Source organism: Chanodichthys erythropterus, chromosome 20 (genome assembly GCF_024489055.1).
Source record: "Chanodichthys erythropterus isolate Z2021 chromosome 20, ASM2448905v1, whole genome shotgun sequence".
NCBI lineage: Eukaryota > Metazoa > Chordata > Actinopteri > Cypriniformes > Xenocyprididae > Chanodichthys > Chanodichthys erythropterus.
In genome coordinates, this window is record NC_090240.1 from 492,027 (window position 1) to 601,179 (window position 109,153).

Below are 109,153 nucleotides of genomic sequence, written 5' to 3' on the forward strand. Positions count from 1 at the left end.
CCTTCGCCTCTCTATTAATGTGCTTGGACACAGAGCTCTGCGAACAGCCAGCCTCTTTTGCAATGACCTTTTGTGTCTTGGCCTCCTTGTGCAAGGTGTCAGTGGTCGTCTTTTGGACAACTGTCAAGTCAGCAGTCTTCCCCATGACTGTGTAGCCTACAGAACTAGACTGAGAGACCATTTAAAGGCCTTTGCAGGTGTTTTGAGTTAATTAGCTGATAAGAGTGTGTGGCACCAGGTGTCTTCAATATTGAACCTTTTCACAATATTCTAATTTTCTGAGATAGTGACTTTGGGATTTTCCATAGTTGTCAGCTATACTCATCAAAATGAAAAGAAATAAACATGTGAAACCTCTCAGTCTGTGTGTAATGAATGAATATGATATATACTAGTTTCACACTTTGACAGGAATTAGTGAAATAAATCAACTTTTTGATGACATTCTAATTATATGACCAGCACCTGTACACGAGCTGCGGTCCTTTAGACCAGTGGTTCCCATCAGTCAGGCGTGTTTGATTAGATGTCTCCCTGATCAAACACACCCGATCCAACTCATCAGTTCGTTGGTAAAGACTCCAAGACCTCAGACGGGCGCATCAGACAAGAGTGACATTCAAGACGTGCAGTGCTGGTTTGGGGAACCGGCTAAGCTTTGGAACAACGGCGACCGTTTCATAAGGGTGCGAGACGGTGCCACCCTGCCAGCCACCCCACCGCAGGTACATAGAGACTTCCAGAAGCTCCAGCGACATTCCCTCTGCTATTAACCACAACGATTTGCAGTCCCCCAAAAGGGGAAGCACACTGCTCCTGGAGACACTGCAATACCAGGTCGATGCGTGGAGTGGACGGAGCAAGCCCTCGGTTCCGGCTCCATGAGCCAAAAATCCATTTAATATGAAGTCCTCGAGATAGGGGACGTATCAGATATTAAACTGATAAGAACAGATACTACACTTGATCTTAGCCAAAAGGCCGAGAAGCGATGCTGCTGCCAAGCAGTGGGGGCAGAGCCGGCAAAGGCGACGCCCATCTGGGCCGCGGTGGGTTTCGTACTTTGGCCTCTAGGACCACTGCTGTCGATCAGATCGTTTGTTAAATAGTGGAGATGATTTGAAACAACTCTGCTTTCGCGAACTGGTCCTAGGTTTTTCCATCGACCTCCACAAAAGTACCGCAGTACAATTCTCTGGACTCCCTAGGTCGTTCTTGATCAGGAGGGGGGAAAAAAAAAAGCTCAACTTTAACATTTGGATAGTGTGACGAGTCCCTCGTTCTTCCTGCTACGGCCGGCCAGTGGGTGTGGCTGGGGAGACTCATCAAGTGAACCATGTACACCCGTGCTTCCCTCTATAAAGCTTGGGCTTTGTTTGGCGTGTTTTGTTGCTTGCTCCTGGGTGATTTTGTTTTTTTTTTGGTCTTTGTTTATTTTGAGTTCCTTATTCATTTAAATGTGGTTCTGTCTGATGTTTGGTTATTGATGTGTCTGACAGAAATTGTGTTTGGTTTTGTTGATTTCTGCTTTCATATATTTTCTTATTTATGCTGATAAATCTCTTTTCATTGCAACCTACCAAGCTGCCTATGTCCTCCGTTCTTTTTCATTTGTCACGGCTTTGAGCCTGTCGTGACACTAGCGACCAAGTTGTCATTTAGAAAACGGCCATGGTCGAGTGCCCCCCAAAGCCTGTCGTCCCTGTAGGAAAAATCAGAACTTTGCGAAACCAGGCGAGCGCACGCAACACCCGATTCCATAAATGGGGCGTGCAAACACACACGGAGACGCAGACAACGCTACGACTGTTAGAAACCACAGGTTCTCTCGGCACCACCTAATCTTCTTTTCAACCAGTATGTCCAGGGGAGAGCGCGAACGCAGTCCCCCACTACCATAAATTATGCAGTCGAGATTCCCACATTTGGGGAATTCGCAGGGGTCAGCACAACCGGAGTGCAATGGCCGAGCCTCGCCCTGGGTGAACCACCTTCCTGATCATGGTGTCTCCCCTGCCAGGTAAGTATGAGTCCCCAGGCCTCCAGTCAGAGGCTACCCTATCCCTCTTTGCCGTCCTCATCAACGGTGACCCCCTCTCCCACTCCTGCCAAAGGAAGGGCGTGTCCCTTCCATTACTTGACTGCGATTTCCGTGACCATGCCTTCAAGCCGGCAAACTGCCAAGCACCTACAGCTGCTCGACGCATGATTAGAATGCCACCAAAAAGTTGAGTGCCAACACGCATTCCAGTCAAACAGTCCAACTTGTATAATATGAACATTGCACACAGACTGAGATATTTCAAATGTTTATTTCTTTTAATTTTGATGATTATAACTGACAACTAAGGAAAATCCCAAATCCGGTATCTCAGCAAACTTAGAATATTACTTAAGACCAATACAAAGAAAGGATTTTTAGAAATCTTGGCCAACTGAAAACTATAAACATGAAAAGTATTAGCGTGTGCAGCACTCAATACTTAGTTCGGGCTCCTTTTGCCTGAATTACTGCAGCAATGCGGCGTGGCATGGAGTCGATCGGTCTGTGGCACTGCTCAGGTGTTATGAGAGCCCAGGTTGCTCTGATAGTGGCCTTCAGCTCTTCTTAATTGTTGGGTCTGGCATATGGCATCTTTCCTTCTTCACAATACCCCGTAGATTTTCTATGGGGTTAAGGTCAGGCGAGTTTGTTGGCCAATTAAGAACAGGGAGACCATGGTCCTTAAACCGGGTACTGGTAGCTTTGGCACTGTGTGCAGGTGCCAAGTCCTGTTGGGAAATGAAATCTGCATCTCCATAAAGTTGGTCAGCAGCAGGAAGCATGAAGTGCTCTAAAAACTCTTGGTATACGGCTGCGTTGACCTTGGACCTCAGAAAACACAGTGGGCCAACACCAGCAGATGACATGGCACCCCAAACCATCACTGACTGGGGAAACTTTAGGCTGGCCCTCAAGCGTACGTGGATTGTGTGCCTCTCCTCTCTTCCCTCCAGACTCTGGGACCCCGATTTCCAAAGGAAATGCCAAATTGACTTTCATCAGAGAACGTAACTTTGGACCACTCAGCAGCAGTCCAGTCCTTTTTGTCGAGGCGCCTCTGACGCTGTCTGTTGTTCAAGAGTGGCTTGACACAAGGAACGAGACAGCTGAAAACCAAGTGTCTTGCATACGTCTGTGCGTAGGGGTTCTTGAAGCACTGACTCCAGCTGCAGTCCACTCTTTGTGAATCTCCCCCACATTTTTGAATGGGTTCTGTTTCACAGTCCTCTCCAGGGTGCGGTTATCCCTATTGCTGGGGTACACACTTGTTTTTCTACCACATCTTTTCCTTCCCTTCGCCTCTCTATTAATGTGCTTGGACACAGAGCTCTGCGAACAGCCAGCCTCTTTTGCAATGACCTTTTGTGTCTTGGCCTCCTTGTGCAAGGTGTCAGTGGTCGTCTTTTGGACAACTGTCAAGTCAGCAGTCTTCCCCATGACTGTGTAGCCTACAGAACTAGACTGAGAGACCATTTAAAGGCTTCCCTTTGCAGGTGTTTTGAGTTTATTAGCTGATAAGATGTTGTGGCACCAGGTGTCTTCAATATTGAACCTTTTCACAATATTCTAATTTTCTGAGATAGTGACTTTGGGATTTTCCATAGTTGTCAGCTATACTCATCAAAATGAAAAGAAATAAACATGTGAAACCTCTCAGTCTGTGTGTAATGAATGAATATGATATATACAAGTTTCACTTTTTGAAAGGAATTAGTTAAATAAATCCACATATTGATGACAGTCTAATTATATGACCAGCACCTGTACACTCGCTGCGGTCCTTTAGACCAGTGGTTCCCATCAGTCAGGCGTGTTTGATTAGATGTCTCCCTGATCAAACACTCCCGATCCAACTCATCAACTCGTTGGTAAAGACTCCAAGACCTCAGACGGGCGCATCAGACAAGAGTGACATTCAAGACGTGCAGTGCTGGTTTGGGAACCGCTGCTTTGGAACAACGGCGACCGTTTCATAAGGGTGCGAGACGGTGCCACCCTGCCAGCCACCCCACCGCAGGTACATAGAGACTCCTTGTGAAGCTCCAGCGATATTCCCTGTGATATTAACCACAACGATTTGCAGTCCCCCAAAAGGGGAAGCACACCGGCTCCTGGAGACACTGCAATACCAGGTCGATGCGTGGGAGTGGACGGAGCAAGCTCCGGTTCCGGCTCCATGAGCCAAAAAAATCCATTTAATATGTAGTCCCCAGATAGGGGACGTATCAGATATTAAACTGATAAGAACAGATTCCATCTTTTTACATACACAAACTCAGACAGTTCATCAACACATACTTTTTATAACTCACTTTAGGTCCTATTTAACTTCCTTTTTCCCTTCAAACATTTTTTAATTTCCCCCTCAATATTATCATTTCTGTAAATTGCGCCCTGCACTCTAGCCAAAACACAATAAAAAATTGATTTAGGACCCCCATCCTGTTCGTTTGGACCTTAACATCGAAGTTCTGTGATTCCACAAAACCCTTTTTGCCTTCTGATATAATTATCCACACCACCTTCCTCAATTCAAACTTCTGTCCCCCCAGACCCTCCCCATAAATTACCAGGTTCCGGGTCAGAGGAGGACCTTTCCACCCCTTCCACCACTGATACAGCAAAGTCCAGAAGGCAGATGAAACTGGGCATGTCCAAAATACATGTTCTATTGTTTCCTCCCTCCCACAACCAATTGGGCAGAAAGGTGACTTCCCTTGCCCATGACGATACTGCCTCTCCCTTACAGGCAAACGCCCCAGGGCTCCCAACCAATGAAGGTCTCTGCAAGCTCCATCCACATATGCTGGCTGTAGCATTGCCCAATTCACAGTGATGGGAAGAAATCTCTCTAGTCCCCCCTTCCCTGCCCCCCTCTCCCTTAAACCCTTGTAAACAGTTCCCTATGATTTACTTACCGTTCCCTGTTCCAGACACCAAGGATGTTGACGTATAAATTTGGCAAACCACTGATATTCTTCCGGCCTGTCAAAAGCCCACGGAACCAACTTATCCCATGCAATCAAAGATCTTAGTGGAAAGGCTGCCCAGAACCTGGTAAAAAAATAAGCTTTGTGGTTTGTTGCCTGTAGGATTAAACGTGCCACAAAGGGGATGAAAAAATAGATGCTACCCACAAGGTAAAAAAAGGCACCTCCCTCCCACCCTTCTTAATTTCTTGGCTCACCTGAGCCCTGGATACCAGCTCGCACCTTCCCTTCCACAGAAAGGAGAACACAAGACCTTCCAACTCTCTGCCACAATTATAGGGAAGAGGGAACACATATGCCAAATAATTGACTGTAGGCAACAAGTCTGCTTTTATCACTAATGCTCAAGTTAGTTAAAGAAAGCTCTCTAGTGTTCCAAAGGCCAATTTTGGAGCGCACTTTCCCAATCAAAACCCTCCAGTTCTCCTTAGCGCTGTTCTGCCTGAAGAAACGCACTCCCAAAACCTTCAGACCATCTTCACATAAGCTATATCCCTGCAATGGCTGTCTCCCGCCTAGCCCATCGACCTACATACATGACGGCTGACTTTCGACATGTTCACTTTCTGCCCCTGTAACCCTCCCAAATTCTCCCAAAATCTTGCTTGTTTCTAAAAAATCCTGCCTTGATGTCAAAAACAGTGTCATGTCATCTGCATACAGCGACACCTTTGCTTGCAGACCTCCAGCCCCCGGCATGTGCAGGCCAGTAAAGGCCTCACATGCCCTTAAACGGGAAGCTAAAGGTTCAATGAACAAAATATAAAGAAGAGGGGAGAGAGGACATCCCTGTCTTACTCCTCCCAGCTGCTCAACTGACTCTGTCAGGAAACCATTAACTTTAAACTTACTTACCGCCCCCTTATACAATAAACGAACCCACGCCTGGATACTTCTGCCCCAAAACCTACCCTCTCAAGAACTGCAAACAAAAAGGAGAGACTAACTCGATCAAAAGCTTTCTCCTGGTCGAGGCTCAAAATTGCTAGAGAAAGCTGCCGTTGCTCAGCCCACCCAATAGCATCTCTGATCAAAGTCAAATTTAGGCTGCCAGAGCGGCCTGGTACCCCACAAGTCTGGTCTGGGTGCACCACCTTCCCCACCACAGACCTCATTCGTATAGCTATGACCTTCGCAAGGATTTTATAGTCAGTAGTAAGGAGAGTGATGGGCCTCCAGTTTGCCAAATCTGTCTTATCTCCCTTCTTATACAAAAGGGAGACATGCCCTGTCCTCATAGAAGCTGTGAGTGACCCAGTCATCAGGCTCTCATTATACACCTCAACCAGGTCCTGTCCAATAAGTTGCCAAAAGGAGCAGTATATCTCAACTGGCAAACTCCATCACAGCCAGGAGCTGTCCCTTTCCTAAGTGATGCCATTGCCTCTTCTGCCTCCTGCAAAGACACCTCCCCTTCTAATGCGGCAGCATCATCACCCTCCAAGACACTCTCTAAACTTGCCGAAGAACACCCTCAAGCCTGAGAGTCTACCAAAACTCGGGGGCTAAAACCCTGTTTATAAAAAACTGCCACCGTCTTCAACATTTCAGCTGTAGATGTAACATTCCCCTTCTCTGTCTTTAACCCTTCTATGCATTTCCTCTGCTGCTGTCTCCTCACAGAGGCAAAAAAATATTTTGATGGACCCTCCTCTAAAAACCGTCTCCTTGCACCCATTTCTAACATAAATTTCTCTAAGCTTCCTTCATATAAAAATCCCTTTAAAACTTCTCTCTTGGATAGCATAGAATCTGCCCCACTCCTAAGCTGCCTCTCTGCCCTCCTGAGCCCATAAGGACTGCATCTCCCTAATCCAAACACTAATGAGCCCCCGTCTTTTTACTGCCTTAGCCTCCCCCCACCATCTACAGTAGTTAGCTATTCTCTCTTTTACTCCCTCCCACCACTGAGCCTGCGTTTTCAAACAGACACTTCAAATTCTGCCAGGCCCCGTATAGGTGCTTAAACACTTGAACAAAAAACTTATCCTGAAGGAAAGATCTGTTCAACCTCCAAGATCCTCTCCCCCTCTGAATTTCCCCAACCTCCATCTCGACTCCTATCATACAATGATCAGACAACCAAACCGGCAAGAAGAAGAAATCATCAACCTTAACTCCTGCTGACACAAACACATAATCCAAACGAGATTTTTCCCCTCTACTATTTCTCCAAGTAAAGCCCTCCAAAGCCCTTCCCACCACTTTAAAGGAGTCATAAAGAGAAAAACTCTTAAGGAGGAAAGCCAAATCACTCCTTTTGGCTCCCTATCTAAAGAAACATTAAAAACTCTCCTCCCAAAAACCACCTTCCGATTTGTATAAAACAAAGGTTTTAATAAATTAAAGAAACCCCCTCTCTCCTCCCTCTTACTAGGCGCATATACATTAATCAGTCTGATGCTAACACTCCTCCATCTTACATCAGCATACAACACCCCTCCCGGAACTACCATTAAATTCTCTCTCAATGACAAATTCCTGAGAGTTAAAAAGTATTCCCACCCCATCTGCCATCACATTCTCTGCCCCCCACATAGATGCAGACCTTTTCCCCAGTCCTTTGCAAAAAGAAGCCTATCTCTGTTGTTCTCTAAATGACATTCCTGTAAAAACATAATGTCAAAATTAACAGAACTCAAGGACTCAAAAAAAGCTATCCTTCGTTTTGCCATTTTCTAATCCTCTTACATTTAGAGTGGCCACCCTCAGCCCCCCACGATTTTAGGCAAACACTAAAGAAAAACAGTCCTTATCCCTTATCCCCTCCAAAACCTCCCTTCCCACTCCCCTGTGGTACATCCCTTCACCCTTCTTCTAGCTACTACCTCCGTCCACCCCTGAGAATCATCTTCTGGTACTCTCCCCACACTCTCCCCACTCCATCCCCCCCTCCCCCCATCCCCCCCTCATATACTACTTCTTTAAAAGCTTTAACCGCTCCCGCTCCCTTCCCCGAGTCATGTAAAAAGATACCAAGTCCTCCAAAGAAACAAAAGTCTTTACTGTCTCAATCTTGCTGCATTTTCGGTCCCTCTCGTCCCTCTCCTCCGCCATCTTCTTCCACCGCTCGCCGACGTCCTCTTCCCCCTGATATCTCCATCTCGCTGTCTCCGCCTCCACTTTGCTCAGAAGTTATAATGTCTAAAGCATCCAGTTGCGACCATGTAAACCTGGCTGGGTCTTCAGCTTGTGGAGTATCTTGAATGGTGTTGTTACTAGACACAATTGCAGCCCCGGAAAACACCTCTGCAATATCGATGTCTGACCAGGTCTGTCCAATACCCTGTGACCGCTCCCTCTCTTGGAGCTGCCCCCGGAGGACGTGGCTGGTTGACCTCTGCAACTGCTGGTCCTTTGTCCTGGTGATGCACAGCACTTTCCTCAGCCCCCTGGTCTTTATTAGCACCCTCTGTTGCAGCTGTAAGCTCTGTCTTATTGATTGAAGAGTTGGATGCCTCACACATGAGAGATTCCAAATCTGCTTGCAGATCTTCCCCTCCTTAAACAAACTAGCGTAGCTCTTCTTTCTGGCTGGACAACCCCGATACAAATGTTCTTTACTTCCACACAGACTGCAATGCTTGGGAGCAGTACATTCCGCCGCCACATGATCCGTCTTCCCACAGAATCTACATCTCTCTCCCTTGCACTCCACTTTCACATGACCCTGCCCTCCACATCTTCGACAATACACGGGCTGTCCGGGATAGTGCAGGAAACCTCTGTTCGGGTCCAATAGAAAAGCTGCCTGGAGGGTGCAGCAAGGCGCCAGGTGAAGAGGAGTCAAGTCTCAACTTCACCATGTACCTCCCTCTTCCCATTCCATATTCCATATCGATCTCTCAAGCGCTCTCCTCCTCTTACAACATCACAATATCTTGCAATAAATGCCAGGACATCGCCATCCAAATATATACAAAAGGGTTGCATATATGAATAGTAAGTGGGATAAAATCCTGAACAAAACACAGGCTGAAGCTGCAGGCCCTCCAGCAATTTATGACCTTCCTTTTTCTTCCAGGCTTCAAAAAAACCAACACAGTCCTTCAAAACACAAAAAGTTAAATCCAAAAATCCAGTTGACACAAAATCTTGTAAACAAAAAACTTCAGCAGGCTGTATCTTCTTGAAAAGTCCTCTAAGAATTTCAGTAACAAAAAAATCTCTTCCAAAACGTTGCTTCACCAATTCTTCAGCATCTTTCTTCAACAACACACGAATCGTATTCCTCAACCGCACCATCAAGGCCGACTCTCTTTCGTCGTTCCCTCGACATAACTCCTGGGTAAGATACTACACTTGATCTTAGCCAAAAGGCCGAGAAGGGGATGCCGTTGCCAAGCAGTGGGGGCATAGCCGGCAAAGGCGACGCTCATCTGGGCCGCGGTGGGTTTCGTACTTTGCCTCTAGGACCACTGCTGGCTTCAGATCGTTTGTTAAATAGTGGAGATGATTTGAAACAACCTGCTTTCGCGAACTGGTCCTAGGTTTTTCCATCGACCTCCACAAAAGCACCGCAGTACACTTCTCTGGACTCCCTAGGTCGTTCTTGGATCATATTTTTGAGTTCCTTATTCATTTAAATGTGGTTCTGTCTGATGTTTGGTTATTGATGTGTCTGACAGAAATTGTGTTTGGTTTTGTTGATTTCTTGTTTCATATATTTTCTTATTTATGCTGATAAATCTCTTTTCGTTGCAACCTACCAAGCTGCCTATGTCCTCCGTTTCATTTGTCACGGCTTTGAGCCGGTCGTGACAATAGCGACCACGGGGTCATTTAGAAAACGTCCATGGTCGAGTGCCCCCAAAAGCCTGTCGTCCCTGAAGAAAAACTCAGAACTTTGCTAAACCAGGCGAGCGCACGCAACACCCGATTCCATAAAAGGGGCGTGCAAACACACACGGAGCCACAGATAACGCTACGACTGTTAGAAACCACAGGTTCTCTCGGCACCACCTAATCTTCTTTTCAACCAGTATGTCCAGGGGAGAGCGCGAACGCAGTCCCCCACTACCATAAATTATGCAGTCGAGATTCCCACATTTGGGGAATTCGTAGGGGTCAGCACAACCGGAGTGCAATGGCCGAGCCTCCCCCTGGGTGAACCACCTTCCTGATCATGGTGTCTCCCCTGCCAGGTAAGTATGAGTCCCCAGGCCTCCAGTCAGAGGCTACCCTTATCCCTCTTTGCCGTCCTCATCAACGGTGACCCCCTCCTCCATCCCAAGCAAAGGAAGGGCGTGTCCCTTCCATTACTTGACTGCGATTTCCCGTAATTATGCCTTCAAGCCGGCAAACTGGCCAAGCACCTACAGGTGCTGGTCGTATGATTAGAATGTCCTCAAAAAGTTGATTTCTTTCACTAATTCCTTTCAAAAAGTCAAACTTGTATATTATGTACCTTGCACACAGACTGTTATATTTCCAAATGTTTATTTCTTTTAATTTTGATGATTATAACTGACAACTAAGGAAAATCCCAAATCCGGTATCTCAGCAAATTTAGAATATTACTTAAGACCAATACAAAGAAAGGATTTTTAGAAATCTTGGCCAACTGAAAACTATAAACATGAAAAGCATGAGCGTGTGCAGCACTCAATACTTAGTTGGGGCTCCTTTTGCCTGAATTACTGCAGCAATGCGGCGTGGCATGGAGTCGATCGGTCTGTGGCACTGCTCAGGTGTTATGAGAGCCCAGGTTGCTCTGATAGTGGCCTTCAGCTCTTCTTAATTGTTGGGTCTGGCATATGGCATCTTCCTCTTCACAATACCCCGTAGATTTTCTATGGGGTTAAGGTCAGGCTTCACCAATTCTTCAGCATCTTTCTTCAACAACACACGAATCGTATTCCTCAACCGCACTACATCAAGGCCGACTCTCTTTCGTCGTTCCCCGACATAACTCCTGGGTAAGATACTACACTTGATCTTAGCCAAAAGGCCGAGAAGCGATGCCGTTGCCAAGCAGTGGGGGCAGAGCCGGGCAAAGGCGACGCCCATCTGGGCCGCGGTGGGTTTCGTACTTTGCCTCTAGGACCACTGCTGTCGATCAGATCGTTTGTTAAATAGTGGAGATGATTTGAAACAATTCCTGTTTTCGCGAACTGGTCCTAGGTTTTTCCATCGACCTCCACAAAAGCACCGCAGTATTAATTCTCTGGACTCCCTAGGTCGTTCTTGATCAGGAGGGGGGGGGGAAAGCTCAACTTTAACATTTGGATAGTGTGACGAGTCCCCTCGTTCTTCCTGCTACGGCCGGCCAGTGGGTGTGGCTGGGAGACTCATCAAGTGAACCATGTACACCCGTGCTTCCCTCTATAAAGCTTGGGCTTTGTTTGGCGTGGTGTGTTGCTTGCCCCTGGGTGCTTTGCTTTTGATTTTGGTCTTTGTTTATTTTGAGTTCCTTATTCATTTAAATGTGGTTCTGTCTGATGTTTGGTTATTGATGTGTCTGACAGAAATTGTGTTTGGTTTTGTTGATTTCTTGTTTCATATATTTTCTTATTTATGCTGATAAATCTCTTTTCGTTGCAACCTACCAAGCTGCCTATGTCCTCCGTTTCATTTGTCACGGCTTTGAGCCGGTCGTGACAATAGCGACCACGGGGTCATTTAGAAAACGGCTGTGGTCGAGTGCCCCCAAAAGCCTGTCGTCCCTGAAGGAAAACTCAGAACTTTGCGAAACCAGGCGAGCGCACGCAACACCCGATTCCATAAAAGGGGCGTGCAAACACACACGGAGCCACAGACAACGCTACGACTGTTAGAAACCACAGGTTCTCTCGGCACCACCTAATCTTCTTTCAACCAGTATGTCCAGGGGAGAGCGCGAACGCAGTCCCCCACTACCATAAATTATGCAGCCGAGATTCCCACATTTGGGGAATTCGCAGGGCTCAGCACAACCAGAGTGCAATGGCCGAGCCTCGCCCTGGGTGAACCACCTTCCTGATCACCGTGTGTCTCCTGCCAGGTAAGTATGAGTCCCCAGGCCTCCAGTCAGAGGCTACCCCATTCCTCTTTGCCGTCCTCATCAACGGTGACCCCCTCCCCTACCCCAAGCAAAGGAAGGGCGTGTCCCTTCCATTACTTGACTGCGATTTCCGTGACCATGCCTTCAAGCCGGCAAACTGCCAAGCACCTACAGGTGCTGGTCGTATGATTAGAATGTCATCAAAAAGTTGATTTCTTTCACTAATTCCTTTCAAAAAGTCAAACTTGTATATTATGTACATTGCACACAGACTGATATATTTCAAATGTTTATTTCTTTTAATTTTGATGATTATAACTGACAACTAAGGAAAATCCCAAATCCGGTATCTCAGCAAATTTAGAATATTACTTAAGACCAATACAAAGAAAGGATTTCAGAAATCTTGGCCAACTGAAAACTATAAACATGAAAAGTATGAGCGTGTGCAGCACTCAATACTTAGTTCGGGCTCCTTTTGCCTGAATTACTGCAGCAATGCGGCGTGGCATGGAGTCGATCGGTCTGTGGCACTGCTCAGGTGTTATGAGAGCCCAGGTTGCTCTGATAGTGGCCTTCAGCTCTTCTTAATTGTTGGGTCTGGCATATGGCATCTTCCTCTTCACAATACCCCCCGTAGATTTTCTATGGGGTTAAGGTCAGGCGAGTTTGCTGGCCAATTAAGAACAGGGATACCATGGTCCTTAAACCGGGTACTGGTAGCTTTGGCACTGTGTGCAGGTGCCAAGTCCTGTTGGGAAATGAAATCTGCATCTCCATAAAGTTGGTCAGCAGCAGGAAGCACAAGCGTTCTAAAACTTCCTGGTATACGGCTGCGTTGACCTTGGACCTCAGAAAACACAGTGGGCCAACACCAGCAGATGACATGGCACCCCAAACCATCACTGACTGTGGAAACTTTAGGCTGGCCCTCAAGCGACGTGGATTGTGTGCCTCTCCTCTCTTCCTCCAGACTCTGGGACCCCGATTTCCAAAGGAAATGCCAAATTGACTTTCATCAGAGAACGTAACTTTGGACCACTCAGCAGCAGTCCAGTCCTTTTTGTCGAGGCGCCTCTGACGCTGTCTGTTGTTCAAGAGTGGCTTGACACAAGGAACGAGACAGCTGAAAACCATGTCTTGCATACGTCTGTGCGTAGGGGTTCTTGAAGCACTGACTCCAGCTGCAGTCCACTCTTTGTGAATCTCCCCCACATTTTTGAATGGGTTCTGTTTCACAGTCCTCTCCAGGGTGCGGTTATCCTCATTACTAGTACACTTTTTTTTCTACCACATCTTTTCCTTCCCTTCGCCTCTCTATTAATGTGCTTGGACACAGAGCTCTGCGAACAGCCAGCCTCTTTTGCAATGACCTTTTGTGTCTTGGCCTCCTTGTGCAAGGTGTCAGTGGTCGTCTTTTGGACAACTGTCAAGTCAGCAGTCTTCCCCATGACTGTGTAGCCTACAGAACTAGACTGAGAGACCATTTAAAGGCCTTTGCAGGTGTTTTTGAGTTAATTAGCTGATAAGAGTGTGTGGCACCAGGTGTCTTCAATATTGAACCTTTTCACAATATTCCCACTTTCTGGAGATAGTGACTTTGGGATTTTCCATAGTTGTCAGCTATACTCATCAAAATGAAAAGAAATAAACATGTGAAACCTCTCAGTCTGTGTGTAATGAATGAATATGATATATACAAGTTTCACTTTTTGAAAGGAATTAGTGAAATAAATCAACTCTTTGATGACATTCTAATTATATGACCAGCACCTGTACACGAGCTGCGGTCCTTTAGACCAGTGGTTCCCATCAGTCAGGCGTGTTTGATTAGATGTCTCCCCCTGATCAAACACACCCGATCCAACTCATCAGCTCGTTGGTAAAGACTCCAAGACCTCAGACGGGCGCATCAGACAAGAGTGACATTCAAGACGTGCAGTGCTGGTTTGGGAACCGCTGCTTTGGAACAACGGCGACCGTTTCATAAAGGTGCGAGACGGTGCCACCCTGCCAGCCACCCCACCGCAGGTACATAGAGACTCCTTGTGAAGCTCCAGCGACATTCCCTCTGCTATTAACCACAACGATTTGCAGTCCCCCCAAAAGGGGAAGCACACCGTCTCTGGAGACACTGCAATACCAGGTCGATGCGTGGAGTGGACGGAGCAAGCCTCGGTTCCGGCTCCATGAGCCAAAAATCCATTTAATATGTAGTCCCCAGATAGGGGACGTATCAGGATATTAAACTGATAAGAACAGATACTACACTTGATCTTAGCCAAAAAGGCCGAGAAGCGATGCCGTTGCCAAGCAGTGGGGGCAGAGCCGGCAAAGGCGACGCCCATCTGGGCCGCGGTGGGTTTCGTACTTTGCCTCTAGGACCACTGCTGTCGATCAGATCGTTTGTTAAATAGTGGAGATGATTTGAAACAACCTGCTTTCGCGAACTGGTCCTAGGTTTTTCCATCGACCTCCAAAAAAGCACCGAAGTACAATTCTCTGGACTCCCTAGGTCGTTCTTGATAAGGTGTGGGGTAAAAAAAAAAAAGCTCAACTTTAACATGTGGATAGTGTGACGAGTCCCTCGTTCTTCCTGCTACGGCCGGCCAGTGGGTGTGGCTGGGAGACTCATCAAGTGAACCATGTACACCCGTGTTTCCCTCTATAAAGCTTTGGGCTTTGTTTGGCGTGGTGTGCTGCTTTCTGTTCCTGGGTGCTTTGGTTTTGATTTTGGTCTTTGTTTATTTTGAGTTCCTTATTCATTTAAATGTGGTTCTGTCCTTGGATGTTTGGTTATTGATGTGTCTGACAGGAAATTGTGTTTGGTTTTGTTGATTTCTGCTTTCATATATTTTCTTATTTATGCTGATAAATCTCTTTTCATTGCAACCTACCAAGCTGCCTATGTCCTCCGTTTCATTTGTCACGGCTTTGAGCCGGTCGTGACATCTGGCGACCACGGGGTCATTTAGAAAACGGCCATGAAAGTGCCCCCAAAAGCCTGTCGTCCCTGAAGGAAAACTCAGAACTTTGCGAAACCAGGCGAGCGCACGCAACACCCGATTCCATAAAAGGGGCGTGCAAACACACACGGAGCCACAGACAACGCTACGACTGTTAGAAACCACAGGTTCTCTCGGCACCACCTAATCTTCTTTCAACCAGTATGTCCAGGGGAGAGCGCGAACGCAGTCCCCCACTACCATAAATTATGCAGTCGAGATTCCCACATTTGGGGAATTCGCAGGGGTCAGCACAACCGGAGTGCAATGGCCGAGCCTCGCCCTGGGTGAACCACCTTCCTGATCATGGTGTCTCCCCTGCCAGGTAAGTATGAGTCCCCAGGCCTCCAGTCAGAGGCTACCCTATCCCTCTTTGCCGTCCTCATCAACGGTGACCCCCTCCCCCACCCCAAGCAAAGGAAGGGCGTGTCCCTTCCATTACTTGACTGCGCCCGTGACCATGCCTTCTCTGCTTTCGGCAAACTGCCAAGCACCTACAGGTGCTGGTCGTATGATTAGAATGTCATCAAAAAGTTGATTTCTTTCACTAATTCCTTTCAAAAAGTCAAACTTGTATATTATGTACATTGCACACAGACTGATATATTTCAAATGTTTATTTCTTTTAATTTTGATGATTATAACTGACAACTAAGGAAAATCCCAAATCCGGTATCTCAGCAAATTTAGAATATTACTTAAGACCAATACAAAGAAAGGATTTTTAGAAATCTTGGCCAACTGAAAACTATAAACATGAAAAGTATGAGCGTGTGCAGCACTCAATACTTAGTTGGGGCTCCTTTTGCCTGAATTACTGCAGCAATGCGGCGTGGCATGGAGTCGATCGGTCTGTGGCACTGCTCAGGTGTTATGAGAGCCCAGGTTGCTCTGATAGTGGCCTTCAGCTCTTCTTAATTGTTGGGTCTGGCATATGGCATCTTCCTCTTCACAATACCCCGTAGATTTTCTATGGGGTTAAGGTCAGGCGAGTTTGCTGGCCAATTAAGAACAGGGATAACATGGTCCTTAAAACGGGTACTGGTTGCTTTGGCACTGTGTGCAGGTGCTGGGTCCTGTTGGGAAATGAAATCTGCATCTCCATAAAGTTGGTCAGCAGCAGGAAGCATGAAGTGCTCTAAAAACTTCCTGGTATACGGCTGCGTTGACCTTGGACCTCAGAAAACACAGTGGGCCAACACCAGCAGATGACATGGCACCCCAAACCATCACTGACTGTGGAAACTTTAGGCTGGCCCTCAAGCGACGTGGATTGTGTGCCTCTCCTCTCTTCCTCCAGACTCTGGGACCCCGATTTCCAAAGGAAATGCCAAATTGACTTTCATCAGAGAACGTAACTTTGGACCACTCAGCAGCAGTCCAGTCCTTTTTGTCGAGGCGCCTCTGACGCTGTCTGTTGTTCAAGAGTGGCTTGACACAAGGAACGAGACAGCTGAAAACCATGTCTTGTATACGTCTGTGCGTAGGGGTTCTTGAAGCACTGACTCCAGCTGCAGTCCACTTCTTTGCATCTCCCCCACATTTTTGAATGGGTTCTGTTTCACAGTCCTCTCCAGGGTGCGGTTATCCCTATTGCTAGTACACTTTTTTTCTACCACATCTTTTCCTTCCCTTCGCCTCTCTATTAATGTGCTTGGACACAGAGCTCTGCGAACAGCCAGCCTCTTTTGCAATGACCTTTTGTGTCTTGGCCTCCTTGTGCAAGGTGTCAGTGGTCGTCTTTTGGACAACTGTCAAGTCAGCAGTCTTCCCCATGACTGTGTAGCCTACAGAACTAGACTGAGAGACCATTTAAAGGCCTTTGCAGGTGTTTTGAGTTAATTAGCTGATAAGAGTGTGTGGCACCAGGTGTCTTCAATATTGAACCTTTTCACAATATTCTAATTTTCTGAGATAGTGACTTTGGGATTTTCCATAGTTGTCAGCTATACTCATCAAAATGAAAAGAAATAAACATGTGAAACCTCTCAGTCTGTGTGTAATGAATGAATATGATATATACAAGTTTCACTTTTTGAAAGGAATTAGTGAAATAAATCAACTTTTTGATGACATTGTCTTTATATGACCAGCACCTGTACACGAGCTGCGGTCCGTTAGACCAGTGGTTCCCATCAGTCAGGCGTGTTTGATTAGATGTCTCCCTGATCAAACACACCCGATCCAACTCATCAGCTCGTTGGTAAAGACTCCAAGACCTCAGACGGGCGCATCAGACAAGAGTGACATTCAAGACGTGCAGTGCTGGTTTGGGAACCGCTGCTTTGGAACAACGGCGACCGTTTCATAAGGGTGCGAGACGGTGCCACCCTGCCAGCCACCCCACCGCAAGTACATAGAGACTCCTTGTGAAGCTCCAGCGACAATTCCTCTGCTATTAACCACAACGATTTGCAGTCCCCCAAAAGGGGAAGCACACCGTTCCTGGAGACACTGCAATACCAGGTCGATGCGTGGAGTGGACGGAGCAAGCCCCGGTTCCGGCTCCATGAGCCAAAAATCCATTTAATATGTAGTCCCCAGATAGGAGACGTATCAGATATTAAACTGATAAGAACAGATACTACACTTGATCTTAGCCAAAAGGCCGAGAAGCGATGCCGTTGCCAAGCAGTGGGGGCAGAGCCGGCAAAGGCGACGCCCATCTGGGCCGCGGGGGGTTTCGTACATTGCCTCTAGGACCACTGATGTCGATCAGATCGTTTGTTAAATAGTGGAGATGATTTGAAACAACCTGCTTTCGCGAACTGGTCCTAGGTTTTTCCATCGACCTCCACAAAAGCACCGCAGTACAATTCTCTGGACTCCCTAGGTCGTTCTTGATCAGGAGGGGGGGGGGAAAAAAAAAGCTCAACTTTAACATTTGGATAGTGTGACGAGTCCCTCGTTCTTCCTGCTACGGCCGGCCAGTGGGTGTGGCTGGGAGACTCATCAAGTGAACCATGTACACCCGTGCTTCCCTCTATAAAGCTTGGGCTTTGTTTGGCGTGGTGTGTTGCTTGCTCCTGGGTGCTTTGGTTTTGATTTTGGTCTTTGTTTATTTTGAGTTCCTTATTCATTTAAATGTGGTTCTGTCTGATGTTTGGTTATTGATGTGTCTGACAGAAATTGTGTTTGGTTTTGTTGATTTCTTGTTTCATATATTTTCTTATTTATGCTGATAAATCTCTTTTCGTTGCAACCTACCAAGCTGCCTATGTCCTCCGTTTCATTTGTCACGGCTTTGAGCCGGTCGTGACACTAGCGACCACGGGGTCATTTAGAAAACGGGCCATGGTCGAGTGCCCCCAAAAGCCTGTCGTCCCTGAAGGAAAACTCAGAACTTTGCGAAAACCAGGCGAGCGCACGCAACACCCGATTCCATAAAAAGGGGCGTGCAAACACACACGGAGCCACAGACAACGCTTCGACTGTTAGAAACCACAGGTTCTCTTCGGCACCACCTAATCTTCTTTCAACCAGTATGTCCAGGGGAGAGCGCGAACCGCAGTCCCCCACTACCATAAATTATGCAGTCGAGATCTCCCAGCATTTGGGGAATTCCGCAGGGGGTCAGCACAACCGGAGTGCAATGGCCGAGCCTCGCCCTGGGTGAACCACCTTCCTGATCATGGTGTCTCCCCTGCCAGGTAAGTATGAGTCCCCAGGCCTCCAGTCAGAGGCTACTCCTATCCCTCTTTGCCGTCCTCATCAACGGTGACCCCCTCCCCCACCCCAAGCAAAGGAAGGGCGTGTCCCTTCCATTACTTGACTGCGATTTCCGTGACCATGCCTTCAAGCCGGCAACTGCCAAGCACCTACAGGTGCTGGTCGTATGATTAGAATGTCATCAAAAAAGTTGATTTCTTTCACTAATTCCTTTCAAAAAGTCAAACTTGTATATTATGTACATTGCACACAGACTGATATATTTCAAATGTTTATTTCTTTTAATTTTGATGATTATAACTCGGACAACTAAGGAAAATCCCAAATCCGGTATCTCAGCAAATTTAGAATATTACTTAAGACCAATACAAAGAAAGGATTTTTAGAAATCTTGGCCAACTGAAAAACTATAAACATGAAAAGTATGAGCGTGTGCAGCACTCAATACTTAGTTGGGGCTCCCTTTTGCCTGAATTACTGCAGCAATGCGGCGTGGCATGGAGTCGATCGGTCTGTGGCACTGCTCAGGTGTTATGAGAGCCCAGGTTGCTCTGATAGTGGCCTTCTCAGCTCTTCTTAATTGTTGGGTCTGGCATATGGCATCTTCCTTCTTCACAATACCCCGTAGATTTTCTATGGGGTTAAGGTCAGGCGAGTTTCTGCTGGCTTTCAATTAAGAACAGGGGATACCATGGTCCTTAAACCGGGTACTGGTAGCTTTGGCACTGTGTGCAGGTGCCAAGTCCTGTTGGGAAATGAAATCTGCATCTCCATAAAGTTGGTCAGCAGCAGGAAGCATGAAGTGCGTTCTAAAACTTCCTGGTATACGGCTGCGTTGACCTTGGACCTCAGAAAACACAGTGGGGCCAACACCAGCAGATGACATGGCACCCCAAACCATCACTGACTGTGGAAACTTTAGGCTGGCCCTCTCAAGCGACGTGGATTGTGTGTGCCTCTCCTCTCTTCCTCCAGACTCTGGGACCCCGATTTCCTAAAGGAAATGCCAAATTGACTTTCATCAGAGAACGTAACTTTGGACCACTCAGCAGCAGTCCAGTCCTTTTTGTCGAGGCGCCTCTGACGCTGTCTGTTGTTCAAGAGTGGCTCTGACACAAGGAACGAGACAGCTGAAAACCATGTCTTGCATACGTCTGTGCGTAGGGGTTCTTTGAAGCACTGACTCCAGCTGCAGTCCACTCTTTGTGAATCTCCCCTACATTTTTGAATGGGTTCTGTTTCGACAGTCCTCTCCAGGGTGCGGTTATCCCTATTGCTAGTACACTTTTTTTTCTACCACACATCTTTTCCTTCCCTTCTCGCCTCTCCTATTAATGTGCTTGGACACAGAGCTCTGCGAACAGCCAGCCTCTTTTGCAATGACCTTTTGTGTCTTGGCCTCCTTGTGCAAGGTGTCAGTGGTCGTCTTTTGGACAACTGTCAAGTCAGCAGTCTTCCCCATGACTGTGTAGCCTACAGAACTAGACTGAGAGACCATTTAAAGGCCTTTGCAGGTGTTTTGAGTTAATTAGCTGATAAGAGTGTGTGGCACCAGGTGTCTTCAATATTGAACCTTTTCACAATATTCTAATTTTCTGAGATAGTGACTTTGGGATTTTCCATAGTTGTCAGCTATACTCATCAAAATGAAAAGAAATAAAAACATGTGAAACTCCTCTCAGTCTGTGTGTAATGAATGAATATGATATATACAAGTTTCACTTTTGAAAGGAATTAGTGAAATAAATCAACTTTTTGATGACATTCTAATTATATGACCAGCACCTGTACACGAGCTGCGGTCCTTTAGACCAGTGGTTCCCATCAGTCAGGCGTGTTTGATTAGATGTCTCCCTGATCAAACACACCCGATCCAACTCATCAGCTCGTTGGTAAAGACTCCAAGACCTCAGACGGGCGCATCAGACAAGAGTGACATTCAAGACGTGCAGTGCTGGTTTGGGAACCGCTGCTTTGGAACAACGGCGACCGTTTCATAAGGGTGCGAGACGGTGCCACCCTGCCAGCCACCCCACCGCAGGTACATAGAGACTCCTTGTGAAGCTCCAGCGACATTCCAACTGCTATTAACCAAAACGATTAGCAGTCCCACAAAAGGGGAATCACACCGTTCCTGGAGACACTGCAATACCAGGTCGATGCGTGGAGTGTACGGAGCAAGCCCCGGTTCCGGCTCCATGAGCCAAAATCCATTTAATATGTAGTCCCCAGATAGGAGACGTATCAGATATTAAACTGATAAGAACAGATACTACACTTGGATCTTAGCCAAAAGGCCGAGAAGCGATGCCGTTGCCAAGCAGTGGGGGCAGAGCCGGCAAAGGCGACGCCCATCTGGGCCGCGGTGGGTTTCGTACTTTGCCTCTAGGACCACTGCTGTCGATCAGATCGTTTGTTAAATAGTGGAGATGATTTGAAACAACCTGCTTTCGCGAACTGGTCCTAGGTTTTTCCATCGACCTCCACAAAAGCACCGCAGTACAATTCTCTGGACTCCCTAGGTCGTTCTTGATCAGGAGGGGGGGGGGGAAAAGCTCAACTTTAACATTTGGATAGTGTGTGACGAGTCCCTCGTTCTTCCTGCTACGGCCGGCCAGTGGGTGTGGCTGGGAGACTCATCAAGTGAACCATGTACACCCGTGCTTCCCTCTATAAAGCTTGGGCTTTGTTTGGCGTGGTGTGTTGCTTGCTCCTGGGTGCTTTGGTTTTGATTTTGGTCTTTGTTTATTTTGAGTTCCTTATTCATTTAAATGTGGTTCTGTCTGATGTTTGGTTATTGATGTGTCTGACAGAAATTGTGTTTGGTTTTGTTGATTTCTTGTTTCCATATATTTTCTTATTTATGCTGATAAATCTCTTTTCGTTGCAACCTACCAAGCTGCCTATGTCCTCCGTTTCATTTGTCACGGCTTTGAGCCGGTCGTGACAATAGCGACCACGGGGTCATTTAGAAAACGGCCATGGTCGAGTGCCCCCAAAAGCCTGTCGTCCCTGAAGGAAAACTCAGAACTTTGCGAAACCAGGCGAGCGCACGCAACACCCGATTCCATAAAAGGGGCGTGCAAACACACACGGAGCCACAGACAACGCTACGACTGTTAGAAACCACAGGTTCTCTCGGCACCACCTAATCTTCTTTCAACCAGTATGTCCAGGGGAGAGCGCGAACGCAGTCCCCCACTACCATAAATTATGCAGTCGAGATTCCCACATTTGGGGAATTTGCAGGGGTCAGCACAACCGGAGTGCAATGGCCGAGCTCCTCGCCCTGGGTGAAACCACCTTCTCTGATCATGGTGTCTCCCCTGCCAGGTAAGTATGAATTCCCAGGCCTCCAGTCAGAGGCTACCCTATCCCTCTTTGCCGTCCTCATCAACGGTGACCCCCTCCCCACCCCAAGCAAAGGAAGGGCGTGTCCCTTCCATTACTTGACCTGCGATTTCCGTGACCATGCCTTCAAGCCGGCAAACTGCCAAGCACCTACAGGTGCTGGTCGTATGATTAGAATGTCATCAAAAAGTTGATTTCTTTCACTAATTCCTTTCAAAAAGTCAAACTTGTATATTATGTACATTGCACACAGACTGATATATTTCAAATGTTTATTTCTTTTAATTTTGATGATTATAACTGACAACTAAGGAAAATCCCAAATCCGGTATCTCAGCAAATTTAGAATATTACTTAAGACCAATACAAAGAAAGGATTTTTAGAAATCTTGGCCAGTGGCATGGAGTCGATCGGTCTGTGGCACTGCTCAGGTGTTATGAGAGCCCAGGTTGCTCTGATAGTGGCCTTCAGCTCTTCTTAATTGTTGGGTCTGGCATATGGCATCTTCCTCTTCACAATACCCCGTAGATTTTCTATGGGGTTAAGGTCAGGCGAGTTTGCTGGCCAATTAAGAACAGGGATACCATGGTCCTTAAACCGGGTACTGGTAGCTTTGGCACTGTGTGCAGGTGCCAAGTCCTGTTGGGAAATGAAATCTGCATCTCCATAAAGTTGGTCAGCAGCAGGAAGCATGAAGTGCTCTAAAACTTCCTGGTATACGGCTGCGTTGACCTTGGACCTCAGAAAACACAGTGGGCCAACACCAGCAGATGACATGGCACCCCAAACCATCACTGACTGTGGAAACTTTAGGCTGGCCCTCAAGCGACGTGGATTGTGTGCCTCTCCTCTCTTCCTCCAGACTCTGGGACCCCGATTTCCAAAGGAAATGCCAAATTGACTTTCATCAGAGAACGTAACTTTGGACCACTCAGCAGCAGTCCAGTCCTTTTTGCCGAGGCGCCTCTGACGCTGTCTGTTGTTCAAGAGTGGCTTGACACAAGGAACGAGACAGCTGAAAACCATGTCTTGCATACGTCTGTGCGTAGGGTTCTTGAAGCACTGACTCCAGCTGCAGTCCACTCTTTGTGAATCTCCCCCACATTTTTGAATGGGTTCTGTTTCACAGTCCTCTCCAGGGTGCGGTTATCCCTATTGCTAGTACACTTTTTTTTCTACCACATCTTTTCCTTCCCTTCGCCTCTCTATTAATGTGCTTGGACACAGAGCTCTGCGAACAGCCAGCCTCTTTTGCAATGACCTTTTGTGTCTTGGCCTCCTTGTGCAAGGTGTCAGTGGTCGTCTTTTGGACAACTGTCAAGTCAGCAGTCTTCCCCATGACTGTGTAGCCTACAGAACTAGACTGAGAGACCATTTAAAGGCCTTTGCAGGTGTTTTGAGTTAATTAGCTGATAAGAGTGTGTGGCACCAGGTGTCTTCAATATTGAACCTTTTCACAATATTCTAATTTTCTGAGATAGTGACTTTGGGATTTTCCATAGTTGTCAGCTATACTCATCAAAATGAAAAGAAATAAACATGTGAAACCTCTCAGTCTGTGTGTAATGAATGAATATGATATATACAAGTTTCACTTTTTGAAAGGAATTAGTGAAATAAATCAACTTTTTGATGACATTCTAATTATATGACCAGCACCTGTACACGAGCTGCGGTCCTTTAGACCAGTGGTTCCCATCAGTCAGGCGTGTTTGATTAGATGTCTCCCTGATCAAACACACCCGATCCAACTCATCAGCTCGTTGGTAAAGACTCCAAGACCTCAGACGGGCGCATCAGACAAGAGTGACATTCAAGACGTGCAGTGCTGGTTTGGGAACCGCTGCTTTGGAACAACGGCGACCGTTTCATAAGGGTGCGAGACGGTGCCACCCTGCCAGCCACCCCACCGCAGGTACATAGAGACTCCTTGTGAAGCTCCAGCGACATTCCCTCTGCTATTAACCACAACGATTTGCAGTCCCCCAAAGGGGAAGCACACCGTTCCTGGAGACACTGCAATACCAGGTCGATGCGTGGAGTGGACGGAGCAAGCCCCGGTTCCGGCTCCATGAGCCAAAAATCCATTTAATATGTAGTCCCCAGATAGGGGACGTATCAGATATTAAACTGATAAGAACAGATTTTTTTTTTTTTTTTTTTTTTATTTACACCAAATCTATACTTTACAACCAATTCATTGTTCAAAGATACACAATAAATTCTCTTTTAACAAATCGTCATACAATTCTCTGAACAATCAAAACCAAAACACAAATATACATCAATTTTCAAAAACCAAACAAAAACCAAAGCACAAAAAACACTGTCACTCCCTCTATCCCACCCCAACCTTCTGAAGCCCTCTCCATACCCTTCTGGTCTCCTCCTCCCCATAATACTCTTTGAAAACTTTGACCTCAGCAGACATTTTACCCAGTAAACGTAAAAACAATTTCTCTGCCCCCAAACGTGGTATCTGTTTCCTTAAACACACTGTTCTCCATTCCCAAAGAACATGCTTCCCCTCTGAAATCGTACTCCAAATTACTCTCCTCCGTTCTTTTAGAAAACTATCCAAACCCTCCCCATACAACACCAGATTCCTTGTAATGTTTGGCCCTCCCCATCCCTCCCACCATCGCTTCACTGATTTCCAAAGGGCAACAGCTCCAGGACATGCCCAAAAGACATGCTCAATTGTCTCGTCTTGACCACAACCAATCGGGCACTTTGGTGACCTGCCTGCACCATGTCTATATAACCTCTCCCTTACTGGCAACCGACCTAGAACTGTTAACCAATTCAAATCTTTGCAAAATCCAGTAAGAAATGGTGCCTGCAACCTAATCCAACCCACTCCATAAGGAGAAACAACTTTCTCCACCCCCTCCACAAGTTCATCCCTCAATCTGATATACAACTGCTTGTGCTCCAAGATCAGGGACTGCTGTAAACACCAAGGCTTCAGGGCAATGATATCTGCCACTCTCTGATAGTACTGTGGCCTATTTGTAGACCATGGCCTTGTACCCCTCCAATTGCTCAACGATCTCAAAGGAAAGGCTAGCCAGAACTGAGCTAAAAATCTAGCCTTGTGCACTGTCTCCCGGACAGCCAGAAGCGCTGCACATGAACAAAACAAAGCTTCCATTTTTAAAGGAATACATGGAACCCCCTACCCCCTTCTTTCACTGGTCTATACATCTGCAACCTGGCTACCATTTCGGTACCATTTTTCCATAAAAAAGAAAAAATTAACTTTTCTAACTTTCTTCCATACCAAAAAGGAACTGGAAACACATAAGCTAAATAATTCAGACTAGGGAGTAAGTCTGCCTTCACCACCTCTAACCGTCCCCACAAAGATAACCCCCTTGAACTCCACTTCGCTATCTTTGCCTGCACTACTTTCATCCTTGCTTCCCAGCTTTCCTTAGCGCTATTACGTCTAGTAAACCTAACCCCTAAGATTTTCAACCCCTCTGTACAAATTTTAAAACCTCCTCTTACCTCTGTTCTACCAGCCCACTGACCAAAAAACATAACAGAGGACTTATCCACATTTACTCGCGCACCAGATATTTTACAAAACCTTTCCACTATTTTGCACACCACCTCAAAATCATAGTCCGACGTCAGAAACAGGGTCATGTCATCTGCATAAGCAGCGACTTTAGCACATACGCCCCCACCTCCTGGCAAATGTACGCCTGTAAAAGAAGGCGCAGCCCTCAAAGTTGCCAAAAGAGGTTCCAAAGACAAAACATAAAGAAGGGGGGACAGAGGACACCCCTGACGCACACCCCCTAACTGTTCCACCTTTTCTGAGAAATACCCATTTATCCCCACTCTGCTGAAGGCCTTCCTGTAAAGCAGCTTTACCCAAGCCCTAAACACAGGCCCAAACCCCATACGCATTAAAGTAGCCTCCAAGAAGACATGACTAACCCTGTCAAAGGCCTTCTCTTGGTCAAGACTCAAAACTGCTAGAGGAAGCTGACGCTGCTCTGTCCAACTTATTATGTCTCTGACTAGAGCCAAATTCAAAGAAATTGACCTGCCAGGCACACCACAGGTTTGATCTGGCTGGACTACCACCCCTATAACCCTCTTAAGTCTCTCTGTCAGAACTTTTGCCAATATTTTATAATCCGTGGTTAGCAGAGTGATTGGCCTCCAATTCCCCAACTCCTCCTTCTTACCTTTCTTATACAGAAGAGACACCAGCCCTGTTCTCATTGTCTCCACCATCTCACCTTTCATGAAGCATTCCTGATAGAGAGCTACCAGCTCACTTCCTATCCATGGCAGAACAAGCTCATAAAAACCTGCTGGAAGGCCATCACATCCTGGAGCTGTGCCTTTCTTAAGTGAGGAAATTGCAGTACTTACTTCCTGCAAAGTCAAAGGCCCTTCCAGTGCTGCCCTATCCTCATCCCCTAAACTCCCCTCCAAAGCATCCAAAACACTCCCAAATGCTGTACTAGAAGGGCCCCTGTCACTAAATAACTCCCTATAAAAACTCCCAGCTACCTCCAGCATTCCCTTTACAGACGTTTCCACTCTCCCTTCCCTCCCAAAACCCTCAATATAACTCCGCCTTTGTCTTCCCCGCACTGTAGCAAAGAAGAAACTAGTAGGTTTTTCATCAAGGAGCCGCTTCCTAACACTTGACCCTTGCAAAAAGGACTTTGCTTCCTCCCAAAAGTGATCTTTCATTACCCCCTGCAGATGACTAGCCCTAGCCCATCCCTCAGTTGTTCCCAAAGCACCCTCTGTCCACAGAGACTGTAGTTCTTCTGACCACTTACATATTTTTTCCCTCCTGCTTCTTGCCTTCTCTCTGCCCCAGTTACGACAAAAGACTGCAACCCTCACCTTGAACCCCTCCCACCACTCACCGTGGGACCGAAACAAACCTTGCAAATTTTTCCACCCAGCTACCAAATTGAAAAGAACAGTACAAAATGTCCTATCACTTAGAAAGGAAGTATTGAACCTCCACCCCCCTCCCTCGCTTCTCCCCTTCCACCTCCACCCACACCCCCACTAAACAATGATCTGAACACCACATTGGTACTTGGGTATAGTTAAACACCTTTACATGGACTGGCAGAAAAAGATAGTCCAGTCGTGCCATCTCCTGCCTGCTGTTCCGCCAAGTGAATGTGGGCACCCGCCCTCCTGCCCCTCGAAAAGAGTCACAGAGTGAGAAACCTGCTGACAACTGGGCCAGCTCTCTGCCAGAAGCGTTGTCCAGTGACACATTAAAGTCCCCTCCCAGCACTAGCAGTTTGTTGGTATGCAAAATTGCATTCAAACAATTCAAAAACCCCTCCCGATCACCCAATTTACTTGGGGCATAAACATTAACAAAACGAAAAGATATCCCTCTCCACCTCACATCTACTACCACCACCCTTCCTGGAATGATTACAATAGCAGATTCAATAACAAAATCCCACGAATAAAATAAAATGCCCACCCCATCTGCTTTAACATTCCCCACTCCCCAAAAAGATGGACCCAAGGTCCACTCTTTAGAAAACCCCTCTACATCCTTATCATTCTCCAAGTGGCACTCTTGTAAAAACAAAACATCATACTGCAAATCTTTAACAGAAAAAAACACAGCTGTACGCCGTTGTGCCATTTTAATTCCCCTTACATTGAAAGTTGCCACTCTTATCAAACCCATAAAATAACCCTTAAACCCCCAGAACACTTTCCCTCCCACTTAGCCCTCATGTACTTCTTCCCCATCCCCATTTTTTTGTCCCCTTCTTGCCCCCCCTCCTTTTGCCTTTCTCGAAACAACCTCAGTCCATTCTCCAGATTCAGTTATCATTTCTTCCTCTTCTCCTTCCACCTCTGTTCTGTCCCCCCACTCAGTGCTTTCTTCCCCTTCATCTTTCCCCTTTTCTTCAAAACCCTCCCCCCTAATGTCCTCTCCCACAGGGTCCTGACTTGTAACATCATCCAGTTTGCTGTACTTACATCCTTTCTCCGTTACCCGGTCCTTAGGGTCCTCCCAGGCCCTGCGACGGCTTGTTCCGAGCACGGACTCTGACGAAATATCCATCTCTGATCCACTATGGACTCTCTCTCGTCGATGGGCTGATCCAGGTGCAGGTTCTAGGATTTCTTGCACTTTTTCCACCCCCAAGGCTCCAGACAAGACATCCGTAAAATCCAGCTCTGACCAAACTTGAGATGAATTCACCTGCTGTTCAGTTCCCACTTCTGTGGCCCCTTTTTCGTCTAAGGACAAAGTAATCAGGTCCCCATCATTAGAGTCTAATTGCTCGTTCACAACAGCCTCCTTCTCTCCTGATACCCCCGTCTCCTGTGACCCTTCACTTGTCAATCCTCCAGGTTGATCATCCATTACTTCAGGCAAACTGATAAGTATGGCCTCGAGGTCTGCCTGTAGATCCTCACCTTCCTTCAAAAGACCTGCATATGACCTACTCCTAGAAGGACATGTTCGATAAAGATGATCAGGCTTACCACAAAGACTGCAATGCTTCGGGGCAGGGCAGACTGAAGCAACATGATCTGCAGCACCGCAAAAACGACAACGTTGTCCCTCACAATCAGCCTTAATGTGTCCTTCCCCACCACATCTCCTACAGTACATAGGCTGTCCGGGGTAATAAAGAAAACCTCTGTTGGGCCCAATGGAAAAGGTCCCAGGCGGGTGGATTAGGGCTCCAGAGGCAGCAGGATCGAAGCGCAGCTTAACAAGGTACCGCCTTTTGCCTGTCCAGATTCCAAAGCGGTCCCTCACTCGCTCTCCTCCTTTTACTGTCTCGCAGTGTCTTGAAAGAAAGGTCAAAACCTCTCTATCTTCCACAAACGGGTTGTATAGATGAACTGTGAGTGGAATATAATCCTGGGCAAACAAAGGTTGAAGCTGCAAGCCTTCCAAGAGTTTATGTTTTTCTTTCCCCAAGACTCAAAAAGCTCACACAGTCCGTCAAATTGAAAAATGTCAAGTCCATAAATCCTACAGTTGAAAAATCCTGAAGACAAAACACTGAAGAAGCAGCAATGTTGAAAACTCCTTTCAAGACATCCATCACCAAGAACTCCCTCCTGAACCTTTGCTTGACAGACCGATCAGCATCTTGTAACACTCGGATTCTTACTGAATTCTTTAACCGCACCACCATGGCCGGCAAGGGTACATCCTCTCTCGGCGTAGCCATCGACACTACACTTGATCTTAGCCAAAAGGCCGAGAAGCGATGCCGTTGCCAAGCAGTGGGGGCAGAGCCGGCAAAGGCGACGCCCATCTGGGCCGCGGTGGGTTTCGTACTTTGCCTCTAGGACCACTGCTGTCGATCAGATCGTTTGTTAAATAGTGGAGATGATTTGAAACAACCTGCTTTCGCGAACTGGTCCTAGGTTTTTCCATCGACCTCCACAAAAGCACCGCAGTACAATTCTCTGGACTCCCTAGGTCGTTCTTGATCAGGAGGGGGGGGGGGGAAGCTCAACTTTAACATTTGGATAGTGTGACGAGTCCCTCGTTCTTCCTGCTACGGCCGGCCAGTGGGTGTGGCTGGGAGACTCATCAAGTGAACCATGTACACCCGTGCTTCCCTCTATAAAGCTTGGGCTTTGTTTGGCGTGGTGTGTTGCTTGCTCCTGGGTGCTTTGGTTTTGATTTTGGTCTTTGTTTATTTTGAGTTCCTTATTCATTTAAATGTGGTTCTGTCTGATGTTTGGTTATTGATGTGTCTGACAGAAATTGTGTTTGGTTTTGTTGATTTCTTGTTTCATATATTTTCTTATTTATGCTGATAAATCTCTTTTCGTTGCAACCTACCAAGCTGCCTATGTCCTCCGTTTCATTTGTCACGGCTTTGAGCCGGTCGTGACACTAGCGACCACGGGGTCATTTAGAAAACGGCCATGGTCGAGTGCCCCCAAAAGCCTGTCGTCCCTGAAGGAAAACTCAGAACTTTGCGAAACCAGGCGAGCGCACGCAACACCCGATTCCATAAAAGGGGCGTGCAAACACACACGGAGCCACAGACAACGCTACGACTGTTAGAAACCACAGGTTCTCTCGGCACCACCTAATCTTCTTTCAACCAGTATGTCCAGGGGAGAGCGCGAACGCAGTCCCCCACTACCATAAATTATGCAGTCGAGATTCCCACATTTGGGGAATTCGCAGGGGTCAGCACAACCGGAGTGCAATGGCCGAGCCTCGCCCTGGGTGAACCACCTTCCTGATCATGGTGTCTCCCCTGCCAGGTAAGTATGAGTCCCCAGGCCTCCAGTCAGAGGCTACCCTATCCCTCTTTGCCGTCCTCATCAACGGTGACCCCCTCCCCCACCCCAAGCAAAGGAAGGGCGTGTCCCTTCCATTACTTGACTGCGATTTCCGTGACCATGCCTTCAAGCCGGCAAACTGCCAAGCACCTACAGGTGCTGGTCGTATGATTAGAATGTCATCAAAAAGTTGATTTCTTTCACTAATTCCTTTCAAAAAGTCAAACTTGTATATTATGTACATTGCACACAGACTGATATATTTCAAATGTTTATTTCTTTTAATTTTGATGATTATAACTGACAACTAAGGAAAATCCCAAATCCGGTATCTCAGCAAATTTAGAATATTACTTAAGACCAATACAAAGAAAGGATTTTTAGAAATCTTGGCCAACTGAAAACTATAAACATGAAAAGTATGAGCGTGTGCAGCACTCAATACTTAGTTGGGGCTCCTTTTGCCTGAATTACTGCAGCAATGCGGCGTGGCATGGAGTCGATCGGTCTGTGGCACTGCTCAGGTGTTATGAGAGCCCAGGTTGCTCTGATAGTGGCCTTCAGCTCTTCTTAATTGTTGGGTCTGGCATATGGCATCTTCCTCTTCACAATACCCCGTAGATTTTCTATGGGGTTAAGGTCAGGCGAGTTTGCTGGCCAATTAAGAACAGGGATACCATGGTCCTTAAACCGGGTACTGGTAGCTTTGGCACTGTGTGCAGGTGCCAAGTCCTGTTGGGAAATGAAATCTGCATCTCCATAAAGTTGGTCAGCAGCAGGAAGCATGAAGTGCTCTAAAACTTCCTGGTATACGGCTGCGTTGACCTTGGACCTCAGAAAACACAGTGGGCCAACACCAGCAGATGACATGGCACCCCAAACCATCACTGACTGTGGAAACTTTAGGCTGGCCCTCAAGCGACGTGGATTGTGTGCCTCTCCTCTCTTCCTCCAGACTCTGGGACCCCGATTTCCAAAGGAAATGCCAAATTGACTTTCATCAGAGAACGTAACTTTGGACCACTCAGCAGCAGTCCAGTCCTTTTTGTCGAGGCGCCTCTGACGCTGTCTGTTGTTCAAGAGTGGCTTGACACAAGGAACGAGACAGCTGAAAACCATGTCTTGCATACGTCTGTGCGTAGGGGTTCTTGAAGCACTGACTCCAGCTGCAGTCCACTCTTTGTGAATCTCCCCCACATTTTTGAATGGGTTCTGTTTCACAGTCCTCTCCAGGGTGCGGTTATCCCTATTGCTAGTACACTTTTTTTCTACCACATCTTTTCCTTCCCTTCGCCTCTCTATTAATGTGCTTGGACACAGAGCTCTGCGAACAGCCAGCCTCTTTTGCAATGACCTTTTGTGTCTTGGCCTCCTTGTGCAAGGTGTCAGTGGTCGTCTTTTGGACAACTGTCAAGTCAGCAGTCTTCCCCATGACTGTGTAGCCTACAGAACTAGACTGAGAGACCATTTAAAGGCCTTTGCAGGTGTTTTGAGTTAATTAGCTGATAAGAGTGTGTGGCACCAGGTGTCTTCAATATTGAACCTTTTCACAATATTCTAATTTTCTGAGATAGTGACTTTGGGATTTTCCATAGTTGTCAGCTATACTCATCAAAATGAAAAGAAATAAACATGTGAAACCTCTCAGTCTGTGTGTAATGAATGAATATGATATATACAAGTTTCACTTTTTGAAAGGAATTAGTGAAATAAATCAACTTTTTGATGACATTCTAATTATATGACCAGCACCTGTACACGAGCTGCGGTCCTTTAGACCAGTGGTTCCCATCAGTCAGGCGTGTTTGATTAGATGTCTCCCTGATCAAACACACCCGATCCAACTCATCAGCTCGTTGGTAAAGACTCCAAGACCTCAGACGGGCGCATCAGACAAGAGTGACATTCAAGACGTGCAGTGCTGGTTTGGGAACCGCTGCTTTGGAACAACGGCGACCGTTTCATAAGGGTGCGAGACGGTGCCACCCTGCCAGCCACCCCACCGCAGGTACATAGAGACTCCTTGTGAAGCTCCAGCGACATTCCCTCTGCTATTAACCACAACGATTTGCAGTCCCCCAAAAGGGGAAGCACACCGTTCCTGGAGACACTGCAATACCAGGTCGATGCGTGGAGTGGACGGAGCAAGCCCCGGTTCCGGCTCCATGAGCCAAAAATCCATTTAATATGTAGTCCCCAGATAGGAGACGTATCAGATATTAAACTGATAAGAACAGATACTACACTTGATCTTAGCCAAAAGGCCGAGAAGCGATGCCGTTGCCAAGCAGTGGGGGCAGAGCCGGCAAAGGCGACGCCCATCTGGGCCGCGGTGGGTTTCGTACTTTGCCTCTAGGACCACTGCTGTCGATCAGATCGTTTGTTAAATAGTGGAGATGATTTGAAACAACCTGCTTTCGCGAACTGGTCCTAGGTTTTTCCATCGACCTCCACAAAAGCACCGCAGTACAATTCTCTGGACTCCCTAGGTCGTTCTTGATCAGGAGGGGGGGGGGGGAAGCTCAACTTTAACATTTGGATAGTGTGACGAGTCCCTCGTTCTTCCTGCTACGGCCGGCCAGTGGGTGTGGCTGGGAGACTCATCAAGTGAACCATGTACACCCGTGCTTCCCTCTATAAAGCTTGGGCTTTGTTTGGCGTGGTGTGTTGCTTGCTCCTGGGTGCTTTGGTTTTGATTTTGGTCTTTGTTTATTTTGAGTTCCTTATTCATTTAAATGTGGTTCTGTCTGATGTTTGGTTATTGATGTGTCTGACAGAAATTGTGTTTGGTTTTGTTGATTTCTTGTTTCATATATTTTCTTATTTATGCTGATAAATCTCTTTTCGTTGCAACCTACCAAGCTGCCTATGTCCTCCGTTTCATTTGTCACGGCTTTGAGCCGGTCGTGACAATAGCGACCACGGGGTCATTTAGAAAACGGCCATGGTCGAGTGCCCCCAAAAGCCTGTCGTCCCTGAAGGAAAACTCAGAACTTTGCGAAACCAGGCGAGCGCACGCAACACCCGATTCCATAAAAGGGGCGTGCAAACACACACGGAGCCACAGACAACGCTACGACTGTTAGAAACCACAGGTTCTCTCGGCACCACCTAATCTTCTTTCAACCAGTATGTCCAGGGGAGAGCGCGAACGCAGTCCCCCACTACCATAAATTATGCAGTCGAGATTCCCACATTTGGGGAATTCGCAGGGGTCAGCACAACCGGAGTGCAATGGCCGAGCCTCGCCCTGGGTGAACCACCTTCCTGATCATGGTGTCTCCCCTGCCAGGTAAGTATGAGTCCCCAGGCCTCCAGTCAGAGGCTACCCTATCCCTCTTTGCCGTCCTCATCAACGGTGACCCCCTCCCCCACCCCAAGCAAAGGAAGGGCGTGTCCCTTCCATTACTTGACTGCGATTTCCGTGACCATGCCTTCAAGCCGGCAAACTGCCAAGCACCTACAGGTGCTGGTCGTATGATTAGAATGTCATCAAAAAGTTGATTTCTTTCACTAATTCCTTTCAAAAAGTCAAACTTGTATATTATGTACATTGCACACAGACTGATATATTTCAAATGTTTATTTCTTTTAATTTTGATGATTATAACTGACAACTAAGGAAAATCCCAAATCCGGTATCTCAGCAAATTTAGAATATTACTTAAGACCAATACAAAGAAAGGATTTTTAGAAATCTTGGCCAACTGAAAACTATAAACATGAAAAGTATGAGCGTGTGCAGCACTCAATACTTAGTTGGGGCTCCTTTTGCCTGAATTACTGCAGCAATGCGGCGTGGCATGGAGTCGATCGGTCTGTGGCACTGCTCAGGTGTTATGAGAGCCCAGGTTGCTCTGATAGTGGCCTTCAGCTCTTCTTAATTGTTGGGTCTGGCATATGGCATCTTCCTCTTCACAATACCCCGTAGATTTTCTATGGGGTTAAGGTCAGGCGAGTTTGCTGGCCAATTAAGAACAGGGATACCATGGTCCTTAAACCGGGTACTGGTAGCTTTGGCACTGTGTGCAGGTGCCAAGTCCTGTTGGGAAATGAAATCTGCATCTCCATAAAGTTGGTCAGCAGCAGGAAGCATGAAGTGCTCTAAAACTTCCTGGTATACGGCTGCGTTGACCTTGGACCTCAGAAAACACAGTGGGCCAACACCAGCAGATGACATGGCACCCCAAACCATCACTGACTGTGGAAACTTTAGGCTGGCCCTCAAGCGACGTGGATTGTGTGCCTCTCCTCTCTTCCTCCAGACTCTGGGACCCCGATTTCCAAAGGAAATGCCAAATTGACTTTCATCAGAGAACGTAACTTTGGACCACTCAGCAGCAGTCCAGTCCTTTTTGCCGAGGCGCCTCTGACGCTGTCTGTTGTTCAAGAGTGGCTTGACACAAGGAACGAGACAGCTGAAAACCATGTCTTGCATACGTCTGTGCGTAGGGGTTCTTGAAGCACTGACTCCAGCTGCAGTCCACTCTTTGTGAATCTCCCCCACATTTTTGAATGGGTTCTGTTTCACAGTCCTCTCCAGGGTGCGGTTATCCCTATTGCTAGTACACTTTTTTCTACCACATCTTTTCCTTCCCTTCGCCTCTCTATTAATGTGCTTGGACACAGAGCTCTGCGAACAGCCAGCCTCTTTTGCAATGACCTTTTGTGTCTTGGCCTCCTTGTGCAAGGTGTCAGTGGTCGTCTTTTGGACAACTGTCAAGTCAGCAGTCTTCCCCATGACTGTGTAGCCTACAGAACTAGACTGAGAGACCATTTAAAGGCCTTTGCAGGTGTTTTGAGTTAATTAGCTGATAAGAGTGTGTGGCACCAGGTGTCTTCAATATTGAACCTTTTCACAATATTCTAATTTTCTGAGATAGTGACTTTGGGATTTTCCATAGTTGTCAGCTATACTCATCAAAATGAAAAGAAATAAACATGTGAAACCTCTCAGTCTGTGTGTAATGAATGAATATGATATATACAAGTTTCACTTTTTGAAAGGAATTAGTGAAATAAATCAACTTTTTGATGACATTCTAATTATATGACCAGCACCTGTACACGAGCTGCGGTCCTTTAGACCAGTGGTTCCCATCAGTCAGGCGTGTTTGATTAGATGTCTCCCTGATCAAACACACCCGATCCAACTCATCAGCTCGTTGGTAAAGACTCCAAGACCTCAGACGGGCGCATCAGACAAGAGTGACATTCAAGACGTGCAGTGCTGGTTTGGGAACCGCTGCTTTGGAACAACGGCGACCGTTTCATAAGGGTGCGAGACGGTGCCACCCTGCCAGCCACCCCACCGCAGGTACATAGAGACTCCTTGTGAAGCTCCAGCGACATTCCCTCTGCTATTAACCACAACGATTTGCAGTCCCCCAAAAGGGGAAGCACACCGTTCCTGGAGACACTGCAATACCAGGTCGATGCGTGGAGTGGACGGAGCAAGCCCCGGTTCCGGCTCCATGAGCCAAAAATCCATTTAATATGTAGTCCCCAGATAGGAGACGTATCAGATATTAAACTGATAAGAACAGATACTACACTTGATCTTAGCCAAAAGGCCGAGAAGCGATGCCGTTGCCAAGCAGTGGGGGCAGAGCCGGCAAAGGCGACGCCCATCTGGGCCGCGGTGGGTTTCGTACTTTGCCTCTAGGACCACTGCTGTCGATCAGATCGTTTGTTAAATAGTGGAGATGATTTGAAACAACCTGCTTTCGCGAACTGGTCCTAGGTTTTTCCATCGACCTCCACAAAAGCACCGCAGTACAATTCTCTGGACTCCCTAGGTCGTTCTTGATCAGGAGGGGGGAAAAAAAAAAGCTCAACTTTAACATTTGGATAGTGTGACGAGTCCCTCGTTCTTCCTGCTACGGCCGGCCAGTGGGTGTGGCTGGGAGACTCATCAAGTGAACCATGTACACCCGTGCTTCCCTCTATAAAGCTTGGGCTTTGTTTGGCGTGGTGTGTTGCTTGCTCCTGGGTGCTTTGGTTTTGATTTTGGTCTTTGTTTATTTTGAGTTCCTTATTCATTTAAATGTGGTTCTGTCTGATGTTTGGTTATTGATGTGTCTGACAGAAATTGTGTTTGGTTTTGTTGATTTCTTGTTTCATATATTTTCTTATTTATGCTGATAAATCTCTTTTCGTTGCAACCTACCAAGCTGCCTATGTCCTCCGTTTCATTTGTCACGGCTTTGAGCCGGTCGTGACACTAGCGACCACGGGGTCATTTAGAAAACGGCCATGGTCGAGTGCCCCCAAAAGCCTGTCGTCCCTGAAGGAAAACTCAGAACTTTGCGAAACCAGGCGAGCGCACGCAACACCCGATTCCATAAAAGGGGCGTGCAAACACACACGGAGCCACAGACAACGCTTCGACTGTTAGAAACCACAGGTTCTCTCGGCACCACCTAATCTTCTTTCAACCAGTATGTCCAGGGGAGAGCGCGAACGCAGTCCCCCACTACCATAAATTATGCAGTCGAGATTCCCACATTTGGGGAATTCGCAGGGGTCAGCACAACCGGAGTGCAATGGCCGAGCCTCGCCCTGGGTGAACCACCTTCCTGATCATGGTGTCTCCCCTGCCAGGTAAGTATGAGTCCCCAGGCCTCCAGTCAGAGGCTACCCTATCCCTCTTTGCCGTCCTCATCAACGGTGACCCCCTCCCCCACCCCAAGCAAAGGAAGGGCGTGTCCCTTCCATTACTTGACTGCGATTTCCGTGACCATGCCTTCAAGCCGGCAAACTGCCAAGCACCTACAGGTGCTGGTCGTATGATTAGAATGTCATCAAAAAGTTGATTTCTTTCACTAATTCCTTTCAAAAAGTCAAACTTGTATATTATGTACATTGCACACAGACTGATATATTTCAAATGTTTATTTCTTTTAATTTTGATGATTATAACTGACAACTAAGGAAAATCCCAAATCCGGTATCTCAGCAAATTTAGAATATTACTTAAGACCAATACAAAGAAAGGATTTTTAGAAATCTTGGCCAACTGAAAACTATAAACATGAAAAGTATGAGCGTGTGCAGCACTCAATACTTAGTTGGGGCTCCTTTTGCCTGAATTACTGCAGCAATGCGGCGTGGCATGGAGTCGATCGGTCTGTGGCACTGCTCAGGTGTTATGAGAGCCCAGGTTGCTCTGATAGTGGCCTTCAGCTCTTCTTAATTGTTGGGTCTGGCATATGGCATCTTCCTCTTCACAATACCCCGTAGATTTTCTATGGGGTTAAGGTCAGGCGAGTTTGCTGGCCAATTAAGAACAGGGATACCATGGTCCTTAAACCGGGTACTGGTAGCTTTGGCACTGTGTGCAGGTGCCAAGTCCTGTTGGGAAATGAAATCTGCATCTCCATAAAGTTGGTCAGCAGCAGGAAGCATGAAGTGCTCTAAAACTTCCTGGTATACGGCTGCGTTGACCTTGGACCTCAGAAAACACAGTGGGCCAACACCAGCAGATGACATGGCACCCCAAACCATCACTGACTGTGGAAACTTTAGGCTGGCCCTCAAGCGACGTGGATTGTGTGCCTCTCCTCTCTTCCTCCAGACTCTGGGACCCCGATTTCCAAAGGAAATGCCAAATTGACTTTCATCAGAGAACGTAACTTTGGACCACTCAGCAGCAGTCCAGTCCTTTTTGTCGAGGCGCCTCTGACGCTGTCTGTTGTTCAAGAGTGGCTTGACACAAGGAACGAGACAGCTGAAAACCATGTCTTGCATACGTCTGTGCGTAGGGGTTCTTGAAGCACTGACTCCAGCTGCAGTCCACTCTTTGTGAATCTCCCCCACATTTTTGAATGGGTTCTGTTTCACAGTCCTCTCCAGGGTGCGGTTATCCCTATTGCTAGTACACTTTTTTTCTACCACATCTTTTCCTTCCCTTCGCCTCTCTATTAATGTGCTTGGACACAGAGCTCTGCGAACAGCCAGCCTCTTTTGCAATGACCTTTTGTGTCTTGGCCTCCTTGTGCAAGGTGTCAGTGGTCGTCTTTTGGACAACTGTCAAGTCAGCAGTCTTCCCCATGACTGTGTAGCCTACAGAACTAGACTGAGAGACCATTTAAAGGCCTTTGCAGGTGTTTTGAGTTAATTAGCTGATAAGAGTGTGTGGCACCAGGTGTCTTCAATATTGAACCTTTTCACAATATTCTAATTTTCTGAGATAGTGACTTTGGGATTTTCCATAGTTGTCAGCTATACTCATCAAAATGAAAAGAAATAAACATGTGAAACCTCTCAGTCTGTGTGTAATGAATGAATATGATATATACAAGTTTCACTTTTTGAAAGGAATTAGTGAAATAAATCAACTTTTTGATGACATTCTAATTATATGACCAGCACCTGTACACGAGCTGCGGTCCTTTAGACCAGTGGTTCCCATCAGTCAGGCGTGTTTGATTAGATGTCTCCCTGATCAAACACACCCGATCCAACTCATCAGCTCGTTGGTAAAGACTCCAAGACCTCAGACGGGCGCATCAGACAAGAGTGACATTCAAGACGTGCAGTGCTGGTTTGGGAACCGCTGCTTTGGAACAACGGCGACCGTTTCATAAGGGTGCGAGACGGTGCCACCCTGCCAGCCACCCCACCGCAGGTACATAGAGACTCCTTGTGAAGCTCCAGCGACATTCCCTCTGCTATTAACCACAACGATTTGCAGTCCCCCAAAAGGGGAAGCACACCGTTCCTGGAGACACTGCAATACCAGGTCGATGCGTGGAGTGGACGGAGCAAGCCCCGGTTCCGGCTCCATGAGCCAAAAATCCATTTAATATGTAGTCCCCAGATAGGAGACGTATCAGATATTAAACTGATAAGAACAGATACTACACTTGATCTTAGCCAAAAGGCCGAGAAGCGATGCCGTTGCCAAGCAGTGGGGGCAGAGCCGGCAAAGGCGACGCCCATCTGGGCCGCGGTGGGTTTCGTACTTTGCCTCTAGGACCACTGCTGTCGATCAGATCGTTTGTTAAATAGTGGAGATGATTTGAAACAACCTGCTTTCGCGAACTGGTCCTAGGTTTTTCCATCGACCTCCACAAAAGCACCGCAGTACAATTCTCTGGACTCCCTAGGTCGTTCTTGATCAGGAGGGGGGAAAAAAAAAAGCTCAACTTTAACATTTGGATAGTGTGACGAGTCCCTCGTTCTTCCTGCTACGGCCGGCCAGTGGGTGTGGCTGGGAGACTCATCAAGTGAACCATGTACACCCGTGCTTCCCTCTATAAAGCTTGGGCTTTGTTTGGCGTGGTGTGTTGCTTGCTCCTGGGTGCTTTGGTTTTGATTTTGGTCTTTGTTTATTTTGAGTTCCTTATTCATTTAAATGTGGTTCTGTCTGATGTTTGGTTATTGATGTGTCTGACAGAAATTGTGTTTGGTTTTGTTGATTTCTTGTTTCATATATTTTCTTATTTATGCTGATAAATCTCTTTTCGTTGCAACCTACCAAGCTGCCTATGTCCTCCGTTTCATTTGTCACGGCTTTGAGCCGGTCGTGACACTAGCGACCACGGGGTCATTTAGAAAACGGCCATGGTCGAGTGCCCCCAAAAGCCTGTCGTCCCTGAAGGAAAACTCAGAACTTTGCGAAACCAGGCGAGCGCACGCAACACCCGATTCCATAAAAGGGGCGTGCAAACACACACGGAGCCACAGACAACGCTACGACTGTTAGAAACCACAGGTTCTCTCGGCACCACCTAATCTTCTTTCAACCAGTATGTCCAGGGGAGAGCGCGAACGCAGTCCCCCACTACCATAAATTATGCAGTCGAGATTCCCACATTTGGGGAATTCGCAGGGGTCAGCACAACCGGAGTGCAATGGCCGAGCCTCGCCCTGGGTGAACCACCTTCCTGATCATGGTGTCTCCCCTGCCAGGTAAGTATGAGTCCCCAGGCCTCCAGTCAGAGGCTACCCTATCCCTCTTTGCCGTCCTCATCAACGGTGACCCCCTCCCCCACCCCAAGCAAAGGAAGGGCGTGTCCCTTCCATTACTTGACTGCGATTTCCGTGACCATGCCTTCAAGCCGGCAAACTGCCAAGCACCTACAGGTGCTGGTCGTATGATTAGAATGTCATCAAAAAGTTGATTTCTTTCACTAATTCCTTTCAAAAAGTCAAACTTGTATATTATGTACATTGCACACAGACTGATATATTTCAAATGTTTATTTCTTTTAATTTTGATGATTATAACTGACAACTAAGGAAAATCCCAAATCCGGTATCTCAGCAAATTTAGAATATTACTTAAGACCAATACAAAGAAAGGATTTTTAGAAATCTTGGCCAACTGAAAACTATAAACATGAAAAGTATGAGCGTGTGCAGCACTCAATACTTAGTTGGGGCTCCTTTTGCCTGAATTACTGCAGCAATGCGGCGTGGCATGGAGTCGATCGGTCTGTGGCACTGCTCAGGTGTTATGAGAGCCCAGGTTGCTCTGATAGTGGCCTTCAGCTCTTCTTAATTGTTGGGTCTGGCATATGGCATCTTCCTCTTCACAATACCCCGTAGATTTTCTATGGGGTTAAGGTCAGGCGAGTTTGCTGGCCAATTAAGAACAGGGATACCATGGTCCTTAAACCGGGTACTGGTAGCTTTGGCACTGTGTGCAGGTGCCAAGTCCTGTTGGGAAATGAAATCTGCATCTCCATAAAGTTGGTCAGCAGCAGGAAGCATGAAGTGCTCTAAAACTTCCTGGTATACGGCTGCGTTGACCTTGGACCTCAGAAAACACAGTGGGCCAACACCAGCAGATGACATGGCACCCCAAACCATCACTGACTGTGGAAACTTTAGGCTGGCCCTCAAGCGACGTGGATTGTGTGCCTCTCCTCTCTTCCTCCAGACTCTGGGACCCCGATTTCCAAAGGAAATGCCAAATTGACTTTCATCAGAGAACGTAACTTTGGACCACTCAGCAGCAGTCCAGTCCTTTTTGTCGAGGCGCCTCTGACGCTGTCTGTTGTTCAAGAGTGGCTTGACACAAGGAACGAGACAGCTGAAAACCATGTCTTGCATACGTCTGTGCGTAGGGGTTCTTGAAGCACTGACTCCAGCTGCAGTCCACTCTTTGTGAATCTCCCCCACATTTTTGAATGGGTTCTGTTTCACAGTCCTCTCCAGGGTGCGGTTATCCCTATTGCTAGTACACTTTTTTTTCTACCACATCTTTTCCTTCCCTTCGCCTCTCTATTAATGTGCTTGGACACAGAGCTCTGCGAACAGCCAGCCTCTTTTGCAATGACCTTTTGTGTCTTGGCCTCCTTGTGCAAGGTGTCAGTGGTCGTCTTTTGGACAACTGTCAAGTCAGCAGTCTTCCCCATGACTGTGTAGCCTACAGAACTAGACTGAGAGACCATTTAAAGGCCTTTGCAGGTGTTTTGAGTTAATTAGCTGATAAGAGTGTGTGGCACCAGGTGTCTTCAATATTGAACCTTTTCACAATATTCTAATTTTCTGAGATAGTGACTTTGGGATTTTCCATAGTTGTCAGCTATACTCATCAAAATGAAAAGAAATAAACATGTGAAACCTCTCAGTCTGTGTGTAATGAATGAATATGATATATACAAGTTTCACTTTTTGAAAGGAATTAGTGAAATAAATCAACTTTTTGATGACATTCTAATTATATGACCAGCACCTGTACACGAGCTGCGGTCCTTTAGACCAGTGGTTCCCATCAGTCAGGCGTGTTTGATTAGATGTCTCCCTGATCAAACACACCCGATCCAACTCATCAGCTCGTTGGTAAAGACTCCAAGACCTCAGACGGGCGCATCAGACAAGAGTGACATTCAAGACGTGCAGTGCTGGTTTGGGAACCGCTGCTTTGGAACAACGGCGACCGTTTCATAAGGGTGCGAGACGGTGCCACCCTGCCAGCCACCCCACCGCAGGTACATAGAGACTCCTTGTGAAGCTCCAGCGACATTCCCTCTGCTATTAACCACAACGATTTGCAGTCCCCCAAAAGGGGAAGCACACCGTTCCTGGAGACACTGCAATACCAGGTCGATGCGTGGAGTGGACGGAGCAAGCCCCGGTTCCGGCTCCATGAGCCAAAAATCCATTTAATATGTAGTCCCCAGATAGGAGACGTATCAGATATTAAACTGATAAGAACAGATACTACACTTGATCTTAGCCAAAAGGCCGAGAAGCGATGCCGTTGCCAAGCAGTGGGGGCAGAGCCGGCAAAGGCGACGCCCATCTGGGCCGCGGTGGGTTTCGTACTTTGCCTCTAGGACCACTGCTGTCGATCAGATCGTTTGTTAAATAGTGGAGATGATTTGAAACAACCTGCTTTCGCGAACTGGTCCTAGGTTTTTCCATCGACCTCCACAAAAGCACCGCAGTACAATTCTCTGGACTCCCTAGGTCGTTCTTGATCAGGAGGGGGGGGGGAAAAAAAGCTCAACTTTAACATTTGGATAGTGTGACGAGTCCCTCGTTCTTCCTGCTACGGCCGGCCAGTGGGTGTGGCTGGGAGACTCATCAAGTGAACCATGTACACCCGTGCTTCCCTCTATAAAGCTTGGGCTTTGTTTGGCGTGGTGTGTTGCTTGCTCCTGGGTGCTTTGGTTTTGATTTTGGTCTTTGTTTATTTTGAGTTCCTTATTCATTTAAATGTGGTTCTGTCTGATGTTTGGTTATTGATGTGTCTGACAGAAATTGTGTTTGGTTTTGTTGATTTCTTGTTTCATATATTTTCTTATTTATGCTGATAAATCTCTTTTCGTTGCAACCTACCAAGCTGCCTATGTCCTCCGTTTCATTTGTCACGGCTTTGAGCCGGTCGTGACAATAGCGACCACGGGGTCATTTAGAAAACGGCCATGGTCGAGTGCCCCCAAAAGCCTGTCGTCCCTGAAGGAAAACTCAGAACTTTGCGAAACCAGGCGAGCGCACGCAACACCCGATTCCATAAAAGGGGCGTGCAAACACACACGGAGCCACAGACAACGCTACGACTGTTAGAAACCACAGGTTCTCTCGGCACCACCTAATCTTCTTTCAACCAGTATGTCCAGGGGAGAGCGCGAACGCAGTCCCCCACTACCATAAATTATGCAGTCGAGATTCCCACATTTGGGGAATTCGCAGGGGTCAGCACAACCGGAGTGCAATGGCCGAGCCTCGCCCTGGGTGAACCACCTTCCTGATCATGGTGTCTCCCCTGCCAGGTAAGTATGAGTCCCCAGGCCTCCAGTCAGAGGCTACCCTATCCCTCTTTGCCGTCCTCATCAACGGTGACCCCCTCCCCCACCCCAAGCAAAGGAAGGGCGTGTCCCTTCCATTACTTGACTGCGATTTCCGTGACCATGCCTTCAAGCCGGCAAACTGCCAAGCACCTACAGGTGCTGGTCGTATGATTAGAATGTCATCAAAAAGTTGATTTCTTTCACTAATTCCTTTCAAAAAGTCAAACTTGTATATTATGTACATTGCACACAGACTGATATATTTCAAATGTTTATTTCTTTTAATTTTGATGATTATAACTGACAACTAAGGAAAATCCCAAATCCGGTATCTCAGCAAATTTAGAATATTACTTAAGACCAATACAAAGAAAGGATTTTTAGAAATCTTGGCCAACTGAAAACTATAAACATGAAAAGTATGAGCGTGTGCAGCACTCAATACTTAGTTGGGGCTCCTTTTGCCTGAATTACTGCAGCAATGCGGCGTGGCATGGAGTCGATCGGTCTGTGGCACTGCTCAGGTGTTATGAGAGCCCAGGTTGCTCTGATAGTGGCCTTCAGCTCTTCTTAATTGTTGGGTCTGGCATATGGCATCTTCCTCTTCACAATACCCCGTAGATTTTCTATGGGGTTAAGGTCAGGCGAGTTTGCTGGCCAATTAAGAACAGGGATACCATGGTCCTTAAACCGGGTACTGGTAGCTTTGGCACTGTGTGCAGGTGCCAAGTCCTGTTGGGAAATGAAATCTGCATCTCCATAAAGTTGGTCAGCAGCAGGAAGCATGAAGTGCTCTAAAACTTCCTGGTATACGGCTGCGTTGACCTTGGACCTCAGAAAACACAGTGGGCCAACACCAGCAGATGACATGGCACCCCAAACCATCACTGACTGTGGAAACTTTAGGCTGGCCCTCAAGCGACGTGGATTGTGTGCCTCTCCTCTCTTCCTCCAGACTCTGGGACCCCGATTTCCAAAGGAAATGCCAAATTGACTTTCATCAGAGAACGTAACTTTGGACCACTCAGCAGCAGTCCAGTCCTTTTGTCGAGGCGCCTCTGACGCTGTCTGTTGTTCAAGAGTGGCTTGACACAAGGAACGAGACAGCTGAAAACCATGTCTTGCATACGTCTGTGCGTAGGGGTTCTTGAAGCACTGACTCCAGCTGCAGTCCACTCTTTGTGAATCTCCCCCACATTTTTGAATGGGTTCTGTTTCACAGTCCTCTCCAGGGTGCGGTTATCCCTATTGCTAGTACACTTTTTTTCTACCACATCTTTTCCTTCCCTTCGCCTCTCTATTAATGTGCTTGGACACAGAGCTCTGCGAACAGCCAGCCTCTTTTGCAATGACCTTTTGTGTCTTGGCCTCCTTGTGCAAGGTGTCAGTGGTCGTCTTTTGGACAACTGTCAAGTCAGCAGTCTTCCCCATGACTGTGTAGCCTACAGAACTAGACTGAGAGACCATTTAAAGGCCTTTGCAGGTGTTTTGAGTTAATTAGCTGATAAGAGTGTGTGGCACCAGGTGTCTTCAATATTGAACCTTTTCACAATATTCTAATTTTCTGAGATAGTGACTTTGGGATTTTCCATAGTTGTCAGCTATACTCATCAAAATGAAAAGAAATAAACATGTGAAACCTCTCAGTCTGTGTGTAATGAATGAATATGATATATACAAGTTTCACTTTTTGAAAGGAATTAGTGAAATAAATCAACTTTTTGATGACATTCTAATTATATGACCAGCACCTGTACACGAGCTGCGGTCCTTTAGACCAGTGGTTCCCATCAGTCAGGCGTGTTTGATTAGATGTCTCCCTGATCAAACACACCCGATCCAACTCATCAGCTCGTTGGTAAAGACTCCAAGACCTCAGACGGGCGCATCAGACAAGAGTGACATTCAAGACGTGCAGTGCTGGTTTGGGAACCGCTGCTTTGGAACAACGGCGACCGTTTCATAAGGGTGCGAGACGGTGCCACCCTGCCAGCCACCCCACCGCAGGTACATAGAGACTCCTTGTGAAGCTCCAGCGACATTCCCTCTGCTATTAACCACAACGATTTGCAGTCCCCCAAAAGGGGAAGCACACCGTTCCTGGAGACACTGCAATACCAGGTCGATGCGTGGAGTGGACGGAGCAAGCCCCGGTTCCGGCTCCATGAGCCAAAAATCCATTTAATATGTAGTCCCCAGATAGGAGACGTATCAGATATTAAACTGATAAGAACAGATACTACACTTGATCTTAGCCAAAAGGCCGAGAAGCGATGCCGTTGCCAAGCAGTGGGGGCAGAGCCGGCAAAGGCGACGCCCATCTGGGCCGCGGTGGGTTTCGTACTTTGCCTCTAGGACCACTGCTGTCGATCAGATCGTTTGTTAAATAGTGGAGATGATTTGAAACAACCTGCTTTCGCGAACTGGTCCTAGGTTTTTCCATCGACCTCCACAAAAGCACCGCAGTACAATTCTCTGGACTCCCTAGGTCGTTCTTGATCAGGAGGGGGGGGAAAAAAAAAAAGCTCAACTTTAACATTTGGATAGTGTGACGAGTCCCTCGTTCTTCCTGCTACGGCCGGCCAGTGGGTGTGGCTGGGAGACTCATCAAGTGAACCATGTACACCCGTGCTTCCCTCTATAAAGCTTGGGCTTTGTTTGGCGTGGTGTGTTGCTTGCTCCTGGGTGCTTTGGTTTTGATTTTGGTCTTTGTTTATTTTGAGTTCCTTATTCATTTAAATGTGGTTCTGTCTGATGTTTGGTTATTGATGTGTCTGACAGAAATTGTGTTTGGTTTTGTTGATTTCTTGTTTCATATATTTTCTTATTTATGCTGATAAATCTCTTTTCGTTGCAACCTACCAAGCTGCCTATGTCCTCCGTTTCATTTGTCACGGCTTTGAGCCGGTCGTGACACTAGCGACCACGGGGTCATTTAGAAAACGGCCATGGTCGAGTGCCCCCAAAAGCCTGTCGTCCCTGAAGGAAAACTCAGAACTTTGCGAAACCAGGCGAGCGCACGCAACACCCGATTCCATAAAAGGGGCGTGCAAACACACACGGAGCCACAGACAACGCTTCGACTGTTAGAAACCACAGGTTCTCTCGGCACCACCTAATCTTCTTTCAACCAGTATGTCCAGGGGAGAGCGCGAACGCAGTCCCCCACTACCATAAATTATGCAGTCGAGATTCCCACATTTGGGGAATTCGCAGGGGTCAGCACAACCGGAGTGCAATGGCCGAGCCTCGCCCTGGGTGAACCACCTTCCTGATCATGGTGTCTCCCCTGCCAGGTAAGTATGAGTCCCCAGGCCTCCAGTCAGAGGCTACCCTATCCCTCTTTGCCGTCCTCATCAACGGTGACCCCCCTCCCCCACCCCAAGCAAAGGAAGGGCGTGTCCCTTCCATTACTTGACTGCGATTTCCGTGACCATGCCTTCAAGCCGGCAAACTGCCAAGCACCTACAGGTGCTGGTCGTATGATTAGAATGTCATCAAAAAGTTGATTTCTTTCACTAATTCCTTTCAAAAAGTCAAACTTGTATATTATGTACATTGCACACAGACTGATATATTTCAAATGTTTATTTCTTTTAATTTTGATGATTATAACTGACAACTAAGGAAAATCCCAAATCCGGTATCTCAGCAAATTTAGAATATTACTTAAGACCAATACAAAGAAAGGATTTTTAGAAATCTTGGCCAACTGAAAACTATAAACATGAAAAGTATGAGCGTGTGCAGCACTCAATACTTAGTTGGGGCTCCTTTTGCCTGAATTACTGCAGCAATGCGGCGTGGCATGGAGTCGATCGGTCTGTGGCACTGCTCAGGTGTTATGAGAGCCCAGGTTGCTCTGATAGTGGCCTTCAGCTCTTCTTAATTGTTGGGTCTGGCATATGGCATCTTCCTCTTCACAATACCCCGTAGATTTTCTATGGGGTTAAGGTCAGGCGAGTTTGCTGGCCAATTAAGAACAGGGATACCATGGTCCTTAAACCGGGTACTGGTAGCTTTGGCACTGTGTGCAGGTGCCAAGTCCTGTTGGGAAATGAAATCTGCATCTCCATAAAGTTGGTCAGCAGCAGGAAGCATGAAGTGCTCTAAAACTTCCTGGTATACGGCTGCGTTGACCTTGGACCTCAGAAAACACAGTGGGCCAACACCAGCAGATGACATGGCACCCCAAACCATCACTGACTGTGGAAACTTTAGGCTGGCCCTCAAGCGACGTGGATTGTGTGCCTCTCCTCTCTTCCTCCAGACTCTGGGACCCCGATTTCCAAAGGAAATGCCAAATTGACTTTCATCAGAGAACGTAACTTTGGACCACTCAGCAGCAGTCCAGTCCTTTTTGTCGAGGCGCCTCTGACGCTGTCTGTTGTTCAAGAGTGGCTTGACACAAGGAACGAGACAGCTGAAAACCATGTCTTGCATACGTCTGTGCGTAGGGGTTCTTGAAGCACTGACTCCAGCTGCAGTCCACTCTTTGTGAATCTCCCCCACATTTTTGAATGGGTTCTGTTTCACAGTCCTCTCCAGGGTGCGGTTATCCCTATTGCTAGTACACTTTTTTTCTACCACATCTTTTCCTTCCCTTCGCCTCTCTATTAATGTGCTTGGACACAGAGCTCTGCGAACAGCCAGCCTCTTTTGCAATGACCTTTTGTGTCTTGGCCTCCTTGTGCAAGGTGTCAGTGGTCGTCTTTTGGACAACTGTCAAGTCAGCAGTCTTCCCCATGACTGTGTAGCCTACAGAACTAGACTGAGAGACCATTTAAAGGCCTTTGCAGGTGTTTTGAGTTAATTAGCTGATAAGAGTGTGTGGCACCAGGTGTCTTCAATATTGAACCTTTTCACAATATTCTAATTTTCTGAGATAGTGACTTTGGGATTTTCCATAGTTGTCAGCTATACTCATCAAAATGAAAAGAAATAAACATGTGAAACCTCTCAGTCTGTGTGTAATGAATGAATATGATATATACAAGTTTCACTTTTTGAAAGGAATTAGTGAAATAAATCAACTTTTTGATGACATTCTAATTATATGACCAGCACCTGTACACGAGCTGCGGTCCTTTAGACCAGTGGTTCCCATCAGTCAGGCGTGTTTGATTAGATGTCTCCCTGATCAAACACACCCGATCCAACTCATCAGCTCGTTGGTAAAGACTCCAAGACCTCAGACGGGCGCATCAGACAAGAGTGACATTCAAGACGTGCAGTGCTGGTTTGGGAACCGCTGCTTTGGAACAACGGCGACCGTTTCATAAGGGTGCGAGACGGTGCCACCCTGCCAGCCACCCCACCGCAGGTACATAGAGACTCCTTGTGAAGCTCCAGCGACATTCCCTCTGCTATTAACCACAACGATTTGCAGTCCCCCAAAAGGGGAAGCACACCGTTCCTGGAGACACTGCAATACCAGGTCGATGCGTGGAGTGGACGGAGCAAGCCCCGGTTCCGGCTCCATGAGCCAAAAATCCATTTAATATGTAGTCCCCAGATAGGAGACGTATCAGATATTAAACTGATAAGAACAGATACTACACTTGATCTTAGCCAAAAGGCCGAGAAGCGATGCCGTTGCCAAGCAGTGGGGGCAGAGCCGGCAAAGGCGACGCCCATCTGGGCCGCGGTGGGTTTCGTACTTTGCCTCTAGGACCACTGCTGTCGATCAGATCGTTTGTTAAATAGTGGAGATGATTTGAAACAACCTGCTTTCGCGAACTGGTCCTAGGTTTTTCCATCGACCTCCACAAAAGCACCGCAGTACAATTCTCTGGACTCCCTAGGTCGTTCTTGATCAGGAGGGGGGGGGGGGGGGGAAAAGCTCAACTTTAACATTTGGATAGTGTGACGAGTCCCTCGTTCTTCCTGCTACGGCCGGCCAGTGGGTGTGGCTGGGAGACTCATCAAGTGAACCATGTACACCCGTGCTTCCCTCTATAAAGCTTGGGCTTTGTTTGGCGTGGTGTGTTGCTTGCTCCTGGGTGCTTTGGTTTTGATTTTGGTCTTTGTTTATTTTGAGTTCCTTATTCATTTAAATGTGGTTCTGTCTGATGTTTGGTTATTGATGTGTCTGACAGAAATTGTGTTTGGTTTTGTTGATTTCTTGTTTCATATATTTTCTTATTTATGCTGATAAATCTCTTTTCGTTGCAACCTACCAAGCTGCCTATGTCCTCCGTTTCATTTGTCACGGCTTTGAGCCGGTCGTGACAATAGCGACCACGGGGTCATTTAGAAAACGGCCATGGTCGAGTGCCCCCAAAAGCCTGTCGTCCCTGAAGGAAAACTCAGAACTTTGCGAAACCAGGCGAGCGCACGCAACACCCGATTCCATAAAAGGGGCGTGCAAACACACACGGAGCCACAGACAACGCTACGACTGTTAGAAACCACAGGTTCTCTCGGCACCACCTAATCTTCTTTCAACCAGTATGTCCAGGGGAGAGCGCGAACGCAGTCCCCCACTACCATAAATTATGCAGTCGAGATTCCCACATTTGGGGAATTCGCAGGGGTCAGCACAACCGGAGTGCAATGGCCGAGCCTCGCCCTGGGTGAACCACCTTCCTGATCATGGTGTCTCCCCTGCCAGGTAAGTATGAGTCCCCAGGCCTCCAGTCAGAGGCTACCCTATCCCTCTTTGCCGTCCTCATCAACGGTGACCCCCCTCCCCCACCCCAAGCAAAGGAAGGGCGTGTCCCTTCCATTACTTGACTGCGATTTCCGTGACCATGCCTTCAAGCCGGCAAACTGCCAAGCACCTACAGGTGCTGGTCGTATGATTAGAATGTCATCAAAAAGTTGATTTCTTTCACTAATTCCTTTCAAAAAGTCAAACTTGTATATTATGTACATTGCACACAGACTGATATATTTCAAATGTTTATTTCTTTTAATTTTGATGATTATAACTGACAACTAAGGAAAATCCCAAATCCGGTATCTCAGCAAATTTAGAATATTACTTAAGACCAATACAAAGAAAGGATTTTTAGAAATCTCCAGTCATGGAGTCGATCGGTCTGTGGCACTGCTCAGGTGTTATGAGAGCCCAGGTTGCTCTGATAGTGGCCTTCAGCTCTTCTTAATTGTTGGGTCTGGCATATGGCATCTTCCTCTTCACAATACCCCGTAGATTTTCTATGGGGTTAAGGTCAGGCGAGTTTGCTGGCCAATTAAGAACAGGGATACCATGGTCCTTAAACCGGGTACTGGTAGCTTTGGCACTGTGTGCAGGTGCCAAGTCCTGTTGGGAAATGAAATCTGCATCTCCATAAAGTTGGTCAGCAGCAGGAAGCATGAAGTGCTCTAAAACTTCCTGGTATACGGCTGCGTTGACCTTGGACCTCAGAAAACACAGTGGGCCAACACCAGCAGATGACATGGCACCCCAAACCATCACTGACTGTGGAAACTTTAGGCTGGCCCTCAAGCGACGTGGATTGTGTGCCTCTCCTCTCTTCCTCCAGACTCTGGGACCCCGATTTCCAAAGGAAATGCCAAATTGACTTTCATCAGAGAACGTAACTTTGGACCACTCAGCAGCAGTCCAGTCCTTTTTGCCGAGGCGCCTCTGACGCTGTCTGTTGTTCAAGAGTGGCTTGACACAAGGAACGAGACAGCTGAAAACCATGTCTTGCATACGTCTGTGCGTAGGGGTTCTTGAAGCACTGACTCCAGCTGCAGTCCACTCTTTGTGAATCTCCCCCACATTTTTGAATGGGTTCTGTTTCACAGTCCTCTCCAGGGTGCGGTTATCCCTATTGCTAGTACACTTTTTTTCTACCACATCTTTTCCTTCCCTTCGCCTCTCTATTAATGTGCTTGGACACAGAGCTCTGCGAACAGCCAGCCTCTTTTGCAATGACCTTTTGTGTCTTGGCCTCCTTGTGCAAGGTGTCAGTGGTCGTCTTTTGGACAACTGTCAAGTCAGCAGTCTTCCCCATGACTGTGTAGCCTACAGAACTAGACTGAGAGACCATTTAAAGGCCTTTGCAGGTGTTTTGAGTTAATTAGCTGATAAGAGTGTGTGGCACCAGGTGTCTTCAATATTGAACCTTTTCACAATATTCTAATTTTCTGAGATAGTGACTTTGGGATTTTCCATAGTTGTCAGCTATACTCATCAAAATGAAAAGAAATAAACATGTGAAACCTCTCAGTCTGTGTGTAATGAATGAATATGATATATACAAGTTTCACTTTTTGAAAGGAATTAGTGAAATAAATCAACTTTTTGATGACATTCTAATTATATGACCAGCACCTGTACACGAGCTGCGGTCCTTTAGACCAGTGGTTCCCATCAGTCAGGCGTGTTTGATTAGATGTCTCCCTGATCAAACACACCCGATCCAACTCATCAGCTCGTTGGTAAAGACTCCAAGACCTCAGACGGGCGCATCAGACAAGAGTGACATTCAAGACGTGCAGTGCTGGTTTGGGAACCGCTGCTTTGGAACAACGGCGACCGTTTCATAAGGGTGCGAGACGGTGCCACCCTGCCAGCCACCCCACCGCAGGTACATAGAGACTCCTTGTGAAGCTCCAGCGACATTCCCTCTGCTATTAACCACAACGATTTGCAGTCCCCCAAAAGGGGAAGCACACCGTTCCTGGAGACACTGCAATACCAGGTCGATGCGTGGAGTGGACGGAGCAAGCCCCGGTTCCGGCTCCATGAGCCAAAAATCCATTTAATATGTAGTCCCCAGATAGGAGACGTATCAGATATTAAACTGATAAGAACAGATACTACACTTGATCTTAGCCAAAAGGCCGAGAAGCGATGCCGTTGCCAAGCAGTGGGGGCAGAGCCGGCAAAGGCGACGCCCATCTGGGCCGCGGTGGGTTTCGTACTTTGCCTCTAGGACCACTGCTGTCGATCAGATCGTTTGTTAAATAGTGGAGATGATTTGAAACAACCTGCTTTCGCGAACTGGTCCTAGGTTTTTCCATCGACCTCCACAAAAGCACCGCAGTACAATTCTCTGGACTCCCTAGGTCGTTCTTGATCAGGAGGGGGGTGAAAAAAAAAAAAGCTCAACTTTAACATTTGGATAGTGTGACGAGTCCCTCGTTCTTCCTGCTACGGCCGGCCAGTGGGTGTGGCTGGGAGACTCATCAAGTGAACCATGTACACCCGTGCTTCCCTCTATAAAGCTTGGGCTTTGTTTGGCGTGGTGTGTTGCTTGCTCCTGGGTGCTTTGGTTTTGATTTTGGTCTTTGTTTATTTTGAGTTCCTTATTCATTTAAATGTGGTTCTGTCTGATGTTTGGTTATTGATGTGTCTGACAGAAATTGTGTTTGGTTTTGTTGATTTCTTGTTTCATATATTTTCTTATTTATGCTGATAAATCTCTTTTCGTTGCAACCTACCAAGCTGCCTATGTCCTCCGTTTCATTTGTCACGGCTTTGAGCCGGTCGTGACACTAGCGACCACGGGGTCATTTAGAAAACGGCCATGGTCGAGTGCCCCCAAAAGCCTGTCGTCCCTGAAGGAAAACTCAGAACTTTGCGAAACCAGGCGAGCGCACGCAACACCCGATTCCATAAAAGGGGCGTGCAAACACACACGGAGCCACAGACAACGCTTCGACTGTTAGAAACCACAGGTTCTCTCGGCACCACCTAATCTTCTTTCAACCAGTATGTCCAGGGGAGAGCGCGAACGCAGTCCCCCACTACCATAAATTATGCAGTCGAGATTCCCACATTTGGGGAATTCGCAGGGGTCAGCACAACCGGAGTGCAATGGCCGAGCCTCGCCCTGGGTGAACCACCTTCCTGATCATGGTGTCTCCCCTGCCAGGTAAGTATGAGTCCCCAGGCCTCCAGTCAGAGGCTACCCTATCCCTCTTTGCCGTCCTCATCAACGGTGACCCCCTCCCCCACCCCAAGCAAAGGAAGGGCGTGTCCCTTCCATTACTTGACTGCGATTTCCGTGACCATGCCTTCAAGCCGGCAAACTGCCAAGCACCTACAGGTGCTGGTCGTATGATTAGAATGTCATCAAAAAGTTGATTTCTTTCACTAATTCCTTTCAAAAAGTCAAACTTGTATATTATGTACATTGCACACAGACTGATATATTTCAAATGTTTATTTCTTTTAATTTTGATGATTATAACTGACAACTAAGGAAAATCCCAAATCCGGTATCTCAGCAAATTTAGAATATTACTTAAGACCAATACAAAGAAAGGATTTTTAGAAATCTTGGCCAACTGAAAACTATAAACATGAAAAGTATGAGCGTGTGCAGCACTCAATACTTAGTTGGGGCTCCTTTTGCCTGAATTACTGCAGCAATGCGGCGTGGCATGGAGTCGATCGGTCTGTGGCACTGCTCAGGTGTTATGAGAGCCCAGGTTGCTCTGATAGTGGCCTTCAGCTCTTCTTAATTGTTGGGTCTGGCATATGGCATCTTCCTCTTCACAATACCCCGTAGATTTTCTATGGGGTTAAGGTCAGGCGAGTTTGCTGGCCAATTAAGAACAGGGATACCATGGTCCTTAAACCGGGTACTGGTAGCTTTGGCACTGTGTGCAGGTGCCAAGTCCTGTTGGGAAATGAAATCTGCATCTCCATAAAGTTGGTCAGCAGCAGGAAGCATGAAGTGCTCTAAAACTTCCTGGTATACGGCTGCGTTGACCTTGGACCTCAGAAAACACAGTGGGCCAACACCAGCAGATGACATGGCACCCCAAACCATCACTGACTGTGGAAACTTTAGGCTGGCCCTCAAGCGACGTGGATTGTGTGCCTCTCCTCTCTTCCTCCAGACTCTGGGACCCCGATTTCCAAAGGAAATGCCAAATTGACTTTCATCAGAGAACGTAACTTTGGACCACTCAGCAGCAGTCCAGTCCTTTTTGTCGAGGCGCCTCTGACGCTGTCTGTTGTTCAAGAGTGGCTTGACACAAGGAACGAGACAGCTGAAAACCATGTCTTGCATACGTCTGTGCGTAGGGGTTCTTGAAGCACTGACTCCAGCTGCAGTCCACTCTTTGTGAATCTCCCCCACATTTTTGAATGGGTTCTGTTTCACAGTCCTCTCCAGGGTGCGGTTATCCCTATTGCTAGTACACTTTTTTTCTACCACATCTTTTCCTTCCCTTCGCCTCTCTATTAATGTGCTTGGACACAGAGCTCTGCGAACAGCCAGCCTCTTTTGCAATGACCTTTTGTGTCTTGGCCTCCTTGTGCAAGGTGTCAGTGGTCGTCTTTTGGACAACTGTCAAGTCAGCAGTCTTCCCCATGACTGTGTAGCCTACAGAACTAGACTGAGAGACCATTTAAAGGCCTTTGCAGGTGTTTTGAGTTAATTAGCTGATAAGAGTGTGTGGCACCAGGTGTCTTCAATATTGAACCTTTTCACAATATTCTAATTTTCTGAGATAGTGACTTTGGGATTTTCCATAGTTGTCAGCTATACTCATCAAAATGAAAAGAAATAAACATGTGAAACCTCTCAGTCTGTGTGTAATGAATGAATATGATATATACAAGTTTCACTTTTTGAAAGGAATTAGTGAAATAAATCAACTTTTTGATGACATTCTAATTATATGACCAGCACCTGTACACGAGCTGCGGTCCTTTAGACCAGTGGTTCCCATCAGTCAGGCGTGTTTGATTAGATGTCTCCCTGATCAAACACACCCGATCCAACTCATCAGCTCGTTGGTAAAGACTCCAAGACCTCAGACGGGCGCATCAGACAAGAGTGACATTCAAGACGTGCAGTGCTGGTTTGGGAACCGCTGCTTTGGAACAACGGCGACCGTTTCATAAGGGTGCGAGACGGTGCCACCCTGCCAGCCACCCCACCGCAGGTACATAGAGACTCCTTGTGAAGCTCCAGCGACATTCCCTCTGCTATTAACCACAACGATTTGCAGTCCCCCAAAAGGGGAAGCACACCGTTCCTGGAGACACTGCAATACCAGGTCGATGCGTGGAGTGGACGGAGCAAGCCCCGGTTCCGGCTCCATGAGCCAAAAATCCATTTAATATGTAGTCCCCAGATAGGAGACGTATCAGATATTAAACTGATAAGAACAGATTTTTTTTTTTTTTCGAAAAGTTTTATTGTCACATTTTCATTCATTTTTTCATGCCACACATTTTAAAACATACTCAGTTCCACAAATTAAAACGGAGGTGACACAATTCTGGTTAAAATCAGTTATTGTTGTGTGTCGTGTAAAGGTCCATGTATGTAAATCAGTGTGGTGTTAAAAGCAGGGCAGATGACTGAAAATAAAAATAAAAATAAAATAAATGAATAAATAGTCGAGATAAGAGACAATAAAACATTTCAACTAAAACATCATCTGTTGTACAGGATCGAGGGTGAGTCCTTATCAAGAATTTCCATTCACTCCAGGTCTCCAGAACAGGCCCAAGACTCCCCGCTTCCGGGGCCCAGCGGAAATCCCCTCTCCTCCGGCCCGCTGGCCCGCTGTTCCCGTAGCCGGTGTGGTGAGGGTGCATCTACGGGCGGCCAAGGTCGGTGGCGGCCGGGACCTTCTCGTGCGACCCCGGCCCCCCATCCGAATAACGACGTGCGGCCCACCCTGCAGCATAGATCTTATCCTCTGCTCGCACGCGTGGAGGGGGCCGTCACGCGTTTCCCCACCAGCAGGTTTCTGGTTGCCCAGATGGCATCCTTGATCACGTTTAGGGTGAGCCAGAGCGAGGTAAAATCTTGCGGTGTCAAGTCCTTCAAGCCCTGACCCACCCCCAGGATGGCGAGCTTGTAATCCACCTGGGCCCCACCCGCTGGCAGGCACGGGAAAAACAGGGGGCCGGTCTTGGCCCACAGGTCCCGCGCAGCGCCGCACTCCCAGAGCAGATGATGGACGGTCTCCGGGGAACCACATCCGGACCGTGGGCAGGTAGAGTTTTTGGCCATGCCTCTGGAGTGCATAACCGCCCTGACCGGGAGGATCTCGTGGGCCACCATCCACGCCAAGTCTTTGTGCCTGTTCTGGAGAGCTGGGTGGGCAACGTTCCGCCAAACTTGTCTGGCCTCACTTAACGTGAGGCCTGGGATTGGACTCACCGTTTCTCGATCCTGCACAAGAGAGATCAAAGACTTGTGATTAGTTAAAATGGTGGCATCCTTTCCTTCCAATGAGTGTTTCTTTAAAAAGGTCTTAATAAAACTGTACTCTTTTGGCATATTAAAAGACACTGGACTTTTAAGATCAATTGGTAAAACTCTCAACGCTCTTAGGTAAGACCCCATCCAGAAACGAGCCATAGCCGCTGTCTTGTTCTCTCTGGATGAGGTCAATGCATATTGGACATGGAGGGCGGCAAAGCGGCTTCCTAAAAACAAGTGGGGGTCTGGGAGGCCTTTCCCGCCATTCTCTTTTCTTTTTTTAACGACCTCCCTCTTCAGTCGTTCCCACTTGGACCCCCACAGGAAATAAAATACCGCCCTCTCCAGGTTGGCCAGGAATCTTCTTGGGGGACTAAAAACAGAACAGACAAGTAAAATTAGGGGTAAAATCACTGCTTTAAAAATTAAAATCTTTCCTTCAATCGTCATTTGTCTTAGTCCCCAAAACCCCAGTCTTTGCCTAACTTTCCCTAAGATGTCAGTCCAGTTCCCCCGTCCTCCACCCTCTTTGTCAAACTTTACACCTAAAACTGTCAGGTCATTGTCTTTAAAATCCAAATCCAGTCCACCTGTGTCCACGTTTCCCCACGGCCCGAAGAGCTGGGCCTCGGACTTACTCCTATTGAGCTTGGCGCCCGAGGCCCGACCGTACCAGTCAGTCAAGTCCAATGCTCTTCGTACCGATAAAAGGTCAGTCGCTAAAAGGGTTACGTCGTCCATATATAAAACACAGGTCGCTGTCAGTCCACCAGTCCCTGGGATGTCCAGTCCTTTAATCCATTTATCCCTTCTCAAGATTTGTGCCAGTGGCTCAATGCAGGCCACATACAGTAGGGGAGATAAAGGACACCCCTGACGGACGCCGCTGTGAATGTTTACAGCTTTGGATAGATGCCCATTAACTGCAAATTTACTGACTAGGCTGTTGTAAAGCAGTCCCACCCAAGCTATAAACCTCCCTGGGAACCCCATTTTTTCCAGTACCTTAAAAAGGAACTGGTGCGAGATGCGGTCAAAAGCTTTTTCAAAATCTAAATTTAGGACTACTAGCCGAATATTTCTGTCTCTCGCGTAACAGATGGCGTCTCTAATCAGCACCAGGCTGTCTGTGATCTTCCTACCGGGCACAGCGCATGCTTGATCCAGGTGGATTACGTCCTCTAGAACAGTCGACATGCGTGTGGCTAAAATCTTACTAAAAAGTTTACAGTCAAAATTTAAAAGCGTGATTGGTCGCCAGTTCTTCAAGTCAGTCCTGTCTCCTTTTTTGTATAATAATGAAACTATCCCTACTCTAAAGCTGTCCGGAAGTCTGTCGAGAGTCTCAAATTCTTTAAAAACTGTCAGTAGGTCATGTGCTAAAATGTCCCAGAAAGTCAAGTAAAACTCCAAGGGAAGTCCATCCATTCCTGGGGACTTCCCTTTTTTAAAACCTTTGAGGGATTCTTTTAATTCTAAAAGAGTAAAATCCTGGGCTAAAAGCACGTTTGGACTCTTTATCTTTTTATCTAAAAAATCTAAAACTTCCTTTAAGATGCCGTCGTGTGCTTCTTTTGGACTATATAAATTACTATAAAAATGTTCTATTTCACCTAAAATTTCCTCCATGTTTTTTGCCTCCCTCCCTCCAAAAGTTTTTAAAATGGTTATTGACCCTCCCCGTGAAATAGTCTTTTTAAAAAAATATCGTGTACACTTTTCTCCTTCTTCTATCTCTTTTTCTTTGCATCTTAAAATGACTCCCTTACTTTGAGCTTCGGATAAAACTGACATTTCTTTCTTTACTTCCTTTATTTCCTCTTTAAAATCCAATCCATTATTTAAAAGGTTAAAATATCTCTGCAGTCTTTTTTGCAGCCCCATCATGCATCTTTTTCTTTGTTCTTTTTCTCTTTACCTATTTTTCTAAAAAAATGTCCTGTCTTTTGTTTCACCATCTCCCACCACTGTGCCCGTGAGTCGTAAAAGTCCTGGAGAGTCTGCCATTGGCTGAACTGCTCCCTATACTCTCTAACCACTTCTTCATCCTCTAATAGGGAGCAGTTCAGCTTCCACAGCCCTCCCCCTACTGTCACACCCGTGGGTAGTGAAAGGGTGCAGGAGAGCATCATGTGATCAGTGAAGAAAAGGGGGGTCAATGTTGCATCGGTTGGCGGGCAGTCTCTTGTAAAAATATAGTCAATTCGAGAGGCTCTGGCGCCATCACCACTGAACCAGGTGAAGCCCTCCTCTCTCTGATGCATTGTTTTAAAACAGTCGACTAACTTAAAATCTTTGACTAATTTCTTTAATAAAACTGATGTCTTGTCAACCTTAAAATCATCTCCTACCCTTTTTCTATCTTTTTTTGTTAAAACACAATTAAAATCCCCTGCAACCACTAGGGGAGCCCTACCTAACATGTGGGGCTGCAAATCTTCTAAAAGCTCGTATCTCTCATTTTTTCCTGTAAAACCATACATATTTAAAACATTAAAATCCTTACCTAAAAAAGTCAGATTAACTAAAATTGCCCGCCCATCCCTCACCACAGTGCTGCCCTTCACCAAGATATTGGGATTATTAATTAAAAAGGCAACACCGTCATTTTTGTTAAAATTGGAGCCACTCCAGATGGAGGGTCCTGGGGTCCAAAGTTCTTGCCATCTCCTGTAGTTTGTTAAAAAAGGCAGAGCACACTCTTGCAATAAATAAATATCTGACTTAAAATTTTTTAAACTTGATAAAACACTCTGTGCTCGAAGAGTAGACCTCACACTTCTCACATTGATTGTAGAGATAGTGAGGGCCATGAGCAGTATGGTTAAAAATACAAACATTTAAGAAGAAAAACAAAAAGACTGCAGAACATTACATTAAAATCATGTTATTTCATGTGGCATTTGCCTCTCCTTTTCCCCAGAAAAAAAGGGATCAGGAGGGCAAATGCTCGCCACTTCAGAGTCCACAGAGAGAACCTCTTGTGGCTCTTTGGGTGACGATGTTCTCAGCTTGATGTGCAGGAAAGAGACTTCATTGGGAGACTCTGCGGGCCACATACGGTCTAGATCTTCCGAAGCGGAACTATCTAGCCGATGCGCCGCCCGCAGCCTTTTCTCCTCTGTATGTGACAGAGGAGATCTCGCAGTCCTTTTCTGCACTTGAGCATTTGGGAGTGAACAGTCAGCTTCACTCCCACTTGATGGCATACTTATCTCAGAAACGGTGTTGAGGGAGGAAACCGTTTCCTCCTCTTCATCTTTTGTATCATTTCCTTTCTCTTGTCTGGGAGTGGTTCCCTCCCCCTGTTTCGTTTCAATCTGTGACTCTGCCCCTTTAGCCGCCCCACTTCCTCTTTCCTGCCCAATCCCTGAGGTTGGCAGAGAATTTGAATTTCCCGCCAAAACCTCAGGGACCGCCTCCTCCTCCCTTTGTTCTTCTGTTTGCTCTGATTGTGGGGCGGCCATTTTGTTGCCTTTAAGTTTGTTGGCAAAGCTTTTTGGGCAATCTCTGTAGAGATGGTTTGATTCTCCACACAGGTTGCACCGCCTGCCATTGGTACACTCTTCAAAATTGTGACCAATTTCTCTGCATTTCCCACATACAATTTCTTGGCATGCTTCAGCCAAATGCCCAAACTTTCCACATTTTCTGCATAATTTGGGCATGCCCTGGTAATGAATGTAGCCTCTGTTCTCACCCAGCACAATCATAGAAGGCAGATGCTTCAGGCCCTGGTAGCTCCCGGCATCTTCCCATTGTTTAATGGGAATTCGCCAGGAGCATGTCCAGATGCCATCCTCATCTAAAACCTTGACTGGCTGGCCTCGAACCGTGCAAAATCTACCCAGCCAGACACAAATGTCCTCCCCAGTCACTGTCTCATTAAACATTCTAACAATCACAGTTTTAAGTGTATTATCAGATAGCTTTTCAACAGTAAACATGGAGAACTGGGATTTTACTGATTCAAATCTGTGCCAAAAATCATTCAGGTGGGAAACAGCTCTAAAGCTAACATCATAGCCTTTGTTCAGGGGCAGAGTCACAATACAATTCAGTTCTTCAGGTTTAAAATGTAAGGTCTTCTGGAGAAGCTTTCTGGAGAAGTCGAGACGTGACATCCCCAAGAGCCTTCCATCAACTTCTCTGAATAAAAAACGCACGCTGTGGTGCCTCCGCAAGCCGGCACGGGCAGCCGACATGGTGGAGGCACCAACAGCCTAAAACAAACTTTACAAATCAAAAAACCAATAAATAAATTACCAAATAAATAAATAAATAAATAAATAAATAAAACCTTACCTTAAAACAGCTTGTTCACAAAAACAGTAGCAGCAATTTCAAATATACCTCTTGAAAGTTGGGGGCTCGCGATACAGCAAGACCTCGAGCCAGGAAACCCTCAAAAGGCGATCGCAGCTCAACCTGACGACAAGATACTTGATCTTAGCCAAAAGGCCGAGAAGCGATGCCGTTGCCAAGCAGTGGGGGCAGAGCCGGCAAAGGCGACGCCCATCTGGGCCGCGGTGGGTTTCGTACTTTGCCTCTAGGACCACTGCTGTCGATCAGATCGTTTGTTAAATAGTGGAGATGATTTGAAACAACCTGCTTTCGCGAACTGGTCCTAGGTTTTTCCATCGACCTCCACAAAAGCACCGCAGTACAATTCTCTGGACTCCCTAGGTCGTTCTTGATCAGGAGGGGGGGGGCCAAAGCTCAACTTTAACATTTGGATAGTGTGACGAGTCCCTCGTTCTTCCTGCTACGGCCGGCCAGTGGGTGTGGCTGGGAGACTCATCAAGTGAACCATGTACACCCGTGCTTCCCTCTATAAAGCTTGGGCTTTGTTTGGCGTGGTGTGTTGCTTGCTCCTGGGTGCTTTGGTTTTGATTTTGGTCTTTGTTTATTTTGAGTTCCTTATTCATTTAAATGTGGTTCTGTCTGATGTTTGGTTATTGATGTGTCTGACAGAAATTGTGTTTGGTTTTGTTGATTTCTTGTTTCATATATTTTCTTATTTATGCTGATAAATCTCTTTTCGTTGCAACCTACCAAGCTGCCTATGTCCTCCGTTTCATTTGTCACGGCTTTGAGCCGGTCGTGACAATAGCGACCACGGGGTCATTTAGAAAACGGCCATGGTCGAGTGCCCCCAAAAGCCTGTCGTCCCTGAAGGAAAACTCAGAACTTTGCGAAACCAGGCGAGCGCACGCAACACCCGATTCCATAAAAGGGGCGTGCAAACACACACGGAGCCACAGACAACGCTACGACTGTTAGAAACCACAGGTTCTCTCGGCACCACCTAATCTTCTTTCAACCAGTATGTCCAGGGGAGAGCGCGAACGCAGTCCCCCACTACCATAAATTATGCAGTCGAGATTCCCACATTTGGGGAATTCGCAGGGGTCAGCACAACCGGAGTGCAATGGCCGAGCCTCGCCCTGGGTGAACCACCTTCCTGATCATGGTGTCTCCCCTGCCAGGTAAGTATGAGTCCCCAGGCCTCCAGTCAGAGGCTACCCTATCCCTCTTTGCCGTCCTCATCAACGGTGACCCCCTCCCCCACCCCAAGCAAAGGAAGGGCGTGTCCCTTCCATTACTTGACTGCGATTTCCGTGACCATGCCTTCAAGCCGGCAAACTGCCAAGCACCTACAGGTGCTGGTCGTATGATTAGAATGTCATCAAAAAGTTGATTTCTTTCACTAATTCCTTTCAAAAAGTCAAACTTGTATATTATGTACATTGCACACAGACTGATATATTTCAAATGTTTATTTCTTTTAATTTTGATGATTATAACTGACAACTAAGGAAAATCCCAAATCCGGTATCTCAGCAAATTTAGAATATTACTTAAGACCAATACAAAGAAAGGATTTTTAGAAATCTTGGCCAACTGAAAACTATAAACATGAAAAGTATGAGCGTGTGCAGCACTCAATACTTAGTTGGGGCTCCTTTTGCCTGAATTACTGCAGCAATGCGGCGTGGCATGGAGTCGATCGGTCTGTGGCACTGCTCAGGTGTTATGAGAGCCCAGGTTGCTCTGATAGTGGCCTTCAGCTCTTCTTAATTGTTGGGTCTGGCATATGGCATCTTCCTCTTCACAATACCCCGTAGATTTTCTATGGGGTTAAGGTCAGGCGAGTTTGCTGGCCAATTAAGAACAGGGATACCATGGTCCTTAAACCGGGTACTGGTAGCTTTGGCACTGTGTGCAGGTGCCAAGTCCTGTTGGGAAATGAAATCTGCATCTCCATAAAGTTGGTCAGCAGCAGGAAGCATGAAGTGCTCTAAAACTTCCTGGTATACGGCTGCGTTGACCTTGGACCTCAGAAAACACAGTGGGCCAACACCAGCAGATGACATGGCACCCCAAACCATCACTGACTGTGGAAACTTTAGGCTGGCCCTCAAGCGACGTGGATTGTGTGCCTCTCCTCTCTTCCTCCAGACTCTGGGACCCCGATTTCCAAAGGAAATGCCAAATTGACTTTCATCAGAGAACGTAACTTTGGACCACTCAGCAGCAGTCCAGTCCTTTTTGTCGAGGCGCCTCTGACGCTGTCTGTTGTTCAAGAGTGGCTTGACACAAGGAACGAGACAGCTGAAAACCATGTCTTGCATACGTCTGTGCGTAGGGGTTCTTGAAGCACTGACTCCAGCTGCAGTCCACTCTTTGTGAATCTCCCCCACATTTTTGAATGGGTTCTGTTTCACAGTCCTCTCCAGGGTGCGGTTATCCCTATTGCTAGTACACTTTTTTCTACCACATCTTTTCCTTCCCTTCGCCTCTCTATTAATGTGCTTGGACACAGAGCTCTGCGAACAGCCAGCCTCTTTTGCAATGACCTTTTGTGTCTTGGCCTCCTTGTGCAAGGTGTCAGTGGTCGTCTTTTGGACAACTGTCAAGTCAGCAGTCTTCCCCATGACTGTGTAGCCTACAGAACTAGACTGAGAGACCATTTAAAGGCCTTTGCAGGTGTTTTGAGTTAATTAGCTGATAAGAGTGTGTGGCACCAGGTGTCTTCAATATTGAACCTTTTCACAATATTCTAATTTTCTGAGATAGTGACTTTGGGATTTTCCATAGTTGTCAGCTATACTCATCAAAATGAAAAGAAATAAACATGTGAAACCTCTCAGTCTGTGTGTAATGAATGAATATGATATATACAAGTTTCACTTTTTGAAAGGAATTAGTGAAATAAATCAACTTTTTGATGACATTCTAATTATATGACCAGCACCTGTACACGAGCTGCGGTCCTTTAGACCAGTGGTTCCCATCAGTCAGGCGTGTTTGATTAGATGTCTCCCTGATCAAACACACCCGATCCAACTCATCAGCTCGTTGGTAAAGACTCCAAGACCTCAGACGGGCGCATCAGACAAGAGTGACATTCAAGACGTGCAGTGCTGGTTTGGGAACCGCTGCTTTGGAACAACGGCGACCGTTTCATAAGGGTGCGAGACGGTGCCACCCTGCCAGCCACCCCACCGCAAGTACATAGAGACTCCTTGTGAAGCTCCAGCGACATTCCCTCTGCTATTAACCACAACGATTTGCAGTCCCCCAAAAGGGGAAGCACACCGTTCCTGGAGACACTGCAATACCAGGTCGATGCGTGGAGTGGACGGAGCAAGCCCCGGTTCCGGCTCCATGAGCCAAAAATCCATTTAATATGTAGTCCCCAGATAGGAGACGTATCAGATATTAAACTGATAAGAACAGATACTACACTTGATCTTAGCCAAAAGGCCGAGAAGCGATGCCGTTGCCAAGCAGTGGGGGCAGAGCCGGCAAAGGCGACGCCCATCTGGGCCGCGGTGGGTTTCGTACTTTGCCTCTAGGACCACTGCTGTCGATCAGATCGTTTGTTAAATAGTGGAGATGATTTGAAACAACCTGCTTTCGCGAACTGGTCCTAGGTTTTTCCATCGACCTCCACAAAAGCACCGCAGTACAATTCTCTGGACTCCCTAGGTCGTTCTTGATCAGGAGGGGGGGAAAAAAAAAAGCTCAACTTTAACATTTGGATAGTGTGACGAGTCCCTCGTTCTTCCTGCTACGGCCGGCCAGTGGGTGTGGCTGGGAGACTCATCAAGTGAACCATGTACACCCGTGCTTCCCTCTATAAAGCTTGGGCTTTGTTTGGCGTGGTGTGTTGCTTGCTCCTGGGTGCTTTGGTTTTGATTTTGGTCTTTGTTTATTTTGAGTTCCTTATTCATTTAAATGTGGTTCTGTCTGATGTTTGGTTATTGATGTGTCTGACAGAAATTGTGTTTGGTTTTGTTGATTTCTTGTTTCATATATTTTCTTATTTATGCTGATAAATCTCTTTTCGTTGCAACCTACCAAGCTGCCTATGTCCTCCGTTTCATTTGTCACGGCTTTGAGCCGGTCGTGACACTAGCGACCACGGGGTCATTTAGAAAACGGCCATGGTCGAGTGCCCCCAAAAGCCTGTCGTCCCTGAAGGAAAACTCAGAACTTTGCGAAACCAGGCGAGCGCACGCAACACCCGATTCCATAAAAGGGGCGTGCAAACACACACGGAGCCACAGACAACGCTTCGACTGTTAGAAACCACAGGTTCTCTCGGCACCACCTAATCTTCTTTCAACCAGTATGTCCAGGGGAGAGCGCGAACGCAGTCCCCCACTACCATAAATTATGCAGTCGAGATTCCCACATTTGGGGAATTCGCAGGGGTCAGCACAACCGGAGTGCAATGGCCGAGCCTCGCCCTGGGTGAACCACCTTCCTGATCATGGTGTCTCCCCTGCCAGGTAAGTATGAGTCCCCAGGCCTCCAGTCAGAGGCTACCCTATCCCTCTTTGCCGTCCTCATCAACGGTGACCCCCTCCCCCACCCCAAGCAAAGGAAGGGCGTGTCCCTTCCATTACTTGACTGCGATTTCCGTGACCATGCCTTCAAGCCGGCAAACTGCCAAGCACCTACAGGTGCTGGTCGTATGATTAGAATGTCATCAAAAAGTTGATTTCTTTCACTAATTCCTTTCAAAAAGTCAAACTTGTATATTATGTACATTGCACACAGACTGATATATTTCAAATGTTTATTTCTTTTAATTTTGATGATTATAACTGACAACTAAGGAAAATCCCAAATCCGGTATCTCAGCAAATTTAGAATATTACTTAAGACCAATACAAAGAAAGGATTTTTAGAAATCTTGGCCAACTGAAAACTATAAACATGAAAAGTATGAGCGTGTGCAGCACTCAATACTTAGTTGGGGCTCCTTTTGCCTGAATTACTGCAGCAATGCGGCGTGGCATGGAGTCGATCGGTCTGTGGCACTGCTCAGGTGTTATGAGAGCCCAGGTTGCTCTGATAGTGGCCTTCAGCTCTTCTTAATTGTTGGGTCTGGCATATGGCATCTTCCTCTTCACAATACCCCGTAGATTTTCTATGGGGTTAAGGTCAGGCGAGTTTGCTGGCCAATTAAGAACAGGGATACCATGGTCCTTAAACCGGGTACTGGTAGCTTTGGCACTGTGTGCAGGTGCCAAGTCCTGTTGGGAAATGAAATCTGCATCTCCATAAAGTTGGTCAGCAGCAGGAAGCATGAAGTGCTCTAAAACTTCCTGGTATACGGCTGCGTTGACCTTGGACCTCAGAAAACACAGTGGGCCAACACCAGCAGATGACATGGCACCCCAAACCATCACTGACTGTGGAAACTTTAGGCTGGCCCTCAAGCGACGTGGATTGTGTGCCTCTCCTCTCTTCCTCCAGACTCTGGGACCCCGATTTCCAAAGGAAATGCCAAATTGACTTTCATCAGAGAACGTAACTTTGGACCACTCAGCAGCAGTCCAGTCCTTTTTGTCGAGGCGCCTCTGACGCTGTCTGTTGTTCAAGAGTGGCTTGACACAAGGAACGAGACAGCTGAAAACCATGTCTTGCATACGTCTGTGCGTAGGGGTTCTTGAAGCACTGACTCCAGCTGCAGTCCACTCTTTGTGAATCTCCCCCACATTTTTGAATGGGTTCTGTTTCACAGTCCTCTCCAGGGTGCGGTTATCCCTATTGCTAGTACACTTTTTTTTCTACCACATCTTTTCCTTCCCTTCGCCTCTCTATTAATGTGCTTGGACACAGAGCTCTGCGAACAGCCAGCCTCTTTTGCAATGACCTTTTGTGTCTTGGCCTCCTTGTGCAAGGTGTCAGTGGTCGTCTTTTGGACAACTGTCAAGTCAGCAGTCTTCCCCATGACTGTGTAGCCTACAGAACTAGACTGAGAGACCATTTAAAGGCCTTTGCAGGTGTTTTGAGTTAATTAGCTGATAAGAGTGTGTGGCACCAGGTGTCTTCAATATTGAACCTTTTCACAATATTCTAATTTTCTGAGATAGTGACTTTGGGATTTTCCATAGTTGTCAGCTATACTCATCAAAATGAAAAGAAATAAACATGTGAAACCTCTCAGTCTGTGTGTAATGAATGAATATGATATATACAAGTTTCACTTTTTGAAAGGAATTAGTGAAATAAATCAACTTTTTGATGACATTCTAATTATATGACCAGCACCTGTACACGAGCTGCGGTCCTTTAGACCAGTGGTTCCCATCAGTCAGGCGTGTTTGATTAGATGTCTCCCTGATCAAACACACCCGATCCAACTCATCAGCTCGTTGGTAAAGACTCCAAGACCTCAGACGGGCGCATCAGACAAGAGTGACATTCAAGACGTGCAGTGCTGGTTTGGGAACCGCTGCTTTGGAACAACGGCGACCGTTTCATAAGGGTGCGAGACGGTGCCACCCTGCCAGCCACCCCACCGCAGGTACATAGAGACTCCTTGTGAAGCTCCAGCGACATTCCCTCTGCTATTAACCACAACGATTTGCAGTCCCCCAAAAGGGGAAGCACACCGTTCCTGGAGACACTGCAATACCAGGTCGATGCGTGGAGTGGACGGAGCAAGCCCCGGTTCCGGCTCCATGAGCCAAAAATCCATTTAATATGTAGTCCCCAGATAGGGGACGTATCAGATATTAAACTGATAAGAACAGATTCCATCTTTTACATACACAAACTCAGACAGTTCATCAACACATACTTTTTATAACTCACTTTAGGTCCCATTTAATCCCTTTTTCCCTTCAAACATTTTTTAATTTCCCCCTCAATATTATCATTTTGCACTGCGCCCTGCACTCTAGCCAAAACACAATAAAAAATTGATTTAGGACCCCATCCTGTTCGTTTGGACCTTAACATCGAAGTTCTGTGATTCCACAAAACCCTTTTGCCTTCTGATATAATTATCCACACCACCTTCCTCAATTCAAACTTCTGTCCCCCCAGACCCTCCCCATAAATTACCAGGTTCCGGGTCAGAGGAGGACCTTTCCACCCCTTCCACCACTGATACAGCAAAGTCCAGAAGGCAGATGAAACTGGGCATGTCCAAAATACATGTTCTATTGTTTCCTCCCTCCCACAACCAATTGGGCAGAAAGGTGACTTCCCTTGCCCATGACGATACTGCCTCTCCCTTACAGGCAAACGCCCCAGGGCCCCCAACCAATGAAGGTCTCTGCAAGCTCCATCCACATATGCTGGCTGTAGCATTGCCCAATTCACAGTGATGGGAAGAAATCTCTCTAGTCCCCCCTTCCCTGCCCCCCTCTCCCTTAAACCCTTGTACAGTTCCCTATGATTTATCACTGTTCCCTGTTCCAGACACCAAGGATGTTGACGTATAAATTTGGCAAACCACTGATATTCTTCCGGCCTGTCAAAAGCCCACGGAACCAACTTATCCCATGCAATCAAAGATCTTAGTGGAAAGGCTGCCCAGAACCTTGCAAAAAAATAAGCTTTGTGGTTTGTTGCCTGTAGGATTAAACGTGCCACAAAGGATGAAAAAATAGATGCTACCCACAAGGTAAAAAAAGGCACCTCCCTCCCACCCTTCTTAATTTCTTGGCTCACCTGAGCCCTGGATACCAGCTCGCACCTTCCCTTCCACAGAAAGGAGAACACAAGACCTTCCAACTCTCTGCCACAATTATAGGGAAGAGGGAACACATATGCCAAATAATTGACTGTAGGCAACAAGTCTGCTTTTATCACTAATGTTCGGCTAGTTAAAGAAAGCTCTCTAGTGTTCCAAAGGCCAATTTTGGAGCGCACTTTCCCAATCAAAACCCTCCAGTTCTCCTTAGCGCTGTTCTGCCTGAAGAAACGCACTCCCAAAACCTTCAGACCATCTTCACATAAGCTATATCCCTCAATGGCTGTCTCCCGCCTAGCCCATCGACCTACATACATGACGGCTGACTTTGACATGTTCACTTTCGCCCCTGTAACCCTCCCAAAATCTCCCAAAATCTTGCTTGTTTCTAAAAAATCCTGCCTTGATGTCAAAAACAGTGTCATGTCATCTGCATACAGCGACACCTTTGCTTGCAGACCTCCAGCCCCCGGCATGTGCAGGCCAGTAAAGGCCTGACATGCCCTTAAACGGGAAGCTAAAGGTTCAATGAACAAAATATAAAGAAGAGGGGAGAGAGGACATCCCTGTCTTACTCCTCCCAGCTGCTCAACTGACTCTGTCAGGAAACCATTAACTTTAAACTTACTTACCGCCCCCTTATACAATAAACGAACCCACGCCCTGATACTTGCCCCAAAACCTACCCTCTCAAGAACTGCAAACAAAAAGGAGAGACTAACTCGATCAAAAGCTTTCTCCTGGTCGAGGCTCAAAATTGCTAGAGAAAGCTGCCGTTGCTCAGCCCACCCAATAGCATCTCTGATCAAAGTCAAATTTAGGCTGCCAGAGCGGCCTGGTACCCCACAAGTCTGGTCTGGGTGCACCACCTTCCCCACCACAGACCTCATTCGTATAGCTATGACCTTCGCAAGGATTTTATAGTCAGTAGTAAGGAGAGTGATGGGCCTCCAGTTTGCCAAATCTGTCTTATCTCCCTTCTTATACAAAAGGGAGACATGCCCTGTCCTCATAGAAGCTGTGAGTGACCCAGTCATCAGGCTCTCATTATACACCTCAACCAGGTCCTGTCCAATAAGTTGCCAAAAGGAGCAGTATATCTCAACTGGCAACCCATCACAGCCAGGAGCTGTCCCTTTCCTAAGTGATGCCATTGCCTCTTCTGCCTCCTGCAAAGACACCTCCCCTTCTAATGCGGCAGCATCATCACCCTCCAAGACACTCTCTAAACTTGTCAAGAACACCCTCGCCTGAGAGTCTACCAAACCTCGGGGGCTAAAAAGCTGTTTATAAAAAACTGCCACCGTCTTCAACATTTCAGCTGTAGATGTAACATTACCCTTCTCTGTCTTTAACCCTTCTATGCATTTCCTCTGCTGCTGTCTCCTCACAGAGGCAAAAAAATATTTTGATGGACCCTCCTCTAAAAACCGTCTCCTTGCACCCATTTCTAACATAAATTTCTCTGCTTCCTTCATATAAAAACCTTTAACCCTCTCTTGGATAGCATAGAATCTGCCCCACTCCTCAGCTGCCTCTCTGCCCTCCTGAGCCCATAAGGACTGCATCTCCCTAATCCAAACACTAATGAGCCCTCGTCTTTTTACTGCCTTAGCCTCCCCCACCATCTACAGAAGTTAGCTATTCTCTCTTTTACTCCCTCCCACCACTGAGCCTGCGTTTCAAACAGACACTTCAAATTCTGCCAGGCCCTGTATAGGTGCTTAAACACTTGAACAAAAAACTTATCCTGAAGGAAAGATCTGTTCAACCTCCAAGATCCTCTCCCCCTCTGAATACCCCCAACCTCCATCTCGACTCCTATCATACAATGATCAGACAACCAAACCGGCAAGAAGAAGAAATCATCAACCTTAACTCCTGCTGACACAAACACATAATCCAAACGAGATTTTTCCCCTCTACTATTTCTCCAAGTAAAGCCCTCCAAAGCCCTTCCCACCACTTTAAAGGAGTCATAAAGAGAAAAACTCTTAAGGAGGAAAGCCAAATCACCCTTTGGCTCCCTATCTAAAGAAACATTAAAATCCCCTCCCAAAACCACCTTCCGATTTGTATAAAACAAAGGTTTTAATAAATTAAAGAAACCCCCTCTCTCCTCCCTCTTACTAGGCGCATATACATTAATCAGTCTGATGCTAACACCCCTCCATCTTACATCAGCATACAACACCCTCCCCGGAACTACCATTAAATTCTCTTCAATGACAAATTCCTGAGAGTTAAAAAGTATTCCCACCCCATCTGCCATCACATTCCCTGCCCCCCACATAGATGGACCTTTTCCCCAGTCCTTTGCAAAAAGAAGCTCATCTCTGCTGTTCTCTAAATGACATTCCTGTAAAAACATAATGTCAAAATTAACAGAACTCAAGGACTCAAAAAAAGCTATCCTTCGTTTTGCCATTTTCAATCCTCTTACATTTAGAGTGGCCACCCTCAGCCCCCCATTTTAGGCAAACACTAAAGAAAAACAGTCCTTATCCCTTATCCCCTCCAAAACCTCCCTTCCCACCCCCTGTGGTACATCCCTTCACCCTTCTAGCTACTACCTCCGTCCACCCCTGAGAATCATCTTCAGTACTCTCCCCACACTCTCCCCACTCCATCCCCCCCTCCCCCCCATCCCCCCCTCATATACTACTTCTTTAAAAGCTTTAACCGCTCCCGCTCCCTTCCCCGAGTCATGTAAAGATACCAAGTCCTCCAAAGAAACAAAAGTCTTTACTGTCTCAATCTTGCTGCATTTTCGGTCCCTCTCGTCCTCTCCTCCGCCATCTTCTTCCACCGCTCGCCGACGTCCTCTTCCCCCTGATATCTCCATCTCGCTGTCTCCGCCTCCACTTTGCTCAGAAGTTATAATGTCTAAAGCATCCAGTTGCGACCATGTAAACCTGGCTGGGTCTTCAGCTTGTGGAGTATCTTGAATGGTGTTGTTACTAGACACAATTGCAGCCCCGGAAAACACCTCTGCAATATCGATGTCTGACCAGGTCTGTCCAATACCCTGTGACTGCTCCCTCTCTTGAGCTGCCCCCGGAGGACGTGGCTGGTTGACCTCTGCAACTGCTGGTCCTTTGTCCTGGTGATGCACAGCACTTTCCTCAGCCCCCTGGTCTTTATTAGCACCCTCTGTTGCAGCTGTAAGCTCTGTCTGGTTGATTGAAGAGTTGGATGCCTCACACATGAGAGATTCCAAATCTGCTTGCAGATCTTCCCCCTCCTTAAATAAACTAGCGTAGCTCTTCTTTCTGGCTGGACAACCCCGATACAAATGTTCTTTACTTCCACACAGACTGCAATGCTTGGGAGCAGTACATTCCGCCGCCACATGATCCGTCTTCCCACAGAATCTACATCTCTCTCCCTTGCACTCCACTTTCACATGACCCTGCCCTCCACATCTTCGACAATACACGGGCTGTCCGGGATAGTGCAGGAAACCTCTGTTCGGTCCAATAGAAAAGCTGCCTGGAGGGTGCAGCACAGTGCCAGGTGAAGAGGAGTCAAGTCTCAACTTCACCATGTACCTCCTCTTCCCATTCCATATTCCATATCGATCTCTCAAGCGCTCTCCTCCTCTTACAACATCACAATATCTTGCAATAAATGCCAGGACATCGCCATCCTCCACAAAAGGGTTGTATATATGAATAGTAAGTGGGATAAAATCCTGAACAAACACAGGCTGAAGCTGCAGGCCCTCCAGCAATTTATGACCTTCCTTTTTCTTCCAGGCTTCAAAAAAACCAACACAGTCCTTCAAAACACAAAAAGTTAAATCCAAAAATCCAGTTGACACAAAATCTTGTAAACAAAAAACTTCAGCAGGCTGTATCTTGAAAAGTCCTCTAAGAATTTCAGTAACAAAAAAATCTCTTCCAAAACGTTGCTTCACCAATTCTTCAGCATCTTTCTTCAACAACACACGAATCGTATTCCTCAACCGCACCATCAAGGCCGACTCTCTTTCGTCGTTCCCCGACATAACTCCTGGGTAAGATACTACACTTGATCTTAGCCAAAAGGCCGAGAAGCGATGCTGTTGCCAAGCAGTGGGGGCAGAGCCGGCAAAGGCGACGCCCATCTGGGCCGCGGTGGGTTTCGTACTTTGCCTCTAGGACCACTGCTGTCGATCAGATCGTTTGTTAAATAGTGGAGATGATTTGAAACAACCTGCTTTCGCGAACTGGTCCTAGGTTTTTCCATCGACCTCCACAAAAGCACCGCAGTACAATTCTCTGGACTCCCTAGGTCGTTCTTGATCAGGAGGGGGGGAAAAAAAAAAGCTCAACTTTAACATTTGGATAGTGTGACGAGTCCCTCGTTCTTCCTGCTACGGCCGGCCAGTGGGTGTGGCTGGGAGACTCATCAAGTGAACCATGTACACCCGTGCTTCCCTCTATAAAGCTTGGGCTTTGTTTGGCGTGGTGTGTTGCTTGCTCCTGGGTGCTTTGGTTTTGATTTTGGTCTTTGTTTATTTTGAGTTCCTTATTCATTTAAATGTGGTTCTGTCTGATGTTTGGTTATTGATGTGTCTGACAGAAATTGTGTTTGGTTTTGTTGATTTCTGGTTTCATATATTTTCTTATTTATGCTGATAAATCTCTTTTCGTTGCAACCTACCAAGCTGCCTATGTCCTCCGTTTCATTTGTCACGGCTTTGAGCCGGTCGTGACAATAGCGACCACGGGGTCATTTAGAAAACGGCCATGGTCGAGTGCCCCCAAAAGCCTGTCGTCCCTGAAGGAAAACTCAGAACTTTGCGAAACCAGGCGAGCGCACGCAACACCCGATTCCATAAAAGGGGCGTGCAAACACACACGGAGCCACAGACAACGCTACGACTGTTAGAAACCACAGGTTCTCTCGGCACCACCTAATCTTCTTTCAACCAGTATGTCCAGGGGAGAGCGCGAACGCAGTCCCCCACTACCATAAATTATGCAGTCGAGATTCCCACATTTGGGGAATTCGCAGGGGTCAGCACAACCGGAGTGCAATGGCCGAGCCTCGCCCTGGGTGAACCACCTTCCTGATCATGGTGTCTCCCCTGCCAGGTAAGTATGAGTCCCCCGGCCTCCAGTCAGAGGCTACCCTATCCCTCTTTGCCGTCCTCATCAACGGTGACCCCCCTCCCCCACCCCAAGCAAAGGAAGGGCGTGTCCCTTCCATTACTTGACTGCGATTTCCGTGACCATGCCTTCAAGCCGGCAAACTGCCAAGCACCTACAGGTGCTGGTCGTATGATTAGAATGTCATCAAAAAGTTGATTTCTTTCACTAATTCCTTTCAAAAAGTCAAACTTGTATATTATGTACATTGCACACAGACTGATATATTTCAAATGTTTATTTCTTTTAATTTTGATGATTATAACTGACAACTAAGGAAAATCCCAAATCCGGTATCTCAGCAAATTTAGAATATTACTTAAGACCAATACAAAGAAAGGATTTTTAGAAATCTTGGCCAACTGAAAACTATAAACATGAAAAGTATGAGCGTGTGCAGCACTCAATACTTAGTTGGGGCTCCTTTTGCCTGAATTACTGCAGCAATGCGGCGTGGCATGGAGTCGATCGGTCTGTGGCACTGCTCAGGTGTTATGAGAGCCCAGGTTGCTCTGATAGTGGCCTTCAGCTCTTCTTAATTGTTGGGTCTGGCATATGGCATCTTCCTCTTCACAATACCCCGTAGATTTTCTATGGGGTTAAGGTCAGGCGAGTTTGCTGGCCAATTAAGAACAGGGATACCATGGTCCTTAAACCGGGTACTGGTAGCTTTGGCACTGTGTGCAGGTGCCAAGTCCTGTTGGGAAATGAAATCTGCATCTCCATAAAGTTGGTCAGCAGCAGGAAGCATGAAGTGCTCTAAAACTTCCTGGTATACGGCTGCGTTGACCTTGGACCTCAGAAAACACAGTGGGCCAACACCAGCAGATGACATGGCACCCCAAACCATCACTGACTGTGGAAACTTTAGGCTGGCCCTCAAGCGACGTGGATTGTGTGCCTCTCCTCTCTTCCTCCAGACTCTGGGACCCCGATTTCCAAAGGAAATGCCAAATTGACTTTCATCAGAGAACGTAACTTTGGACCACTCAGCAGCAGTCCAGTCCTTTTTGTCGAGGCGCCTCTGACGCTGTCTGTTGTTCAAGAGTGGCTTGACACAAGGAACGAGACAGCTGAAAACCATGTCTTGCATACGTCTGTGCGTAGGGGTTCTTGAAGCACTGACTCCAGCTGCAGTCCACTCTTTGTGAATCTCCCCCACATTTTTGAATGGGTTCTGTTTCACAGTCCTCTCCAGGGTGCGGTTATCCCTATTGCTAGTACACTTTTTTTTCTACCACATCTTTTCCTTCCCTTCGCCTCTCTATTAATGTGCTTGGACACAGAGCTCTGCGAACAGCCAGCCTCTTTTGCAATGACCTTTTGTGTCTTGGCCTCCTTGTGCAAGGTGTCAGTGGTCGTCTTTTGGACAACTGTCAAGTCAGCAGTCTTCCCCATGACTGTGTAGCCTACAGAACTAGACTGAGAGACCATTTAAAGGCCTTTGCAGGTGTTTTGAGTTAATTAGCTGATAAGAGTGTGTGGCACCAGGTGTCTTCAATATTGAACCTTTTCACAATATTCTAATTTTCTGAGATAGTGACTTTGGGATTTTCCATAGTTGTCAGCTATACTCATCAAAATGAAAAGAAATAAACATGTGAAACCTCTCAGTCTGTGTGTAATGAATGAATATGATATATACAAGTTTCACTTTTTGAAAGGAATTAGTGAAATAAATCAACTTTTTGATGACATTCTAATTATATGACCAGCACCTGTACACGAGCTGCGGTCCTTTAGACCAGTGGTTCCCATCAGTCAGGCGTGTTTGATTAGATGTCTCCCTGATCAAACACACCCGATCCAACTCATCAGCTCGTTGGTAAAGACTCCAAGACCTCAGACGGGCGCATCAGACAAGAGTGACATTCAAGACGTGCAGTGCTGGTTTGGGAACCGCTGCTTTGGAACAACGGCGACCGTTTCATAAGGGTGCGAGATGGTGCCACCCTGCCAGCCACCCCACCGCAGGTACATAGAGACTCCTTGTGAAGCTCCAGCGACATTCCCTCTGCTATTAACCACAACGATTTGCAGTCCCCCAAAAGGGGAAGCACACCGTTCCTGGAGACACTGCAATACCAGGTCGATGCGTGGAGTGGACGGAGCAAGCCCCGGTTCCGGCTCCATGAGCCAAAAATCCATTTAATATGTAGTCCCCAGATAGGGGACGTATCAGATATTAAACTGATAAGAACAGATTTTTTTTTTTTTTCGAAAAGTTTTATTGTCACATTTTCATTCATTTTTTCATGCCACACATTTTAAAACATACTCAGTTCCACAAATTAAAACGGAGGTGACACAATTCTGGTTAAAATCAGTTATTGTTGTGTGTCGTGTAAAGGTCCATGTATGTAAATCAGTGTGGTGTTAAAAGCAGGGCAGATGACTGAAAATAAAAATAAAAATAAAATAAATGAATAAATAGTCGAGATAAGAGACAATAAAACATTTCAACTAAAACATCATCTGTTGTACAGGATCGAGGGTGAGTCCTTATCAAGAATTTCCATTCACTCCAGGTCTCCAGAACAGGCCCAAGACTCCCCGCTTCCGGGGCCCAGCGGAAATCCCCTCTCCTCCGGCCCGCTGGCCCGCTGTTCCCGTAGCCGGTGTGGTGAGGGTGCATCTACGGGCGGCCAAGGTCGGTGGCGGCCGGGACCTTCTCGTGCGACCCCGGCCCCCCCATCCGAATAACGACGTGCGGCCCACCCTGCAGCATAGATCTTATCCTCTGCTCGCACGCGTGGAGGGGGGCCGTCACGCGTTTCCCCACCAGCAGGTTTCTGGTTGCCCAGATGGCATCCTTGATCACGTTTAGGGTGAGCCAGAGCGAGGTAAAATCTTGCGGTGTCAAGTCCTTCAAGCCCTGACCCACCCCCAGGATGGCAAGCTTGTAATCCACCTGGGCCCCACCCGCTGGCAGGCACGGGAAAAACAGGGGGCCGGTCTTGGCCCACAGGTCCCGCGCAGCGCCGCACTCCCAGAGCAGATGATGGACGGTCTCCGGGGAACCACATCCGGACCGTGGGCAGGTAGAGTTTTTGGCCATGCCTCTGGAGTGCATAACCGCCCTGACCGGGAGGATCTCGTGGGCCACCATCCACGCCAAGTCTTTGTGCCTGTTCTGGAGAGCTGGGTGGGCAACGTTCCGCCAAACTTGTCTGGCCTCACTTAACGTGAGGCCTGGGATTGGACTCACCGTTTCTCGATCCTGCACAAGAGAGATCAAAGACTTGTGATTAGTTAAAATGGTGGCATCCTTTCCTTCCAATGAGTGTTTCTTTAAAAAGGTCTTAATAAAACTGTACTCTTTTGGCATATTAAAAGACACTGGACTTTTAAGATCAATTGGTAAAACTCTCAACGCTCTTAGGTAAGACCCCATCCAGAAACGAGCCATAGCCGCTGTCTTGTTCTCTCTGGATGAGGTCAATGCATATTGGACATGGAGGGCGGCAAAGCGGCTTCCTAAAAACAAGTGGGGGTCTGGGAGGCCTTTCCCGCCATTCTCTTTTCTTTTTTTAACGACCTCCCTCTTCAGTCGTTCCCACTTGGACCCCCACAGGAAATAAAATACCGCCCTCTCCAGGTTGGCCAGGAATCTTCTTGGGGGACTAAAAACAGAACAGACAAGTAAAATTAGGGGTAAAATCACTGCTTTAAAAATTAAAATCTTTCCTTCAATCGTCATTTGTCTTAGTCCCCAAAACCCCAGTCTTTGCCTAACTTTCCCTAAGATGTCAGTCCAGTTCCCCCGTCCTCCACCCTCTTTGTCAAACTTTACACCTAAAACTGTCAGGTCATTGTCTTTAAAATCCAAATCCAGTCCACCTGTGTCCACGTTTCCCCACGGCCCGAAGAGCTGGGCCTCGGACTTACTCCTATTGAGCTTGGCGCCCGAGGCCCGACCGTACCAGTCAGTCAAGTCCAATGCTCTTCGTACCGATAAAAGGTCAGTCGCTAAAAGGGTTACGTCGTCCATATATAAAACACAGGTCGCTGTCAGTCCACCAGTCCCTGGGATGTCCAGTCCTTTAATCCATTTATCCCTTCTCAAGATTTGTGCCAGTGGCTCAATGCAGGCCACATACAGTAGGGGAGATAAAGGACACCCCTGACGGACGCCGCTGTGAATGTTTACAGCTTTGGATAGATGCCCATTAACTGCAAATTTACTGACTAGGCTGTTGTAAAGCAGTCCCACCCAAGCTATAAACCTCCCTGGGAACCCCATTTTTTCCAGTACCTTAAAAAGGAACTGGTGCGAGATGCGGTCAAAAGCTTTTTCAAAATCTAAATTTAGGACTACTAGCCGAATATTTCTGTCTCTCGCGTAACAGATGGCGTCTCTAATCAGCACCAGGCTGTCTGTGATCTTCCTACCGGGCACAGCGCATGCTTGATCCAGGTGGATTACGTCCTCTAGAACAGTCGACATGCGTGTGGCTAAAATCTTACTAAAAAGTTTACAGTCAAAATTTAAAAGCGTGATTGGTCGCCAGTTCTTCAAGTCAGTCCTGTCTCCTTTTTTGTATAATAATGAAACTATCCCTACTCTAAAGCTGTCCGGAAGTCTGTCGAGAGTCTCAAATTCTTTAAAAACTGTCAGTAGGTCATGTGCTAAAATGTCCCAGAAAGTCAAGTAAAACTCCAAGGGAAGTCCATCCATTCCTGGGGACTTCCCTTTTTAAAACCTTTGAGGGATTCTTTTAATTCTAAAAGAGTAAAATCCTGGGCTAAAAGCACGTTTGGACTCTTTATCTTTTTATCTAAAAAATCTAAAACTTCCTTTAAGATGCCGTCGTGTGCTTCTTTTGGACTATATAAATTACTATAAAAATGTTCTATTTCACCTAAAATTTCCTCCATGTTTTTTGCCTCCCTCCCTCCAAAAGTTTTTAAAATGGTTATTGACCCTCCCCGTGAAATAGTCTTTTTAAAAAAATATCGTGTACACTTTTCTCCTTCTTCTATCTCTTTTTCTTTGCATCTTAAAATGACTCCCTTACTTTGAGCTTCGGATAAAACTGACATTTCTTTCTTTACTTCCTTTATTTCCTCTTTAAAATCCAATCCATTATTTAAAAGGTTAAAATATCTCTGCAGTCTTTTTTGCAGCCCCATCATGCATCTTTTTCTTTGTTCTTTTTCTCTTTACCTATTTTTCTAAAAAAATGTCCTGTCTTTTGTTTCACCATCTCCCACCACTGTGCCCGTGAGTCGTAAAAGTCCTGGAGAGTCTGCCATTGAACTGCTCCCTATTAGAGGATGAAGAAGTGCCAGCTTCCACAGCCCTCCCCCTACTGTCACACCCGTGGGTAGTGAAAGGGTGCAGGAGAGCATCATGTGATCAGTGAAGAAAAGGGGGGTCAATGTTGCATCGGTTGGCGGGCAGTCTCTTGTAAAAATATAGTCAATTCGAGAGGCTCTGGCGCCATCACCACTGAACCAGGTGAAGCCCTCCTCTCTCTGATGCATTGTTTTAAAACAGTCGACTAACTTAAAATCTTTGACTAATTTCTTTAATAAAACTGATGTCTTGTCAACCTTAAAATCATCTCCTACCCTTTTTCTATCTTTTTTTGTTAAAACACAATTAAAATCCCCTGCAACCACTAGGGGAGCCCTACCTAACATGTGGGGCTGCAAATCTTCTAAAAGCTTGTATCTCTCATTTTTTCCTGTAAAACCATACATATTTAAAACATTAAAATCCTTACCTAAAAAAGTCAGATTAACTAAAATTGCCCGCCCATCCCTCACCACAGTGCTGCCCTTCACCAAGATATTGGGATTATTAATTAAAAAGGCAACACCGTCATTTTTGTTAAAATTGGAGCCACTCCAGATGGAGGGTCCTGGGGTCCAAAGTTCTTGCCATCTCCTGTAGTTTGTTAAAAAAGGCAGAGCACACTCTTGCAATAAATAAATATCTGACTTAAAATTTTTTAAACTTGATAAAACACTCTGTGCTCGAAGAGTAGACCTCACACTTCTCACATTGATTGTAGAGATAGTGAGGGCCATGAGCAGTATGGTTAAAAATACAAACATTTAAGAAGAAAAACAAAAAGACTGCAGAACATTACATTAAAATCATGTTATTTCATGTGGCATTTGCCTCTCCTTTTCCCCAGAAAAAAAGGGATCAGGAGGGCAAATGCTCGCCACTTCAGAGTCCACAGAGAGAACCTCTTGTGGCTCTTTGGGTGACGATGTTCTCAGCTTGATGTGCAGGAAAGAGACTTCATTGGGAGACTCTGCGGGCCACATACGGTCTAGATCTTCCGAAGCGGAACTATCTAGCCGATGCGCCGCCCGCAGCCTTTTCTCCTCTGTATGTGACAGAGGAGATCTCGCAGTCCTTTTCTGCACTTGAGCATTTGGGAGTGAACAGTCAGCTTCACTCCCACTTGATGGCATACTTATCTCAGAAACGGTGTTGAGGGAGGAAACCGTTTCCTCCTCTTCATCTTTTGTATCATTTCCTTTCTCTTGTCTGGGAGTGGTTCCCTCCCCCTGTTTCGTTTCAATCTGTGACTCTGCCCCTTTAGCCGCCCCACTTCCTCTTTCCTGCCCAATCCCTGAGGTTGGCAGAGAATTTGAATTTCCCGCCAAAACCTCAGGGACCGCCTCCTCCTCCCTTTGTTCTTCTGTTTGCTCTGATTGTGGGGCGGCCATTTTGTTGCCTTTAAGTTTGTTGGCAAAGCTTTTTGGGCAATCTCTGTAGAGATGGTTTGATTCTCCACACAGGTTGCACCGCCTGCCATTGGTACACTCTTCAAAATTGTGACCAATTTCTCTGCATTTCCCACATACAATTTCTTGGCATGCTTCAGCCAAATGCCCAAACTTTCCACATTTTCTGCATAATTTGGGCATGCCCTGGTAATGAATGTAGCCTCTGTTCTCACCCAGCACAATCATAGAAGGCAGATGCTTCAGGCCCTGGTAGCTCCCGGCATCTTCCCATTGTTTAATGGGAATTCGCCAGGAGCATGTCCAGATGCCATCCTCATCTAAAACCTTGACTGGCTGGCCTCGAACCGTGCAAAATCTACCCAGCCAGACACAAATGTCCTCCCCAGTCACTGTCTCATTAAACATTCTAACAATCACAGTTTTAAGTGTATTATCAGATAGCTTTTCAACAGTAAACATGGAGAACTGGGATTTTACTGATTCAAATCTGTGCCAAAAATCATTCAGGTGGGAAACAGCTCTAAAGCTAACATCATAGCCTTTGTTCAGGGGCAGAGTCACAATACAATTCAGTTCTTCAGGTTTAAAATGTAAAGTCTTCTGGAGAAGCTTTCTGGAGAAGTCGAGACGTGACATCCCCAAGAGCCTTCCATCAACTTCTCTGAATAAAAACGCACGCTGTGGTGCCTCCGCAAGCCGGCACGGGCAGCCGACATGGTGGAGGCACCAACAGCCTAAAACAAACTTTACAAATCAAAAAACCAATAAATAAATTACCAAATAAATAAATAAATAAATAAATAAATAAAACCTTACCTTAAAACAGCTTGTTCGCAAAAACAGTAGCAGCAATTTCAAATATACCTCTTGAAAGTTGGGGGCTCGCGATACAGCAAGACCTCGAGCCAGGAAACCCTCAAAAGGCGATCGCAGCTCAACCTGACGACAAGATACTTGATCTTAGCCAAAAGGCCGAGAAGCGATGCCGTTGCCAAGCAGTGGGGGCAGAGCCGGCAAAGGCGACGCCCATCTGGGCCGCGGTGGGTTTCGTACTTTGCCTCTAGGACCACTGCTGTCGATCAGATCGTTTGTTAAATAGTGGAGATGATTTGAAACAACCTGCTTTCGCGAACTGGTCCTAGGTTTTTCCATCGACCTCCACAAAAGCACCGCAGTACAATTCTCTGGACTCCCTAGGTCGTTCTTGATCAGGAGGGGGGAAAAAAAAAAGCTCAACTTTAACATTTGGATAGTGTGACGAGTCCCTCGTTCTTCCTGCTACGGCCGGCCAGTGGGTGTGGCTGGGAGACTCATCAAGTGAACCATGTACACCCGTGCTTCCCTCTATAAAGCTTGGGCTTTGTTTGGCGTGGTGTGTTGCTTGCTCCTGGGTGCTTTGGTTTTGATTTTGGTCTTTGTTTATTTTGAGTTCCTTATTCATTTAAATGTGGTTCTGTCTGATGTTTGGTTATTGATGTGTCTGACAGAAATTGTGTTTGGTTTTGTTGATTTCTTGTTTCATATATTTTCTTATTTATGCTGATAAATCTCTTTTCGTTGCAACCTACCAAGCTGCCTATGTCCTCCGTTTCATTTGTCACGGCTTTGAGCCGGTCGTGACAATAGCGACCACGGGGTCATTTAGAAAACGGCCATGGTCGAGTGCCCCCAAAAGCCTGTCGTCCCTGAAGGAAAACTCAGAACTTTGCGAAACCAGGCGAGCGCACGCAACACCCGATTCCATAAAAGGGGCGTGCAAACACACACGGAGCCACAGACAACGCTACGACTGTTAGAAACCACAGGTTCTCTCGGCACCACCTAATCTTCTTTCAACCAGTATGTCCAGGGGAGAGCGCGAACGCAGTCGCCCACTACCATAAATTATGCAGTCGAGATTCCCACATTTGGGGAATTCGCAGGGGTCAGCACAACCGGAGTGCAATGGCCGAGCCTCGCCCTGGGTGAACCACCTTCCTGATCATGGTGTCTCCCCTGCCAGGTAAGTATGAGTCCCCAGGCCTCCAGTCAGAGGCTACCCTATCCCTCTTTGCCGTCCTCATCAACGGTGACCCCCTCCCCCACCCCAAGCAAAGGAAGGGCGTGTCAAGTCAAGTCAAGTCAAGTCAAGTCAAATTTATTTATATAGCGCTTTTACAATTGGTAATTGTTTCAAAGCAGCTTTACATATTAGAAGCACAGAAAAAAAGGGAAGTGGTTAAAACTGTACAAACAAGCGTGGTAATATGTAACATATACAAGATGGTGCTACATTAAGCCAATGTCGGCTGACTTCCAGGGGTGGAAAAAACCCCCTAGGAGAAAAACCCAGCGTGCTAGCACTGGGAAAAAAGTCCTAGGAGGGAAAAAACCCCTTGGAAGATATATATATGTAAATGTATATGGAGATCAAAATCTGAATTGTACATTTTTATTATAGAGATTAAAAATCGATTATATATAAATATATGCAAGCGGATACGGGGATCCTGGGCTACGTTGTAGTCAGGTCCAGACGCAGGTTCTCCATCTGACCTGGATACGGCCTGGATCCAGCACCCGGCAAACCTCAGGATAAGCAGAGAGACAGATATTAGCGTAGATGCCATTCTTGTTCTGATGTACAGGTATATCTAGTGTTATAGGAAATGTTCTCGGTTCCGGCCGACCTAATTATTGCAGCGTAACAATCCTTTAACGGATTTGAAAAATGTTAATGTATTGATGATGTGTTATGTGTATGCAAGAGCAAAGAGATGTGTTTTTAGTCTAGATTTAAACTGACAGAGTGTGTCTGCTTCCCGAACAATGCTAGGAAGATTGTTCCAGAGTTTAGGTGCTAAATAGGAAAATGATCTGCCGCCTTCAGTTGATTTTGATATTCTGGGTATTATCAACTGGCCTAAATTCTGAGATCGCAATAAACGTGAAGGACTATAATGCATTAAGAGCTCACTTAGGTACTGGGGAGCTAAACCATTTAGAGCTTTATAAGTAAGTAGCAAGATTTTAAAATCTATACGATGTTTAATAGGGAGCCAATGTAATGTTGACAGAACTGGGCTAATATGGTCATACTTTCTGGTTCTAGTAAGAACTCTAGCTGCCGCATTTTGAACCAACTGTAGTTTGTTTAAAAGCCGAGCAGAACAACCACCCAGTAGAGCGTTACAATAATCTAGTCTTGAGGTCATGAATGCATGAACCAACTGTTCCGCATTTGTCATTGAGAGCATATGTCGTAATTTAGATATATTTTTTAGATGGAAGAAGGCGGTTTTACAGATACTAGAAACATGACTTTCAAATGAAAGATTGGTATCAAAGAGCACACCCAGGTTCCTAACTGAGGACGAAGGTTTAATGGAGCACCCGTCAAGTGTTAGAGAGTATTCAAGGTTTTTTCGTGAGGAAGTTTTTGGTCCAAAGATTAGGAAATCAGTTTTTTCTGAATTTAATAATAAGAAATTTCTTGTCATCCAGTTTTTAATGTCAGCTATGCATTCTGTTAGTTTTGTGAATTTGTAGGTTTCGTCAGGGCGCGAGGAAATATAGAGCTGAGTATCGTCAGCGTAGCAGTGAAAACTAACACCATGCTTCCTAATTATCTCTCCTAAGGGCAGCATGTACAGAGTGAAAAGCAACGGTCCTAATACTGAGCCTTGTGGTACCCCATATTTAACCTGTGATCGATACGACATCTCTTCATTAACTACCACAGACTGATAACGGTCAGATAAGTATGATTTGAACCATGCCAAAGCAATTCCACTAATGCCAATATAGTTTTCAAGTCTTTTTAAAAGAATGTTATGATCGATAGTGTCAAAAGCAGCACTGAGATCTAATAACACTAATAGAGAAATACAGCCACGATCGGATGATAGGAGTAGATCGTTTGTAACTCTAACGAGAGCAGTCTCAGTACTATGGTATGGTCTAAATCCTGACTGGAAATCCTCACAGATTCCATTTCTTTCTAAAAAGGAACACAGTTGTGTTGAAACTGCCTTTTCTAGTATCTTTGACAGAAAAGGTAGATTCGAGATTGGCCTGTAATTTACTATATCTCTCGGATCTAGTTGAGGTTTTTTAATAAGAGGTTTGATAATAGCCTGCTTAAAGGTTTTTGGCACGTGTCCTAGTGTTAAAGATGAATTAATTATATCAAGAAGTGGACCTACGACCTCTGGAAGCATTTCTTTCAGTAGTTTAGTCGGCATTGGGTCTAACATACATGTCGTTGATTTTGATGATTTGATAAGTTTAGATAATTCTTCCTCTCCTATAGCGGCGAATGATTCTAGTTTTACCTCAGGGACACTACAGTGCACTGTCTGAAGAGAAACTGTAGACGGTTGCATGTTTATAATTTTCTCTCTAATATTATCAATCTTGCAAGTAAAGAAGTTCATAAAGTCATTACTGCTGTGCTCTATGGAAACGTCAGCAGTTGAATCTCTGTTTCTAGTTAATTTAGCCACTGTGTCAAATAAATACCTAGGATTATGTTTGTTTTCTATTAAGAGATTTGAAAAATAAGTAGATCTAGCATTTCTTATGGCTGTTCTGTACTCAATCATTTTTTCTTTCCACGAAAGGCGAAAAACTTCTAGTTTTGTTTTCTTCCAACTACGTTCAGCTTTTCTAACAGCTCGTTTTAGAGCCCGAGTGTGCTCATCATACCACGGCGTTGGATTAGTTTCCTTAATCTTCTTTAGACGTAAAGGAGCGACCGCATCTAATGTGCTGGAAAAGAGAGAGCCAATAGTTTCTGTTGCAGCATCGAGTTCTTCTATGTTGTCAGGTATACTAAGGCGATGAAACTGCTCGGGGAGATTATTTATAAAGCAATCTTTAGTGGCAGACGTGATTTTTCTACAATATTTATGGCTGGGTGGTGGTTTTGTAGCCTTGGCTAATTGTATTATACACGAGACTAAATAATGATCTGATATATCATCGCTCTGCTGTAGAATTTCAACAGCATCAATATCTATTCCATGCGACAGTATTAGATCTAGGGTATGATTACGACAATGAGTGGGTCCTGACACGTGTTGTTTAACTCCAATAGAGTTTAAAATATCTGCAAATGCCAATCCAAATGCGTCTTTATTATTATCTACATGGATATTAAAATCACCAACAACAAGGACTTTATCCGCAGCCAGTACTAACTCTGATAGAAACTCAGCAAATTCTTTGATAAAGTCAGTATGGTGCCCTGGTGGCCTGTATACAGTAGCCAGCACAAATGTCAACTTACATAATGTTACATAAAGCACCATCACTTCAAAGGAATTATATTTGAAATTCTTTTGAATGATTCTGAATATATTACTATAAATTACAGCAACACCTCCCCCTTTGCCTTTCTGTCGAGGATTGTGTCGATAATCATAACCTTGAGGACTAGATTCATTTAAAGTAATGTAATCGTCTGGTTTTAGCCAGGTTTCTGTCAAACACAGCAAGTCTAGTTTATTGTCTGTGATAATTTCATTTACAATAAGTGCTTTTGAAGAAATAGATCTAATATTCAGTAACCCAAGCTTTATCATTTGTTTATCTGATTTATCTGTGATTTTCATTTTTTGAACATCAATTAAATTTTTACCCTTAAAAGGTTTTGGAAGTTTTTTGTATTTTTGTGTGTCCCTTCCATTACTTGACTGCGATTTCCGTGACCATGCCTTCAAGCCGGCAAACTGCCAAGCACCTACAGGTGCTGGTCGTATGATTAGAATGTCATCAAAAAGTTGATTTCTTTCACTAATTCCTTTCAAAAAGTCAAACTTGTATATTATGTACATTGCACACAGACTGATATATTTCAAATGTTTATTTCTTTTAATTTTGATGATTATAACTGACAACTAAGGAAAATCCCAAATCCGGTATCTCAGCAAATTTAGAATATTACTTAAGACCAATACAAAGAAAGGATTTTTAGAAATCTTGGCCAACTGAAAACTATAAACATGAAAAGTATGAGCGTGTGCAGCACTCAATACTTAGTTGGGGCTCCTTTTGCCTGAATTACTGCAGCAATGCGGCGTGGCATGGAGTCGATCGGTCTGTGGCACTGCTCAGGTGTTATGAGAGCCCAGGTTGCTCTGATAGTGGCCTTCAGCTCTTCTTAATTGTTGGGTCTGGCATATGGCATCTTCCTCTTCACAATACCCCGTAGATTTTCTATGGGGTTAAGGTCAGGCGAGTTTGCTGGCCAATTAAGAACAGGGATACCATGGTCCTTAAACCGGGTACTGGTAGCTTTGGCACTGTGTGCAGGTGCCAAGTCCTGTTGGGAAATGAAATCTGCATCTCCATAAAGTTGGTCAGCAGCAGGAAGCATGAAGTGCTCTAAAACTTCCTGGTATACGGCTGCGTTGACCTTGGACCTCAGAAAACACAGTGGGCCAACACCAGCAGATGACATGGCACCCCAAACCATCACTGACTGTGGAAACTTTAGGCTGGCCCTCAAGCGACGTGGATTGTGTGCCTCTCCTCTCTTCCTCCAGACTCTGGGACCCCGATTTCCAAAGGAAATGCCAAATTGACTTTCATCAGAGAACGTAACTTTGGACCACTCAGCAGCAGTCCAGTCCTTTTTGTCGAGGCGCCTCTGACGCTGTCTGTTGTTCAAGAGTGGCTTGACACAAGGAACGAGACAGCTGAAAACCATGTCTTGCATACGTCTGTGCGTAGGGGTTCTTGAAGCACTGACTCCAGCTGCAGTCCACTCTTTGTGAATCTCCCCCACATTTTTGAATGGGTTCTGTTTCACAGTCCTCTCCAGGGTGCGGTTATCCCTATTGCTAGTACACTTTTTTTTCTACCACATCTTTTCCTTCCCTTCGCCTCTCTATTAATGTGCTTGGACACAGAGCTCTGCGAACAGCCAGCCTCTTTTGCAATGACCTTTTGTGTCTTGGCCTCCTTGTGCAAGGTGTCAGTGGTCGTCTTTTGGACAACTGTCAAGTCAGCAGTCTTCCCCATGACTGTGTAGCCTACAGAACTAGACTGAGAGACCATTTAAAGGCCTTTGCAGGTGTTTTGAGTTAATTAGCTGATAAGAGTGTGTGGCACCAGGTGTCTTCAATATTGAACCTTTTCACAATATTCTAATTTTCTGAGATAGTGACTTTGGGATTTTCCATAGTTGTCAGCTATACTCATCAAAATGAAAAGAAATAAACATGTGAAACCTCTCAGTCTGTGTGTAATGAATGAATATGATATATACAAGTTTCACTTTTTGAAAGGAATTAGTGAAATAAATCAACTTTTTGATGACATTCTAATTATATGACCAGCACCTGTACACGAGCTGCGGTCCTTTAGACCAGTGGTTCCCATCAGTCAGGCGTGTTTGATTAGATGTCTCCCTGATCAAACACACCCGATCCAACTCATCAGCTCGTTGGTAAAGACTCCAAGACCTCAGACGGGCGCATCAGACAAGAGTGACATTCAAGACGTGCAGTGCTGGTTTGGGAACCGCTGCTTTGGAACAACGGCGACCGTTTCATAAGGGTGCGAGACGGTGCCACCCTGCCAGCCACCCCACCGCAGGTACATAGAGACTCCTTGTGAAGCTCCAGCGACATTCCCTCTGCTATTAACCACAACGATTTGCAGTCCCCCAAAAGGGGAAGCACACCGTTCCTGGAGACACTGCAATACCAGGTCGATGCGTGGAGTGGACGGAGCAAGCCCCGGTTCCGGCTCCATGAGCCAAAAATCCATTTAATATGTAGTCCCCAGATAGGGGACGTATCAGATATTAAACTGATAAGAACAGATACTACACTTGATCTTAGCCAAAAGGCCGAGAAGCGATGCCGTTGCCAAGCAGTGGGGGCAGAGCCGGCAAAGGCGACGCCCATCTGGGCCGCGGTGGGTTTCGTACTTTGCCTCTAGGACCACTGCTGTCGATCAGATCGTTTGTTAAATAGTGGAGATGATTTGAAACAACCTGCTTTCGCGAACTGGTCCTAGGTTTTTCCATCGACCTCCACAAAAGCACCGCAGTACAATTCTCTGGACTCCCTAGGTCGTTCTTGATCAGGAGGGGGGAAAAAAAAAAAGCTCAACTTTAACATTTGGATAGTGTGACGAGTCCCTCGTTCTTCCTGCTACGGCCGGCCAGTGGGTGTGGCTGGGAGACTCATCAAGTGAACCATGTACACCCGTGCTTCCCTCTATAAAGCTTGGGCTTTGTTTGGCGTGGTGTGTTGCTTGCTCCTGGGTGCTTTGGTTTTGATTTTGGTCTTTGTTTATTTTGAGTTCCTTATTCATTTAAATGTGGTTCTGTCTGATGTTTGGTTATTGATGTGTCTGACAGAAATTGTGTTTGGTTTTGTTGATTTCTGGTTTCATATATTTTCTTATTTATGCTGATAAATCTCTTTTCATTGCAACCTACCAAGCTGCCTATGTCCTCCGTTTCATTTGTCACGGCTTTGAGCCGGTCGTGACACTAGCGACCACGGGGTCATTTAGAAAACGGCCATGGTCGAGTGCCCCCAAAAGCCTGTCGTCCCTGAAGGAAAACTCAGAACTTTGCGAAACCAGGCGAGCGCACGCAACACCCGATTCCATAAAAGGGGCGAGCAAACACACACGGAGCCACAGACAACGCTACGACTGTTAGAAACCACAGGTTCTCTCGGCACCACCTAATCTTCTTTCAACCAGTATGTCCAGGGGAGAGCGCGAACGCAGTCCCCCACTACCATAAATTATGCAGTCGAGATTCCCACATTTGGGGAATTCGCAGGGGTCAGCACAACCGGAGTGCAATGGCCGAGCCTCGCCCTGGGTGAACCACCTTCCTGATCATGGTGTCTCCCCTGCCAGGTAAGTATGAGTCCCCAGGCCTCCAGTCAGAGGCTACCCTATCCCTCTTTGCCGTCCTCATCAACGGTGACCCCCTCCCCCACCCCAAGCAAAGGAAGGGCGTGTCCCTTCCATTACTTGACTGCGATTTCCGTGACCATGCCTTCAAGCCGGCAAACTGCCAAGCACCTACAGGTGCTGGTCGTATGATTAGAATGTCATCAAAAAGTTGATTTCTTTCACTAATTCCTTTCAAAAAGTCAAACTTGTATATTATGTACATTGCACACAGACTGATATATTTCAAATGTTTATTTCTTTTAATTTTGATGATTATAACTGACAACTAAGGAAAATCCCAAATCCGGTATCTCAGCAAATTTAGAATATTACTTAAGACCAATACAAAGAAAGGATTTTTAGAAATCTTGGCCAACTGAAAACTATAAACATGAAAAGTATGAGCGTGTGCAGCACTCAATACTTAGTTGGGGCTCCTTTTGCCTGAATTACTGCAGCAATGCGGCGTGGCATGGAGTCGATCGGTCTGTGGCACTGCTCAGGTGTTATGAGAGCCCAGGTTGCTCTGATAGTGGCCTTCAGCTCTTCTTAATTGTTGGGTCTGGCATATGGCATCTTCCTCTTCACAATACCCCGTAGATTTTCTATGGGGTTAAGGTCAGGCGAGTTTGCTGGCCAATTAAGAACAGGGATACCATGGTCCTTAAACCGGGTACTGGTAGCTTTGGCACTGTGTGCAGGTGCCAAGTCCTGTTGGGAAATGAAATCTGCATCTCCATAAAGTTGGTCAGCAGCAGGAAGCATGAAGTGCTCTAAAACTTCCTGGTATACGGCTGCGTTGACCTTGGACCTCAGAAAACACAGTGGGCCAACACCAGCAGATGACATGGCACCCCAAACCATCACTGACTGTGGAAACTTTAGGCTGGCCCTCAAGCGACGTGGATTGTGTGCCTCTCCTCTCTTCCTCCAGACTCTGGGACCCCGATTTCCAAAGGAAATGCCAAATTGACTTTCATCAGAGAACGTAACTTTGGACCACTCAGCAGCAGTCCAGTCCTTTTTGTCGAGGCGCCTCTGACGCTGTCTGTTGTTCAAGAGTGGCTTGACACAAGGAACGAGACAGCTGAAAACCATGTCTTGCATACGTCTGTGCGTAGGGGTTCTTGAAGCACTGACTCCAGCTGCAGTCCACTCTTTGTGAATCTCCCCCACATTTTTGAATGGGTTCTGTTTCACAGTCCTCTCCAGGGTGCGGTTATCCCTATTGCTAGTACACTTTTTTTACTACCACATCTTTTCCTTCCCTTCGCCTCTCTATTAATGTGCTTGGACACAGAGCTCTGCGAACAGCCAGCCTATTTTGCAATGACCTTTTGTGTCTTGGCCTCCTTGTGCAAGGTGTCAGTGGTCGTCTTTTGGACAACTGTCAAGTCAGCAGTCTTCCCCATGACTGTGTAGCCTACAGAACTAGACTGAGAGACCATTTAAAGGCCTTTGCAGGTGTTTTGAGTTAATTAGCTGATAAGAGTGTGTGGCACCAGGTGTCTTCAATATTGAACCTTTTCACAATATTCTAATTTTCTGAGATAGTGACTTTGGGATTTTCCATAGTTGTCAGCTATACTCATCAAAATGAAAAGAAATAAACATGTGAAACCTCTCAGTCTGTGTGTAATGAATGAATATGATATATACAAGTTTCACTTTTTGAAAGGAATTAGTGAAATAAATCAACTTTTTGATGACATTCTAATTATATGACCAGCACCTGTACACGAGCTGCGGTCCTTTAGACCAGTGGTTCCCATCAGTCAGGCGTGTTTGATTAGATGTCTCCCTGATCAAACACACCCGATCCAACTCATCAGCTCGTTGGTAAAGACTCCAAGACCTCAGACGGGCGCATCAGACAAGAGTGACATTCAAGACGTGCAGTGCTGGTTTGGGAACCGCTGCTTTGGAACAACGGCGACCGTTTCATAAGGGTGCGAGACGGTGCCACCCTGCCAGCCACCCCACCGCAGGTACATAGAGACTCCTTGTGAAGCTCCAGCGACATTCCCTCTGCTATTAACCACAACGATTTGCAGTCCCCCAAAAGGGGAAGCACACCGTTCCTGGAGACACTGCAATACCAGGTCGATGCGTGGAGTGGACGGAGCAAGCCCCGGTTCCGGCTCCATGAGCCAAAAATCCATTTAATATGTAGTCCCCAGATAGGGGACGTATCAGATATTAAACTGATAAGAACAGATTTTTTTTTTTTTTTTCCTTTTATTTATTTTTTCAATAATCATTATTTACATACAAACATTACATTGTTTCTTGGGAACATGTAACACAGATTTCCTTTCCGATTAAAAGGTTTTGCTTAGTTTTTTTTTTTTTTTTTTTCCTTAATACATGATACATAAAACTTTGTATAAACAGATGTGTGTAAAAGAAGAAAGGCAATAAATAAAATACAATTGAAGTTGCTTAAAAGCCATAATTTAACCTAATAGATAGAATTGATCACGATTAAAACATAAAAGATAAAAAAGCTCTCTTATACATGAACGGGCACAGGCGACACAATACTTTTTTTTTTTCTTTTTTTTTTTTTGAGATGTCCTCATTCAACACTCCACAACAAACACCACGACCCAACACTTTTGGGCTGAGAGGAGAACCTCTTAAACCACGGCACCGCTGCTCCCTCCAGAAGGGGGGCATCTGCAGGCAGTCAGGGCGCGTGGCCACGGGGACCTTTCCTGTGTAGCTCCGACCCCCACGTCCGAATGGCAATGCGCAGCATACTCCTGCAGCCTGTTGTTGACCAGCTGTTTCATGGCGTGCAGGGTCACCATCACATGCTTCCCCACCAGCAGGTTTCTGGAGGTCCATAGTACATCTTTGTAGCAGTTGATAGTGAGCCAGGTTTGGGTGTGCTGGGCTGGTGTCATTTTCCTCTGGCTCACTCCTCCCATTATCATGGGGTAGTCCAGTTGTTGGACCTCCCCTGCTGGCAGGCTCGGGAATTGCTGGGGGCCGGCTGTTGCCCACAGGTCCCTCGCGACACTGCACTCCCAGAACGTATGTCTCACGGATTCCGGTGCATTACACCCTGGCCGAGGACAGATTGGATTTGTCGCCATTCCTCGGGAGTGCATCACGGCCCTGACCGGGAGGATCTCGTGAGCGGCCATCCATGCCAGGTCGCGGTGTCTATTGTGAAGGGCCGGATGGGACACATTTTGCCACACAGTCTGGGCCTCACCAATTTTGATCCAGCGCACTGGAGTCACCTGTTCCCGTTCCTGTATGAGAGAGAGAAGGAGGCGGTGATTTGTTAAAGATTTAGTCTCTTTTTCTAAAATATGCTTATTTAAGAACTTCTTGATAAAATCATACGCAGCAGATGGCTTAACACTCTGAGGTCTGACGGTATCGCCGGCGATACCACCGTGGTTTTTTCTTATCAGTGTGAAAGAGACTCAAAATACTCCGTCAATGTTGCACATACAATTAAGAGTTATACACCATTTTAATCTGTGGAATATCTTCTTTCATTTGTGTACACTCAGAGTAAAAACAGAATTTTGTGCTTTTTGTAAAATAAAGAAAACTAACATGATGCGTGATTTCTCCTCTCCCTCTGAACGAACTCCAATCTGATAGTTCTCAGAAAATGAACTGTAACTTAGTGAATACTAATGACAAAAAAATTACACTTATGTCTAAAAAAACGTTAAGATGTCAGGTTTTAAATCATGTAAGTCAAATCGAAAACAAAGCTTCTTTGTTTATGTAATCTGTATGAAAAGAGAGCCATGTCAGAAATCCGTGATTCAGCTCATTATCTGCTAATGCGGCCACGCCCACGGAGCCAGCGCTATTCAGACGCTAATTCAGTCAATACATGCATTTATTATCTCAATCGTGTATTTATTGTCTTGAAAAGTGTTTATCTGGATGTAAAAGTCATGGTTAGCGATCTCTAGAAGACATGCAGTTACTTCCTGTTTACTTGTCTTCTACAGATGAAGTTTAGATGAGTTTTTGTTTCTTTAGCGCCCTCCTGCTGCTGTATGTATTGGAAACTCCATTCATGGAATAGCCTCTTCTTCTTTTAGATGAATTTGTGGACTAAAATGCACAGAGCGCCCTCCGACTTCAAGGATGAATTGAAAACACCAGCGCTCATAGTAATGACAGTGAATATTAAATAAAAATAACTCCTCTGTATAGAAAATTGACATAAGCATATGAGAATCCAATATTTCTCCAAATGTGCATGCTTTTAAACTAAAAGCCTATATTCAGACTCTTTGCATCACAGAAATACATTATATTTTAAAGTATAATATAAAACCATTACTTTATATTGTAATAATATTTTTCTGTATGTTTCATATATCATAATGAGCTTGAGACATCACAGAAGGTTTTTTTTCACAGCCTACCTGACTGAAATGCCTCATTAATATGCAAGTCATTTCAGCTCATTACTATCCAATTCTTTTGTCTTCTCAGGTGAGAATGGCCCATTTTCAGTGGTGATTCACGCCTCCTTGCATACTGTGTTTCTTGGCAAAAAGTGTCTTACAAAAACTAAATCAATATATTGTTAAATATGAAGGAGTAGGCAGCATAATTTTTACATAATTTTGAAGCAAAAACTCTAGTCTACAACCTCCAATACCCTAAAGTCTTATGAACACAGATTTATTATACTTTTTTTGGCCTTATTTCAGTGACTTAAGTTTTTTGTTTTTTCAACAACCACGCATAAATGTTATTCCTTCAAAAACACAAACATGTACATACATGTTCCTCACATATTATTGTAGCCTAGTTTGTGCTGAATACAGTGTAATGACACTTTTTCCATTAATATGTTTATGAACAACTGAAAAAAGCACAAATGTCAGGGCATGTCAAAAGTTCTCCAGGCCCCAAATCAGCCTCAGACTCCAGAGGGTTAAAAGCAACTGGTATTGTGTGATTGGTGGGTAAGATTTTTAAGGACCTTAAATAGGATCCCATCCAGAAACGGCTCATAGCAGCAGTTTTATTATCTGTTTTTGTGTCTAATGCATATTTCATATGAAGTGCTGTATAGTATGCCCCTAAAAATAAATAAAAGTTTGGTATTCCTCTGCCTCCATTTCTTGGGGACTTCTTCATCTCCTCTCTTGTCAGCCTCTCCCATTTTCCTCCCCACACAAAGTGAAACATTTCTCTGTCCACGGATAAAAGGAACCATCTGGGGGGTAAAACACAGAACAAAGCAATAAAAATAAAGGTAAAATTACAGATTTAATAATTAAAACCTTGCCTTCTATTGTCAGTTGTCTACGTCTCCAAAATCCAAATCTTTGTCTTACTTTAGCTAAAGCTTCTTGCCAGTTGCCCCTTCCTCCTCCTTCTCTGTCAAATTTAATCCCTAGTATCTTTATATCAGTCTTTTTCATTTCCAGGTCAAGACTCTTTACTTCTTTAGGATCCCATGGTCCAAAACATTGTACTTGAGTTTTTGATCTATTTAGTCTAGCCCCAGACGCCCTTCCAAACCAGTCAGTCAGGTCCATAGTCCTAGTAATTGATAAAACGTCAGTACATACAAGGTTCACATCGTCCATATATAAAAAGGCCTTGGCAGTCAATCCCCCCGCCCCTGGTATTGTCAGTCCCCTGATCCATTTGTCCCTTCTCAATGCCTGCGCCAGTGGCTCAATACAGGCCACATATAAGAGGGGAGATAACGGGCATCCCTGACGGACCCCACAGTGTACGTCTACTGCTTTTGTCAAGTGCCCATTTACCAAAAACCTGCTGCTTATCCCCCTGTATAGCAGTTCCACCCAAGCTACAAATCTCCCTGGAAAACCCATCTTTAGCAGTACTTGAAATAAGTACTGGTGCGAGACCCGATCAAAAGCTTTTTCAAAATCTAAATTTAGAACTGCAAGCCTAATATTTCTGTCTCTCGCATAACAGATGGTGTCTCTCATCAGAACAAGGCTGTCCGTGATCTTTCTTCCAGGAACTGCGCAGGTTTGATCTGGGTGGATCAAATCCCCTAAAATGGAAGACATACGAATCATTAAAAGCTTACTAAACAATTTACAGTCCACATTTAAAAGAGTTATTGGTCGCCAATTTTTCAAGTCAGTCCTTTCGTCTTTTTTGTGTAAAAGTGTAACAATCCCTATCCTAAAACTATCTGGCAGTTTCTCCATTTTATAAAATTCATTAAAAACAATTAAAAGGTCGTTGGCTAAAATGTCCCAAAATGTCTGATAAAACTCAAGTGGGATACCATCTTCTCCAGGTGACTTTCTTTTCTTAAAATGTTTTAAACATTTCTCCATTTCAGAAAGGTTGAAATCATTTATCAAACACGTGCTATCCTTAACGGGTTTATCAATTAATTCTAAAACTTCTTTTAAAATGCAGTCTTCAATCTCTTTCTTACCATATAGTTCATCATAGAAATCTTCAACCACCTTTAAGATGCTTTCTGTATTTGTCATTACTGTATTTTCTTTATTTTTCAATCCCACCACTGCCCCACCTCTATTTACTATTTTACGAAAAAAATAACTTGTACATTTTTCTCCCTCTTCCATTTCCTTTTCTCTACTTTGTAAAATGATACTCTTGCTTCTAACCTCCGATAATTCTGACATTGACCTTTTCACTTGGCGAATTTCTTCATTAAAATCAAAGCCCTGATTGCACAGGTTAAAATAGCGTTGCAGTCGTTTTTGCATTCCCACCATACATCTTTTCTCTTTATCTTTTTTCTTTTTTCCCGCCAGTTTAAAAAACGTCTTAGTCTTTCCCTTCACCATTTCCCACCACTGTGCATGTGAGTCATAAAAGTCTTTTAGGGTCTGCCATTGGCTGTACTGCTCCCTGTATTCTTTCACAATCTCCAAATCTTTCAACAGGGAACAGTTCAGCCTCCAAAGCCCCCTACCTGTCGTCACACCTATGGGAAGTGAAAGGGTGCAGGAAAGCATAGCGTGGTCTGAAAAGAAAATGGGGATTAATTTAGCATCAACTGGTGTAAGGTCCCTAGTGAAGACATAATCAATGCGGGAGGCTTTGCTGCCATCACCACTAAACCAGGTGAATCCTTTCTCCCCAGGATGCATGGTTCTGAAACAGTCAGTCAGTTTAAAATCTCTTGTTATGGTTTGCAATAAAATGGATGTTTTGTCCAATTTAAGATCTTCTCCTCCCCCTTTCCTATCATTTTTGCTTAAAATGCAATTAAAATCCCCTGCTAAAATAATCGGGTCCCTTCCTAAAAGGTGGGGCTGAATGTCTTTTAAAAGGTTGTATCTATCATTCTTTTCTGTATATCCATAAATATTTAATATGTTAAAAGCCCTCCCCAAAAACGTCAAGTTGACTAAAAGAGCCCGCCCGTCTCTTAGTACTGTGCTCCCCTTCACCAAGATTTGTTGATTTTTTACCAGGACAGCAATACCATCTGCTTTATTTTGGTTTGAACCACTCCAAATAGAGGGTCCTTGTTGCCATTTGTCCTCCCAATTCTTGTAATTGTTAAAAAAAGGTAAAGCGCACTCCTGTAACAAAAACACATCAGAGGGTTGTGTACTTAAAAAATTTAAAACAGTTTGTGCTCTCGTTGGTGACCTCACACTTCTCACGTTTAACGTAGAGATGGTGATGGTCATGAGCGTTAAAACGAGAATAAAAGAAGACAGAAACAACATTTTAAAATTTTAAAAACAAATTATCCATTTAAAAACACATTTTCTTGTAAAACAAGTTCTTCCCGCATTTCCACACCATTGGAGGCAGGGAACTGAACATGTTTTCCTTCTGAGTCACAAGGTGAGCTCCTGGGTGTGGATGATTTCAGCTCAATCGATAGAAAAGAAATCTCATTGGCTGTTTGGCTTGGGAATAATCTATTCAGATCCTCCGATGAGGAGGAATCTGAAAATCTTCCCATTTTATCCTTTCCCATTTCTTTCCAGAGAGGGGAGTGTGCCACTCTCTTTTTTTTTATCGATTGAGCACAGGGGAGTTTCTCACTTAATTGACTTTCTTGCAGTGAATCCTCTATGTCCTCCCCTACCTTTTCACTTACCTCTAAGATGTTTTCTTCTGCCTCTTCCCTTTGGTCTTCCTCCCCCTGTTGCTCCTCACTCCTTAACTCCGCCCCCTCATTACCTCTAACATCTGATCCTTCTCCACCAATCGCAGAAATTGGCGGGAGATTTGAATCTTTTTGCTCCGCCCCCTCGTTATCCTTTTGTTTGCTTTTCTCAACCGCCATTTTATTTGCTTTAACTTTGTTGGCAAAGGACTTTGGGCAATCTCTGTAGAGATGATTGGAGTCTCCACACAGATTACACTTTCTGCCATTGGGACATTCGTCAAAAGTATGCCCAATTTCTCTACATTTCCCACAAAACGACTTCTGGCAAGCTTCCACTAAATGCCCCACCTCTCCACATCTACGACAGAGCTTGGGCATTCCCTGATAATAAATGTAGCCTCTGTTTTCTCCAAGCACAATCACTGATGGAAGATGTTTCAGGCCCTGGAAGCCCTGGGGATCTTCCCACTGTTTTATGGGAATCCTCCAGGAACAATTCCAGATGCCATCCTCATCCAGCATTTTCATGGCTTGGCCTCTAACAGAGCAATATCTACCCAACCAAGTACATATATCTTCTCCACTGACGGTTTCATTGAACATTCGGACAATAACCATTTTGTGGGTATTGTCGGTCAGTTTCTCCACCTTAAACATGGAAAAGAGGGTCTTTACATTTTCAAGTCTGGTCCAGAAGTCATTCAGCAAACTAGCTGACTTAAAACTTACATCAAATCCTTTATTAAAAGGGAGGGACAAAATACAATTCAAATCATTTGGTGTAAATCTCAAAGTTTGCTGAACAAATTTGCGGGAAAAATCCAACCGGGACATCTGAACAGGCTTTCCTTGGTTTTCTAAGAGTGTAAAACGCACGCTGTGGTGCCTCCGCACGCCGGCACGGGCAGCCGACATGTTGGAGGCACCAACAGCTAAAACAGGAGTTTAAAAAACTATCGACACAATAAAAGGATCTAAAAACAAGAATAAAAGACTTACCTTACAACCAGTATCTCAATTAAAATGTTCTCCTAAAAGCAAGCACAATACAATATAAATAAACAATAAATAATAAAAAAGTACAGCTGTAAGCAGTACAATATACCTCTTCAAGGTAAAGGAAAGTGCTATTACAAAAACACAGCCCAAAAACCCACAAAGAGGCGATCGCAACACTGCCAAATGACAAGACACTTGATCTTAGCCAAAAGGCCGAGAAGCGATGCCGTTGCCAAGCAGTGGGGGCAGAGCCGGCAAAGGCGACGCCCATCTGGGCCGCGGTGGGTTTCGTACTTTGCCTCTAGGACCACTGCTGTCGATCAGATCGTTTGTTAAATAGTGGAGATGATTTGAAACAACCTGCTTTCGCGAACTGGTCCTAGGTTTTTCCATCGACCTCCACAAAAGCACCGCAGTACAATTCTCTGGACTCCCTAGGTCGTTCTTGATCAGGAGGGGGGGAAAAAAAAAAAGCTCAACTTTAACATTTGGATAGTGTGACGAGTCCCTCGTTCTTCCTGCTACGGCCGGCCAGTGGGTGTGGCTGGGAGACTCATCAAGTGAACCATGTACACCCGTGCTTCCCTCTATAAAGCTTGGGCTTTGTTTGGCGTGGTGTGTTGCTTGCTCCTGGGTGCTTTGGTTTTGATTTTGGTCTTTGTTTATTTTGAGTTCCTTATTCATTTAAATGTGGTTCTGTCTGATGTTTGGTTATTGATGTGTCTGACAGAAATTGTGTTTGGTTTTGTTGATTTCTTGTTTCATATATTTTCTTATTTATGCTGATAAATCTCTTTTCGTTGCAACCTACCAAGCTGCCTATGTCCTCCGTTTCATTTGTCACGGCTTTGAGCCGGTCGTGACAATAGCGACCACGGGGTCATTTAGAAAACGGCCGTGGTCGAGTGCCCCCAAAAGCCTGTCGTCCCTGAAGGAAAACTCAGAACTTTGCGAAACCAGGCGAGCGCACGCAACACCCGATTCCATAAAAGGGGCGTGCAAACACACACGGAGCCACAGACAACGCTACGACTGTTAGAAACCACAGGTTCTCTCGGCACCACCTAATCTTCTTTCAACCAGTATGTCCAGGGGAGAGCGCGAACGCAGTCCCCCACTACCATAAATTATGCAGTCGAGATTCCCACATTTGGGGAATTCGCAGGGGTCAGCACAACCGGAGTGCAATGGCCCAGCCTCGCCCTGGGTGAACCACCTTCCTGATCATGGTGTCTCCCCTGCCAGGTAAGTATGAGTCCCCAGGCCTCCAGTCAGAGGCTACCCTATCCCTCTTTGCCGTCCTCATCAACGGTGACCCCCTCCCCCACCCCAAGCAAAGGAAGGGCGTGTCCCTTCCATTACTTGACTGCGATTTCCGTGACCATGCCTTCAAGCCGGCAAACTGCCAAGCACCTACAGGTGCTGGTCGTATGATTAGAATGTCATCAAAAAGTTGATTTCTTTCACTAATTCCTTTCAAAAAGTCAAACTTGTATATTATGTACATTGCACACAGACTGATATATTTCAAATGTTTATTTCTTTTAATTTTGATGATTATAACTGACAACTAAGGAAAATCCCAAATCCGGTATCTCAGCAAATTTAGAATATTACTTAAGACCAATACAAAGAAAGGATTTTTAGAAATCTTGGCCAACTGAAAACTATAAACATGAAAAGTATGAGCGTGTGCAGCACTCAATACTTAGTTGGGGCTCCTTTTGCCTGAATTACTGCAGCAATGCGGCGTGGCATGGAGTCGATCGGTCTGTGGCACTGCTCAGGTGTTATGAGAGCCCAGGTTGCTCTGATAGTGGCCTTCAGCTCTTCTTAATTGTTGGGTCTGGCATATGGCATCTTCCTCTTCACAATACCCCGTAGATTTTCTATGGGGTTAAGGTCAGGCGAGTTTGCTGGCCAATTAAGAACAGGGATACCATGGTCCTTAAACCGGGTACTGGTAGCTTTGGCACTGTGTGCAGGTGCCAAGTCCTGTTGGGAAATGAAATCTGCATCTCCATAAAGTTGGTCAGCAGCAGGAAGCATGAAGTGCTCTAAAACTTCCTGGTATACGGCTGCGTTGACCTTGGACCTCAGAAAACACAGTGGGCCAACACCAGCAGATGACATGGCACCCCAAACCATCACTGACTGTGGAAACTTTAGGCTGGCCCTCAAGCGACGTGGATTGTGTGCCTCTCCTCTCTTCCTCCAGACTCTGGGACCCCGATTTCCAAAGGAAATGCCAAATTGACTTTCATCAGAGAACGTAACTTTGGACCACTCAGCAGCAGTCCAGTCCTTTTTGTCGAGGCGCCTCTGACGCTGTCTGTTGTTCAAGAGTGGCTTGACACAAGGAACGAGACAGCTGAAAACCATGTCTTGCATACGTCTGTGCGTAGGGGTTCTTGAAGCACTGACTCCAGCTGCAGTCCACTCTTTGTGAATCTCCCCCACATTTTTGAATGGGTTCTGTTTCACAGTCCTCTCCAGGGTGCGGTTATCCCTATTGCTAGTACACTTTTTTTTCTACCACATCTTTTCCTTCCCTTCGCCTCTCTATTAATGTGCTTGGACACAGAGCTCTGCGAACAGCCAGCCTATTTTGCAATGACCTTTTGTGTCTTGGCCTCCTTGTGCAAGGTGTCAGTGGTCGTCTTTTGGACAACTGTCAAGTCAGCAGTCTTCCCCATGACTGTGTAGCCTACAGAACTAGACTGAGAGACCATTTAAAGGCCTTTGCAGGTGTTTTGAGTTAATTAGCTGATAAGAGTGTGTGGCACCAGGTGTCTTCAATATTGAACCTTTTCACAATATTCTAATTTTCTGAGATAGTGACTTTGGGATTTTCCATAGTTGTCAGCTATACTCATCAAAATGAAAAGAAATAAACATGTGAAACCTCTCAGTCTGTGTGTAATGAATGAATATGATATATACAAGTTTCACTTTTTGAAAGGAATTAGTGAAATAAATCAACTTTTTGATGACATTCTAATTATATGACCAGCACCTGTACACGAGCTGCGGTCCTTTAGACCAGTGGTTCCCATCAGTCAGGCGTGTTTGATTAGATGTCTCCCTGATCAAACACACCCGATCCAACTCATCAGCTCGTTGGTAAAGACTCCAAGACCTCAGACGGGCGCATCAGACAAGAGTGACATTCAAGACGTGCAGTGCTGGTTTGGGAACCGCTGCTTTGGAACAACGGCGACCGTTTCATAAGGGTGCGAGACGGTGCCACCCTGCCAGCCACCCCACCGCAGGTACATAGAGACTCCTTGTGAAGCTCCAGCGACATTCCCTCTGCTATTAACCACAACGATTTGCAGTCCCCCAAAAGGGGAAGCACACCGTTCCTGGAGACACTGCAATACCAGGTCGATGCGTGGAGTGGACGGAGCAAGCCCCGGTTCCGGCTCCATGAGCCAAAAATCCATTTAATATGTAGTCCCCAGATAGGGGACGTATCAGATATTAAACTGATAAGAACAGATTTTTTTTTTTTTTTTCCTTTTATTTATTTTTTCAATAATCATTATTTACATACAAACATTACATTGTTTCTTGGGAACATGTAACACAGATTTCCTTTCCGATTAAAAGGTTTTGCTTAGTTTTTTTTTTTTTTTTTTTTTCCTTAATACATGATACATAAAACTTTGTATAAACAGATGTGTGTAAAAGAAGAAAGGCAATAAATAAAATACAATTGAAGTTGCTTAAAAGCCATAATTTAACCTAATAGATAGAATTGATCACGATTAAAACATAAAAGATAAAAAAGCTCTCTTATACATGAACGGGCACAGGCGACACAATACTTTTTTTTTTTTTCTTTTTTTTTTTTTGAGATGTCCTCATTCAACACTCCACAACAAACACCACGACCCAACACTTTTGGGCTGAGAGGAGAACCTCTTAAACCACGGCACCGCTGCTCCCTCCAGAAGGGGGGCATCTGCAGGCAGTCAGGGCGCGTGGCCACGGGGACCTTTCCTGTGTAGCTCCGACCCCCACGTCCGAATGGCAATGCGCAGCATACTCCTGCAGCCTGTTGTTGACCAGCTGTTTCATGGCGTGCAGGGTCACCATCACATGCTTCCCCACCAGCAGGTTTCTGGAGGTCCATAGTACATCTTTGTAGCAGTTGATAGTGAGCCAGGTTTGGGTGTGCTGGGCTGGTGTCATTTTCCTCTGGCTCACTCCTCCCATTATCATGGGGTAGTCCAGTTGTTGGACCTCCCCTGCTGGCAGGCTCGGGAATTGCTGGGGGCCGGCTGTTGCCCACAGGTCCCTCGCGACACTGCACTCCCAGAACGTATGTCTCACGGATTCCGGTGCATTACACCCTGGCCGAGGACAGATTGGATTTGTCGCCATTCCTCGGGAGTGCATCACGGCCCTGACCGGGAGGATCTCGTGAGCGGCCATCCATGCCAGGTCGCGGTGTCTATTGTGAAGGGCCGGATGGGACACATTTTGCCACACAGTCTGGGCCTCACCAATTTTGATCCAGCGCACTGGAGTCACCTGTTCCCGTTCCTGTATGAGAGAGAGAAGGAGGCGGTGATTTGTTAAAGATTTAGTCTCTTTTTCTAAAATATGCTTATTTAAGAACTTCTTGATAAAATCATACGCAGCAGATGGCTTAACACTCTGAGGTCTGACGGTATCGCCGGCGATACCACCGTGGTTTTTCTTATCAGTGTGAAAGAGACTCAAAATACTCCGTCAATGTTGCACATACAATTAAGAGTTATACACCATTTTAATCTGTGGAATATCTTCTTTCATTTGTGTACACTCAGAGTAAAAACAGAATTTTGTGCTTTTTGTAAAATAAAGAAAACTAACATGATGCGTGATTTCTCCTCTCCCTCTGAACGAACTCCAATCTGATAGTTCTCAGAAAATGAACTGTAACTTAGTGAATACTAATGACAAAAAAATTACACTTATGTCTAAAAAAACGTTAAGATGTCAGGTTTTAAATCATGTAAGTCAAATCGAAAACAAACCTTCTTTGTTTATGTAATCTGTATGAAAAGAGAGCCATGTCAGAAATCCGTGATTCAGCTCATTATCTGCTAATGCGGCCACGCCCACGGAGCCAGCGCTATTCAGACGCTAATTCAGTCAATACATGCATTTATTATCTCAATCGTGTATTTATTGTCTTGAAAAGTGTTTATCTGGATGTAAAAGTCATGGTTAGCGATCTCTAGAAGACATGCAGTTACTTCCTGTTTACTTGTCTTCTACAGATGAAGTTTAGATGAGTTTTTGTTTCTTTAGCGCCCTCCTGCTGCTGTATGTATTGGAAACTCCATTCATGGAATAGCCTCTTCTTCTTTTAGATGAATTTGTGGACTAAAATGCACAGAGCGCCCTCCGACTTCAAGGATGAATTGAAAACACCAGCGCTCATAGTAATGACAGTGAATATTAAATAAAAATAACTCCTCTGTATAGAAAATTGACATAAGCATATGAGAATCCAATATTTCTCCAAATGTGCATGCTTTTAAACTAAAAGCCTATATTCAGACTCTTTGCATCACAGAAATACATTATATTTTAAAGTATAATATAAAACCATTACTTTATATTGTAATAATATTTTTCTGTATGTTTCATATATCATAATGAGCTTGAGACATCACAGAAGGTTTTTTTTCACAGCCTACCTGACTGAAATGCCTCATTAATATGCAAGTCATTTCAGCTCATTACTATCCAATTCTTTTGTCTTCTCAGGTGAGAATGGCCCATTTTCAGTGGTGATTCACGCCTCCTTGCATACTGTGTTTCTTGGCAAAAAGTGTCTTACAAAAACTAAATCAATATATTGTTAAATATGAAGGAGTAGGCAGCATAATTTTTACATAATTTTGAAGCAAAAACTCTAGTCTACAACCTCCAATACCCTAAAGTCTTATGAACACAGATTTATTATACTTTTTTTGGCCTTATTTCAGTGACTTAAGTTTTTTGTTTTTTCAACAACCACGCATAAATGTTATTCCTTCAAAAACACAAACATGTACATACATGTTCCTCACATATTATTGTAGCCTAGTTTGTGCTGAATACAGTGTAATGACACTTTTTCCATTAATATGTTTATGAACAACTGAAAAAAGCACAAATGTCAGGGCATGTCAAAAGTTCTCCAGGCCCCAAATCAGCCTCAGACTCCAGAGGGTTAAAAGCAACTGGTATTGTGTGATTGGTGGGTAAGATTTTTAAGGACCTTAAATAGGATCCCATCCAGAAACGGCTCATAGCAGCAGTTTTATTATCTGTTTTTGTGTCTAATGCATATTTCATATGAAGTGCTGTATAGTATGCCCCTAAAAATAAATAAAAGTTTGGTATTCCTCTGCCTCCATTTCTTGGGGACTTCTTCATCTCCTCTCTTGTCAGCCTCTCCCATTTTCCTCCCCACACAAAGTGAAACATTTCTCTGTCCACGGATAAAAGGAACCATCTGGGGGGTAAAACACAGAACAAAGCAATAAAAATAAAGGTAAAATTACAGATTTAATAATTAAAACCTTGCCTTCTATTGTCAGTTGTCTACGTCTCCAAAATCCAAATCTTTGTCTTACTTTAGCTAAAGCTTCTTGCCAGTTGCCCCTTCCTCCTCCTTCTCTGTCAAATTTAATCCCTAGTATCTTTATATCAGTCTTTTTCATTTCCAGGTCAAGACTCTTTACTTCTTTAGGATCCCATGGTCCAAAACATTGTACTTGAGTTTTTGATCTATTTAGTCTAGCCCCAGACGCCCTTCCAAACCAGTCAGTCAGGTCCATAGTCCTAGTAATTGATAAAACGTCAGTACATACAAGGTTCACATCGTCCATATATAAAAAGGCCTTGGCAGTCAATCCCCCCGCCCCTGGTATTGTCAGTCCCCTGATCCATTTGTCCCTTCTCAATGCCTGCGCCAGTGGCTCAATACAGGCCACATATAAGAGGGGAGATAACGGGCATCCCTGACGGACCCCACAGTGTACGTCTACTGCTTTTGTCAAGTGCCCATTTACCAAAAACCTGCTGCTTATCCCCCTGTATAGCAGTTCCACCCAAGCTACAAATCTCCCTGGAAAACCCATCTTTAGCAGTACTTGAAATAAGTACTGGTGCGAGACCCGATCAAAAGCTTTTTCAAAATCTAAATTTAGAACTGCAAGCCTAATATTTCTGTCTCTCGCATAACAGATGGTGTCTCTCATCAGAACAAGGCTGTCCGTGATCTTTCTTCCAGGAACTGCGCAGGTTTGATCTGGGTGGATCAAATCCCCTAAAATGGAAGACATACGAATCATTAAAAGCTTACTAAACAATTTACAGTCCACATTTAAAAGAGTTATTGGTCGCCAATTTTTCAAGTCAGTCCTTTCGTCTTTTTTGTGTAAAAGTGTAACAATCCCTATCCTAAAACTATCTGGCAGTTTCTCCATTTTATAAAATTCATTAAAAACAATTAAAAGGTCGTTGGCTAAAATGTCCCAAAATGTCTGATAAAACTCAAGTGGGATACCATCTTCTCCAGGTGACTTTCTTTTCTTAAAATGTTTTAAACATTTCTCCATTTCAGAAAGGTTGAAATCATTTATCAAACACGTGCTATCCTTAACGGGTTTATCAATTAATTCTAAAACTTCTTTTAAAATGCAGTCTTCAATCTCTTTCTTACCATATAGTTCATCATAGAAATCTTCAACCACCTTTAAGATGCTTTCTGTATTTGTCATTACTGTATTTTCTTTATTTTTCAATCCCACCACTGCCCCACCTCTATTTACTATTTTACGAAAAAAATAACTTGTACATTTTTCTCCCTCTTCCATTTCCTTTTCTCTACTTTGTAAAATGATACTCTTGCTTCTAACCTCCGATAATTCTGACATTGACCTTTTCACTTGGCGAATTTCTTCATTAAAATCAAAGCCCTGATTGCACAGGTTAAAATAGCGTTGCAGTCGTTTTTGCATTCCCACCATACATCTTTTCTCTTTATCTTTTTTCTTTTTTCCCGCCAGTTTAAAAAACGTCTTAGTCTTTCCCTTCACCATTTCCCACCACTGTGCATGTGAGTCATAAAAGTCTTTTAGGGTCTGCCATTGGCTGTACTGCTCCCTGTATTCTTTCACAATCTCCAAATCTTTCAACAGGGAACAGTTCAGCCTCCAAAGCCCCTACCTGTCGTCACACCTATGGGAAGTGAAAGGGTGCAGGAAAGCATAGCGTGGTCTGAAAAGAAAATGGGGATTAATTTAGCATCAACTGGTGTAAGGTCCCTAGTGAAGACATAATCAATGCGGGAGGCTTTGCTGCCATCACCACTAAACCAGGTGAATCCTTTCTCCCCAGGATGCATGGTTCTGAAACAGTCAGTCAGTTTAAAATCTCTTGTTATGGTTTGCAATAAAATGGATGTTTTGTCCAATTTAAGATCTTCTCCTCCCCCTTTCCTATCATTTTTGCTTAAAATGCAATTAAAATCCCCTGCTAAAATAATCGGGTCCCTTCCTAAAAGGTGGGGCTGAATGTCTTTTAAAAGGTTGTATCTATCATTCTTTTCTGTATATCCATAAATATTTAATATGTTAAAAGCCCTCCCCAAAAACGTCAAGTTGACTAAAAGAGCCCGCCCGTCTCTTAGTACTGTGCTCCCCTTCACCAAGATTTGTTGATTTTTTACCAGGACAGCAATACCATCTGCTTTATTTTGGTTTGAACCACTCCAAATAGAGGGTCCTTGTTGCCATTTGTCCTCCCAATTCTTGTAATTGTTAAAAAAAGGTAAAGCGCACTCCTGTAACAAAAACACATCAGAGGGTTGTGTACTTAAAAAATTTAAAACAGTTTGTGCTCTCGTTGGTGACCTCACACTTCTCACGTTTAACGTAGAGATGGTGATGGTCATGAGCGTTAAAACGAGAATAAAAGAAGACAGAAACAACATTTTAAAATTTTAAAAACAAATTATCCATTTAAAAACACATTTTCTTGTAAAACAAGTTCTTCCCGCATTTCCACACCATTGGAGGCAGGGAACTGAACATGTTTTCCTTCTGAGTCACAAGGTGAGCTCCTGGGTGTGGATGATTTCAGCTCAATCGATAGAAAAGAAATCTCATTGGCTGTTTGGCTTGGGAATAATCTATTCAGATCCTCCGATGAGGAGGAATCTGAAAATCTTCCCATTTTATCCTTTCCCATTTCTTTCCAGAGAGGGGAGTGTGCCACTCTCTTTTTTTTTATCGATTGAGCACAGGGGAGTTTCTCACTTAATTGACTTTCTTGCAGTGAATCCTCTATGTCCTCCCCTACCTTTTCACTTACCTCTAAGATGTTTTCTTCTGCCTCTTCCCTTTGGTCTTCCTCCCCCTGTTGCTCCTCACTCCTTAACTCCGCCCCCTCATTACCTCTAACATCTGATCCTTCTCCACCAATCGCAGAAATTGGCGGGAGATTTGAATCTTTTTGCTCCGCCCCCTCGTTATCCTTTTGTTTGCTTTTCTCAACCGCCATTTTATTTGCTTTAACTTTGTTGGCAAAGGACTTTGGGCAATCTCTGTAGAGATGATTGGAGTCTCCACACAGATTACACTTTCTGCCATTGGGACATTCGTCAAAAGTATGCCCAATTTCTCTACATTTCCCACAAAACGACTTCTGGCAAGCTTCCACTAAATGCCCCACCTCTCCACATCTACGACAGAGCTTGGGCATTCCCTGATAATAAATGTAGCCTCTGTTTTCTCCAAGCACAATCACTGATGGAAGATGTTTCAGGCCCTGGAAGCCCTGGGGATCTTCCCACTGTTTTATGGGAATCCTCCAGGAACAATTCCAGATGCCATCCTCATCCAGCATTTTCATGGCTTGGCCTCTAACAGAGCAATATCTACCCAACCAAGTACATATATCTTCTCCACTGACGGTTTCATTGAACATTCGGACAATAACCATTTTGTGGGTATTGTCGGTCAGTTTCTCCACCTTAAACATGGAAAAGAGGGTCTTTACATTTTCAAGTCTGGTCCAGAAGTCATTCAGCAAACTAGCTGACTTAAAACTTACATCAAATCCTTTATTAAAAGGGAGGGACAAAATACAATTCAAATCATTTGGTGTAAATCTCAAAGTTTGCTGAACAAATTTGCGGGAAAAATCCAACCGGGACATCTGAACAGGCTTTCCTTGGTTTTCTAAGAGTGTAAAACGCACGCTGTGGTGCCTCCGCACGCCGGCACGGGCAGCCGACATGTTGGAGGCACCAACAGCTAAAACAGGAGTTTAAAAAACTATCGACACAATAAAAGGATCTAAAAACAAGAATAAAAGACTTACCTTACAACCAGTATCTCAATTAAAATGTTCTCCTAAAAGCAAGCACAATACAATATAAATAAACAATAAATAATAAAAAAGTACAGCTGTAAGCAGTACAATATACCTCTTCAAGGTAAAGGAAAGTGCTATTACAAAAACACAGCCCAAAAACCCACAAAGAGGCGATCGCAACACTGCCAAATGACAAGACACTTGATCTTAGCCAAAAGGCCGAGAAGCG

The 109,153-nt window shown here is 45.6% G+C and overlaps 39 non-coding genes and 2 pseudogenes across 39 annotated transcripts; all 41 read right to left on the reverse strand.

Annotated features, from left to right (window-relative positions):
* Window positions 1–800: 800 nt before the first annotated feature.
* On the reverse strand, window positions 801–993 carry LOC137010210 (U2 spliceosomal RNA). The gene has a single exon (XR_010893283.1). It is a non-coding gene; the product is annotated as a U2 spliceosomal RNA (small nuclear RNA).
* Window positions 994–1,864: 871 nt separating this feature from the next.
* Window positions 1,865–2,028, reverse strand: LOC137009931 (U1 spliceosomal RNA). The gene has a single exon (XR_010893017.1). It is a non-coding gene; the product is annotated as a U1 spliceosomal RNA (small nuclear RNA).
* Window positions 2,029–4,138: 2,110 nt separating this feature from the next.
* LOC137010306 (U2 spliceosomal RNA) lies at window positions 4,139–4,331 on the reverse strand. The gene has a single exon (XR_010893339.1). It is a non-coding gene; the product is annotated as a U2 spliceosomal RNA (small nuclear RNA).
* A 5,691-nt stretch (window positions 4,332–10,022) lies between these two features.
* LOC137010037 (U1 spliceosomal RNA) lies at window positions 10,023–10,186 on the reverse strand. The gene has a single exon (XR_010893117.1). It is a non-coding gene; the product is annotated as a U1 spliceosomal RNA (small nuclear RNA).
* A 1,674-nt stretch (window positions 10,187–11,860) lies between these two features.
* Window positions 11,861–12,024, reverse strand: LOC137010072 (U1 spliceosomal RNA). The gene has a single exon (XR_010893151.1). It is a non-coding gene; the product is annotated as a U1 spliceosomal RNA (small nuclear RNA).
* Window positions 12,025–14,125: 2,101 nt separating this feature from the next.
* Window positions 14,126–14,318, reverse strand: LOC137010209 (U2 spliceosomal RNA). Its single transcript, XR_010893282.1, has one exon. It is a non-coding gene; the product is annotated as a U2 spliceosomal RNA (small nuclear RNA).
* Window positions 14,319–15,190: 872 nt separating this feature from the next.
* On the reverse strand, window positions 15,191–15,354 carry LOC137009932 (U1 spliceosomal RNA). Its single transcript, XR_010893018.1, has one exon. It is a non-coding gene; the product is annotated as a U1 spliceosomal RNA (small nuclear RNA).
* Window positions 15,355–17,450: 2,096 nt separating this feature from the next.
* LOC137010186 (U2 spliceosomal RNA) lies at window positions 17,451–17,641 on the reverse strand. The gene has a single exon (XR_010893259.1). It is a non-coding gene; the product is annotated as a U2 spliceosomal RNA (small nuclear RNA).
* Window positions 17,642–18,510: 869 nt separating this feature from the next.
* Window positions 18,511–18,679, reverse strand: LOC137010073 (U1 spliceosomal RNA). Its single transcript, XR_010893152.1, has one exon. It is a non-coding gene; the product is annotated as a U1 spliceosomal RNA (small nuclear RNA).
* A 2,129-nt stretch (window positions 18,680–20,808) lies between these two features.
* Window positions 20,809–20,999, reverse strand: LOC137010208 (U2 spliceosomal RNA). Its single transcript, XR_010893281.1, has one exon. It is a non-coding gene; the product is annotated as a U2 spliceosomal RNA (small nuclear RNA).
* An 864-nt stretch (window positions 21,000–21,863) lies between these two features.
* Window positions 21,864–22,031, reverse strand: LOC137010075 (U1 spliceosomal RNA). Its single transcript, XR_010893154.1, has one exon. It is a non-coding gene; the product is annotated as a U1 spliceosomal RNA (small nuclear RNA).
* Window positions 22,032–24,033: 2,002 nt separating this feature from the next.
* On the reverse strand, window positions 24,034–24,225 carry LOC137010272 (U2 spliceosomal RNA). The gene has a single exon (XR_010893319.1). It is a non-coding gene; the product is annotated as a U2 spliceosomal RNA (small nuclear RNA).
* A 5,932-nt stretch (window positions 24,226–30,157) lies between these two features.
* LOC137009933 (U1 spliceosomal RNA) lies at window positions 30,158–30,321 on the reverse strand. Its single transcript, XR_010893019.1, has one exon. It is a non-coding gene; the product is annotated as a U1 spliceosomal RNA (small nuclear RNA).
* A 2,095-nt stretch (window positions 30,322–32,416) lies between these two features.
* LOC137010187 (U2 spliceosomal RNA) lies at window positions 32,417–32,607 on the reverse strand. The gene has a single exon (XR_010893261.1). It is a non-coding gene; the product is annotated as a U2 spliceosomal RNA (small nuclear RNA).
* Window positions 32,608–33,467: 860 nt separating this feature from the next.
* LOC137009934 (U1 spliceosomal RNA) lies at window positions 33,468–33,631 on the reverse strand. The gene has a single exon (XR_010893020.1). It is a non-coding gene; the product is annotated as a U1 spliceosomal RNA (small nuclear RNA).
* A 2,094-nt stretch (window positions 33,632–35,725) lies between these two features.
* Window positions 35,726–35,916, reverse strand: LOC137010188 (U2 spliceosomal RNA). Its single transcript, XR_010893262.1, has one exon. It is a non-coding gene; the product is annotated as a U2 spliceosomal RNA (small nuclear RNA).
* Window positions 35,917–36,778: 862 nt separating this feature from the next.
* Window positions 36,779–36,942, reverse strand: LOC137009935 (U1 spliceosomal RNA). The gene has a single exon (XR_010893021.1). It is a non-coding gene; the product is annotated as a U1 spliceosomal RNA (small nuclear RNA).
* Window positions 36,943–39,037: 2,095 nt separating this feature from the next.
* Window positions 39,038–39,228, reverse strand: LOC137010189 (U2 spliceosomal RNA). The gene has a single exon (XR_010893263.1). It is a non-coding gene; the product is annotated as a U2 spliceosomal RNA (small nuclear RNA).
* An 862-nt stretch (window positions 39,229–40,090) lies between these two features.
* LOC137009936 (U1 spliceosomal RNA) lies at window positions 40,091–40,254 on the reverse strand. Its single transcript, XR_010893022.1, has one exon. It is a non-coding gene; the product is annotated as a U1 spliceosomal RNA (small nuclear RNA).
* Window positions 40,255–42,350: 2,096 nt separating this feature from the next.
* On the reverse strand, window positions 42,351–42,541 carry LOC137010190 (U2 spliceosomal RNA). Its single transcript, XR_010893264.1, has one exon. It is a non-coding gene; the product is annotated as a U2 spliceosomal RNA (small nuclear RNA).
* An 863-nt stretch (window positions 42,542–43,404) lies between these two features.
* Window positions 43,405–43,568, reverse strand: LOC137009937 (U1 spliceosomal RNA). The gene has a single exon (XR_010893023.1). It is a non-coding gene; the product is annotated as a U1 spliceosomal RNA (small nuclear RNA).
* A 2,094-nt stretch (window positions 43,569–45,662) lies between these two features.
* On the reverse strand, window positions 45,663–45,853 carry LOC137010191 (U2 spliceosomal RNA). The gene has a single exon (XR_010893265.1). It is a non-coding gene; the product is annotated as a U2 spliceosomal RNA (small nuclear RNA).
* Window positions 45,854–46,718: 865 nt separating this feature from the next.
* LOC137009938 (U1 spliceosomal RNA) lies at window positions 46,719–46,882 on the reverse strand. The gene has a single exon (XR_010893024.1). It is a non-coding gene; the product is annotated as a U1 spliceosomal RNA (small nuclear RNA).
* A 2,096-nt stretch (window positions 46,883–48,978) lies between these two features.
* Window positions 48,979–49,169, reverse strand: LOC137010194 (U2 spliceosomal RNA). Its single transcript, XR_010893267.1, has one exon. It is a non-coding gene; the product is annotated as a U2 spliceosomal RNA (small nuclear RNA).
* An 866-nt stretch (window positions 49,170–50,035) lies between these two features.
* LOC137009939 (U1 spliceosomal RNA) lies at window positions 50,036–50,199 on the reverse strand. Its single transcript, XR_010893025.1, has one exon. It is a non-coding gene; the product is annotated as a U1 spliceosomal RNA (small nuclear RNA).
* Window positions 50,200–52,198: 1,999 nt separating this feature from the next.
* On the reverse strand, window positions 52,199–52,389 carry LOC137010195 (U2 spliceosomal RNA). The gene has a single exon (XR_010893268.1). It is a non-coding gene; the product is annotated as a U2 spliceosomal RNA (small nuclear RNA).
* Window positions 52,390–53,255: 866 nt separating this feature from the next.
* On the reverse strand, window positions 53,256–53,419 carry LOC137009940 (U1 spliceosomal RNA). Its single transcript, XR_010893026.1, has one exon. It is a non-coding gene; the product is annotated as a U1 spliceosomal RNA (small nuclear RNA).
* Window positions 53,420–55,514: 2,095 nt separating this feature from the next.
* On the reverse strand, window positions 55,515–55,692 carry LOC137010252 (U2 spliceosomal RNA; annotated as a pseudogene).
* Window positions 55,693–62,044: 6,352 nt separating this feature from the next.
* On the reverse strand, window positions 62,045–62,208 carry LOC137009941 (U1 spliceosomal RNA). The gene has a single exon (XR_010893027.1). It is a non-coding gene; the product is annotated as a U1 spliceosomal RNA (small nuclear RNA).
* A 2,094-nt stretch (window positions 62,209–64,302) lies between these two features.
* On the reverse strand, window positions 64,303–64,493 carry LOC137010196 (U2 spliceosomal RNA). The gene has a single exon (XR_010893269.1). It is a non-coding gene; the product is annotated as a U2 spliceosomal RNA (small nuclear RNA).
* Window positions 64,494–65,356: 863 nt separating this feature from the next.
* On the reverse strand, window positions 65,357–65,520 carry LOC137009942 (U1 spliceosomal RNA). The gene has a single exon (XR_010893028.1). It is a non-coding gene; the product is annotated as a U1 spliceosomal RNA (small nuclear RNA).
* Window positions 65,521–67,616: 2,096 nt separating this feature from the next.
* Window positions 67,617–67,804, reverse strand: LOC137010266 (U2 spliceosomal RNA). Its single transcript, XR_010893314.1, has one exon. It is a non-coding gene; the product is annotated as a U2 spliceosomal RNA (small nuclear RNA).
* A 4,773-nt stretch (window positions 67,805–72,577) lies between these two features.
* On the reverse strand, window positions 72,578–72,777 carry LOC137010336 (U2 spliceosomal RNA). Its single transcript, XR_010893356.1, has one exon. It is a non-coding gene; the product is annotated as a U2 spliceosomal RNA (small nuclear RNA).
* An 863-nt stretch (window positions 72,778–73,640) lies between these two features.
* Window positions 73,641–73,804, reverse strand: LOC137009944 (U1 spliceosomal RNA). Its single transcript, XR_010893029.1, has one exon. It is a non-coding gene; the product is annotated as a U1 spliceosomal RNA (small nuclear RNA).
* Window positions 73,805–75,901: 2,097 nt separating this feature from the next.
* Window positions 75,902–76,079, reverse strand: LOC137010234 (U2 spliceosomal RNA; annotated as a pseudogene).
* Window positions 76,080–82,407: 6,328 nt separating this feature from the next.
* Window positions 82,408–82,571, reverse strand: LOC137010057 (U1 spliceosomal RNA). Its single transcript, XR_010893136.1, has one exon. It is a non-coding gene; the product is annotated as a U1 spliceosomal RNA (small nuclear RNA).
* A 5,648-nt stretch (window positions 82,572–88,219) lies between these two features.
* LOC137010117 (U2 spliceosomal RNA) lies at window positions 88,220–88,410 on the reverse strand. The gene has a single exon (XR_010893193.1). It is a non-coding gene; the product is annotated as a U2 spliceosomal RNA (small nuclear RNA).
* An 863-nt stretch (window positions 88,411–89,273) lies between these two features.
* LOC137009945 (U1 spliceosomal RNA) lies at window positions 89,274–89,437 on the reverse strand. The gene has a single exon (XR_010893030.1). It is a non-coding gene; the product is annotated as a U1 spliceosomal RNA (small nuclear RNA).
* A 2,096-nt stretch (window positions 89,438–91,533) lies between these two features.
* On the reverse strand, window positions 91,534–91,729 carry LOC137010288 (U2 spliceosomal RNA). Its single transcript, XR_010893331.1, has one exon. It is a non-coding gene; the product is annotated as a U2 spliceosomal RNA (small nuclear RNA).
* Window positions 91,730–99,645: 7,916 nt separating this feature from the next.
* Window positions 99,646–99,809, reverse strand: LOC137010050 (U1 spliceosomal RNA). The gene has a single exon (XR_010893129.1). It is a non-coding gene; the product is annotated as a U1 spliceosomal RNA (small nuclear RNA).
* A 2,096-nt stretch (window positions 99,810–101,905) lies between these two features.
* Window positions 101,906–102,101, reverse strand: LOC137010289 (U2 spliceosomal RNA). The gene has a single exon (XR_010893332.1). It is a non-coding gene; the product is annotated as a U2 spliceosomal RNA (small nuclear RNA).
* Window positions 102,102–109,153: the final 7,052 nt, after the last annotated feature.